At 38.4% G+C, this 111,930-nt stretch overlaps 19 protein-coding genes and 1 long non-coding RNA gene across 25 annotated transcripts; 12 read left to right on the forward strand and 8 right to left on the reverse strand.

The window, feature by feature from the left end:
* The first annotated feature begins 8,356 nt into the window (after positions 1-8,356).
* On the forward strand, positions 8,357-13,206 carry LOC6639437 (coiled-coil domain-containing protein R3HCC1L). Its single transcript, XM_002062551.4, has 10 exons — positions 8,357-8,514; positions 9,439-9,609; positions 9,682-9,818; positions 10,719-10,905; positions 10,993-11,428; positions 11,499-11,663; positions 11,731-12,027; positions 12,097-12,286; positions 12,351-12,587; positions 12,654-13,206. The coding sequence occupies exons 3-10, from the start codon at positions 9,785-9,787 to the stop codon at positions 12,701-12,703; spliced, it is 1,596 nt and encodes a 531-aa protein (XP_002062587.1). The 5' UTR covers positions 8,357-8,514; positions 9,439-9,609; positions 9,682-9,784; the 3' UTR covers positions 12,704-13,206.
* Positions 13,207-13,737: 531 nt separating this feature from the next.
* LOC6638712 (peroxiredoxin-2) lies at positions 13,738-15,462 on the forward strand. The gene is made up of 5 exons (XM_002062550.4): positions 13,738-13,853; positions 14,251-14,437; positions 14,504-14,621; positions 14,697-15,102; positions 15,167-15,462. Exons 2-5 carry the CDS (start codon positions 14,266-14,268, stop codon positions 15,215-15,217), a joined length of 747 nt encoding a protein of 248 aa, XP_002062586.1. The 5' UTR covers positions 13,738-13,853; positions 14,251-14,265; the 3' UTR covers positions 15,218-15,462.
* Positions 15,463-15,971: 509 nt separating this feature from the next.
* LOC6638711 (phospholipid scramblase 2) lies at positions 15,972-17,514 on the reverse strand. Its single transcript, XM_002062549.4, has 4 exons — positions 17,304-17,514; positions 16,623-17,116; positions 16,329-16,487; positions 15,972-16,265 (listed from the first exon to the last, which is right to left on the reverse strand). The coding sequence occupies exons 1-4, from the start codon at positions 17,440-17,442 to the stop codon at positions 16,242-16,244; spliced, it is 816 nt and encodes a 271-aa protein (XP_002062585.1). The 5' UTR covers positions 17,443-17,514; the 3' UTR covers positions 15,972-16,241.
* Positions 17,515-18,296: 782 nt separating this feature from the next.
* Positions 18,297-19,776, reverse strand: LOC6638710 (ankyrin repeat domain-containing protein 54). 2 transcript variants are annotated; one of them, XM_047012219.1, is made up of 2 exons: positions 18,607-19,776; positions 18,297-18,355 (listed from the first exon to the last, which is right to left on the reverse strand). In XM_047012219.1, exon 1 carries the CDS (start codon positions 19,635-19,637, stop codon positions 18,681-18,683), a length of 957 nt encoding a protein of 318 aa, XP_046868175.1. In that variant the 5' UTR covers positions 19,638-19,776; the 3' UTR covers positions 18,297-18,355; positions 18,607-18,680. The 2 variants fall into 2 exon arrangements, with proteins under 2 accessions (XP_046868175.1, XP_002062584.1); XM_002062548.4 differs by having other exon boundaries at positions 18,603-19,776.
* A 1,505-nt stretch (positions 19,777-21,281) lies between these two features.
* Positions 21,282-34,517, forward strand: LOC6638709. 4 transcript variants are annotated; one of them, XM_047012014.1, is made up of 5 exons: positions 21,282-21,517; positions 31,805-32,449; positions 32,582-33,062; positions 33,191-33,428; positions 33,497-34,517. In XM_047012014.1, exons 2-5 carry the CDS (start codon positions 32,083-32,085, stop codon positions 33,656-33,658), a joined length of 1,248 nt encoding a protein of 415 aa, XP_046867970.1. In that variant the 5' UTR covers positions 21,282-21,517; positions 31,805-32,082; the 3' UTR covers positions 33,659-34,517. The 4 variants fall into 4 exon arrangements, with proteins under 4 accessions (XP_046867970.1, XP_046867969.1, XP_046867972.1 ...); XM_047012013.1 differs by lacking the exon at positions 21,282-21,517 and adding an exon at positions 27,439-27,533; XM_047012016.1 differs by lacking the exon at positions 21,282-21,517 and adding an exon at positions 27,439-27,533 and having other exon boundaries at positions 32,582-32,972.
* A 3,068-nt stretch (positions 34,518-37,585) lies between these two features.
* LOC6639013 lies at positions 37,586-40,664 on the forward strand. The gene is made up of 8 exons (XM_002062546.3): positions 37,586-37,959; positions 38,349-38,705; positions 38,776-38,992; positions 39,053-39,270; positions 39,327-39,460; positions 39,537-39,691; positions 39,754-39,995; positions 40,065-40,664. Exons 1-8 carry the CDS (start codon positions 37,819-37,821, stop codon positions 40,482-40,484), a joined length of 1,884 nt encoding a protein of 627 aa, XP_002062582.3. The 5' UTR covers positions 37,586-37,818; the 3' UTR covers positions 40,485-40,664.
* Positions 40,665-44,784: 4,120 nt separating this feature from the next.
* On the forward strand, positions 44,785-51,536 carry LOC6639012 (acetylcholine receptor subunit beta-like 1). Its single transcript, XM_002062545.4, has 7 exons — positions 44,785-44,926; positions 44,986-45,207; positions 47,758-47,894; positions 48,687-48,841; positions 48,987-49,431; positions 49,513-50,112; positions 50,179-51,536. The coding sequence occupies exons 2-7, from the start codon at positions 45,144-45,146 to the stop codon at positions 50,341-50,343; spliced, it is 1,566 nt and encodes a 521-aa protein (XP_002062581.1). The 5' UTR covers positions 44,785-44,926; positions 44,986-45,143; the 3' UTR covers positions 50,344-51,536.
* A 1,026-nt stretch (positions 51,537-52,562) lies between these two features.
* On the forward strand, positions 52,563-54,105 carry LOC6639011 (vegetative cell wall protein gp1). The gene is made up of 2 exons (XM_023179138.2): positions 52,563-52,700; positions 52,780-54,105. Exons 1-2 carry the CDS (start codon positions 52,698-52,700, stop codon positions 53,947-53,949), a joined length of 1,173 nt encoding a protein of 390 aa, XP_023034906.1. The 5' UTR covers positions 52,563-52,697; the 3' UTR covers positions 53,950-54,105.
* Positions 54,106-60,134: 6,029 nt separating this feature from the next.
* On the forward strand, positions 60,135-61,267 carry LOC124460718. The gene is made up of 3 exons (XR_006954734.1): positions 60,135-60,738; positions 60,795-60,852; positions 61,217-61,267. It is a non-coding gene; the product is annotated as an uncharacterized LOC124460718 (long non-coding RNA).
* Positions 61,268-63,868: 2,601 nt separating this feature from the next.
* LOC6639010 (serine/threonine-protein kinase C) lies at positions 63,869-64,429 on the forward strand (the record flags this gene model as incomplete). The annotated part of the gene is made up of 1 exon (XM_002062543.4): positions 63,869-64,429. A coding segment is annotated over one exon (453 nt), but the record flags the coding sequence as incomplete, so codon positions are not given.
* Positions 64,430-68,428: 3,999 nt separating this feature from the next.
* Positions 68,429-69,046, reverse strand: LOC6639009 (proline-rich extensin-like protein EPR1). Its single transcript, XM_002062542.2, has one exon. The coding sequence runs from the start codon at positions 69,044-69,046 to the stop codon at positions 68,429-68,431; it is 618 nt and encodes a 205-aa protein (XP_002062578.2).
* Positions 69,047-70,569: 1,523 nt separating this feature from the next.
* LOC6639008 (extensin) lies at positions 70,570-71,618 on the reverse strand. The gene is made up of 2 exons (XM_002062541.3): positions 71,589-71,618; positions 70,570-71,529 (listed from the first exon to the last, which is right to left on the reverse strand). Exons 1-2 carry the CDS (start codon positions 71,616-71,618, stop codon positions 70,633-70,635), a joined length of 927 nt encoding a protein of 308 aa, XP_002062577.2. The 3' UTR covers positions 70,570-70,632.
* A 480-nt stretch (positions 71,619-72,098) lies between these two features.
* LOC6638824 (extensin) lies at positions 72,099-72,815 on the reverse strand. Its single transcript, XM_047012150.1, has 2 exons — positions 72,754-72,815; positions 72,099-72,692 (listed from the first exon to the last, which is right to left on the reverse strand). The coding sequence occupies exons 1-2, from the start codon at positions 72,754-72,756 to the stop codon at positions 72,183-72,185; spliced, it is 513 nt and encodes a 170-aa protein (XP_046868106.1). The 5' UTR covers positions 72,757-72,815; the 3' UTR covers positions 72,099-72,182.
* A 1,902-nt stretch (positions 72,816-74,717) lies between these two features.
* Positions 74,718-75,170, reverse strand: LOC6638823. The gene is made up of 2 exons (XM_002062539.4): positions 75,119-75,170; positions 74,718-75,047 (listed from the first exon to the last, which is right to left on the reverse strand). Exons 1-2 carry the CDS (start codon positions 75,119-75,121, stop codon positions 74,718-74,720), a joined length of 333 nt encoding a protein of 110 aa, XP_002062575.2. The 5' UTR covers positions 75,122-75,170.
* A 1,899-nt stretch (positions 75,171-77,069) lies between these two features.
* Positions 77,070-78,164, reverse strand: LOC6638822 (leucine-rich repeat extensin-like protein 3). The gene is made up of 2 exons (XM_047012080.1): positions 78,127-78,164; positions 77,070-77,990 (listed from the first exon to the last, which is right to left on the reverse strand). The coding sequence occupies exons 1-2, from the start codon at positions 78,127-78,129 to the stop codon at positions 77,070-77,072; spliced, it is 924 nt and encodes a 307-aa protein (XP_046868036.1). The 5' UTR covers positions 78,130-78,164.
* Positions 78,165-79,300: 1,136 nt separating this feature from the next.
* Positions 79,301-84,553, forward strand: LOC6638820 (skin secretory protein xP2). The gene is made up of 3 exons (XM_047012081.1): positions 79,301-79,315; positions 83,720-83,794; positions 83,912-84,553. Exons 1-3 carry the CDS (start codon positions 79,301-79,303, stop codon positions 84,551-84,553), a joined length of 732 nt encoding a protein of 243 aa, XP_046868037.1.
* A 1,164-nt stretch (positions 84,554-85,717) lies between these two features.
* On the forward strand, positions 85,718-87,686 carry LOC6638819. Its single transcript, XM_015179023.1, has 2 exons — positions 85,718-85,807; positions 85,869-87,686. The coding sequence occupies exons 1-2, from the start codon at positions 85,718-85,720 to the stop codon at positions 87,684-87,686; spliced, it is 1,908 nt and encodes a 635-aa protein (XP_015034509.1).
* Positions 87,687-88,510: 824 nt separating this feature from the next.
* On the forward strand, positions 88,511-95,238 carry LOC26530005. Its single transcript, XM_047012082.1, has 3 exons — positions 88,511-88,576; positions 93,529-93,858; positions 93,913-95,238. Exons 1-3 carry the CDS (start codon positions 88,511-88,513, stop codon positions 95,236-95,238), a joined length of 1,722 nt encoding a protein of 573 aa, XP_046868038.1.
* A 1,457-nt stretch (positions 95,239-96,695) lies between these two features.
* LOC6638834 (flocculation protein FLO11) lies at positions 96,696-98,960 on the forward strand. Its single transcript, XM_002062534.1, has 2 exons — positions 96,696-96,704; positions 97,854-98,960. Exons 1-2 carry the CDS (start codon positions 96,696-96,698, stop codon positions 98,958-98,960), a joined length of 1,116 nt encoding a protein of 371 aa, XP_002062570.1.
* Positions 98,961-99,925: 965 nt separating this feature from the next.
* Positions 99,926-105,094, reverse strand: LOC6638833 (extensin-2). Of its 2 annotated transcripts, XM_047012035.1 has the most exons (4): positions 104,980-105,094; positions 104,856-104,904; positions 101,792-101,857; positions 99,926-101,730 (listed from the first exon to the last, which is right to left on the reverse strand). In XM_047012035.1, exons 2-4 carry the CDS (start codon positions 104,862-104,864, stop codon positions 100,048-100,050), a joined length of 1,758 nt encoding a protein of 585 aa, XP_046867991.1. In that variant the 5' UTR covers positions 104,865-104,904; positions 104,980-105,094; the 3' UTR covers positions 99,926-100,047. The 2 variants fall into 2 exon arrangements, with proteins under 2 accessions (XP_046867991.1, XP_023037362.1); XM_023181594.2 differs by lacking the exon at positions 104,980-105,094 and having other exon boundaries at positions 104,856-104,969.
* Between the last annotated feature and the right edge of the window lie 6,836 nt (positions 105,095-111,930).

Here is a 111,930-nt window from a genome sequence, read left to right on the forward strand (position 1 = left end):
TTTAGTCAAATATGTATATACATAGCTGCATTTAACGATAGGATTAGCTGTACACATGCTTCTTGTTCACCAAAATATATATTCATAATTCAGGAGAAAAGTTGAGGGCCAATGCAAAAGCCACTGTACAACAACCACGCATGAACAATGGTTGCCTCTTACAGTTGCAGCATTCTCTGTCTCTGTCGCTCTCTCCCTCTTTGTCTGCATGTGTGTGTGCTTGTGTGTATAAATGTGTAAGCTATGGTTGCGCTTTTGTTGTCACAGCATGAATAAGGAGGTAGGGAAAGGTAGAAATATGTGGCAGCATCTTTATTGACTGCCAAGATGCTGTGCGTTTCTCTAGAGTTTAACTTTCTTAAGGCAATCGGTTGTGGTTAAGTGAATTTGCTTTAAGTTTTTCTGCTCAAAACTTGCGAATTTATAAATAAAGATTATGACGACTATTGGACTATATGTGAAAGTGAGGAATATTGTCTTCAATTTTCATCAAACAATACGTCATTTGACAATTAATATATCTTCAAGTGAAAATGTTTTAAACATAATATATGTAGGTATATAAGGAAATTGAAGTCACTCTTTTTCTCTCTGTTTTTATACTTCTGGGTGAAGAGGTTCACTCTCAGGCACTCTTAGCCTTGTGTTGTTGCTAAAAATAAATTGCCCACAAAATAATACTCATAAAAAATTGTCAGACTTTACAACTTTTGACATGCCACGAGGTGAAGTCGGAACATTGAGAGTTCAGAGGCGTCAGGAAAAATCAGCTAAGCTGATTTACTTAAGCGCTGCCTTTCTTTCCACTCAATGAAAGTTGGCCAAAGTAGAGCGTTGGCAGGGAAACAAGGATGAAGAGTGTCAATGACTTGAAGCTAATGGATGTGGCGGAGACTTGGGAGAGTGGCTTGGAGGCAGCGAATTCAGAGTCCAAGCTGAAGCGCTTAAGTCAATTTGAGTTTCATTTCCTGTCCGGGCATCAGCTGATGAAGTTCAGCTCAGTTGGGCAGGCGCGTGTTTCCGCTTAAAAGTTTCTGTATTCAGGGCAGGAGAGCAATGCAAAACGTTGGAAGAGAAGTGGGGAAAACGAGAAAGAGAAATCCTCGACAGATTGTTGTTGACTTTGCTGTGGCATTGGCTAATTGCCATTTAATGACAAACGACAATTTGATAAGTGCATTGGCAATGCGAAAGACTCTGGGATATTCCACTGAATTTCATTTGTGACTTTGAAATGAAATCAAGACAATGCAATCACATGAGCATTTTCATGGCACAAAAAGCAATGCGAAAGAAACGAATAACGAAGAAAGGGAAAACACCGAAGAAATCAGAAAAGAAAACTCAATAAAATAACGTTGTCAGCAGCAGCACGGCCATGATGGTGAGCAACGGAAAAGATTGAAGACGGGGAAAGGGACGCATCAGCAACAATGGCTGTAAAATAACTGGAAAAATTGTACATGAATTGAAATGAAAGCAATTGTAATTGAAATTGAAAAAAAGGAAAAGCAAATTCATTGTCATTGTTTTTTTATATTCCATTGCTGAAAAAATAAACATTTTGCGAAAGCAAAAAGTTTTCAACCACGTACTTAAATCTCAAGTTTATTATTTATGAGGATTTTCACATAAAGTAGAAAATAAATGAAAATTGATAGGAATATTTTCGTTTTCATCTCTTTCCTTATATTTTTTTGTCCCCATCTCTCTTTCTACCTCTTAAAACAATAAACGGAGTGGAGTGACAAAGGTCAATTAAAAAGGAAGCAACGAATTAATTTTTTCTATTGCGAAATTGTGTAAAGCGTTTTGTTTGAAAATTAAAAAACAGTGAATAGTACAATATGCTTACAACTAAACAGTCGGACTTACTCTTTAAATTCTCAAATGGGCGTTGCCGAATGATTATACTGTATTCGTAGGTGTTATACAAAGCTATCTAGAAAAATCTTATAAGAGCCAGTTTTTTTTTATATTTCTATGAATATTATTAGTCGTGGTCATTACTCTATCAGATCACTACAAAGTACACATCTATATAAAGGTTAATATTGTATTATGCCATTTCATTTAATTATAATGTGATATTAGTTGGCCAAACGTATTTCTGTGTTTTACTCTAAAAAGTAGGCAACACAAATTTTTATGCGTCAATGAATGAATGAAAGCTTCAGCGAAGTAAACAAGTTGTTAGAGTATCGTTGAGTTTACCAAACAAAAAAAATTAATTTTTACCGTTTTTACCGTTTTAGAGTTGGTTTTTGTTCAACTTTTTATCTCCCTCCTGAATTCCACTTTGATGCGGGTCAACACATATTCAAAGGGGAAAGAACGATGAAGTTGCTCCTGTATCCAAATATTTATATTTTTAATTGGCATTTTTGAAGACTTTAACCTACGCCACGCTGCTTTACGGCATTCCCCAATTGATGCCACCTCGGCTGTCCGGTCACTTTGAGCTAAAATCGCCTTATAATGCTTCAACGCTTTGAATTTTGACCCTTTTCATTGACTTTCAGAAAGTTTTTTTGTTGCCTTATGATAACGGTCAAATCGGTTTTATTTATTATTGTACACACATATTTACCCATATTTTTTCTGTATGTCAAATCAATTTTTTTTTTTTATAACAACAAGAGTAAAGTAATACAAATAAGAAAGAAAATTCAAAGGTTCATGTCAAGCAACACTATGTGTATATGAGAAAGTTTGTATACCCTTACGATGTGGAAGTAAGAATGTTATCTGACGTTAATAGATATGGACCCTTTATGCTTAGAGTATTGCTTAATATACTTTGTCTGCTGCATTTTTCCACTCTTTTCAATTAATGTTACTGTGTAAATGAAGGAATTTTCTTTATGCCTCAATTCTCTTCAGGGACCTGACTGAAAAATTGTTGCTGTGAGTGCAATGACTTTGTTTCGCGTGACACCCGATCTTGGCAAATAAGAAAATTTGTAACATTTTTGCACTTTAAGTCAATAAATAGTTTCTTTAAGCGTTGACATTCAAGTTAAAGTGTTGAAATTCATAGAATTTCATTGTGTAAGGCATTTTGTACTCTATTATTATTTCTCCCCCTTATTTCTAAGTAAATGGCCCACACATTGTTTAAATAAGACAAAAATGTAATGCTCACAAAACTGTCATAAACTCTAAATGCAGCCACAGTAAAAACCATCATCAATGAACAGCAAAAGAAGGCGGAGTAGCGAGGAAGCTGGGCTGGGGGCTGTCAGCCCAAGAATTTAAGTTCGACAGCAAAAGCCGTTCCATGCGAGGCGCTGCGTGTTGTCTGAAAGTCAAATACACTGTGAGAAATAACCGGCCTTGTTATTTTTAAATTTCTACTCAATCCATCAATCAAAATTGGGCTTCTATGTAGTTGAAAACAATTTGTATTTGTGTGGTATTCTTGTCGTAAAATTTGCAATTTTCGCGAATACGTCTTAGTCTCTTAGTGTATTTATTCATATTATGTGCGTGCCCCCTTGAGGGTGTTATTTCGACAAGCAATGAGGCAGTCACTTGTGCACACATATGCACATATAGTCATACACATGAATAACCCGTTGGCAGGACATATCAGCACATTTCCATTGAAGGGAAGTGAAAGGGATCGGCGCTGGGAAATGGGCGATGGGAGGTGCTGGTGGGCGGCCGTACGGGTACCCTGTTATTTTTTACGCCTGCAGCTTTCATTAGTTCAATGTCAATGTTATGTTTTTTTTTTTTTTGTGTCCTGGCAAGATGCCCCGATATGCCTCAGAGACCGCCCATTAGTCTGCCATTTGCCGCTGCTTCTTCCACTTTGTCTCCTCCGTTGATGTTCGGGTTTGGTTTTTAATTTTTAAGCGCATGTTGTGCAGGTCTTTGTTTTCGCTGTATGTGTTTACCACCTGTGTCCGTGTGTCTGTGTGTATGTATCTGCGGCCAGCATGTTGTTGATTAAATGAACAGAGAACACTGCAGATATCCCGCTGTTTCTTTCCCAACAAGTTAAATTTTAGCTAAAGCGCTTCAAGGAATGCAACATTTAAAATTTCCGCTATTATAATTATTTATTTCTTACGGTTATTACAGAATATCCAGTATTGGTATGTCTCAGAAAACACACACAGAACTACTTAGAATGTTAACTAATTCGCTTAATTTACAGGTATTGCGTTACCTTGGCAGTTTTTTGCACTCGTTTGGTTTAGCGAAAAACTACTACTTACTTACAGATTTAACAGTTTAAAACGTGTGTGGCACTAAAACACACAAATTTTTCGCGCACAATACGTGACCACTTACAATGTCTGCCAACGGCTGTGGAAAACATTTTGTTTTTCATTTCCCCAAACTAGTTATTTCCCCTTCGCTTAAGCAGAATAAAACAATTTTTATCATACATTTACCCAAGAAACGAGCATTTTGATTTTGATATAAATCCTGTAACACTTTGATTGTTGCTAGTCTCGAATGTAAAACATTTAGTTTAACTGCCAAAGATCAAATGCATTTGAAAGTTTATTAATTTTTCGGCATTTTAACCGATTGGCTATATTTAAAATATTTTTGTAGTTTGTTTAAAATATGTTTCAAGCGTATACAAAAGCAATAGGGATGTCAAACTTAATTCTTTTTTCTTCCTTGTTTTTTGCTCAACTTTCGCTAAAACTTAACTACGGACTCCTGTCTTGTTTACCATTCATACACACACACACACACACATCCCCAAACAGGGCCACAACTATATCTAGGAGTCGGCTGGTTGGTTGCGTTCGCTTCGTTTCGATTTGGTTTTAGTTTGGAGTTTTGTTGGAGACTCTGATGCTGGTTGCCAACAGCTGCACTTTGTAAATGTCAAATGGGCAATGCAGCGCAAAGGATATTCTGTGTGGGTGCAGAAACTGAAAGAAACGGATGTAGAAGGGTGAGAGAAGTGGCCGTGGAGGGAGACGGGGAAAATACCGGCACAAAAGGTTATATGAACGGCTCATGACATTTTAGCCAATAGTTGAGGCTTGGCAAACCGGTGCATTTATCTTATTTTATAGCCCACTGAAAACAGTTTTCGAAAGCCGAAATTGCAATCGGAACAACAACGAAGAGTATTGATCTAACAAGCCGATTTCTATGAACAAATTTAAGGTTTTCATCACAGCTTTTTAGTTAAGAAGTTTTTATAACATTTTCATATCAAATGCTTACCGACAAATAAGTAGGATATTAAAAACCAATCAAACTAAAACTTTTATTTAAAACCCGAAGTGCTATAACACATGGCAACAACTCTCCCCATGAGTCAAAACAAGTTGAATACATATATTCATCAAATTTACAAACATATATATGTACATACCTACATATATAGGTTCTCTTACATCGTAGATTTATGCCTTGATTTTTTTCGTTTTTGGCTCTCCTTAGAGCAATTTGTTTTGGCCGCAATCTATAGGAAACTATAAAAACACAAATCGGTATATGTGTGTGTGTATTGTGTGCGTAGGGAGAAGCAAAAATAATTTGCAAATGCCTCCTCTTGAAGGCATCTTTTCTCCCAACCCCGCTCAAGAGATATATCCGCATCCGTCGATGTCGAGTTGATGACATGACCAACAAATCGTAAATTCGATAAAGGAAATTAGAAGGGAAAAACCATTTAAATTGAAGCGCAAAACAAACGACAAACAGACAATAGGAAAAAGGGATGTAGGGAGGCAGTCAGAGGGAGGACTTTCACTTAGGAGGAATGAAAAAATGAGGGGAAGGATTTGTGGGGCGTGTTGTCTGGGTATTGAAATTTAATTCGGTAAAATTTCACGCATACGATTTAGAATTGGGAATCCATACGGTCGAGCCCCTCTTTTCATGCTTGAGGAAAGAGAGGAAACCCAAACGAAGAGAAATACACAAGAAAACGGCAAGAAAAAGGAAAATCTGCCGCCGCATTTGTAATTGGTTTTTCGTTTGGTTGATGGGATTTTCAAATTTAGGGGGCATGTGGCAGAATCCATAAATTGATTATACCCAACGAATTGTATGCCCTTCGATTAAACACACAGCAAAGTCACGTAGTGTATGACGAAGGAATGGAGGGGAAGTAATCTGATGTGGAAGAGAGCCTGAATAACTCAACTCTTGTCACCTAATTAGAAGTAAAAGACTTTCTCATCTTTTTCATTTGCCCTTCTTTTTTCATGTCATCTCGTCTAGACAGAGGTAGAGGTAGTCCATAGCCATCGGGGTGGGGATAATTTTGGTTTACCGTGTGACTGGCATTTCTGATTGAGTCACTGAAAGTATTTCCTTTACTTTGGCTTTGGATTTTGATTTGGATATATGTGAAGGCTTGCTGACAGTGTGTTAATGGGCCTGACAAATATTTAATTGAAATTATGGAAGCAAGTGAAATCTATTTTTCCACAAACATTATAAATACATACTATAATCCCATTCTCATATCCCATATTAAAAGTGAGGGCAATTAAAACTTTATTTATTACAAAAAGCCACAAGAAAGCAGAAGCAGATTATGCAGTTGGTCCTGGGACGAGGCAGCAAACTTGATTACAGCGAGGACATCGCGAGAAACTTTCTCCGCCTCATTGGGGAACAGGGAGCATCAGAATACAACAAAAATAAATATAGAGAACAATTTTACTTTTGTTTAATTCTTTAATTTTCTTTGACTTGACAACTGGTTTTCATGTTTCATATGTTCTTTTGTACTCGTCATCCTTTGTTAGAGTGTATTTCTGTTTTGTATACTACTTTCAACTTTTTTGGCTTTATTTAGTTGTATTGTACGATCCTTTTGCACGAGTTCCCCTAACGAGAAGTTTAAAAATAAATGTGTAGGCCAAAAAGCATTAACGCAAAATCTGTTTTGAGCCCGAAAAACATCTGCAATTAAAAGCAACTGATGTCGGCTCATGAAACTGTCGACGGTATCGAAAAACGGCAAAACTATTTAATTAAAGCAGCGTAAACGAAGCAAATCAAAACTGAGATGAAAGATTAAACACCCGCAGGGCTTTAGGAAATTTCATAAATAAATATTTAAGCCAAACGTCACAAAAACCAAACCAAAAACAAAATGACGGGAAAAACAAAAATGCCGTGCATAAAAATTTATATCTTTGGTAATTACAAAATAGTTTTCGGGCCCAAACATAACATATACACACACACATGGGTAATAACGAACACCTCCAAGCACCTACACCAACACAGAAGCATACCCACCTGCAGAGAAAACTACGTATGTATAAGCTATAGCCGAATGGCTGACAGATTTTATTGGGACATTATCAGGCGAAATAAACGGAGACAATTTGCAGAAATTGGTAGTTGGAGTGTTTTTTATGGCTGAGATGACAGAAAAGGGCGGTACGCATCTCTGTAAGGGGAGTGGCTTCTGGTTTAGGGCATAGTTCTAGTCTTGTGTACATATAGATATACATACTCACCGGATCTAATAAATGTGTGGATATGGCCAACAACATCTATGGCCTACACCGACGGCATTAAACTCGCTGGAGAAAAATATGATTCAGCCCTTGCAGCTGACTAGGCTCAATTAATTGGCCCATAAAGTGTCAAAGGACAAAAAAAAAACTAATTAATGTATAATTAATTAATTATAATGAAAATACAAAAACAATAATGAAAACGAAAACCAGAATGAAAAAACACCAAAAGAAATAGTTTGTTCTGTTGTCAATGGCAGAGGAAAACACAACAAAGAATGTGTTAAGAAAACATTTACCAAAAGCAAACAAAACATTATCAAGCCGTAAGGGTGTCAACATAGCAGAGACTCTTTGTATGCGCCTTTTCCGTCTCGCCCTGCCAATTTCTCCCAGAGGGCAACTGTTCCCCTCTTATCAATTTATTCGACCATTGAGATAACTTTAACATTTTCAAGGGGGAACAAGTGCTTTTAAACACAACAATTGGTAATTTGTGGAATTTTTGCTCGCATTAATTATGTTTAAACTTTGGCGCCCTCAGAATCCAAACGTTGCCATCACTTGCTCGATTGTAGTCGTAAGCAACCTTGCATCAAAATAGTGGGTTGAATAGTGTTTTCTTATACCTTGCAAGAGAGACTATATTAATGTCACAGAAGTGCAACGCATATTAAGTAATTTAATTATTGTCATACGATTGAAGATTTATCAATATATTTTTCTATAAATGTGGCCGATTTTAATAAGATCCTGTCTTATACATTTACCTAGCAAGCATTTTTAAAGAGGTTCTTTGGAAAGGGTATACAGTCATCGTCACGACCAAAGTTAGACCGGATCCCCTGGTTGTTGGAGGGAAATAGTGGTTTTTGTTGTTGTTTTTGTTAATGTTTTTTTTCTGTGTTCTGTGGCGACTTCTTTATGTCGCATTTTTACTTAAACTGGAACGTTTAACATTCGTATCTAATTTAAGCTTAATCGATCAAGAGTTTGTTCACAATGTTGCATGTGATATTGAGCTGTTTGTAAAGAAACGCCTGAGTTCAGGGTAAGAATCAATTAAAATCAGAACATTTATTCTGTGTTATTTTTTTCTTGCCACGAGAATACATACAGCTGCTCTGTGTAAGTGTGAGTGTATAGAGATGTCCGCGTGTCGTGAAGAACTGTTGACTAAACTAAAAACCTATAGGACATTGATTATGTTTGGTAGATCGGACCTATCATTTTCAGGAGAAATGAAATAGTTCTTTAAAAACTTCACTAACAACAACTTCCTATGAACGATATTATAAAAATAATCAAATAAGAACTTGCCCAAGTGCCCCCTGAATGGGAAATTGTAGCATTTGAATAATTACATATGTACACCATATAATGATATTGTGTGAGTAAACTACGGCCGTGTAATCACGTGACCATCCTCATTGCGCCCAAATTCCCGTTGCAGCAGCTAAGAAAAAGCAACGCGGAAAACCAAAAACAAATGTAGTACGAGTGAGTTACCAGTTTTCTCAGCTGCTGTTGCAACACCAACAAAGGCAGAGGAAAAGCTTGCAGCAGCTTTTCCGCATTGCAGTTGGCCCGCTCTGTCAGTACTAACACCGTTTTTTATTTCAGCATGCAAGTCGCGTTTAATAAACAATTAAGCCTCGTGCAATAAACAACTTAACGAACAACGAAATAAAAGCAACTGCAAAACCAAACAAAAACAAAAACAACCAATAAATATTACATTAGATTGCATAATAATATTTAAAATATTTTTACCAATCGCGTTTTCTTCTTTGTTAGTGTGTGTGTATCTGCCAATCCACTAAAGTTGCATGTGCAAATCGAGAGAGCGACTTGTTGTAACCTGTGGGGGGACCACCAAAAAGAACAGTTTTGCGTTACCAAAAAGTTTACTCTACACTTCTCTTTCTCTCTCCCACTCTCTCTTTTTCTCTGTCCTTTGTTCTCGTTCTCACAGTGTTTTGCTATTCCCACCAGTGGGCAATTATCGCCGTTATCTCATACATCAAACATGTGAGAACTATCGACACAAATACGATCTCTTTACATTCTCAGTGGGGCAGGGGCCGCAGCGCCGCACAGTTTTGTGTTTTCGCAATCAACTAATCGATCCGCACGGTTTTGAAACGTGAGTACCATCATCCCAGCTAACTGTTACTACTCTACATAATCATACTACATATGAATCTATCTATTGCAGTCGCAAAATCCAACAACAAAATCAACATCAAACTGTGAAAAATTGGCGCAGCACTACAAGAAGCAGCAGCGCAAACCGTAAACGTGTAACGGAGCTCTGTAAGATGGGCGTAAAGAAGCATATCAGCGAGACACCTTGTAAGTAACGAAGCAACCCAAAGAGAAGATAGGAAGGCTAGACATACATACATAGAGAGCGATCAAAAAGCTAAAACGCAAAAGAGAGAGGGTATTACGTTCACCCACTCCAAAACAAAGAAAAAACCAACAAAAAATAATATGTGAATTTTTTGCTAATAGTATGTAAATCAAAAAAAATTATATATGTAAAAGGCACACAGACTTTGCAATACCCTATCCGAGCTCTCGTAATGCATAATGCGATATTGATGCAAACTCATATTGATCGTTCCAGTATACATTCATATGTATACATTGATTCTTTTCCCTGATTGTGTTCATTATTTTCAAGTAGGAGGCTTGAGTAGATACAGACAAACATATATCAATTAAAAATATTTCACTAAAAATAAACGTAACACAAAATGCTGGCAAAAGCTACATATGTACGTATGTACATACAACCGACCAAGGCACGTTGCTGCAGATACAGATACAAAATTCAACAAGAGATCGTTGCGTTGGGGGGTCACGCAGCTCCCTCATTCAAGGTCGCCCCCTCTCTCGCGCTTTGTTTTTTTTTTCTTGCTTGTTGCATCATTACTCATTCGGCTGTTTGCCAGGTCGTCGTTCCCTCAATCGAGTCCGTCTGCCGCTGCGCACGCTCACTTTTTGTGTGTTGACATTCACGAATCGGGGGGCAAAGCAAAACTGAAGACATAAATTGGGTCAACTATGGAATGATTTTTGTTAATGTTGTTTTTGGGTTTTCAAATTTATTTTATGCCAAATGCGCGTTACTTCATACATATGAGATTGGTGAGCAGCGCTTCACTACTCGGGTTTGGCAACATTTTGTTTGTGGCTTAATATGATCTTCACTCCGTTTTTCCTTCTATATCTCTATTCATCCACTAGTGAGCAAGTCCAATTCGGTGGATCTGTACAGGCCGCCAGCATTGAGAAAGAACAGTAGTGAAGAGGCAGCGTCTGAATCGACGAACGACCAACAACCAAAAGCAACAGCAACAGCAGCATCGTCAAATACGGCAGCAACGGCGACAGCTGCAGGCACATCAACTACCTCGAAATCGTCACCAAACAGGTAGGTCGACGTCTGGGTCTCTTCTCAATGTGTGCTAATCGATTAACATTTACTTTTTTGTTTTTGTTTTGCTTTCGTCTTTCGTAGAGAGCAACTGGCAGCAGCAGCAGCCACTCGGCGTGAACGCCGTCCCGACCGAGCCGTTTATGTGCCAAGGGCACGACGCAGTCAGACAACACCGCCGACAACAACAACAGTAGCAGCAGCAACTACAACAGCAACAGCAACCACTGTTGAAACGGCAACAGTTGTCGACATAACGTCACCCAAAGCGGACGATACAACAAACAGCAATAACAGCAACGGTCATCAGGCAGGGATTAAAAGCAAAAAATCATCAAAGCGTCGGGAGCAACGTGTTAAGAAAATTATAGAAAAACCCTGGGAGGATCCAGAGGCCTCAGCCACACTCCTTGTGATAGACAAACAGCCGACATCGGCCCTCCGCGAGACAGAGACTCAATTAAATCAAGGAGGAGCAGGAGACGACGAGAGCATTGGCAACTGTGATAAAGATAAAGAAGTTCGTATTCCAGTGTAAATGGAGTTGAAAACATTGTTCAAATAATTCTATTCCTCCTATTCTTTTCCAGATCATGAGCGGCAATCAGCAACACAAAATGGCCAACAAAAATGGCACCAAACAGCTGCTATCGACAGCATTGCGCATCGAAGATGCCTCCAGCAATTCTTCAGCATCCGCTGAGGATGCAACCAAATGTGATAATGATGTGCAGGAACTGCAACGTGCCTCAAAGGTAAGTTTCTCAAAAAAAGGGTTTTGCTGTTTTGTTTTTAAGCTAAAATATGAATCAACCATCTCAGGAAATAAACCGCAGTAATCGACGCATCATGAAACAAACATTTATATCCGATGTACTGGAGATACCCGATAAGATTGAAATCAAACCAAAAGCGCAAAAAGTTGCAGCAGCTTTACCACAACCACAACAACAACCACCACCACCTGCCGATAGTACCACCGAAGATGACGAGGAGGACGAGGATGACTGGGAAAATATGTTCGATGAAAGCGGAGATTGTTTGGATCCCAAGATACTACAAGAGTTAACTGATTCAGTGGGGAAATGTAAAATAGAACTACCCAAAATGGACTACACCGTAAGAATGAAACGAACTAATGACGGAATCTTTGAGAAACTATCAACTTGAACGTTTTCCATTGGCTAGGTCTATCACATTAAACAGTCACTTCTAAACGAAGAGGAGTTTCCCCATGTTTTGGAAGTATCCAATTTTCCAGTGGAATTCAAGACGCCCGACTTGCTTATGCTCTTCTCACAATACAAAGGCACTGGTTTCGATATCAAATGGGTGGACGATACTCACGCCCTTGCCGTATTTAGCAGTTCGCGCATTGGTAAGCCAATCACTTCTATCAGCGATTCGCCTTTCCGATCGATAATGTAATTTTCTTTAAACAGCTGCTGAAGTTCTAACCATGGGCCATCCTTTCGTGAAGCTAAAACCGCTAGCTGAAGCCACCTTGGAATCGCGTCTGAAAGCTAAAAAAGCAGCCACCTCATTGCAACCGTATCGTCAGCGACCAGAGACCTGTACGGCCTTGGCACGGCGCCTCGTATCCGGAGCTCTAGGTGTCAAACTGCCCACTGCACCGGAGGAAAGGGAGAATGAGAGGCGTGTTTTACGTGAAGCCAAAGGTGAGTCTGCTTACCCCGTTTTTGACCTTTTTGACCAATTGGTCTCTTTTTTTTCTCTCTCTGCAGAGCGAAAACTTTTAGCTGCCAAACAGCGGGATGAAGCCTGGGAAAGCTAGACTAAGAAAGGGCTTTATCAATTTATGGAAGGTGCATTTGAACAACATACAAGAACCGAACCTACAACTACTAACCACAATACTTTCTCAATCAAATCCATCATGCAAGCTAGGCAAATCTGTACTTTCAATGTTGTCGCTTTTTGTGCAATTACAACAGAACCCCACAAAGGAAATAACAAACATAATAGGATACGGATCTTCTGATTCGTATGTAATTCTTGCTCAATTTGTTGTACGCGCAGAATCCGTATCCACATCCGAGACTAGGCCATAAGAGAGATAAAGAATATCTATATATATATTTATTTGTCGTAGCAAGTAAACATACGTAGACCTCTATATATATACATATATATATATAAACTACTATTGTAACTACTATACATGTTGTTTTAACTTCAGGCATAAAATTTAATTTGTAAGTGCAAGCAATTTATATACCTAAATATATTTTAATAAAGTTTATAGAGCTTAAGTACAAAAGAGATGCAAAACGAAAACGTTTAAATCTGAGTTATTGAAATATCGCATTTGTGCGTACATACACATGTACAAAATATGGGTGTGTATTAGATGTTTTTAGAGTTCAGTAGAGTCGGGATCAGATACACATACATACATAAATAAATATGTATGTATTTGCATAGGGATACGACAAAATGAAGGGTATGTTACTTACCTTAGCCAATTAATAATCTGATCATTCCCGATCAATTTTCCTTCTGGTTTAATCTGTCGCTTTCACATCCATTTTCGAAACACAAAATAAGCGTATATTCAATATCGCAACTACAAACCGTTAAAACGGAAAGAGCTTTATTAAAAGATAATTTCAGCAAATGAACCTCCTTAGCCGGCCAATGGTGACAAAGAGAGAGATGCCAATACAGACAATGAAATCGAAAGAGACAAAACTTCTTCATCATGCCAACACGCGCATCTCCAAGTGGAACTAGTTCATAGGTCCCTTTCTTTCAACGAAAGACTATTAAAAGCAACATGCAAATAGGGGGCAAAATAATGGGGAGACATTCAAAGCAACTACGACAAGCCGGCATTCTCAATTTCGGGTTCAATTTCAAGCTGGTGGGAGTAAGCCCAAAAAAAAAAAAGAAAACACAATTCATAACAGTACAAAAGCGTGGAGGTAAATAAAAGGGAATATCTCCCACACAGCTGTGCGGAAATACAAATAAATATATGATTGTCAGAGGGAAGAGGCATAAGTTCATAGCTTCTGCTAAATGTTGTTGTTGCTGCTTGCTTTTGGCCCATTGAAATGACAACTATAAAATTTATGGCTATCGAATGAAATTGATAAGCTTCCCAATTGTGCTTATCATGGCTGGAACAATAACAACAATTGCCGATTACTCGCCTCTTCTCCCAGCACTTTTTCTCTGAATCAGATACAAAAAATATTTGACTGCGTGGCTGGCCCGTCATTTCTGTTTGATATGTAAAAGGGGGCGGGGATACGATTGTCTCAAATTAAATTAAAGTTAACGGAACTAATTCGTTTTATGTCACTACGTGGATTTCAGTTAACCGCTTGCACCATGTCAGCAAAGTTATTGGCTCTAAAACATCTTTTCCCACTGCTGTTCGTGGCTGTGGTATTGGCAGCGAAGCCGGAGGATAATGAATCCTGCTATTCTTTTGCCGGCGGCTCAGTCTATCCAGCGGAAGAGCCCAAGGGCGACCATCAGTTGCAATACACCAAAGCAGTCAGTAAGTCAAAACGAAACCCTGGAAAAGGGCTCCCTTCCTCATTAAATCCAAACCTCTTCTTTTTAGTCTCGAAACCGGCGCCCCCATTCGAGGGCACTGCTGTGGTTAATAAGGAAATTGTCCAACTTTCTCTCTCGCAGTATTTGGGCAAATATGTAGTCTTACTGTTCTATCCACTTGACTTGTAAGTAGATATATAGTTAAACAAAAACAGGATTAAATATAATATTTATAAACATTCTTAATGCACCTTTTGCAGTACCTTTGTGTGCCCCACCGAAATCATTGCGTTTTCCGATCGCATTGCCGAGTTCCGGAAGATTAACACGGAGGTTATAGCAGCTAGTGTTGATTCCCATTTCACACATCTAGCTTGGATTAACACGCCGCGTAAAGAGGGAGGTTTGGGTAGCGTTAAAATTCCCCTACTCTCTGATTTGACGCATAAAATTAGCAAAGACTACGGCGTTTATCTGGAATCCAGTGGCCATGCCCTGCGCGGACTCTTCATTATTGACCAAACCGGACTGTTGCGACAGATAACGATGAACGATCTGCCAGTGGGCCGCTCTGTGGATGAAACCTTACGCCTGGTGCAAGCTTTCCAATACACCGATACACATGGTGAGGTCTGCCCAGCTGGATGGAAACCAGGAGCCGATACGGTGAGTAGCCACGAACGATGATGATAACGAATTAGCCAGTCTTATGGCCATTCTTCTGTTTTAGATTGTACCGAATCCAGAGGAGAAGACAAAGTACTTTGCTAAAAATAATTAGAGACCGCATTTCACTGCATTCCCAGTTACGCATGTAGTTGATGTTCATGACTGACCTCGAAATTCGAACAATTAATGGACTTAACTCCCTTGTACATACCACAATTTATTGTCAGGGTCACATGATTTTTTTTTTTTTTTTTGTATAAAATATAACTTTTTTATTATACAGAAATATACAGCATAAACTGAAGTACAATGTAAAATATACCAGATCGATTCAATATATGAAATAAGTCAACGATAGATATTTGGATTCGAAAAAAAAAACAAAATTGAAAAATCTGAAGATTTGATCTTTCAATTTCCATTGAAATTCGAGTTTGAAATTCGAGAATTGGGATATTTTTTTAAGGTGGTTATTAACTTATGTCATAGCTAGCATGATGCACATATCCATATTGGTTTTAGTAGATCATATAAAAATATATGTATATATAATAAGTACGCCCATATTGCAGTTAGGATTCCTGTGCTCCGACTGACAGATAACTATAGGAATAGGAAATTTTGAGGGTGGTGCTGGGTTTTCGTTTTGTAAAGGAATTAACAATAACTAGGATGTCATAAGGCACTCGTTCTCGATCTACATATATATCGATCAGATTAGTAATCCAATCTTCTTCGTCACTTTTTTCATTTGTCTGAGTTGTTTGTGCGTTTTAAATGCCAAGCGTTTCAAAACGGAAAGAGGCAAACGAACTTCCATCCATCTTTCTCTCTTTCATTGAATTAGAGATAACAAACATAAAAAAAAAATATATGTATATATCACGATACAGTCTATAAAAAGAAATGCATTGTGCGTCGAAAACTCCGGGAATGGGAATTCCACTTGCGGTCAAACAGGAATTCAGTGTATAATAATTTTGTGGTATGAGTTGGAGATTCAAAATTATTTCATATTACTAACACTAAGCAGTCGGCAAATACATACATACATAAAAAGGGACGAGTGTGTTTGTATGTGTGTGTGGGAGATTGGTGTCTGTGCGATTATTTCAAAAAAAGGATTCAACACTAGCTTATTGCTCGTAGTAGACAACATCCTGCAAAGATATGAGTAAAAAAGGAGTTCGCACATCACACGATTTAGAAAAAAAGATACTCACAATTAGAAAAAGTGCTGAAAAAATTAAGGCTTTCATGCGTACATCGAGATGTAGGGGGAAGGTGACGCTAAAATAGTCCGCATCGGTAAATAATTCACGTCCCAGTCCAGACCATTGTTTTGATATTTTTCCGATTTGCTCATTATTAACGCTGAATACCTAAAATGGTACACAAATGGAAATATAAGTGAAGACACACCCAGAAATTGAGAGTAAAGAATGAGAAAAAACAGAGGGGCAAATACAGAGAAATCAGCACTGATTTAATGACGTCATTGGCCACTTGTTGCTAACCTTGAAATTGGTATCACTGAAGCATTTGCATGGACAGACGGGCCCTTCGATGGTCAGCACAATATCGCCAAATGAGTTTTTAATATTGAATTTTGGCTTCATGAAGGTGCACACCTGTTCCACGGTGCCGATCACCTGTCCTGGCGGAGCCTGCACTTCTACTGCATTCAAACAATTGGGAAAACAGCACAGAATGTCACACCGAAATGGCCGATGCAAATGAAGAACTTCGTTTTGAAAATTATCCAAAATTTTCATTTCGAACGGTCGAGATCGTCCTAGCAGATTACGAGTACAGCAATCGCTCTCCTCGGTGGCAAAATATACATTCTGGCCCAATGAGTTCTTGATCTTGAAACGGTTCTTTGTCTCGAATCCGGTAATCAGTTCTAGCTTCTCGATTTTCTGAGATATCAGCAACTGATCCAAAGCCGTTAAATACTCAAGGCCTTGCGGGCAGTTGGGCATGCCCACGGGTATGGACATCCAGTTCTCTGCATAGGAAACAATGAGGAATTCATTTTGATTAAAAGCCAAAGAGCGAATCTCTCGTTCACGCCCATTTGCATATATGTACATGCAAATCTAAATATGTATGCATGTACATATGTATTTTATATGCAAGATACATAAATAGATGTAGATATGTTCAGTGGGCGCAACGATATGGTTTTTACGCACCAACGGCTCCTCCCCCGCCACCGCCAGCAGTGACACTGTCGCTCACAACTGGATTTCCAGTTACCTGTGGCTGACGCACTACTGCATCATCATGCGGCACGTCCTGTGGCACTTCCTTGTACTCCTTCATCTGCATCATTTTCTCTGCGATCGATTAAATTACTTTATTTGTTTATTTCTTATCTCTTTGATTGGTTGGTTCTCGTTTTTTTTTTTTTTTTGCCAATGCCAATGTGTACTGTCCGTTTAAATAATTTATATTACTGATTCTATATACGAACGGAACATTATTTTAGAGCGTTATTGTTAATAACAAATCGACAAATGTTGTCTCTTTCTCACACACGCAGATTAATGCGAATGTTTTTACTTTTGTGAACAGTGCTGCCAGAATTTTCGAAGGAAACGTTTGGTGACAAATCTGGAGTATCGGTTAATCGACAAAGAGTCACATTTTGTATAAAATTTGTTATCGATTTTTTTTTAAATTTCGGCGCGGAGTAATTGGAGCTAATACTTAAATGTTAAAATTGCATTAAATTTTAGATTTAGGTATTAGTTAAGTCTTAGTTAAAATGGGCTGGATGAGCTTATCTGAGTTCATCTGAAGGATATCGTCCCCATCTTATAATATTGGATTGTACTAAATTCCGTATTTATTGTACATTTAGAATCTGTAAATTTCATGGTTTTGTAAGTCGAATAGCCATTTTGTTTATTATTGTTCAGAGAGGATGTTTACACGCATTTTATGTAATATATTATTATTTAATATGATGTAATAGACACTTAACAATGCTAACGAATGTTTAGCATTTTCTTTTGTTGTTAGCTGCATTCATTACATATGCTTTTATATAAGAATTTCGTGTTTTGGCGCGCTAAACGTAAAGCTTAAAATTAAATGAAAAATACTTAATTTAAAAAAAAAATAAAAAGATCGCTTGAAATAATTTTTTGTTTGTGTTTGTGTGTGTGTGTGTGTGTGTGTGTGTGGGGTTGGGTGTGTACGTGTGTGTTGTCGGCAGCCAATTTAGGAAATAATAAACAAACTGCAAAAAGAATAAAACAATGAAAACAAAAAAACTGTAGATTAGTAACTATAACTGAATCGGATTGGATCAGTAATGGGCCCATGATACAACTAGTGAATTTAGCGCATTAAAGTCATTGCTCTTTTATCCCAATCTAGGCAATATTTAAACTATTTGTAGTTATAGTTTGTTGCATATTGTGACGGTCATGGAATGCGCTAGCTTCGATGTGTCTTGTATCAGGGTATTAAACAAACAAACTTACTTACAAAACACATAATTAAATTAAGTCTGGCTTCCTTTTATCATTTCCCCCCATCATTTCTACCCAAAGCCACCGGCACTACTTGTTGTTAATGGACAAGCGTTCGACACTGGCCAACAGCTCGTCGGCTGTTTGTGAAACGACCTGCTCCTGATCTTCACTGGTACTTAGATTCTGCAAACGTTGCTCCAGCGCGGATAGATCCTCTAGCTCGCGCTGCTGCTTAACCATGTAGCGCAGAATTAAGGTGGTCAGCATGCACATATCCTCCAAAATTTTGGCTGTTTCAGGTGTGGGATGATCGTATCGATTGCGCAGCAATCTTAATTTTGCTTCGGCAAGCTCCAATGGGGTTTTATTACTCCTGTCGTACATGTGAACGCTGGCGCCGCCCTGCAACAGAATGCGCACAACCACATTGAAGTTATTCGAACTGGCGGAGATGACAGCCAGGTGAAGTGGAGTATTCCCCAGGGAATCGACGACATTCGGATTGGCTCCATATTTCAACAATTGCTGAACAATGGGTATGTAACCCCGACAGGCAGCCAAATGCAAAGGGCTGCGATTGTACTCGTCGCCGGCGTTGGGATTGAAGCCATCTTCAAGTATGCGATTGAGCAGCTCAATGTTGCAGGTAGAGGCGGCGGTCCGAAGCTTACGCTCGTTCGTCTTTAGCCAAATGTTACCATAGCTGCAGTATTGCCTTCGCTTGTGGCGCGGACGCATCTTGAGGCTCCGGCTGACCGATGGCAGATTCTCCGCATTCATTGGCAATGGCGGCAGATGGGGCAAGGCGAAGTGTTCTCCACGATCGCGGCTCAAATGGAATGCATTGGCATTGTTCGGATTGAAATTTGGCCACTCGCCGTGTGTATTCGGTGATGAGGTGGGCGTGGGCGGCATCATTGACGGCGGCGGCGTTATCATTATGCCCTTCGACTGCTGTGGCTGCGATTGCTGCTGCGGTTGCTTGGGCATCATCATCGTCTCCATGCCGTTTCCACTCAACTCATTGTTGCTGGCCGCAGCCATTTTCTCCCTCGCTTCGTTGTGCGCTTACGTTTCGTTATATTGCCTGTCCAATTGTTGCGTTTCAAATTCACAATTTATATCTTTTTTCTTAAATATTTTCGTTTTGTCTAGTCTTGTTTGTTTTTTTTCTCTATTTACATTTTTCTCGCCAGGGTTGCCACCTGCCAGAGCGGTTAAGTCATCGACGGCCCGTATTATCGATAGATACCATGCCCGCCGTTAAAACTTTATTTGAAGGGGATTGCATTAACTTGACGCCTGGATGCTGTCCATTTTGGGCTTATTTGCGCTACGGTATTTATACATTATATATGTTTTATATTTATTGGACGTAGACGTATAACGCTCAGTACAAACAAGTCGCCCATATCATACCAGACCCGGGCCTGTTACCGATTGACCCTAAGTAAAGATAGTGATTACAACCTCTGCCCACTCCGACCTAAGCGTATAGATTTATTACTTAAAACACAGATTAAACTAAATAAAGTGAAAATATTAAAAGTAATACAAAAAATAGGTTAAACAGAATTCGGGTCTTTCTAGATGAAACAGAAAAATATATCTGGTTCAACAATTAATCTCACCATTCAAAAGTTGCCACATTTTTATAGACAACTATTTGAATCTGTGGCGGCAACTTTATGGAAAGTGAGGAAAGTCATTGAAAAAAAGTATGTTGTTTCCTCGAAAAAAAGTATGTTGTTTCCTTTTTTTGTTTTCCTTAATGCACATTTTGGAATAGCATTTAATTTTCCAAATTATACAACTTTGCTTTCCCATTACTTAATTTCCCCTATTCTTCCAATTTGGCTAGCTCTCTCTCTCTCTCTCTCTTACTCTTCGCTTGCAATATGATTTTTGTATACAAACAAAAGTCAGCTGGGGAATAGACGCTGGAATAAGTGATTGACAATCCGTATAACGAATTTTGTATACACTTTAGACCAAAAAAAATTCAAAAAAACGAACAAACATGTTGTCTGACAGCAACATTAGATATATGGTTTCATAGTTTATGGTATACCTATATATGAGTATTTGTGCTGGCGTTAAACTACTATTTAAAATAGCGGTACGTAAAGATCGAAGTAGCGATTATTAAGCACTGTGAAGCAAAATGTTGCCGTTAAATAGGCTCAATAGTACCGAAATTTGTTTCGGTTACATTTCGATAGCCTTAGCAAACATCCCTCAGCGGTTACATTGTATCACAACTCTCTCGCGCACAGGCGCAGCAACATTGTACCTTAACAGAAAAAGAGAAAGAAAGAGAGGGACAGAGGTGGTGTGTGTTCCATGGGCGTACCCATAATCATATCCTAAGGGGACGTCCTAAATGGGATATGTACAACTCAAAGTTATCTTCCTAGTTTTATCCAGTTTTGCTCATAAACTTTACTATTTACTCGCAAAACTGCTAGGTAAAATGCTGCGCTCTTCCTACGCCCGTGGACGCGGTGCGTCCGTGTACATGTGTGAGTGACAGCAGCAAAAACAGGGTAAGTGTGTCGAGCCCAGCTGAGCTGGTAACACCAACACCAATACCAAAACACCAGTACCGAGGCCTAGGTGTGTGTGTGTGTGTTTTTTTCTTTTGAACCCTCAGCCATAGGCCATCATCATCCTCGTCATTCGCTCGCCGTCAGTCGTTGTTAGCATACAAACGATAATACGTCACGAAGAAGTTGGTGTTTTTTTTTTGGACTACCTTTTCTTCGAATCGAATATCGAAGATACAACTGAACATAAAAAAAACTAACAGAAATCCACTGTGCGTTTCATTTAATAGAAAAAAATCCAACCTGTTACCACTAGCTAAGGCAGAGAAGGTGCTTAAACTATCGATCAATAAAATCCATAGCTAAGCTTAAGTCAATGTAAGTAAATGCAATTTCCTTGTTGGTTTTTTTTTATCCGTTTTAACCCCTATTTTCGGTGTTGTTTTTTTGCGGAAGTGATATACTTCTACATATACATATGTGTATGTCTATTTACATATATTTATGTATGTCTATTTACATACATAGCATACAGATGCATTTAAATATATTTATTTCCCCATACATATGTACATATTAAACCTTGCTATATACTTAGTGCATACATACTTTATACACTTCAAAAGTGCAGCCATGCGAAATATTGTACATCCATACATACACAAAAAAATTACATACATACATAAGTAAAAATGTGAAAAAATCTGATTGCACCTTCGCATCCGCACAGAGTTCACACTTTTTGCATTAGTATGACTGTGACTGTGAGTGAGCGTGTGTGTGTCTGTGTATGTGTGTGCCGTGTGTGTGCCTTGTGGGTCTATGTGTGCACTTTTTCCACAGAACACGAGTCCCCAAAGTTCTTTTAGCTGATTTTGTTTTCTCTACTTTGTTCTTACCATCTAATAGCCATAAATTTGAATTGCATCACGTTTTCAGCATTTGTAGTGTGATCATTATCAAAAACCCAAGAAGAAACAAATCACATCGAAAACTAGGCGAAACTCTTTGAACTCATAGAAATTTTATTCAAAGTCGTAGATACAAATAAATGCATCGCATGGCCTGTCAACGATCTATGTACATTTTTTCTGGGTTTTAGTTTAATTAACTTGGCCTTCCTGTTCTTAACCATTTTCCTATATTCTTTAAAAATACATCTTTAGTCACCATCCTCCGTCACCACCGTCCTTAAAGTTTTTTGTGCTCCTATTTGTTTTTGTTTGGAAACCGCAAAGTAGTTTTTGCTGGATTATCTAAAAGATACCCAGTTCAAGGTACACACACGCAGGTCAAAACAACAAAAACAAAACCCTATGTGAATCATGCAGAAAACTAAAAACAAAAAAAAAAAGGATCATAGAAGTTAATTTCTGCTAAGCCGAAATGTACATACCCTTACAGTCTTTGACAGTTATACATACAAGACCTTTGAACTCTTACAATCACCTGTTTAATCTTTTGATCTATCGTTCCTATATGATGGCTCTACGATCCGGATTTCCATCCTCTATTTCTCTATGATTAAATACCAAGTTTTAGCCCTGCACCTTTTAAATTGACTTAAACGGACGGAATTGGGTGAATTGGGAGTTACTCCTTATTTGCGTTACAAATATCTGACAATTTTTGTAATACCCTATGCAGGGTATAGAAAAATGAAATAAAAGAAAACAAAAGCAAAAGAAAAAAGTGCAGAACAGGTCTTGAAACAGCGGACAACCATTGTCTTTTGGGTAGAAGACAGAAGTTGGAGAAGCTGCCTGAAAGAGTGCCTACCTTTGCAAAGATAAATCAAGTCTGGCCAGTTGTTTAGGGGTTCTATGTGTATATGTTTGCACATGAATTTATCGGTTAACAGCTGATGCTACTAGTCTTTTGGCATTCAATTCGTATGCATCCGCCAAATAGTCGTTGTCAAGATCGGCTAAATGTCGCGGTAATCAGTCGAATCGACATGCACTTGCTCTGGAGTCTAGACTTTTGGCTTGTCTTTTAATTTGACAATCATTAGACGTGCCATCGCCTTGCCTGCTCACAGGTAGCAAAAACTGTAACGATAAGTAGGTAATTTCCGGCTAATCGCAAAACGGCGATTATTTTTCAATCCTCAAAAATAAACTACAAATGACTTTTGTCTAAATCTGTTTCAGGACCTTCAGGACAAAGTCAAGGTCCCGACAATTGTGAGAGAATTCGTTTCCATATAATACATATATGAAATACTGAAAAATTATAAGAAGAAAATTACGTCATGATTTTGTAAGTTGCAGCCTTCTTGGGGGTTGTAAACAAATCCAGGTGGTAGGCCCAGTAATACAAATTGACTGCATACTGCGCAGTTCTCAGAAGGGGGTTTGGTGGTGGTGGCGGTGGCGGTGCCGTTAGTGGTGGTGGCGATGTTACTGCTGCTATTACTGACGTGGCCCATAATTTAACGTGCCAACATTTAATCGATGCTATAATGAGGTTTAAATACAGTCAGGCAAATAGCAAAGGTGACCCCGACGAGTGGAATTAAAAAATAACAAAATTAGAATGTCAAAAGGAAGCTGCAGCCCTTTTTTAACTAACTTCTATGCGGAAGTTGCTATTTATACATACATATATATATGTAATATTTATAAATATACCCTTTTTTAAATCCATGTATGTATATATAATTGCAGTGGAAAAGCATTGACCAAGAGTAAGAGAAAAAAAGAAAAGAGAGTTGACGACCAAAACATTTGTTAAGGCTAGGAGGTATCGAGTTCAAGTTGTAGACCCTCATTTCAAACTGCGCAGGTCAAACTATTTTGTTTGTAAACAACACATACCAGAGAGCCAGAAAAAAACAGCGAGAGAGAGAGAGAGAGAGAGAGAGATTGAGATAGCTAGGAGTGAGGTACCTCTCCGGCGAGAGAAAGGTGCGGGAGAAATTCGTTGGAAAGTAGGGGAAATGTTTCAGTTATAGTAACCAACTGAGGTTTTCATTTCTATTTTTAGCATTTTATGCAAGAGTTTCCCCACGAAGCAAGAGAAAGGACATTTTCTCATGGCTATTTTGGAATGGATTTCAAAATCGATTAGTTATTATCGAGTGAGCGACCACTACAGTATCTCAACATCAAACTCTGTTCCCAAAAGTAGGCAATTGTAAAGCTTCATGTAGCTATGTACATATGTATACACTCTAAGGAGCTCATGTACGATCAGGCTCAAAACGAATGAGCATGAAAGTATAATATGCAAACATGTAATACATATTAGTTAACTACGTCGCTTAATATTACTATACATATGTACATACATATATATGTAATTGCCTTGGGGCTAAGGGCCGAATATTAAGAGTCACACACGCTGATGCAATTGGCGATAGAAGTCGGCGTTCGATGATTTGACTATACAATTGATTGATTGACATTATTTACTATACCTGACTAACTAACTGACTGACTGGCTGACTGAGTGTCTGACCCTATTGGCCCATCCCTATACAGATTATATCTAGAAGCATATGTGCATATAAGTATATAGAAAGATATTTGCTGGCACTGATAAACAAAGTGATAAAATTAATGCGTCGTCGCCTATCAAAATCAGACTAAATAGGTATGTAGGTATAGGCATAAAAACTGCGTCGATTGAAATTACGTTTTATACAAGTAAATGATCGTATCATTTATATATTTATATAGTGAATATGTATATGCATATACATGCACAATAAAAAGCTCATCTAAATGCCATTAATACTTGTGGAGGCAAAGTGCAACCGCAGCCCCCAAAACCCCAATCCCAAAGGGGGCTACAGGTATGCGAACTTGAAATTCTCGTATATAATTTTAATTGATTTCATTGTGTGCCATATTTATCATCGATCGAACGATTTGATAAGCAAGAGCAATAACACACTCAACTTGCCCAATCTCCACGGCGTGTCTCAATCATATTTATTTCTGTACGGCGCTCCAGCACAAAATTATTAAAATAAGAAGAATAAAACGAAAGTCCGCATACATGTTAAAGAAAATCGAATTTAAAGGATTTTGAAACACTTGTTTTAGATTACCAGTTGGATGGTTTTGTTGAAATTATTTCATGTTCAATGAAATCCACGGTCAGAATGACGCATTTGAGGCTCTTGCAATGCGTTGGCGTTTGCATTTGCTGCGCAATTTGCTTTAAGCTATGCTTGCTCTCACCATTCCCCCAAGCCGATGAGTTGGGGACGATGTTTTAGTGTTTTGTTCGTACTTGGCTTTTCGTCTTATGCGCAGTAGCCTAGATATGAGCCCTTTGATGCTGAACCGCCCCCAACTTCTTCTTTTGGCTCTCGCATGTTTGTTTAGATAAATGCCAAACATTTGTTGAGGTTTCCAGCCCATTTACATGGGATGCTTATAATTTATGGGGTTTGTCTACAAAAGAAATGCTGGAAATTGTATTTTTGTTTGCAAGACTTTTTTCCATGCATACATACATATGTACATACATATGTAGTTCTTCGTTGTTTATTTAAGTTTAAAGTGTTGTCAGAGAGACAGTCGTTGTGATTTGTTTTTCTTTTGTTTTTTTATGCAATGACGCCAATTTTGTTTATATTATTGTATTCCACCAATCTGCGTAAAAGGTATGAGTGTGTGTGTGTGTATATGCATAATACCTACACGTACATATTATTGTTGTTTGTGCGCGTGTGGCCAAAAAAATGTTATTATGAAAATAACAAAAACGAAAAAATACAAAATTTTTAGATATGTATATAGCAACCTAGGTATATAGGAGATATACTGTACTCTACCTGTATTGGTGTGGGCATTCATGTTTGTAGTGCTCAGTTTTGTAGCCGCAGATGTGAGCTACAACTTGTCGCCGAGCCTGTCAGCTGTTGCATGATAAAAACGTTTCTAAAAATATCAAGAATACAAGCTGATGAAACCAATACAAATGCATCTACATTATATAGCAATACAAGCACAAACTAACCTTGAACCTGGCCATCAGGTTGTGTTTTGGTTTTTGGCCAGATTCTTTCTATGTATGCATATACTTAAGCAATGATAAATATCGAGCACTTTCATTGAATAGAATTCAAAAAGTTTTGAGTGAACCACAAAGTTTTGAGTGAACCAACAAGTTTTAGCGTATTTAATAAACTAAAATAATTTTCGTTTAAATGTTTTTAATTTCTTAAATGACTTGGAAAAATTACTACATTATTGAACTCTCACAATGTTGGTTACCAAGTTGATAAACGTTTTAACTAAGATAAGATTTGAACATTTCGTATTAGAAATATAGGGTATGTGGTATATGTATATCTATTAAATAGCTGTCCCGTGTTTGATTCTATTGCATAATATCATAACTCATTGACTTAATAGTGTCCACACCTACAAACATATATTTTGAATTCAAAATTGGCTACTTTTTTTAGATAGCAAAATCCTTATTTGTTTTTTTTTTTTTGAATTTAGATTAGCAATTTTATGCGTTTTGACTGACTGCTGCCTTGGCAAAGTTTTTGCACTTCTCAACGTGACTTGGCATAAACTTCATTGCTAATAAGCTCATTGAAAGAATACCACTACGACGAATATATCTATCTATACATCCATCTATGTATGTACATATGTATGTATGTACATACATATGAGTCTGAACTTTGAGCAGACAGCTGCGAACTACTTTGGCAATCCTCTTCCTTCGCACTATACCCAACCCCTTTCTCACTATGTTGGCTTAGTCAGCAAAGAGCCACTTGGTCTGGCAGATATAGAAAAGAAAAAAAATAATAACAAAAAACACAGAAAAAGATATAGATACACAAATACACACATACATATGGATGTACATAGAAAAACTTATACGAGAGGGAGCAAAAGTGTGTCAAGCGGACAACAACATCACAGCACCAGCTGATCGCCTCTCTTTGTTGTATGAGTGAGAAAGAGAGAGTGAGAGAGAAAGAGCGCTAGCAAAGAGAGCTTTGCTTTTTGTTGTTAAACAAAAAATCACGAAACTTGCGTATGATCGCACTACCAACCTCTCCTTCTTCCTACCAGCTGGTGCTCCTCAGCTGCTTGGTGGAGCATAAATTTTGACGTCCTCCTCTCCCCTCCGTCTACAGAGCCCCACAGCTCAGGCCTTTTTGCGTTTTAAAAAAATACATAATTATGTGCTTAGATACGCTCTCTCTCTTTGTCTTTCCTCTCTCTCTGCTTCTCTCTATCTCTCTTATCGCAATGCCCCAATGCCCAAATGCTCAGCTGTTGCTTTACTTCTGCTGAGGCTGGCATTCGCCTTTGATATTTGAAAGCAAACGCAACGCCAAGTGCAGTGCGAAAAGTGAAAACCGAAGGAAAACAAAATTTTTTAAACATTATTCGAATCGGCAGAGATATAGGTAATTAAAAAATCAGTAAAAAACTATGTACCCAAACCTTTTGGCTACATCCCCCACCCAAAAAAGAAAAAAATTTAAGAAAACAAAATATGAAGACTTTGTGATTTGTGAGAGTGCAACAAAAATTAAAATTGGAGAAGCCAAATACTTGGCCGAAACAAACACGAGGGTTAAGCCAGAAGTTGTGAAAAAGTACAAACTAATTTTAATCTTTATTTGTTTTTGTTTTGTTATGTGTGGAAATTACAAATAATTTTGGACAGCAGAAATATGCAAGTTTAAATTGTTTTAGTTATCCAAAACTAATATACACTGATTAAGTGACATAATTGCAGGGAAAAGTGCTTTGTAATATCGTTTCTCCGTCATACTTTTATGTGAAGAGTAATAGCTTTTTGGGAACTTTTGTGCTTACCCTCGCAGACACAGATACTGGCTCTGGTCTACAAAAGATATGCTCTCGCCATAGCTGATGTAGCTTGTAGCTTTTTGTTGTTGTTGTTGTTGTTGTTGTTGGTTCTTCATTTGGTGCGCTTTTGAAATTCAAATGCGCTTCCGTTCAAACAAAATTTTCTGTTTTCAGTTGGCAAACGAGTGTCGACTTAGCAGTATCTTTCTAAACTGTTGCCTGTGGTTGTGCCTTCCCTCATCGAATCATCTCTCTCTTTCTCTCTCGTTGTCTCTGTTTTTCTGTATAACATACTACTCACGGATAGTATTTTATTTTCTCCAAAAAGACATTACGTTCGGTTTTCTTTGTTTGAACCTGTTACAACAACAACAACAGCAGCAACAACTACCATCTACAACAAACATAATATTAAGTGTTTTAAGGTGAGGCAACCCACAATATCGTCATAATCATCATCAACTGATTTGCCCAGATAATGGTATAACAATTAAGTGCAATTAGTAAGACTGACTTACATGTTCTCTCTGTAGAAGCGAAACGTAACCAAACGAAAAAAGTCATTCTGGCTTTTGGTTTTATTGCGCTCTCCCAATCAAGGTTGTAGCTGACGTCATTGAGGAAAGATTGCATAATTCTTAAAAAAAAGAAAAGTCCGCCCCCACCCCCCACATCCACCAGCATCATAACAAATATAACTCATCGAAGTGGGCAAATTGTTTGAATTTGGCCAAAAAACAACAGAAGCAGAAACAGAATAAATGAAAGGGAAACACATACATACACATAATGGCAACAAAACAAAGGAAGCTTTAAGCTAATCAGTTACGCCAATGGCCGTTGATTGTATTATACATATGTACCTGTATGTATGTGTTCTGTATATGGGTGTATAGGTAGTTGGTATACTTACCTATAAAGCTAAATATCAGTTCCTATATTCTGTATATATGTTTTTTTTTTGCGCAAGATACAGCTCTTTGTTTGGTGATTTCATTTTTATGGCATCTCAAGTCAAGTGGGCGAATTTCGTAAAGTTTCGCAAATGAATATCAAAAAATTCTTATCTATTTTTTTTTTTATTTTATAGATTCTATAATTCAAGTGCAGGTATATACAGTTCTTTGATATGAATGAAATTCCAAAGTTTTTATGTAAAACTGATGCAATATTGTTGCTATAATTTGCTCCCAAATGTAGACTATAGACATAGATAAGGTGTAAATTAGAATAAATTGGATAAGAGAGCAACTTATATCTTAGAATTCTATATAAATATGAGCTAAACGAATAAAAAACTTATTAGATTCTTATTTGCCTTGATTCGCAATATCATTAGTTTACCAGATGTTAAACAAACTTTAGTTGAATTAGTTCAAGCTCTTTAGCCACGTTGAATTCAACTCTGTTTTCTCTGCCTCCTTCTCTCGCCCCCTTTGTTTGTAGAACCTTTGGAAGACACATTCTAGGCTGTCGAGCTGTAGACATATAGACATATACTATATATTCATGTTCGCATAGCTGAGAACGTCGCCGTCTAGTCGAAGCGTCTAGCGTGTGTCTTATCGTAATACTATTTTAGAGTGCATCAAGTTGTCAGTATATTACACACGATGATAATCAAAAAACCGAAAGAAAAAAGAAAACAAACTATAACTGCACCAAGGTATATTGACTTGAGCAATATTTATAAATTTACTATATATGATAAACAGCATATGTATATCTAGACAACTTATATAATCAAACAAAACACTCATCAATCAAGGTCATGGCATACACATACATATATGATTGAGTTTGTGTGAATTTAAGCACAGCTAAATGCAATTTGTTGTCATACATTTTAAAGAGCCTTATAGATATATGATATATCTATACAGGTACAGGTATATGTGTAGGTACATGTATATATACTTATATTCTACATATTACATATAATTTGCAGACCTGCTTACATTCAACCAAGGTCACTTTTATATAGCTCTTTGGTGACAAAAGTGAAAATGATTTACTGCAAATCAAGTACAAACATCAAGCCAATGGCCCAGGGCCCAGATTGAGCTGGTGCCTTTGTGTTACTGTGCGGAGGTTATCAGCTATTATGGCTGGGGGTCTGTGTAAGAGTGAAAAGTATATGCCAATGACGTTTGATTGGTGTTTTTTTGTGTTCGACGTGTTTAAAAATAAAATTCTTGCGCGAACGCAATGGATGGACAAATTTGCACGGACATCCGCAATGTGGGTAACTGCAACCACAATAATTGCATATTTATGCATACTTTGTGCCAATGTTTAGATATTCATATATGTATACATACATACATACATATATATGTACGATCTAACTAATGCACTTGTAAATGTAATTGTTTGAATGCCAAACGTCAAAGCCAAATATGTACATCGTGGCAAAATATGGTTACAAAAGAAACATTTTGAGGTCGTTTCCTAGTTTTCATGACGAATTTGCATTACGATTTTTCGGAGGAATTAACACTTTGAAATCACTGCGACAGTACTTTTTGAGATAGAATGCCTATTCTTCTTGTTTATCGATTGAAATTTCCAAATTAAGACCGTACTCTTACAATGTTTGGTGTGTTTGGTGATTTGTCGAATTTTCGAGTAGACTTTATGCCCATCATTAAAGTCTATGTTCAGCTTTCGCTGGCATTTGCCTTTTCCTCGGTAGGGTATGGACTCCATCAAAAGCATTTGCTGCCAGTTCGCTAGCTCTGATGGTTGTTGTGCAGATTTCACTTGCCTCTTTATAGGCCCCAGTGCATTGTGTGCATTTCATGTAAACGTGTTTTTTTGCGTTTTGTTTGCGGTCAAATTGCAAATTGCTTTGCTTTACCAGGCCATGCAATTGCCATTGCCAGTGCAATTGGCTTTTGTCTTTCCATTCGCTTCGTTTTGGCCATGATGGTTGTTGCATTTGTTTTGGGGTTTTCAGTTTTCTTTTCATGCATAATTTCACCAGCAAGCAACCATCATCCTTATCCTCTAAAGCACTCCACTTCAGTTTGCCCATTGGCACAGTTTTGATTATCAGCTGCACTTAATAGTGGAAATGGCAAACGTTTTCAAGCAATTCAGTTGACACAAACACACACTCACCGATATTTTCCCATTGTCATGACATGAGCTCAATTCCAATTGTATATACATATGTATTGTATGGTACCTCTATATAATATAATTGACTTGATCATATGCATGGCACATGCACATCAGCGGGTGCAGCACAGTGCCTATCAAACTTTAATATAGTTTTCATCGTGAATAATAATGAATGTCTAGTCTGAAATAATTGCCATCTTTAGATTGTTTTTCTAAATAAAGCTTTGCTTTCAATCAGCATCAGTAAAAGATAAAGAAAACATTTCCACCTGAACACAATTATATATATGTACATACATACATACATATGTATGTGAGCACACTTGGGGTTGTGGACTATGAGTAAAACACGACTCAGTTTACTAATGGAAAAGAATTCTCAGTTACCACGCAGATGACAAGTACTTGGCTTTTTAATAGCTATTAAGGTTTGGATTATTTTTGCATGATGTAGCCGGGAATGCTTTCACTTGAACTGTATGTAAGTAGCCGACTCGTTGGACATATGTACATACAGTTTGCAGTTGCTTACTGACGCAGCTTAAAATGGGAAAGCCAGTCAATGGGGAAATGGAAATAGAAAAAGGGTGAAGATGGTGGCGCTGGTGGATGGTGATGTTGCCCGATTACGCAATATGCGCACAATTTGCTAAGCTCATTTGTTGAATGAACAATTTTCTGACGTTTTTTCTTTTGCCTAACCGTCTTGTTTTGTTTTTGTTTTTTTTTTTTTTAGCTACACACAGAAACACAAGTACACAGCAAAAACAAAGACGCAGCAAAAATAAGCGAATATAAAGACTGAGCAACATCCAAGGAACAAAACCAACAACTTGCAACATTATAAGCAATCTCTCTATTATACAATTGCACTGATAAAACTCTAAAAACTTAACGTATATTGATCTCATTGAAACAACAATCTTCTAGAAGTTAACTCCAAAAAGCAATACGCAAGCTATCCGTACAGCGAACAGTAGCATCCGTACATCCGAGGACCGAGTGGATTGTATAATGTTTAGCAGTCTCGCAACGTTTCTATTTGGAGCGCAAGCAACTGACGAGTCAACTCAAAGTAACGAATTATCCAATCCCGGCAACGGCGGCAGCAACAACAACGATTCTGGCAACGATCAGGTCGCTGGAGATGTAATTGAGGTGACCTCATCAACGCCATCGGTAACGGGCAATAATCGAGGCACTGTGCGCAGCAATAATAACGGTAAACGTGGTGGGGGCAGCGCCAAAAATCGTCGGGGCAAACAGCGACAGCAGCAACATAAACAGCCGCCAACTATAACGAAGCTACTCACTCCTAGCGGGGGTATTAGCATTGACGAGGACTTTGACGAGGACGAATGGTATATTGTCGAAAAGGAAGGTAAGCTATAAAGAAAACTGACAAAAACTGAACACCAATTATTGAAACTAAAGCACAATCAATCAATTAATCGTCCACTTTAAACTAAATTTAAAGTTTCAAATATTAATGATATTAATAATCTTTTGGCAGACGAAGAGGAGGATTCTCTGCCACGCAGCGACTCCGAGGAGGAGCTATCGGTGGTGGAACTTCAGCCGAAAGCAGGATCTGCAAGCCATGGCCTTGCATCATCGGCGGCTGCATCGGCGCGCCGCCGTCAGCATATCAACTCGCATTCCCTTTACAGTGGACCGCGGCCACAGCAGCAGCGCAATTATATGCAACGCTCGCGCGTAAATCGGCCATTAAGCATCTCAACCCTAAGCCCGCCCAGAAGTGTGCCGTCATGTGCTGGCGTGTCTGACACTGACAATAATGTGAGTCAGTCACTGTATGTTGCGGCGGCAGCTACGGCTCCGGCATCACCTTGTGGCAGTGAGCAGGGTGGTCAAGCTAATGGCGTGCTCATGGAGGAGTCCTGGTACGTAACACCGCCACCATGCTTCACCTCGATTGGGCCAATCAATATGGAAACTTCACCATTTGAGAATCTATTGATTGAGCATCCAAGGTTGGTGATCTTTATTCAACACTCACACATAAAACACCTTCAATCCCTCTTCATACCGGCACCATGCTTAACGCAACAAATTCTAAAGGAATTCTCATTACGTATGTCTTTTCCCTTTTGTATTGCAGCATGTCCGTTTACCGTAGTATTAGGCCCACTCAGGAGGGCACTGAAAGTTTTGTAAATCTTGATCTCGGGGCAGCAGAAGTGTCACAGCAGCAGGAGCACGAATCACTGGAGGATGCACAGGCCGTTTCAGAGCCTGCAAATATCGTGCAGGAACAGCGTTCTTCGCACAACGCACGTTTCGATCGTCATGCGGCGGCTCAGCTGAAGCAACAGACTCTGGCTCGCCAAAGCCAGAAGGTAAATACACACATATCCATACTTCCTGCTCTTAAACTAATCCATCGCAATTATTGATACCTTTTTAGAGCAACAACAAGAAGCAGCACCAGCAGCTATGTCGCAGCGCCATCAAACGTTCGAATAAGGTTCGCGATTTTCAGGCCAAGGCCAACCGGCCGCGTCGTTCGGACATGCAACACTGCAAGTTGGTCAGTGGCGCCAACAACAACCGCAAATGCTGCTTCTAAGCCTCCCTCCAACCACAATCCCTCTTTCTAAATATGAAGGATTACAATTATATATAGATATATATATAAAAATATCTTCAAACAATCATGGCAAGATCAGCATCAGTTTTAATTAGTATTTTAACCGCAACCACAAAAAAAAAATAATATATATATATATAAATATCAAAATTTAGCAACACTAAAAATATTAATATAAAACTATGTAAAAAAAAAACCAACAATGAAAAAAAAATATATTCATACATAAATAACTATATATAATTATTGGTGTAAATCTGTAGATTTTAAATGTTCACAGTTTCAATTTAAAACAAAGAAGGAAAACAACAAAAACTACCAAAAAAATGCAATAAAAATTTTAAACTATACATATTAAACCAAAACAAAAATTACAAAAACTATAAAAAATGTCAAAAAAAAAGAATGAAAGGATTGTAACAAAAATATTATATTACAGTAGATCTAATATTATTTATTTAAACAAAAGAAACACCCACGATTATAATTAATTTCTATAAAAAGCTTATGTTAATCGAATGATTGAAGGAATTTAGTTTTAAATCTAACAAGTCGACAAAACGCTACAAAAATTCAAGGGATCTGATTCTCTGATGTATGGTTTACCTATTTTTTTTTTTTTGTTTTTGTTTATGACAATGTATTATTATTATGCTTGATGAATCGGATCTTTATCTATGTAAATGTGTATGCTTGATTATGTTGATGAATATGAGAAATGAAAAAAGGATATCAAATGGGACAAAAAGTATGAAAAAAAGTGTGAAAATATAGAAAAGAAACAAACAAAAAAAGTATAAAATATAGAAAAACACAATAAAAATGACTAAGCTAAAACTTAAAGTTATTGAAGTTTTATTCATTCAAATTGGCTATAAATAAACTGGAGTCTACCACGACTCTAGTGCTAATTGCTTTTAAAAGGGAAGGGAAGAATGAAAATGGATATATAAGTCTTAAACGGAAATGTAAACTTCGTCCTATACAATACCTGAATATACCCAAGTATATACAGAATATGAAAAGTCGACAAATTTGAATTTAATGGATGATGCAATTTTGTATGAAAATGAGCGAGAAGGAAAATAGTTTTAAAAATCTCACAAAACTGTCGGCCGTTAAATTTACTTTGCCGAACGTTTATTTTCACATTTCACAACAAATTTAGATACATAGAAGGATCTCAGAAGTGTCACGGGAAACAATGTATTGCAAATTGTGAAAAATTCCATGTTATCCTAATTATAAGTCGTTGAAACAGAAAAAATATATTCGATTAATGGATGATGCGTGTGTTTTGTTACCATTATTAATAATCTGTTTGGACGACCATTGCCAGAGCCATTACATAATACGATTTATTTTCTAACCCCTGAAACTGATGTAACCATCACCAGCGCTTAAAACTGTTTGTGGCAGCAAATTAAATGTGGGTCAACTTTGCCGAGGTGCGTATTTCACTTGGGCGCACTAGGAATCAGTCGTCACACTGGTGAAAAACGCTGCCCTTGCATGCCATTAGCGCACCACCAGGGTCAACATGTGGAGGCGGGGGTGCCTTTCACAAGACACCTTAAAACACCGTTAAAATGTTTAAACAAACTAAGTAATTAGCAATTTGTATTTTATAAAACCCCCACACAGAAACCGACAAACACATAGACAGGCAGACACGCTTGGTAAAATCTTAGGAAAATGTAATTAAAAGACAGTTACCGTTATAGGTAAATGCAAGGCGTTGACCTTGGCTGAAAGACCAAAAGGGGTCGGTCAGTTCCTCCTTAGATGCTGATGCTGCATTTCTGCGAACTTGTAAATGAACGGTAACTTTGATTGCTTGAATGAAAGTAAATCAAGAGGATGGAGTGATAACGTTACCCAACTACGTTACTTGGGGGGAGCAGAGCTCTTCTTTAACTTCTTCATTTTCTTCTACCACACTTCTAACCATGTGGATGAGTGGATGAATGGCTTGTTGGATGTGGTTGGATGTGGTTGGATGTGGTGGAAAAACTTTATAAAGGTCCGCCACCAGCTGCGCTTGGCTTCACACCTAAGCGTAACGCGAAGAGCTGCAAACCATCGTCCGTTTGTTCGTAAGGCACATCTTTCTCTCTCGTTGTGGTGGTGGCGCCCTGGCCATATTATGTAAGATTAGGCAACAACCTCTCAGATCTATCCACCAGCACAACGACTCGTTGTGATTCTATTTGGCAAGTTGCACTTGAGTGATTTTTCGGTCTGCCAAAAAGCGAAAACCCAAAAACCAACAACACTTTTCCGAAAAAGACGTGTAACATCTAAAGCAAACCACCTGATAAACGGCATAAATGACGTAGAAAAAGATCGGGCAATATCCAACCAAAAACGGAAAGAGAAAAAATCATCTGAGCTATCATATTGAAAGTGAAACCGTTTTGTACTATTTCTTTTGGTACGCCTCGTCAAGTTTTATGAACGACGCCTGGAGGAGTTTCGTGAAAAGTCACGGGAAATAGGTCAACTTTTCTTGCGTTTGTTTTTTTTTTTTTTTTTTTCGTGTAAAAATTTGTGAACATTATGAAGTAATCATTTTGTAAATACTTTAACATTGGAGTAGGTCAGAGATCAGTGCATTGCCAAAAGCTGGCAGTATAACATTCCAAGAAGTAAATAACTTAGAAAGTGTTAAAAAAAATATTCTTTGTGCCGATTCATTAGGTCTTTTCTTGTTTTACAAGCTTTAAAAAGTAAAGAGACAGCCTAAATTTTATATATATATATCAATCCTGTGGATATTTGTAACAAAGGTAAGTGCATTGAAATAAATAAATGATACAAAAAGATATTTCAGAGACTTTGACAAATTATAAGTTGCTGAGTGTTTTGGCTGGTATTTTGCAGTTTGTTGTCTTCAATTAAGATAATAATGATCAAAGGACTTGGCTTTTGGTCATCAGTATTTAATAGTTGTTTTCCTGCATTTGTACGTGCCTTTGTTTAGTTAGCATTAAATAATTCTATATAAAGGCATGTAATGGAGTTATTTTGTCTCATATTAATGGAAAACTGATAACGCTTAGGAGAACTTTTTGATTCTCAATGCTCAGAATAAAAATTTATTGTGTGTTGTTTTATTGCTCTTCCGGTACCGTTAGCTATTCCATTTAATGTTCAGCCCACACAAAGGTGGCCAAAACAGCAAAGGCAGAAGGAGCCAAGAAACAGCTCAAGGTCAGGCTACAACTACGATTAAATGTAATTATAAAGCAAAGAACCACAGCTGAAAATAATGAAAGCCAAAAACCGAAACCAAACACTTTAAACTTAAAACCATTGCATAACCAAGTAAACTAAACAAAAATATCAAAAAACAAAAAAATACGAATACAAACAAACACTAGCAGCAACAACAACATGTTGAAGCTAAAGTAATTATAACAACAATTAAGCAAACGGCGTGCGTTTTTACAGCTAAGTGTAAAACCAGCCAAGCATTTTCATTTTGCCCAACTTGGCGGCTTAGTTTGAGCTAGGAGTTGAGTCTAGAATTCGGTAGCATCCACACAGAGTGAAGTGCGAGCAAAATGAAATCGCATAATTCATTAAACTGTCATCAAAATGTAACTCTTCGCTCAGAAGCGGCGAACAAGACGCTGAGACAAAGACAGAGAGGTGGCTCTATGACTTTATAATTAATAACGAGAAGCAAAACGCAAGTGGCTGACAGTTTTATGCCTTTGACCTTAACGGCTGACAGCAACGGCAACATCAACAGCAGCAACAACATCAAGTACTTTGGCTTTATCAAGCGTCTCCTATTGTTCTAGGCTTTAACCAATAAGCGCGACATTGTAGATAGGGTCTTGAGAGTCGGAACAAAGCGACTCCCTCCACATTATGTAGACTGATAGTCTGTGGAATCACCTGATCAAAGGGTATCCAAGCTTCGTATTGCTGTTGTGGCCAACTATTGCTTCATTTTCTGCTTGTTAACCATGTTTTCCTCTGCATATTGACCATAATTAATTTATGAACCACATACTTCCTTTCTGCCTGTCTGCCTGCCTGCTTCACGCATTTGGTGTAAGTGAAGCACAACAGCCAACCAACACTTGAGTGACCACTAGCAAGGTCACGCATTGAGCAAGACCCTGAAAATGGATTATGATGTGTATATTGACATGCTTGCAAATATATGTATACTTTCTGTAGCCAACAGTTGCTCTTGGGAATCGGAGATGAGAGGATTTACCACAATGCTGCTGCTTATGCTGCTGCGGCTGATGCTCATGTTGCAGGTGAGTGAAGATGAAGATGAAGATGGATAAGAAATGAACGAAACGAACCTTTCACTATTAAGCTCAACTGGAGTTCGACTTCTTTGGTGGTGGTTGCACAGCTGGTTCGAGAACAAAGCAAATCTATTGCAAAATCTAATCTATTTAACAGTTAAATCACATTCTCAGAATGCACTTCCTGATTATGGCAGAGGCACATGAACCGTAACCAATCGTTGGCCAATTTTTGGGCCTGTCTAACGGATATGCCGCCGCTGCCATATATTGCGAAGCTTCCCCCTGAACACACAAAGAGAACAAAAAATAATGTTGTCTATCTGCCTGCTGCAGTGGCAGCAGTAGCTGATTTAGCAGTTTTTAAACGCACCTTTCACGTTTTGACTTTTTAGCCCTTTGGTGATTGCCTCGAATTGACCAGCACTGATTATGCCATCGTGAGCAAAGCAGCTGTGGCCACCACAACTCAGGCTGCACCACCCTCAGCTCTGCCACCTGTTCCACTATTGTTACGTAAGGGTCGAGTGCAAACTACAACTCCCACGCCACGCACTCTCAAGCATCCTTTGGGAGATGTTGGTCAGAAGGAGCTGGTGGCTCTGTCCTCCAAATCGTATATATCGGGACCCACCACTCAGGCCTCTAAGTTGAGCAAGCGTGCTGGACTGGCGGGTTCCAAGAAGTTTCCAAAGGACACAACAAATCGCAGCAGTGCAACTGTGGAGCGCAACAAACTGCAGCATGATGTGGTCAGACAAAGGATTCCATTGTGTATACGAAATGTGTTTCACGCAATCTACTCTTTTAACCATTCTATAGCCCGATCATGTGCCCGATTCCTCTGGCTATATACCGCAACGTGTGGGACATCCCGTGCACTTGACCTACGACTCAACTGGTGTTGATTCGAGTGGTGCGCCAACAGGTACAGATGGCAGTGGCTATCACGTGGCTCCATATGATGGCAATAAATGGCATGAGGAATACTGGGAACAGGATTATCAACAATTTGGCCATAATGCCACCAGAGTTCAACGTAAGTTGAAAACATTCAACCATTCAAACATTTTTCTAAGGAGCCCCAAACTTATTCCAGACATTGAAGCCGAATGTCAAGATGATTACATGAAGATTCGCATAGGTTTTAATGGCTCATTTAGTGGCTTGCTCTACTCAGCTGGTTACGCTTACGATCCCGATTGCATGTACATAAATGGTTCAGGAAGGGATTATTATGAATTTTATATTCAATTAAATCGTTGTGGAACCTTGGGCAAGAATTCACTGCAAGAAGAGAGTCGCAAAAATCCTACTGTGAGATCCTAGCGAAACATTTTCTATCTCTTATACATTTTGATATAAATTTGCAGAATTTTATGTGGAATACTGTAACTGTTCAATATAATCCCTTAATTGAGGAGGAATATGATGAACATTTCAAAGTCACTTGCGAGTACGGATATGATTTCTGGAAAACAGTCACTTTTCCTTTTCTCGATGTGGAGTAAGTGAAAAGAGACTAAACTTGAAAAAGGTTTACAAACAGTTTTACGTATTATCTCATTTTTTGTTGTTCTTAGAGTGGCCACTGGTAATCCTGTGGTCTTTACCCTGAGCCCTCCAGAATGCTATATGGAGATACAAAACGGGTACGGCATTGGCGGTCCTCGAGTCACTGGGCCAGTGCGCGTGGGTGATCCTCTGACTCTGATCATTTACATGAGAAGTAAATATGGTAAGTTGAACTTTGGACTCTACCTCGATATAGTTTAGTTTCGTTAATCATTTTTCTTCCAGATGGTTTCGACATCGTGGTCAATGATTGTTATGCCCATAATGGAGCCAATAAGCGCATACAGCTCATCGATCATCAAGGTTGTCCTGTGGACGATAAACTTATTTCCCGGTTTAGAGGTTCCTGGTCGGATTCGGGTGTATATGAGACACAAGTGTATGCTTACATGAAGACATTCCGATTCACAGGTTCACCGGCTCTTTATATTGAGTGCGATGTTCGCATGTGTCATGGACGTTGTCCCGTGAGTGTTGTTTGGCTAAAATCTCTAGTACTCCTTAGTATTAATATTCCAAATATTTTATTTTTACAGAGCCAGCCCTGCCATTGGCGAAATCTGAAGGCGGTTACCAAGCGTGACACCTCCAATAAGACAGCCACAAATATTTCTGTGCCTCCACACTCAGACGCTCTCGCAGAGGCGGGCACTTCAACAGATAGTCCGGGTGGGCAGGCATCCCTTTCCGAGAACGTCAATCTCTTTCAATCGCTACGTGTACTTCAAGAGGGCGAGAACGACGGTGATGATATCTTCGCCCATCGTCAAACAAAGCCCATGCAAGCCCCCCAGACTTGCCTAAAGACCTCAACGTTTTCCGCTCTTACGGCAAGCTGCTCCGCCTTACTCTGCATTCTTACAGTCACTTTGCTCATTGCCTGCTCCCGCCTTAAGCGGCGCAAGGAGTCCACGCTCTATGATTCGTATATAGCTCACAAGGGCCAGATCGATTGATCCGAAGGAAATGTGTATTTTTAAGAAGGTTTTGTAAATAGTTTACCACAAAGTTCTAGGCCTAAGGAGTATCTTTAGTTTAGCCGCTAAGTTTATTTCCAATGTCTGTTTGGGTTACATTTATATTTTATTTATCCCAGTTTTTAATTGGATAAATACATGCGGTATTTTTTTTTTTAACTCTTTTTAAATTGTATTTTATTATACTGGCAGAATTTTATAAGATGAACAATCATTCATAAATTCTTATAAATTTTAAACTTCTAACGGCTAGTACACGATATAAGCCGGAGTCTATCCGTCTGGTTACTGTTAGTTTTCCTCGCACAACTGCTTCGTTTTAAAGTTAGAATTACTGCTAAGTTACTGTTAAGTTAGCGGAAGTGACATTCGAATACAGGTAGGCATTAAGTGCAAACCTAATTTCGTTTACGAGTTGTACATATATACGGACTTAGTACGAGCGCAGATTTTATTTGCTTAGACCATGCCCACTTTCGCATATTTAAACCAGAGGGCCGGGGCTAACTTCGACCGCGTCAAAGTTTGTATACCCTTGCAACATTTTTGGTAACTCTTTCCTTACTTATAGCCATCAAAAGTGGAAAAACGTTTAAGCTAAAAAGGCTAATGTTTGCGAAAGAACGGCCTACATAGGAAATAACGAAGATATTGATCAAAGTCACTGTTTTCCACCGATCGTTCCTATGGGAGCTATATGATATAGTTACCCGATCCTTATTAAATTTGGCACAATCATTAACAGATATATTAAACTAACAAATGTTTAATTTGAAACCAATCGCGTCAAAAGTAACGAAGTTATTCACCAAAGTCACTGTTTTCGAAAGATCGTTCCTATGGGAGCTATATGATATAGTCACCCGATCTTGATCAAATTTGGCATAGTCGTTTATATGTGTAATTAACTCACCAATATTAAAATTCACGACAATCGCTCAGAAAATAACGAAGTTATTGACAAAAGTCACTGTTCGTGACTTTGCCTTTTGTATGGGAGCTATATGATATAGTGATCCGATCCGGCTGAATCCGAGATATACAACGCCTGCAGTATAAACAAGCCTACATGCAAAATTTCAGCTCTGTAGCTCTTACGGTCTAGGAGGAGTTTGCGTTGATCCAGACGGACGGACGGACGGACGGACATGGCTATTTGAACTCGTCTCGTCGAGCTGATCAAGAATATATATACTTTATATGGTCGGAGATGCTTCCTTCTATGCGTTGCACACTTTTGACCAAAATTAATATACCCTTTTTGCAAGGGTATAAAAAGGGAGAGATCTGAAATCCTTTTTATCCAAAGATACTCAAATGTATTTATATCGCTACCACATATAATACCCCTACATTGTTCATGAAGGACTGATTTCTGAATTATTCTTACTATGAGAACAGTGAGGGCTATGACTTAGATGGTTTCCTAGGTGAAACAACTTTTCGAATGCTTTTAAAATGTTTGATGAAGATTTCGAAATAAGCTTTTCTTATGTATGAACCTACTTCTAAAGCAAGCAAGGTAATTTTTGATTCGTAGCAGACTTTTAGGCTGCTACTTGTATGTTTAGCTAGATGGGGTCTGTTAATTAATGAGTGTTTTTGGACTTATTTATGCGCCACCACACACAGACACGCATGTGGCAAGCATAAGGAAGTTGAAATTCTCATTTTGACTTGTGCCACTTGTGGCACTTCCTCATGGGCCGTATGCCTATTTAGCGTTTTGCGTGTCATATTCATTTTGAATTTATGTGCTTTGCCTTTGCTTTGCTTTTGTTTTGTTTTTTTTTTTTTTCGTTTTTTGTGTCGTGAGTTTCATTTCGTTTGGTTTCGTTGTTGATGCTACTTCGAGCTGTTCGAATTTGACACAAATTTTCAGCTGTGGCGCGCCGCAAAACGTTGCCCAAAGTGTTAATATGGTTGAGGACTTTTAATATTATTGCCCAACTATTGCTGCTGTTTTTGTTGTAGTTGTTGTTGTTGCTGCTGTTTCTGCCGCTGCTGCAACTGCTAATTGTGTAATATTTGTTTTTTTGTTTGTCAGTGAGTTTGCTCATTTGCCGCTCTTACTGCTGCTGTTGTTGCTATTTACCAAAAGATTCTTGAGTGTAAAAATTAACACTAAATCATTAGTTGCGATTTGCAGAAGTCAGAATTGCCTTGGCTAATTAATTTATAAAGCCATGCTACATATGAGAAGTAAACAAAACAAAAAGACAAAACAAATCCAAATGTTTATGATGGCAAATTAGATTTGTATACAAATGAAAAATTGTTTTCACAGACAATTTTGCATACAATGAACTTATGTTTATTTATTAATGGCTCAGAAAAAAATTAATAAGACAAACACATACACACAAGATTTTTGAACAAACGCAAAATGTGTATATCCAATTTTAATTTGTTTGTGCTCAGAGATAACACGAAATTCGGTAAGTTTGATTAATAGCTGCATAATATTTTGTAACTTTTCACCCAAAAAATTGCAAAGAACATCCTGCTGACTTTTTTGGAGTGTCAAATACTTAATCACATTCCCGAATATTGTGATTCCAAACGTGCTTTTAGTTTTTATTTGAATTTGTATAACACGCCCAGTGCCGCTTTCTCCCTCGTTCGGATTGGCGGGGCTTTGGCGGCATCATTTTGGAGTCACGTAAAGACCTTGAAATTTTTACAGCAGCTGCCCGCCCCAGAAAGTGTTTCAATCAAATACTGAAATAATTATGTAAAAACAAAAATAGTAATAATAATAAAAAAAATTAATATTAAAAAATAATCTTTTTCTTTGGCGCGTTGGCGTTTGGTTGATTCATTCGATTTTTATCAGCCTTTCTGGTGACACCAAAATGGCAGCCAAATTGCTGCAACTTTACATCGAACAAAGCTACAAAATTGAGATTTTTTGCCTCTTTTCGTGGCGACCTTAGAGCTGCTGTGTGTGTTTCTTTTTTTTTTTTGGTTTCGGTTTGTGTTTTTTCTACTTTTCAGCAGTCACCACACCACACACATGTCTCATAACTTTTGCACGTTCGTGGCCAGAGTCTTTCGTTGTTCGTCTTTGGCTTGTGTATTGTAAGTTGTATTGCGCTGTCATGCCTGCACATAAAACTCATCATCATGAGGCATTCAGCCAGCACCCAGCATCCAGTATCCAGCATCAACAATGCAAAAATATGCTTTCATTACCAAACGTCTAGCACGGGGTTTTATATGGCATGCATAATCTGTGAACTCTCGTTTTTTCTTCCTCTGTTTTTTTTTATAATCTTTGTTTTTGTTTGTTTGTTTTGCGGCATCACTTAAATGTTGCAAATATCTTGGGCGAAGCGATTTGATGATGGAAATACATTCCTGGATTCCAGGAGCCAGTAGACTCCTTCAACCTTCCAGCCACCAAGGACTTGTCTGAAAGTTGTGGGTCACATCTCTGATGATTGTCAGGAACTCCTCATTAGTTTCCTTTACCCTCTTACCTTTTTTTTTTTTAATTATTAGATATGATAGTACAAAACAATTTATATAGATAATGAGTTTGGCTTGTTAGAAGCTATAAAAAAAAATTGTCCTTACACCCAACCAGGGTCATTTTAAAACGAATTAAAAACGATTAAATGGTTTTTCCAAGTTTATTTAAACCATTTGGATTCCATCAATTATTAGCGCATATTAATGATTAATATATGTGCATATACATATGTATCTGTATATCCCCGCTACTGTGTGTCGGCTACAAAGTGATTAAACACAAATCATAAAAGAAATACGAGAAGTATTTGCAAAAACAAATGCTAAACAAAACGCCCACAAAACCTTTTGAGGCGTTGGCTTTTATTAGTTGTTTATTTTTTGATAGCTAATTTTTAGGCTCAACGCGGTGCTGTGATGGTGACTAATTAAAGAGTTTGTATCATAATTAAGCGGAATTGCGGAAATACAGACACCAGCAGAACTTAGTATATTATATTTCATGGTCGCTGGTAACGGGCTGGCTAGTCGCTATGCTGGAGGTGGAAAAGATGGTTTAAGGTTGAGTGTTATTCTGTCTTGGGGCAAGGGTGTAAACAACAAACTGCAAACAGCTGTTATTTTCTTTTGTTTACAAAATTCCACCCTGTTATTTTGCATCTCTTCTCTCTGTATTTCGCATTTTCTATCTGTCTCTTTCGTTTATCCGCGTTTGCGCCTTGAACTTTGCCCTCTCTGATGCTGCTGAGGCTGTGCGCATCCCATTGATTTTTTATCCAGGATCCCGAAGTAGAGCTCTCAATTTAATCCGCACCCAAACTGCCGAAGCAAAAGTTGTAACATTTCGGACAATCTTAACAGAAAATCAAATAAAAATTGGTAAAAATCATAGTTAAAAAATTTAAACAAAGAATCACTGAATTCCAACTGAATCAAGTCAAGTTGAGGTAAAGGAAAACTTTTCTCTGCTCGTTCCGAATCCATCAACTGATTATTTGTTCCGCAGGGCGTGGGCTCAGGCCTTTGTACTTGATGAAAGATGTTTCAACTTAACAATTGTAAGTAAGTTTTAATAACGAGCGCGGAAGACCGAAGAAAAGTCGCCTAGATCAGTCCAACCCATCCTAGCCCAGATCAGACCAGTCCGGAAAAATAGGATCGGACATGGAGCTAACAAGCAAGTCCTGGCTCTTAATAGGCATCCTCGGGTGGATGCTTTTGATGACAGGTATGTGTGCGTGTGTGCGTGTGTAAGAAAGTCGAGTCGACACATTCGACGAATTATATAAGTGGAACAACAACCAATATTTACTCGAAACTTTATTATATATATACATATCAACGGAAACTAGCAGCTCTTTTTTCCAGCAATGATTTGATTTTTTTCTTAAATTTTATACAAAGCCCTAGCAGCGATGCTTTGACAAATTCCTCATTCCTTTGCATCACCAAGCAGCAGCCAATCTTCTTCTCCAATATAACAATTCTTCAACTATTACTAACTACTACTACTCAACAACCACCTCTACCAACCACCACTTGAATGTCTTTGTGTATATAGCTTATTAGCCAAGACACTACCAACATCAACACAATTTTGCCGATTTGTCGCGTTCGAAGAATTTGCCAAAGCCTCGCTGCTTATGCTGCAAAAAGATCCAACCATGAATAGCGCTAATCATTAAAATAATTAAATCAAATATACATATATCTATCATTTACTATATATATATAGGTAAACCAGCCAATTTCACCCCCCACACCGAAAATCACAGTTTCCCTTGGAGAACTTCAGTAGTCAAACATTTTCCAAACAAAACAGTAGCACCCCTCTGCCCTTATAAGTCCCTGTTTATCGCTATATATATATATATACATTAATATACATTATATTTATATATATATAATCGCTCTCTTGCTCTACTTTAGCCTAGTTATCGCTCGATAAACTTTCTGTTAAACACCCCAAAAAATACCTAAAAACCACTTACTACTTACTTACTTAACTGCCTACTACTCACATACTACTGCTATCTATCAGTCTTATTCTTCTTTATAACTAGTAAATTTTTTAGTTTTACTACTACTACTACTACCTATATATATATATATTTTTGTTTTTTTTATCATATATGGTAGTTGAAAATTTTCTCTTAGGCGCCGCAGAATGGGTACCCACAGCGAGACCGACAAAATAATATGAATATAAACAGCAAACGAAATCTTAAAAAGAAAACAATTGTTAAAGACACAAAAAAAGAAAAGAATAATTACAAATTGACTTGAAAAAATGAGATTTCTGTATCAACTGCCGAATCTTAATTCATACTCCTTCTGTTCTGAGCAGTCCAAGAAAAAGTGAAAAAAGCCAAAAACTTTAGAAACATAGTCAAGTGAAAATACTTCCTCGACAAAAAAGGAGTGTAGTAATTTTTTTAGGTACCCATATAACAAACATATAGCTCACACATACATGCACTCACTTCTACACAGACAGATGTGCACACTCATTCATACAAAAAATCTCACCCCACCCAACTGCCTAGAGCAATTGCAATTTCTGCTCCATATATCCACACATAAGTAGACAAGGATAACCCGGTCACAGGCCATAAAATGGAAGAGAAGCAACAAAACCCAAAAAAAGTAGACCCAGAATGTGGTCTGGTAATGGGAAGCCAGTCCATCTGCTACTGCGCAGAGAGAGAGGGAGAGAGAGCGAGAGTGAAAGAGCCATTTATTTTCTTTCCCTCTTCTTTTCGCTCTCCCTCTCTCCGTTTCCCGGATAAATCTTCCAAAAATTTATAGTCATCTCTTTCATCAATTAGTTTAGCATTCTCGTAGCTAATACTCAGCGGGCCCCTTTAGAGAAGTTTTATCTAGATGTTTGTTGGAAGCAATGCTCACACTTTGCACTGACGACTATATATATATAAAAGTCCTTTCATATGTATCGTATATACTTACATACATAAATGTAAATATATATATCCCTATATATGGTAGTTAGGCTCTAGGACTGTTTGTTTTGTAATCAAGAGGTATTTGCCTTAAATCACGAAAACTGTTTCACTCATAGTTGATAGTTTTAGGGCAAAATACCTCCAAAAAGAAAATTAAATGCGGCGGCGTATAACCCCAAGTCCTCCTTTAACCCCCCCTTCCACCACCACAAAAAAAAACCCCAAAACCACCACCCCCATTATACAAAGAGGTAACAGAAATCACACCACAGACTCTCTCTCTCAAAAAAACTGAACAATTATCATTCAACAAATCGAGCAATCTACTAGTCATTCTTACAATTTTCCTTTTATACAAATTCCAAAGACCAAAAGAACAAATCGGTATCAAATCGGTTTCTTCTTAAAGAATCTTTAACTCTCTCTCTCTCTCTCTCTCTCTGCCTCTATTTCTGTCTTTCTGTCTTTCGCTCTCTCGCTCTCTTTCGCTTTCTCACTTTACCTTTATTTCCATCTGTTCCTATCTCTTTCTAAGCTATATGTCATCATAAGACCATTCAAAAATTTAAAAATTAAAGGCCAAGAACAAAAAACTTAAACCACAAAAAGAAATACTTTAATCATCCTTGTAAACTTTGTTTCTCCGTCTTTTTTTCTTCTTTTTTTTAATTTTTGTTTCAAAACGTATGTTTAATTTTCTTTTACGTGCTCCGTTACTGTTTGTTTCCTTTATTTTTGTTTTTAATTTCTCCCGTACTTTTGTTTAACATTGTGATCCTTGTTTTCGGTTCCATTACGTTTTCGGTTAATTTTAGTCAATGCATCCGAAGATGAAGAGCGCCTGGTGCGTGACCTCTTTCGAGGCTACAATAAACTCATACGACCCGTACAGAATATGACACAAAAAGTTGGAGTAAGATTTGGTTTGGCGTTCGTACAGCTAATCAATGTCGTAAGTGTTCAATCAAAATCAGAAAAAACCAAAACTTTAGTAGCGTGTATAATTGTACTTTCAAGTTGTGTTTCAAAAACAAAAAAAAAAACAAAATATTCTTGAGTTTCGTTGCTGCCCACCCAATAAAAAACAAAACATGCACATAGGGTGCAAACTGTTTTTAATTTATTTTAATGCTTTGTAAATAATTAAAATTGTACATAACTAACAAATTTTGTTTCACCAACGAGGGCAATCCTAAAAGTTTCTGAAAAGTACCCTTCGTTGAGCAGTGTCATAGTGATGGAAGGACGACTGTGTCCATCACTCAGTAAATATAGGTCAGATCCTTGCTGTTAGTTTCTTTTGAGTTACTAGGAAACTTTTAGGACTACTCTCGTACTACTCGTTGTGCCTTGACTTGTCTCTTTGTACCATATAAATGTATGTTCGTAGTGAAAAAAAAACACAAACAATTCAGTTGCCTTAGAACAAAATACTAACTCTAATCAAATTAAGAACATAATGACTTAACTACTGTATCCCTCCTTCCCTTCCAAACCCTTCAATTTCTTTCTCTCTCTCTCTCTCTCTCTCTCTCTCTATTTCTCTCACTCGCTCTCTGTTTGAAAATTTTGATGCGTACGCAAAATATTCGATTCGATTCGAATCATCTCTAAATATATATACATATTTATATATATATAAATCCGCATATTAACACGAATCGTACCAAAAAAATATCTCATCACCATGATCACAAAAAAAAATTAAACCAATTTACCATGAACTATATCAATTCCGAACAAGAATGAGAAAAATCAAATTATGAAATCAAACGTTTGGTTACGTTTGGTTTGGTACGACTATCAGCTACAATGGGATGAGGCTGATTACGGCGGCATTGGTGTACTACGACTGCCGCCCGATAAGGTTTGGAAACCGGATATTGTGCTCTTCAATAAGTGAGTAACTATAAGTAACTAACTAATTAACTAACATACTATAAATTAACTCCATCGATATGAAATCGAGGGAGATTTCGCAATGATCGTAAAGGAATTTATAGGAAACCCAACATTGATAACTTTTTTTCTTTGTTATCTCCAGTGCCGATGGCAATTATGAGGTCCGCTACAAATCAAACGTTCTCATCTATCCCACTGGAGAAGTGTTGTGGGTTCCGCCGGCCATTTATCAGAGCTCATGCACCATTGATGTTACCTACTTCCCCTTCGATCAGCAGACTTGTATAATGAAATTCGGTTCTTGGACTTTCAATGGTGACCAAGTCTCATTGGCCCTGTACAATAATAAGAACTTTGTGGATCTATCGGATTACTGGAAATCGGGTACTTGGGATATCATTGAGGTGCCAGCTTATTTAAATGTCTATGAGGGCGATAGCAATCATCCCACTGAGACGGATATCACTTTCTACATTATAATACGACGTAAAACACTATTCTATACGGTCAATTTGATATTACCTACGGTGTTGATTTCATTTCTCTGTGTGCTTGTTTTCTATTTGCCCGCCGAGGCCGGCGAGAAGGTGAGTTGGTTGGCTTAACTTGTTAAGGGCTAAGGTCAATTCTCTAGTCAAACTGGTTGCTCTTCCCGTCACATTGCTTAGGTCACATTGGGCATTAGTATTTTGCTGTCACTGGTTGTGTTCCTGTTGTTGGTATCCAAAATTTTACCGCCCACTTCGCTAGTGTTGCCGCTTATAGCTAAATATCTGCTATTCACCTTCATTATGAATACCGTATCTATTCTGGTTACGGTGATCATTATCAATTGGAATTTCCGAGGTCCACGCACCCATCGTATGCCCATGTGGATACGTTCGGTGTTTCTACACTATCTGCCAGCCTTCCTATTTATGAAGCGTCCGCGCAAGACCCGCCTACGCTGGATGATGGAAATGCCAGGGATGAGCATGCCAGCCCATCCGCATCCTTCGTATGGCTCCCCAGCCGAGCTTCCCAAGCATATCAGTGCAATTGGTGGCAAGCAATCCAAAATGGAAGTAATGGAACTATCTGATCTCCATCATCCCAATTGCAAAATCAATCGCAAAGTGAACAGTGGCGCCGAACTGGGCCTCGGCGATGGCTGCAGGCGCGAAAGTGAGTCTTCCGATTCAATTCTATTGTCACCAGAGGCGAGTAAGGCTACCGAGGCGGTAGAGTTCATCGCTGAGCATTTACGTAACGAGGATCTCTACATACAGGTAAGCCTGCTTTCAATCAAGGAGACTTTTCACAGATCCTAATTTCTTCCTGGTCTCGTTTTGCAGACTCGCGAGGATTGGAAATATGTTGCCATGGTCATTGATCGCTTGCAGTTGTACATTTTCTTCATTGTCACTACGGCAGGAACTGTTGGTATTCTCATGGATGCTCCACATATCTTTGAATATGTTGATCAGGATCGCATTATTGAAATTTATCGCGGAAAGTAAACGAAAGTGGCAAAGCACACAAAAAAAATAAAGGTTAAACATTGCAAACGCAACAATAAAACAACTAAAACAAAAAACAATTAAAGAAGTTTTTTTAGATTTTAAACAAATAACAATTAAACGCAAAAAAAAAACATTATAAAATATTATAATTGCTTGAAAAACTGCATCAAATTTAGAAAAAGGATTAGCCACACACCAATCACACCATGATAGTAAAAAAAACCAAAAGAAAAAATTAAGATACAAAACAAAAACAAAAAGCCATTTAACCAACTAAAATACCAATTAACAAATTCTCACCAGTAACTGCAACAGCAATTTAAAGCAACAACAATTGTTCATAGCTAGCGGAATTGTGTGTACGTTTAGCCATCTAATTTGTAATAATTTTAAATTTAATGAAAAACTAATTAATTTTAAGATTATAACAAAAGCAACAACAACAACAACCACTGTTTTCCAACTTGTTACGACGAATTAAGTTTAAGTATAACTAATTATGCCCTCTACCCCAATAATAATAAGGATAGAAGGTGTGAAATGCGAACTCCAAAATATATGCCCGTGTCTAACTATATGCATACATACATATTTATATACTATATACATATATTCCCGATCACCCCCAACAAGACTCAGTCTGTCCGTTGGCCAGTCCAATTCTCAGCATAAAGGATAGCATAACTTTGATCAGTACCAGATCTCAGTCAAATTGCTGAACTTGAACTTGACTATGGCAATTTCCAACTTCTTACGACGAATTAAGTTTAAGTATAACTAATTATGCCCTCTACCCCAATAATAATAAGGATAGAAGGTGAGAAATGCAAACTCCAAGTTATACGCCCTTGTCTAACCATATGCATACATACATATTTATATACTATATAAATATATCCTCAATCAGCAACCACAAGACTCAGTCTGTCCGTCGACTAGTCAGAATAAAGGATAGCATAACTTTAATCAGTATCATGCCCAGATCTTATTGCTGAACATGAACTTGACTATGGCATTTGGTGTGCTACTTAATTCTGGTAAAGGGTATCTTAGAAGTCGGTATTCCGACTTAGCGTACGGATTTTTTTGTTTTAATTGTAAGATGAATAAATCAAACACAGAAAAAAGATTTGTAAATGCTTCACCAAACCAAGCAAAAGACAAACCAATAAAAATTCAAAGTTAATTAATTTATTTGCCTTTTGAACTTAGATAATTGGCTGACTAATTAATTGGTATTGACAGTTATTTAGTCAGCTATAACATTATTGGTCACACATACCCATGGAAGTGGCTAGAATATTCCTTTGGCGAGTCTTGATCATTTTTCAAACTCTTGGAAAGTTTTTGTTATTCAAAGGACTTGCATACTTTCTTTATTAGGCTATAAAATAATTGTTTATCGGATTATATAAGGATTAAGAACTTTTTGACTGTCAACCAAATTCATAGCAGGTCTCCTACAACTTGCTACGCCCCTGTGAAGAATTGATTATGTCAATTGAAATACGTTTTCAGCATTGCTTACCATGTCCAGTGCTATAAATATCAATAAAGTCGAAGTCAATGTTTGAGTCGAGGTTGGGGGTTGCCGTGTTTTTATGATTATCTTTATGTAACTCGACAGCATTCCTATCACGACGACTGACTTACCCGTCAGGCATTTGATCAGATTACCTCGCAATTTCTCAAAAAATAATCTGTCTAAAAATATGGAAAATACTATCTACAAAAAATTTCACACATTAATCATTCTCACGCCTCCGCACGCATTTGTTGTGAATTCTGCCTGCTTTTGATTCTATTTGCTGATAAACTTTGAGTGGTTCCTGGTTGGGTCATAATTTGTTCAAATTATTAAATAAACCCTACACAACAAATTCTAACTAGTACGCTCTGTTATTGACTTACAATCGCCGCTGATTACCAAGCACTAGTACACAACTTGGCAAAAAGGTTGCAGCATCACGACGGCAACAGAAACGGCAACAGCGACAACGTCTAAGACGATGACGATCATCATGCTGTACATGTTGTTGATGATGATGATGATGATGATGACGATGATGACGATGATGACGATGACGACGTTGAGTCGTCTCCCCTAGCTTCGACTGAGCCAAAACTAGTTGGCCAGCTCAAAAAGCTAGCACATCTCAACGAGCTTGGTATAAATTCGCCAAGGGAGAACGTTTTGGGCATCATTTGATTTTTCGATTTTGCAGCGAAGACGTCGTCGTCATCATCGTTGCCGCTCAGCCTAGACAGACTGCTAACCCAGTGGATATATTTTTAGTTAAACCGGTAATAGAGATCGTGAGTGTAAGGAAAATTTGGAAAAGCCGCGAAAAATGGTACGTTTTGCCCTGCCCTGTCTAGCATCGAAAGCTTTAGCATTTACTTTAACTATCTGTTTTTAATATCTATTTGTAGCGCCTTTTGTTACCTCTGGTGGCTTTGATTGCCGTCGTTCAAGCGGATGTTTCACATTTGGATACGGATTTACAAGAGGATGGATACCACTATAAGGAGCCATCGGTGCCATTTCCACCGCCGCCTTCTGGCAACGGTATCGAGGATTCGGGTCTAATTCCAGCACCGGCTCCTACAGTGCCGGACGCAGGATATGTGCCTCCACAAACTCAGCCTCCCGCACCACCGCGTCCTCGTCCATCGTATGGACAACCACCGGCTCAACCCGCTCCGCCACCGCAACCTTCTCCGTCGTATGGCCAGCCACCAGCTCAGCCTGTGCCACCACCACGTCCTCCTCCATCCGTTGGGCCACCCCCAAGTCAACCTGCACCACCGCGGCCTTCTCCGTCATATGGGCCGCCACCAACTCAGCCTGCACCACCACCACGTCCTCCTCCATCGGTTGGGCCACCCCCAAGTCAACCTGCACCACCGCCACCACCACCACCGCGTCCTTCTCCGACGTACGGCCAGCCACCGGCTCAGCCACCGCGTCAACCTCAACCACCTGCACCACAGCCTGGCCCAGAGTATTTGCCACCAGACCAACCTAAGCCACGTCCTCCAATTCGCCCGCAACCACCAGCCCCTGTACCAACGCAGCCCAGGCCAACGAGCCCAACATATAGACCTTCACCACTAGAACCACAAACACCACCACCACGACCAAGTGTTCCACCAGTTGGCGAATATTTACCTCCGTCCGGTGACAATGAAGTGACACCTTCTCAACCGCAACCCACTGCCCCGATACCAGGATATGGACAACCACCAGCACCACCCAGTCCTCCAGGACCAAGCTTCCAGCCAAGGCCACCAACTCCACCCAGCCCTCAAGGACCCACTTACCAGCCACTCCCACCATCACCACCATCTCCACCAGAGCCCACTTACCAGCCATTACCACCGTCGCCACCAGCTCCACCACAGCAAACATACCAGCCACTCCCACCATCGCCACCATCGCCACCAGCCCCACCACAGCCCACTTACCAGCCGTCACCACCTGCACCACCAGCACCGCCCACTCAGGAGTACGGTCAACCACCATCTAGTCCACCAGAAGCCGGTTCTTTGGGTCCCGATGGTTATAATTACAACAAGCCGAATACTCCCTTTACCTTCTAAGCAAGGGTCAGTCATTGATACTCTATCTCTATCACTCTCTTTATCTCCTATGCCACCATATTAAGTATTCTATGTAAAATCTAGCTTGGATACCAATCCCTTCCATCACACTTTTGTATATCGTTATTTTCAAATAAATTGAAAAACAAAAACAAACACAACTGAAACCAATTAAACACTTTCAGAGTAGCTGGTAACGCTGCTGGCAACACTACAAGCCATATGGCCTTCTCTATGACAGCCTGTTGACGCGTCCAAGATTCATTGCGACGGTCATTAGAGGCGGCAGATGCCAAATATCAACGGTTCAAGTGCACGCCGCACAGTTGCAGTTGCATTTGTGAATCTGACTGACCAGGGGAACTGTGATGTAGCTGACTGTTGACTCTTTGTGGTTTGGTGGTGCTGGTTGTTCTGTTAGGTCAAATCAATCACATGTTTTGTTTTTCCAGTAGGCGCCTGACGGAAATTCCAAGACCTGAGTCAAGCAGCCGTGAACATTCTCAGGTTTTAGTATATTTGCTGTTTGCTATAATGACTATATACATATAGACCCATAACGATCCAACGTTAGCCAACGATCAATCGATCGCCATACTTGGCCCATTCAAGGTGCCAACGAGCCAACGAGAAAATGGAAAAATGAATATAAATATGAACGAGGAGAAGGAGCGGCGATAGCTATAATGACAGAGACAGAGTCAGAGACACGGGACGACGGACGACTCAATTCCCACAAGCTGTCGTCAGTCACTTAGTCAGTTAGTCAATCAATCAATCAATCAATCAATCGTTAGGTTCATCAGTCATTTAGTCAATAAATTGAGTTAGCCAAGGCAACTTCATTAGGCCCAAAAAATCAACTGCGCCAAGTGAATGAGTGAGTGCATTTGTGGTTGTTGTGCAATTTTTTGGTTAGTTTTTCATCAAATGACGGGACGAATGGAAGAGGTTACTGATGTGGTGAGAAGGGGGTCTGGGCTTGGGCTTGGGCTTGAGCTTGGGCCTGAGTCTGGGCCTGTTGCTGCTGCTACTAATTACATAAGTATATTTAGTCGGCCTTCGATTTTGCTGCTAGTGGACACCATGAAACAAAAAAAAGAAAAAAGTCTAGCCCTAGAGCCCCCAGTTGGCTTTTGATTAACGTCTTAACGAGTACATGGGCTGCCTCAAAAGTTGTAGTAAGCTAAGGCTCGATGAACAATCTGTAATCGCCCATGTTGAAAAGAAAGGGACAGAGAGAGAGAGAACTTTACGAGAAACCCTCTTATGTGAGTCTACTGGGTGTGATTTATGTATTTTTTCCTTTTTTGTTGCTTTTGATTTTTTCGCATTTCATTTTTATTTTTTTATCTGCTGCAGCTGCAGTTAGTTGTAGTTGCAGTTAAAGTTGCTTGTTTGCTTGATTTATTACATGAATTTGTTGTTTTGCGGCATGTCAAACGTTTTGCCACGCATTGTTTTGGCTCTTTGTTTCGAAGAACAAGTTCATTAGTTCATTTGCAAATGTTCTATTCATAATGATCATTGCCAATTTGTTGTCATATCAATACTATCGACAGAGCCTCCAACTAAACATATCTCATCTCTGACTCTACGATATGCCATCCCATTCTATCCGGGTGTAATTTCCCAAAACGAGTTATAAATATTCCGGCACAGTCATTCACATTCACATTGATGAGGCACGCAAATGTAAATGCGAGTATTCAATATATTAAACAATTTTAAACGAAATTATTATTTTTCTGTTAATTAGTAAACATTTGGCCAGCGGCTAAAAGAAGAATCGCTTCAACTTCCCCCGCCAAAAATTCTTTAATTATTCTATAATCGAAAAAATAATATTAATTGATAAATTTATAATTATGACATAATAGGCATGCCAAGAAATAAAGTCATAATAGCGTCCAATGATTAATGCCTAAGAAGCGGATAGCTGCTGCTGTCAGACATATTACGTATACGTAATGTATGCCCCTGGCGAAATTCTTCATAACGTAATTAGCGACGCCCCTTGTAAATCCATCAAAAGGCGAAATTGCCCTTGGCTTACTTGCCTCTTTGCTTCTTTAGCTCTTTTTTTGGTCCAAGTCATTCGGTAGGAAACGAAAAGCTACTCAAAATAACGGAGCAACTGCCAACAATAGCAGCAACGGCAGTCGTAACGCACTTAAATGTTTTTGAGCAAACATTGCGTACGATGATTTGTGTAGACGGCAGGTCGAAGCGCTTAAACCTCCCGGCCCCCGTTTAAAACCAAAGAAAACAAAAATTACAAAAGAAAAACTCGACGTGAAAATCATTCACGCATGCAACTCTTAGATGCTGTAGATATGGCTCTTAGCTATAAGCCATCTCTAATTATAGTTTTAGCCCCAAACTATGCAAGTAGGTTGAATCGCTTGAGATAGCCAAGTTATTCATAATGTCAGCGTGGCAGAACTCAGGGCGGGTATGGTTCGTGTCTTTGCTGACCTAAGTCAAGCCAAGCCGAGCTTTATACAAAGCGCTTTATATAAATATTTAATGGAATTCGATTTTTTTTCCAATATATGAATATTACCGGGTCACAAAAATGACTCATCGCAGTGACATGGATAAAAGTTTATAAAAATGTTGGCTTGATCGACAGAGATGGCTGCATACATTTATTGTGAAACATAAACTTCTAATAAATAACTACAAACTTGTCTGGTGCTTTTCCAGATTAAAGTATGTCAACTTTGTTTAAAAAAAAACAAATCAATAAAAATTGTTCATCATCTTAAATGTGTTTACCCATGCAAATGCAAAAACGGATAATGGAATTATGTCTGAGATGGGGTATTGCTTGACGTCTTCATTTATAACTGACTAACTACAACTTCCTGATACAGCTGACCGATATAATCGCATTGTATTGGCGGTAACCGCCCCTTGTTGCCACATCTGCTGCCGCATCTGACTGTTAGACACAGTTGCTTGCCGAGACTTGAACTGAGCATAAATTAATCAATATAAGTATATAAAAGTTTAACAACTGTTAACCTTCTGAGCGTTCAAGTGATGGCATATAAATCAAATTTTCAACAAAAAATTAAAAAACGAAGAGCAACAGCAACAGCAGCAGCAGCAGAAATTAACAAATAACAACAATTGGCAGCTGCGAATTATGATTGAGCGTGAACAGAAACGTTTAGCATCTGTAATTGCCAATTATACATGTAGCCAATCTAGATATTTGGGCTTGGAAACGTTATCCATGGGTGTATTGGGAGGGGCAACACAATTGGCGATCAATTTGTATTTTCATCCATAAGAATCTCTTCTGTCAGACATTACTGACATTAGATTGAGAATTGACTTTATTTAATTCATACAAATGGCAATCCCCTTAAGATAAATTTAACGACGACCAAGGCGCCATTTTATTAGATTAAATTAAGACTTATGTCAGGGATTTGGTTTAAAAATAGCACAAAGTATTATTGAGCATGAGTTTGTTGGTGGGGGAAGGCAGTGGTAGGGTCGCGGGTAATTGCTGAAATGTGTGTAAACGATTTTAAATTACTAAAGTCAGGTTTTGGGTAGGATTAGCATAAAATCAAGGCACTTTGTTATAATATTAAAATTTAATTAGTAATGAACAAAAAGCCGAAACATTAATCAAATGAGCGGAGGCCTAGACAATGCATTGAGCGACAAATATGCAGACAACTACATAGATGATGATGAAGATTGGCCCGATTGGCGCCTATGTATCGAGTTGTCTTAACTTTTGTTAAACAAATTTTATAGTCCGGGCCGGGTGAGCGTGAAGCAATTAACGGCACGTCTATTTTTGGCTCTATTTGTTTATTTCGCTGGATTTTCAGCCATTGTCTGCAATATGCCTCTGTCTATGTGGGTCGTGCGCCATAAGGCCTCAGCTGACAGCAACTTGTCAAACAAATCCATAATACATGTCAAATACAATACACAAGCAACTTAAAGTAGCCTCAGTCAATCGTTACCCACAATGCGTATACATAAAAATGCAAATCCGAAGACGCTCTGTTAAACCGATCTTTACAATCTCTTTACAATTTTCAACCTTGGCCTTACACACAGAGATGCAGATACACTAGCAGATATATACAACAAAAGGCAGCAGCAGCAGCAGCAGCAACCAAGCGAAAAATCATTTAAATCAATAGACAACGGCAACTGATTTAGCTGCTGCACTCAAACAATGTCACAGCATTAGTCACAAATGAGCCGATTTGATTCATTGGCAAATCCACACAATTAAGTTAGTTCCACTCATTCATATTCATTGGAGGTGGCTATAAGAACATTTACAGCAACTTCTTTGGCAGACGAAGCGGCGGGCCATTTAAGAACATCTCGTCGGTTCGCATCATCATCGTCATCATCTTTTTGCCAGCTCAACGCTAGCTTATGGCTGAAACTGGTTCTGACCTGGCCATTAGCCACCACCACTATCAACATTCGGGCTTTATAATGAGCATTTGCATTTGTGCAAATTAACTCAAATGGGATATAAATATAAACATTTAAATCGACTCGTTTTCGTATATTCACTCTTGGACCCGCTACCAAGAACAAGTTAAACTTTGGCTTAAAGCTAAAGTTATATGTATTTTATTGTGTAGATTGAGGTATTAAAAACACTATGGCAATCAGTGTCATGTGATGATGTTTTTTGTTTGTTTCCATCTATGAACTAGATTTGTCACCCACCACAGTAAACGAAATCAAACTATGAATGAAAATAAAGCTTACTCTTGATGGCGACATTTCGTTTCCATTTTGATTGATTTTTAAGTGTTTGCTTGATTGTTTTTTACTTTGAATCACCACAGTCTTAATGAGCTTTAAATTTGTTAACATTATAAGGGCAAACCAAAGATCAGAACACTTATTTCCCAAAAAAATGTATTCAAGTTGACAAAAAATTATCAAGGAGCTTAACCACGGCTTCTGTTTGTGTACGTCCTTTGACCGTAGTATAGTGTTATATTAGTAATCGCCATGCATACATATGTTATACATTTACACCTTCTATATTTATATAGATTTGCCTGCTTTTCAATTTGTGTAGTTGTTTTATTCCATTTTTCTGCAAATATATCGAACAAAAATTAAAAACAAAACCAATGGCTTGATTGGTGATTTTTTGGTCCGTTTTAATTTTTTGACGATTTTAACGGCGGCACGAGCTGTTAAAATGCTGCCAAAATACTGCAAAAAATCTACAAATTACTAGCTTCGAGCCATTGACGACGCGTCGCTGTCAGTCTTCAGACTTTGGTAGTGTTGCCATTTTGCGATTGGTTTTTTTTGGTTTGTTCCTCCGTTTATATTTCTATTGTTTAATTTTTTTGCGTGGCAAATTATGAAAAGAGCGATAAAAAACTAATTACTAAGTTAAATAAATGATTAGATGGCGTTCTCGTCGATAGCTACTAATTTCAATAATTAATTTATGCTGCCTATTAACTTTGATGTTCTCTTTGGTGCGGCTTTCACTGCGCGTGTGTCGTCCGCCGCCCGTGTGTCTCGAGTATCGGGTATGTTGTCGATAGTCTTTGACTATGAATCTGGATTGACATTTTGGCTAGCAATGGATTTGCATACTGCCCAAACAACTCTTCCGCAAAGTTCTCGAAATTGTACAGATCAATCAAAGTCGGAAAGGCCTGCGTGCTGGATTGCCACAAGTGTAGTAGGTCAAAATTGAATTGATTGAAGTGCAAAGTGTGTTTCTCCCCTTTTTTTATTAGCCAAAATGCAGAGGCGGAAATTTTGATTGTTTGAATGGCTATTTTAAAATAATTTATTGAAGCACTTTTGAATGTTTTCAAGTGTATGAGAATATTCTCAACGCTTTGTTGTTGCAGTTAAATTTTTTTAAGGCCTAAATTATATTATTTTAAGGTTTCCACAAAATATAAAATAAGAGCATATGCCCTTGTTCATATGACTTGCGTGCCGACTGTAACGTAATTACTTTTTTGTTTCAGTTACGCCATAACGTGGTCTATAGTAATTGGATAGTAATTCAATCTAGAAACGGTAGCTTCATAATGAATTGAACTGGTATATTTGATTTTAGTTTCAGCTGACGGCTAGAGTATTAAAACTTTGTTAAGATATTTTTTTTTTAAATTTTGTCTCTATTATTAATTTTTAGTGTTTGTTATACTTTTGCGTAATTTATTGAATATTCATAATGTCGACATTAACTGCTGACTGACTGACCACTTGGTACCGTTGGTACCGCTGGTGGTTCTTATGAGCCTGGTGGTGGTGAATGTGCGGAAACACGTACAAAATTTACGAGGCATTGTGCCAACACTTGACAAATAACACGATGGGAAGCACTGATACTATCGCTTGTGTATTTGTGCTTCGGCTAATTTGCTGCTGAGGTCGAATCCGTTGGAGCCCAAATGAGTAGCTAGATTAATAATCATACCATAAAAATTGCATTGCGCATACGCCGTGTTTGCATTTTTCCTATCTACCGACCAAGTCGATTGGAAAACAACAGGGGACAGCGTTCGATGGCGATGATAATGAGAATGATTTGTTGTATTTGGCTCTTCACACGCGCTGAAAAGTATTCAAATGCTAATGAAACCGGCAGTCAGACAATGAGGCGTGTCTTTGATCCAATAAGGTATATACATACATCGTCTGCATATATACATATATATGTTTATGTATATATATGTGTATAAGCAAATTTATGCCAAAACGTGGGAATCTTTTGTGCTTATCAACAGCAAGTCTTGTCGTCTTGTAAATACCACCAAAACAAATTTACCTATTAAAACTAACAGATTTATTATTTTTAGTATATGGATTTCAGCCAAGTTTAGAACATCATCATTTAAATAAAGGTGTTGGTCCAAGGTAAGTTCAGTTGGGCACGTGAACTCAAGGAATTCCACTAAACGATCGGTCAATGGCTTCCATATATGTGCGTTCGTATTGTATATATTTTCATTTGAATCTTATCGATTTGTTTTTTGGGGCTGTTTTATTCTTCTGTTTATCAGAAGTGTGGGCAGTTAATTGGCTTGGCCAGGCATTTAGCTAATGATATGAACATAAATATATAGAAGATTTCGATTGCCGGCATTTAATTTAATTCCCATCCGAATATCGGCTTATAGCTATTGATTCAATTAAGTGATAGCCATGTTTATCTTCCTTACTCTTTCTATTTCTCTCTCGACCTCATGCTTCCTCTCTCTCTCTTTCCGTCTCATTTTAGCTCTGTGTCTATGCTAATTTGTGGAAAAGTTGATTTAGTTCCGGTGTTGGGTCACAATCACACAGAAACTATCAAGAATATATTTAAAAAAGAGAAAAACAAAACAGGTAAATCTAAAACAGAGCTACTCCACTATATATAGACATAAATCTGCCACGCCCTTGTCCATGATTTATATATACCAACAAAGCTTTTGTTTTTCTCTATACTCGATTTCTGTATAGAATCATTCGAATGACACATTTTGCAAGTCAAATGCGTTGACGCAATAGTCAAGTGGCCAAAATGATGTCCGTTTAAGTCCAGATTTATGATTGTTTTTGTGTGAAACATAATATGCCATCAAAAGCATTATTAATTACTTTTTAAATTTTCTAATAACCGTAAAAATATATACGAAATACAATAGATTGCATGAAAAATGTTCACTCACAAATATATACTGTACATACATACGTATTTATGTATGTATGTATGTATGTGTATTTCCGATATGTCTTCTCTCATGTTGACAATTAATCAATAACAGCCAAAACGCAGGTGAAAGGCAAAAATGATGTCACATGTTGTGGCAATAACTACCAATAAGTTTTTATAGACTAGTTTTAAGATCTATTCTGGATGATCCGCAGTCCATTGGAATTGATGACTTTCAAAAAAAAAAAAATAATAATAATAAGAAGAACACCGACCGTTGTATATGTTATCCATTTGGCATTTCCTGTGATAGCCACGGTTTGTTTTGCTTTTTTTTTGTCTTGGTTTGTTTTGTAACCTTCATAAACTAACTATAACAAGAAAACCAAGGGAAATAAATTGTTATTAAAATTATTTTTATTGGCACTGCATTTGGGCGCTCTCAAGTGGCTGCTTCACTTTATTTGATTGGTTTATGTGATGGGGCACAGGTGAATGTATTTCCCCACACGAAAAAGATACAAAACGAATAATATTTTGGTTAAACGGAAATGATGTATGCCCAAAAGCCGTTAAATTTGCTTCTGCTGAGGTCAAGTGTAGACGTCGACGTAGACAAATAGATGGGCATAGACAATCTCCTCAAAATTGACATGATTGTCAAGTTTTTGTTTATCAAAAAGTTTAACTGCTTGTCGCAAACAACTAAAATCCAGCTTAAAATTCAATTTATTCATTTTTATTCACATTTGTATGTTATTGTTATCATATTTACTAGATGATAAATCTTAAGCTTGGTATCTCGGTCTCTCTCTTTGTTTTTCTGCCCATCGCAACCTCTTCTATATGAAATAGCTTTAGAACTTTAAATAATTAAAAGAGAGTGCGATAAGGGATAGACTACTAGGCCAAATGTAGAATAGCGTGTATTATTGGTAGGCTAGATTCATTGCGAAACTTTTTGCAAAGAAAGCCTATTGATTTTAGCCATATTTTTATACACTTTGGGAAAGCATTTTTTTTATCAAATGAAAAAATTTAAATCCTTCTGGAACAATACTGTAAAATGTACTGGCGATTCAATTCAATTTCTTTTTTATGCATTGCATGAAGGATGTTTGGCAATAATGGAAAAATTTAGGTCATATAATTCAAAAGCAAGTCCAAATAAAATATTAGGCTGGTACACTTGGTAAGTTGGGCATCCAACTTCGTTCTAAAGGAAATATTATTTTTATACAATTTCATGTAATTGAAATCATAATGTCACAAGACAATTACAATTTGCCACAAAAAAAAATCTATTACCCAAAGTACACAAATTTGTGGTTTTAAAAATATTTTGAAATGGTGGTATATCTAAGACAAATTAATATGTCACTTAACAAAGCTTTATGCATTTAACACGGGCAGGTTTAGTTTTGATTTATTAGATGTTCATGAGAAACGATAATAATACGTGGAAGACTTAGGAAACGAACTTGACGTGAGATGGTGGGATTTTGTAAGGAGTACATTAGCATTAGAACACGCTCCATCAGTCTATCTTGAATTGGACTGCGACTCGGCATGATTCGTGACACTACCAAAGACACAAAAAGAGATTGTCGGCTGTCCCTTCTTCTAGTCGTAAATGGCCAACAAACATCGTTTTTATTTTATTAAAATTTCGCTTTAAATTTGTTGTTGTTAATGCTGTTGCTGCTGTTGTTTTCGTTACTTTATTTATAACACCGCCGAAATGTTTGTATGTGTCTTCTCGTCGGGTTTTTGACGGTCGTCGGTGTAGCTGCCGCCTCTCGCTCTGCTCTCAGGCCCCCACATAGTCGCGAACCGGACCATACCCAGATATAGTATAAATTTCATAGAAACTGACCAGCTCATCATCATTTGTGCTTTGAACTTCTTAAAGACGAAATTGCTCTGATCGCTACCGATTGAGAGATATTTTTGTATAGTGAACAAATAAACCCGAATCAAATTAACAATAAAAATGGTAATGATCCTTAAAAAAGGAATTCAACAAAAATGAGCAACGAAAAGTGCTGGTGTAAAAATAATAAAGAAACATAAATAAATAATAATAGAGACAACAACCCTAAAAAGGAAAGAAAACGAGTCAAGTGCGAGATCTGACAGGCACAAGTGTCACTAAAAATAAACTTTGTACAACCAACGACCACAAAAATAAGTGTAAAAATTTATTAATTTTTTTTCTGTTTTGTTTGATTTTTTTTTTTGTTTCGTCAGAAATTCTTTATGTTTGTTGCCTTGGCCCTATTGGGTTATGCCGCTGCCGCCCAGTTGCCGGATTCTGCTACACAGGGTCCAAATCCCCAGGATATAGCCACACCAGAACCGGAATATATTGATATTGAAGAGCCCGCACCAGTTGCCCGTGCTCCGGCTCCAGCTCCCATTCCAGTTGCGGCTTCTGCTCCAATTCCTATTGCCCGGCCAGTAGTATCACGTCCTGTGGCGCGACCTGTTGCCGCCGTTACTCACCAACAATTCATCCAGCCACAGCCCATTCAGCAACTTGTTCAGCGTGCCCAGTACCTGCCTCCCCAGGTTGGACCCCAATTGGTGCAGCAGCAACTGCCTGGCCATTCGTTCAGCAGCAAGAGCGGCTATCAGTACCGTCGCCCAGTCTATGTAAGACGTTTCTACCGTCTGCGTCGCTATTAAAACTGTCGCTATTGAGATAAATACGAACAATATCAAGGGCGACTTTTAGCACTTAAATTTGTCTAACCTTATTTAATATATGTTTTATTCTATAATTTTTTCTACATACACAACATATTTTGCCGTTTTTTTATTCACTTTACCCAAAAATATTTTCTCTTCCCACACCCCGATCCCGTTCCTGTTTCCGTTTCCGTTTCTGGTCCCCGCTTTCAACTCTATCTGCATCACCAACACACCAACCACAACCACCTGCACCACCACCTATCCCAACTTTACTTGGAACTGTAACTAGCATTAACCAAGCACATAAAACCACATAAACCACTCAACTACCAATCCAATCAATTTCGATCTATACTCTATCGATTCTATAACTAAAATCCTAAACAAAGTCGTTTCCCACGCCACTTGCGATGAAAAACGAATCAAATAATACGAAAAGCCAAGAAAGAATGAATGAGAGAAAAACGAAACAAAACATAACAGCAAAGTACAAAGAGACAAATGATGTTCTATGAGCGCAAAACAATAAAAAGTATTCAGTTAATTGTTGATTTGCAAAAAGTAAAGTAAATAAATAAACGTAAATTATTTGTAAACGAACCAAAAACCATCTATCTACTCTTCGACTGGTATTTTGAATATTTCATTCATTGAGCCAAGGTCTTTGGGGGAGTCTTTTTTTATTATAACAATAATAATCATATTCACAGCCCATCAAAGCACAATAAATGTGTCGAAATTGTATGAGATTCGTTCTCGTTTTCTCATCTTGTACTTGACTGGAATGCCATTAATCACAAAAAGGCCTGAAGTCGCAAAGTTACTCTCATAACTCGACGTTCACGGTGTTCCGCTTCAAAATCATATTTTTATTTTTTAATTGTAGCAAATGACAATGTTTCGTAACTATAATGGTAGCTCAACTTATGGCTGTTCTGTTACCCGAATTGATCACCCTTGGAAGTCAAACACTATCACAAAATGTATAAAACTAAAAGGATGTTTCAAGAGTTTTATGGTAGGAAATATTAAAAGTATTAAAATTCTACTTCCTTCAAAAGGTTCTTGTAAAACTTTATGCTATCAAGCAGTGACAGTTCGTATTGCTTGATGTTTCTTGTATGCGTGACTGTACGCAGAAATATGGAAGTGAGTGTATCGTATCTAATTACGTACTACCATTTGCATACGGAAGCTTTAGATAGAGATTCCTCATAGCACTGAGGTCGGACCACTTGCGTGGCTTTTTATTAAATAACTTCTTGTGATTGTGATTTCCAACAAATTGGTTATAATTACTTATGCAGGTTTCTGCATGAGTCGAATCTTGACGGGTCGTAAACCAAAACTAGCAAGTATATAAATCTACAAAAAGAATACTTTCAAAATACATTAACTTAACCGGTTTGAACGAATTTGAGGAGATGCTTCTGCTTCTAAATAAAAAACAATGTGTAAACAAATCTAATTTAAAACCCATCGCCATTCCATTTTAGTTAGTTGTCTAGTCGGGGTGGTCGAACAGGTGCGAAAGAGATAAACTCTCAAATGTTTGATGATCTTTTGATTGATTGATGAATTGATAGTTGCTTTTTCATACCCTTACAAATGGTCTTATAGATCTGGCCAGATGTTTGTAACGCACAGAATGATTCGTTTCCCCATAAAGTATATCTTTATCAGGATCAACAGCCAATTCGAAAATCCCATATATGTATGTATTCCCAAGTTTCAATTAGATTGCTTAAATAAACTTGCTGCAATCGTCAATACGAATCGCCAATTAATTACTGCAAAATTGCACGTCATACAGCAATTTTTTGAAGTCATTTATATAATAAATACATATGAGACGTGGAAAAATAGTTACAAGGGTATAAAAAATGCGGCTTAGCTGAATAAGATTTTTTGATATTTACCATTGTTATGCAGCTTTTCAGGGGCAATCCACACACCAAAGATAGAGTATGACAAACATAGTCTGCTTTCCTGAAGACCCCTAGACAAGGGGCAATTATTGCATTGACCCTGAATCAACCAAGCGTTACATGGACAGGAATATGTCAAAGTGTTGATTATGACAAATTATGTTTTTATAATTGTTTGTCTTTAGTTTTTTTTTATTCTCTAATCGATTGAATTATAATAATAATTATTATTTGTGGAACTTGGCCAAAAACTCATTTAGTCAATGCTTAGCATTTGCATCGTTTCGGGCTTTACATTTTTTTTAAATGTATCAATTAAATGTGTTGATCTAAGATCGAGAATAAAGTTGAAAGTGTTATACAAAAAGTTTCAATTCAATAGTTTTTGGCATAGTTTCTGGCGTTTTTAAAGTTTGCCTAAAAGCTAGCAACAATTTTTTTTTACTTGTGGATTTCCCAATAGTAGGCTAAGTTTTACATATATAATTAGGTAAAGGTATTTAGAAATACCCCATGTCTATGAATTTTTTGAACACAAACATTAAAGCATAACAAATAAACGAGTGAAAAAAAATTTTCTTTAAATTTTTTTACCATTTTCAGGTGGACTCAGATTAAGTGCAGGAAAAGTGAATGGATGAGTGGAAGCTTAATTCAATACAAATATTTGGACCATTAATTGGTTGAATGTAAATGCATGTAAATATACATTTATACGAACATACTTTGGTGGTTTTCATTAGAGTTTCTTAATCACTTACTCCATTTAGAAACATCAACAATAACTTTATTAAAAAAGTGTCTCAACTTTTCGCAAATTTAAAAAATGGTTTTGCTTCATGGCATCAAATGAAGTTGATTTTTAAGCGAAGTAATTTGTTTCTAGTTTTATTCAATATCTGCCATAAAACTAGGAAACGAATTTTGTGATTTTGTTTTGTTTTGTTTTCGCATGTGTTAGAGGCTTCTAACTCATTAGAAACTAGCTATACTGCCTAGGGTCAGTTCAACTTCCAGAACTGAACGCACATGAAGATATGTAGATACTTTCAAAAAACAAATACCGATGAGGAATTAATTTATAGCTATGTTTTATTAAACGTTAAGCTACTATAAACAACAGCGACCACAACAGCAAAAGCAACCGTTGCTGAGTAAATCATTTGAAGCATTTAAAACAAATAAACGTAATAATCTAATTAATTTGCATATCGATAACAAATTTGAAGTCGAAACTGGATGACGATGTAGTTATTTTGGCGGTGTTGCGGGCGGGCGGTAGAACTAGTTCTCCAAAGTGTCCATTTGCATAAAACCAATTCACTTGTGTCATTCGAAAAGCAGGAGAATGCCAAAAAAGTCTCAAAACTCAAAACTTTGTAGATTTTTGGTTATTGATTTCCTGTTTGCATTAATTTCACTTTCGGAAAGTTGGCGGGGGCGTTAACAGAACAGCGAATGATGATTCATCGCATCTTCACGCCTAGTCAGATCCAAAATAACAATGGAAAGCGTTTGTTTAATCGATTTGTATATGTCATAAATCAAATTCATTCGAGCCATAAAATTAGCGTTTAAATATGAGCTTAAATCGTATTAGATTCAATTACTCATTGGATCCACGGCCAATAAATCAAATGTGGAATTTGCTAATTTTTTGGTCATATCAGCATAACTCAGCAAACGAGATCTGAATTGTATTGAAGGCTCTTAATTCCTTGTCACTAGAGAGAGAGAGAGAGAGAGAGGTGTGCTTTTGAAGTTAATGACGGTATCTCTTGAAATTTTGAATCTCTCTTTACCAATCTCATTTTCGCTGAAAGCGAACTTTTATTGGTCTGCTCGCCCTCGTTTATGTGGGCATGAATGAAACTAAGTCTGAGAGTTGCTAAGGTTTTTGCTTTGGATTTGTATTTTTAGATTCATTGTACACGTAATTATGTTGTCATGGTACTTCAGCTGAGACAAGTTTGTGGTCATATTTCTAATAGGATTTTCCCCCCCGGGCAAGTTCAAGTTCAAAGCAGGATGTGTGTCTTTTTGGCTAAGCTCGATTTATTTTTAGTGCAGTTAACAAATAAATAACTTCAAAACATCGATAAGTATATACACACATGATATGTAGTAGTGACGGCAAACATTTAGAAGTAGAATAAAAAAAATGGCTAAATTATTAGAAAAGGAAGGGCTTGGCGGGGGCATCATAGTGATAGCCGTCATCAGCACTACGTTGTGGCTCTTGTGGCGGCAAGTAGGAGTTCACGGGCTCCTCAAGGGGAGCAGCGTACGAGGGAATGGGGATTTTAAAAGTTGGCACTGGTGCAGGAGGCAAATATTCCACTTTTGGTTGGGGTGGAGGTGGCAAATATGAAGGCTTGGGAGTCTCGATCTTTGCAATGGGCGCTACTGGTCTTACTGTGGGCAGTGGTACAGGAGCTGGTGTTGGTGCAGGCACTGGTGGCAAATAGGCCGTCTTTGGTTTCACTGGAATAGCTGGCTTTACTGTCTGAGGGGGCAAGTACACTGGCGGTGGCAGGGTGACTGCTTTTACAGGCGGCAAGTAAACAGGAGTTGGTGCTGGTGGTGCCACAGGTGGTAAATATTCCGGGCCTGGCTTTGGTAAATCGAAGGGTATGCTCGGGGGTTCGTAGTTATAACCGGGATGCTCCTCATGGTGATGATCGTGGTGATGATGATGGTCGTGTTCATGGCCAAATAAATGCGATACATCTCCGGCAGCCAGAGCCAAACCGCACATTACTACAAACAGGATATTCTGAGAGATAGACATTTTATAGAGGATAGAGTTAGTGGGAAATAACTGAGAGTTCGGATTTACTAACCATTTTTAAAACGTTCTCACTTCGTCGATCGGCTTCACTGGAATGATACAGTTTCCGGCAAGTGCCTCTTTATTTATACGTGTCAGAATCAAGTTGGATCTCGAGCCAGTTCACCGCTATAAAACGGTCGTCGTCGTTGCCGTCAACGCCGACGTTAGCTGTCAGTTAAGCGGCATTTAGTAGTTATTTCACCCCTCGGAATTCTAATAAAACAAGAAAAAATCTCTTAATTCGAATCATCTTGTGCGTTGGCTTTTGTTTTTACTGCCAAAGTGGAATGGAATGGAATGGGGGAAGCCACATTTATGGACGTTTTATGCATAGATTTAAAACATTTTTTGGCAATGTGCCGATCTGAACTATCAATTAAATAAGGCTTGGTTGGGCTAGGCTTTGTCATGGCCAAACTGTTATATGCCTACGGGTAGTTAACAATTGTACATTGCATATTTAAAGGAACTGCTTGCTCATAGCCGGAAGTTAAGTCGTTTAAACATTATAGACTGCCCCAAAGCGCTGCAATATTTCTTATATTGCCCATTGCATTTCATACGAATTAAACAACGTCTCGATTGATTAGTCACCTCGTAGAATTCTACGACAAATTAAGGGAGTGATACCGAATCGAATAGCAGTTTCGTATGCGTTTTCATTAAATATTTAAACATCGTTGACAGCTCCATGAATTTCAAATAAATCTCTATTGGCTTACCGGTTTTTTGGTGCAGTAAAATTTAAATCGGTTCCGGTTACTCTGCTCTCAATGCTTTTCAGTTCTCTACTGTAAATTGTTCTTGAAGTTCGCGATAAGAAGGATTATTGATTTTGACCTTTAATTCGATTGATTTATATGTAAATTGTAAGAGAAGTTACCCTTACTACTTGCAATTACTAAGAAAAAAATAAATAAAATTCTAATCATTTCCATCCTGTATTTGAGTTCACTTTGAACAGTTTTGAAAACAATCAACCTAGTCTATTATGATCTTGATCTTAGCTGCAATTAATAATTAGCGCTTGAGTTTGTTTCTGTAACAGACACCCGACATAATATAATGGTTGACTATAACCAATGTATAGATCATTATTCATTCATAAAGACCCATAATTATGTGTCTAAGATCGCCAGACGCTGCAGGTGATGATGGGTCTAAAAGGTGCAGCGCGTGCGTTGACTACTTCAGTTGATTGGCCGCTTTCGATTTGGTTTATTGTTTTAGTCTCGAAGGTCAGTTCGAGCGACTGAACCATCTTTCCATCGGTGGATCGATTCCCGACCCTTTTGGTTTTGTGTTTAATGTAAATGTTGATAGTTAACGCCTCTGGCTACGATGTCATTAATTGATTTGACTTTGACAATGACGAAACCCCTTTGATGAAATTTCGAGTTTCAAATTTCTTTTTCATTTTTGTTTTTAAAAATGATTTTTTATTCGCATAGAGAAAAAAAAACTTAAACTAAGATGCAGATATATGATGAGGTTTTGTTTCGCGGTTTTGGTCTAGTGGGTGTGTGTGTGTGTTTGGTACTGTCTTAAAGCTTGAAGCGCCTGAGGGGCTGCTTGTAATGATAGCCATGATCATGATGGTCATGATGTTCATGATGGGAGTGCTCCACGGGCAGCGAGCTGGGAGCTGGATCCAAAGGAAGGGCATACGAAGGGATGGGAATGTGAAAGTGTGGGTCCGGTGGGGCTAGGCTGGACTCAGGTGGCAAATACTGAACTTCCGGCTTAGATGGTGGCAAATACGTTGCCTTTGGAGCTGGTGCTGGTGGTGGTGGCGGTGGTGGTAAAACGGGGAGTGTCTTGGGAGGCAAGTATTTTGGTGCAGGCTGGGGTGGCAAATACTTGGGTGCCGGCTGGGGAGGCAGATACTGCACTTCCGGTTGAACGGGAGGCAAGTAGGTGGCCTTAGGAGTGGGTGGTGGTGGTGGTGGTGGCAGACTTGGTGGAATCTTGGGTGGCAGATATTTTGGTACTGGTGGCTCAGGCGGCAAATACTTTACTTCCACCTTGGCAGGTGGCAAATAGGTTGCCTTTGGCACTGAGGGTGGTGGTGGTGGTGGAGGCAGCGACACTTTGGGTGGCAAGTACTTCTTGCGTGGTTTTTCCGCTGGCAAATAGGTGGCCTTGGGTGTTCCATAACTATATCCACTTGGAACCTCATGATGATGATGATGATGTTGTGAAAGGCTTTCCGGACTGTAGTGCAAATCAATATGTAGATCGTGATGGTGATCATGGTGATCATGGTGATCATACGCCGAATGTGAGTTATATTGATCGTGTTCATGGTGTTCATGATGATCATGATGATCGTGGTGATGCGAATGGCCTCCATCTAAGCCAAAGTTATGCAGCAAATGGGAGACATCGGCTCGAACACTTAGGCTCAGGCCTAACAGGACTATTAGGATCACTAAGGGTTTCTAGGATGCAACACACAACAAAAAAAAAAGAAAAAAAAATAGAAATTAGAGCGTTTAACAAAGATGTGGCGGTCGGTCCTTTTTACCATATTGGCTGATCGATGCTGCTGCTGCTTGCTGACAACTCGAAATAATGCCTATCTGCCCAGCGGTTTCGTCTTTTATACATCAACAGAAACTTGCATTCCAATGGTTTTCGATGGGAAGCAATCAATATTATCTTTTTGGTTTGTTTTTCTGTTTTTAGTTTTTGAGACAAAGGCCAGGTTTAATTTGGCTGCCCTCTCGTTTTCTTATGCGTGTGTGTTTTTCTTCACACTTTTCTTCAACAATTATCGGCATGTGTGTTTAGTCTCTCTGTTTTTCCATTTTGGTGACTGCACATTCGAGCCAAATTGCTAATGAATATGCATTCGATGAGATAAAAACAGACAATTGGCGGTGATTGACTTGAATTTGGATCAACTATTAGTTAACAGACAAAAAAAAGATTTATTTTACATGAATTAACTACAAGACATACATATATATATACATATATAAATGTCTATACATATATATTACATAAACCTATCAACGAGATAAGAGCCAACAAAAGTCCGGGTCAACAGTCACAGATGGGATATGGAGAAAACTTTCTTCCTCTCAAATCTTTAGAATACAAATGCCTTCGCTGGCGCTTCATAATGATATCCATGATCGACTTCCTCTTTGGGTTCTTCGACCACAATGGGTTCTACAGGAGGCAGATATGTAGGTACTGGGGGTAAATAAGTGGGAGCTGGCGTTGGAGGAGGTGTTGTTGTTGTCGTTGTTGTTGTTGTTGTTGTCGGTGGTGGAGGAGGCAGATATGTTGGCACTGGCTTGGGTGCTGGGGTAGTGGTGGTTGTTGTGGTCGTTGTAGTTGTTGTTGTTGGCAAAGGGGGCAGATAAGTGGGCACTGGTCTCGGTGGTGGTGGCGGAGGTGGCAGGTATGTTGGAGCTGGTGTTGGAGCCTCTGTGGTAGTGGTGCTGGCTATTACGAACGGCACAACTGGCTTCGGGTAATCATAGCCATATCCATGCTCTGCATGCTCATCGCCGAGGATCTCCTCCGCTAGTAAATGCGACACATCGGCCGAGGCCAGAGCCACTAGGCAAGCGACAGTCAGTATAAAGAATCTCTGAAATCGAGGTAATCGAATTAACTAATGTTGTAAATATATACTTTCAATGGAAACTCACCATGGTGTCTTTTTTCTATGTGTGAAGTGCTTTTATTTTTGATATGTTACACCTTGAGCTCTTGATTCGTAAATGATTGCTGAACTCGATGGGCACCTGTTTATTTATAGTCAAAATTCTAAAACAGTTCGTCCGAACTGGACGAATGTCCATGGCTCATAAGGCCAATAATTATTATTATTTAAATCGATACGAAGCGATCTGCACACAAACACAGTTCAGTTCAGTTCAGTTCAAAGTTAAGTTCGGATCGCTAGTTATGGCATTCTTTCTTTGTGTATTGATATGACTATTGATTTGTTTGTCTGCATTATTAGAGCCCCGAACCGTAAAGCAGCAGCGCATTGTTTATTTCTATACACTAACTAGTGAAAAGGGTAAGTCGTTTTTATTAATGCGTACAAGCAGATGGGAAATAGTAATTCTTTAAAATTATTAAGAGCAACGAATATTTGCTGCTCCAAATTTAGTTTGATTGAACTTCATCCCCATATTCATTCTCAAGAACATTTTTGGACACAGGAACATCACTTAGTTCGATCAAGTGTATTAACACTGTAGACCTTTTTGTGTCTCAAAAGCCAGATTACTGCTAAGGTTTTACAAACATCTACCACAGCGGCTTTTCATCAACGGCATCACTTAGCAGGCAACGCTCAATGCTTCAGTTAAGTTTCAGTTTCAGTTTCAGTTTTAGTTTCTTGCGGTTATTGTGTCAAATGCTTCCGATGTTGACCGAGGGCCCTGTAGCAAATCTGTGTACATATTTAGGTGTATATCAAAATCATATTCATATTTCAGTTCCGCAGCAACAGAAGTGCTGTAAGCGCGCAGCACGCTGCTGTCATAAATCATTTTGACTTCATTTATAATAATTACGATGAGCGCGCGAACTCAAGAAGTTTGGTGTCTCGTTGCTGCTCGGTGAGTGGTCAGTTTCGGTCAGTTTCATGGCCCCCGTAATAATCGACTAACAATAAAGTTGTCGCTGTCGTTTTTTCTTTTTCTTTTTTTTTTGGTTATGTGTTTGTGGGGGCATCTTTAAGCCTCTCTTCAGCAAGAATGACATTAAGCTTGCGGAAGCAATATGTGGATACTTATGCTCGACTTACGCCAACGCTGCAAGTCTAGGGTGAGAACTGAAATTGGATCGCTTCAAGTTTAAGCCAAGATAAATTACTACAGTATTAAACATACAACTAATTAGTTGGATTAGCAGTCACAGCAACGACTGACTACTACTCAGCCCAAGATCAACTATCACTTTTTTGTCTTGTCTAGTTTGTTTGTTTGTGTTTCTTTTTTTTTTTTTTTGTATACTTCTCTGATACTTTTTTGGGGCCTAATTTATGCGGGTTGTTGAACTGCCCCTTGATCGATTGTCAAATCAATTAGAAATTGATGGGAGCTGCTCGCATTTCGCCACTTTTCGCTTAATTTATGTACGAATTATGAAAACCGACGGGCAACGGCAAATTAAAAGGCCCAAAATCAAAATAATATTGCCATCTTCATATCTAAACCAGTTGGCTGGCTAATGAAATCGAAATCAAAAAATCTCCAAACATCTCTACACAGTAAAAATTCAAAGCCGAGTTCACCCATAGCAAAAATACACAGATACAGATGAGGATATTCATATTGATTAGTAAGGACATTAAAAATTAAGAAATCTAGAAACTGTTTAGTTTTAAATTTTGATTGAGGATCTTTAATTTGGGTTTCATTAATCGTAATCATACGAATTTCGATACAATATTTTTCGTTTCGTTCAGTGTCTTCAGGTTGTTCTAGTCTTCTGCGCCTCGTTCAAGGGCTTTTTGGTGAAAGGCAAATTTTACGTAATATTTGAGCTATTTCAATGTGGTTTTTATTAAACTTACAAAACTTTGGTAATACAAATACACAAAAAACAAAAAAAAAAATTAAAGATGCAAGAAAAAGACTTAAACATGACATTGATCTTAGCTTTTAAAACGTTTGCTGGGCACTTGATATTTATAGCCATGGATGCTGCTGCTCGATTTGGGTTTGGATTCGGACGCACTATCTGCAATTATCTCGTCGGGCTCCGCATTGCCAAGCTCTGCGTCTGATGGAGCCACTGGTATAGCATCTTGGGGAAATTCTTCGCCAGTGGGAAACTCGTTATTTACCTCCAATTCGAGTTCACTGACCTTGGGAACATCATAGACGAAACCATTGCCCGAACGTACCAGTTGAGAGACATCCGACTGGGTGCCAGGCAGGCATACAATTGCCATTAAGGCAATGCAAATTATATTAAGCAAGTGCTTAAAAAAGTACATTTACCCCAAGTTACAAATCAATAAATATAAATAGCCATGAAGTTTATATAATTTACCATTTTTCTGTTAGAATCCGTTGAAGCTTAGTGCTATCTTGCTTGAGTAACGCGAACGAATGCAAACGCCGGCATTAAGATTCAAACTATTTATACTTCTAAATGTGTGGATCTGCTTGGGCTCCAGTATTTTTGACTCACTTTATTAATTGCGACGAGACGATGACTCTGCCATTAACAGAAACAACAGCCCTAGAAAAATAAACAGCTACAGCTACAAACGTTGGAAGCGGAGTTTGTAGATGGAAGATTGGAGTTCGAAGATCTCAGATTCATATGGAGATGGAGATGTTAGAGCACTCTAAAACACCATCACCATAACCATAGACTTATGCCTGCCTCATTGCCAAGGCCAAGACTCGTTTTGTGGGGTCAAGTGTCAGTTTCAGTTCAGTTTAGTTTCAGTCAGTGGAGTTGTTTACAGCTTCGGCTTTTGTCTTTCATTCGATATGCTTCAATATTAATGACTCCATATAAAAATGCGTTAGTTGACTGGCAGCCAGTCAAGCGCATTGTAAACTAATAATGCATTTTAAATCGGATCTTCAATCAAATATGCAAGTCCATACATTTCCGTTTCATTATCATTTGCCATCACAAGACAATTTAAGAAGTGCAATTGCAGTTAGATAGAAAGGTAAGTGCCTTACATTCTTTCGTTGATGAATCGCCGCACTTTAAGCTAAGCAGCAACAGTTTGCTTATCAATTTAAAGGCAGCTGAATGGTTTAAATATTTGTCGGTCTCAACTGTTATATAGCTTTTTGTATGTATGTATACATATATGTTAGTTTCGGTTAACTGTTGTCTCTATATGTTATTTATTCACAAAATAAAGAAACTTGACCCACTTGGCAACGCAAATGTTTGTTGCTATACTTGTGTGAACTTACCTTAATTTTTTTGATTCGTAGAACTATGCACTATGATTTTAGTATTATCATGTTAAAGAGGTAGGTGTTTAAATATTCGAACTAATTTGCCTATGTACCACATAAATATGTATTTAATTTACCAATTGACTCTGTTGACTGCTTATAGGCTTTCTTTGACTAATATAAACATATTGCCAATAAATAGGCAAGGAAATTTTTGTATATTATAAATATTTTGTTCAGCCATATGAAATTTTTAATAACATACATTTAAAGATAGTTCAGCCATTACAAAGTGGTTTAACAAGAATACAAAAAATCGATGCTATTTCGAATTTAATTAATTTTTTGCATACTTATAGGCTTCAAGTGGTTGAAGTAAATCAGATTTACTTACTAAGTCTGTACTTATATCTAATAGTAGACATACCGCCTAGAAGAAGATCATACAGAATGTATTTTGCATGAAGATACAATCATGTATCGCTGCTGCTAAGGATGTATCCTTTTAAATAGTATTTATTTATTATTTGCTGTAACGATCGTTCAAGAAACAAGTTTTATAATTAATTTCATAATTTCTAATGTTATAAATGTAAATATTAAAGCTTGCAATCAACCCCCACTTTGCGATACCATCCTTGTTTTAATTCCTAAAATATTTTAAAATAAAATACTGAAAAAAAAATTGATAAAAATTGGTGACTTATTATATTAGTTTGAATATACAAATGCTTTGATGGATAGCAGATGACTTATAACAAATTTTCTTGTTGACCTAAAGCAGGATAAATAATACTCCCTTAAGAAGAAGAGTGTTTTGAATTTGTAACGGCTATAAACATTGTATTGGAACTGGTATAGATATCCTTTTGCTTATGTAAACGTTTATAACAGCTTTAATATAAAAAAACACAGAAATTATAATTCGATAACTTGATTTTATTTTACATGTATAGTGACTTAAACTTCCCTTTGGAGGTTTTTCATCATTGAATTTGTTCGTCAAAAAAAAAAAAGAGAAAACTAATACTAGCAAAACATCATTTGACTTTATTTACAAGAAGCGTCATGGCTTAATATTCAAAAGATGGCTGGGGATCGTTGGGGTAGCTATAACCTTGATGGGCAACCACAATTTTGTTGGAAGGCTCCGGATGGTAGACCACTGGTGGGGGTGGTGGAGGTGGAGTGTAGATAACCTTCTTGGTTGGTGGTGGTGGTGGTGGTGGGGGTGGAGTGTAGACTACTTTCTTAGGGGGCAGATATTCTGGAACTGGTTTTGGTGGAGGTGGAGTGTAGATAACCTTCTTGGTTGGTGGTGGTGGTGGTGGTGGGGGTGGAGTGTAGACTACTTTCTTAGGGGGCAGATATTCTGGAACTGGTTTTGGTGGGGGTGGTGGAGGTGGAGTGTAGATAACCTTCTTGGTTGGTGGTGGTGGTGGTGGTGGGGGTGGAGTGTAGACTACTTTCTTAGGGGGCAGATATTCTGGAACTGGTTTTGGTGGGGGTGGTGGAGGTGGAGTGTAGATAACCTTCTTGGTTGGTGGTGGTGGTGGTGGTGGGGGAGGGACATGCTTGGTTGGAGGAGGCAAATATTCGATATTAGGCTTGGTTGGTTGGGGTGGTGGTGGAGGGGGTGTCTTTACCACAGTTTCGAATTTGACGGTAGGCTCGGCGTAATGATAACCATCATCCTTCAGGATACCAGCTGGTGGTGGTGGTGGTGGAGGAGGAGTGTAGACCTTCTTAACTACTGGTGGTGGTGGTGGTGGGGGAGGAGTGTAGATCTTCTTGACAACTGGCGGTGGTGGTGGGGGTGGAGTGTAGACCACTTTGGGCACACTGTGCTGTGGCACATATGGCACATCGATCACCACAGGATGAGATGGGGGACCATAGTGATAGCCATCCTCTTGAAGGTTGTTGCTATGCGAAAAGAGATGCGATACATCGGCACTGGCCACTGCCACAAGGGCGAGAACGATGAAGAATTTCTGCAAAAATGCCAAATTATACGAGGAGTTTTTAATTTAACATAGTCCACATTGATGCCATCGCTTAGATGGATTGATTTTGCATAATTCACGGTCACGGTGTCTGCTTATCCTCGTTTGTTCACACGCCTCTTACCATTTTTGCTCAGCTTCAAATCCACACAACGAATGTAGAATTGCGACTGTGCCGAAGCTCTAAACCACGAAATTATTTATAGATCAGCTCGGCGCACCTCAGGATGATCATGATGATAATGGCCAGCATCATCTTCGGCAGAAGCTTCTCGACAGCGACCCGAAAATAACAATAATAACAACAACTAAAAAACGTCAAAACGAACCTGCTTGGCTGTTTGGCTTAAAACGTTAACCAGTCAGAACGACACCCATAAAATTATTTAACTTTTTCGCTCTCTGTCTTACCCTATCTCTTTTATCCCCTCTTCCTCGCCATCTATCTCTCGCTATCTTTTTCCCACTTGCGTTCTGCGCTAAAGATTCCAGGCGTTATACATTTGAACACAATGAAATACGATGACATGAAACAGACGACAAATTTAGAAACTAAACGCAAAAAGCCGTAAATGAGTTTGGGCTAAGTTGAACGGCAGAACAGGGGAATGAACGGAAAGAGGCTTGGTATATCTACGTTAATACAATAATATAAAAATCATAACTAAAGGCAAAATGAAATGAAAAAACAAAAAGCCAAAATTCGTAGACGTAGAAACTTAACGGGCCAACTGTGAGACATGTTGTGGAGGAGAAGAAGGTGCTGAGGGGAACATGGAGGAGGCGGAGGAGGACGAGTTAAATAATAATAAAAAGTTTTAATTTAAATTCAAGAAAAACCGGTGAAATATGGATGGTTTGGTTTGGTTTGGTTTTTGGGGAAACGGGATTATGTCCCGCATGCGTAATCATTTTTCGAAATTCTGTTTGTCTATATGGTTGGCCCATCATTTGGTGTGCACAAACAAAGACAAATTTCTTTACAATAAAATCTGCTTTATACCATAATTCGTATCTATGTAGAAACAATGGTCCCTTATATTGTCGATACTTTTAGTTCTTTGCAAGACAAACATTTAAAAAAAAAACCTTTTTAATTTGATCACTTTTATAAGAACAAAACATAAAGAAAAACCTAAAATGGCATAAATTAGTCTGGGTATTAAAAGAGTTCTATTCACTCGTTATGGGAACTGCTTAAGAATGTCTGATTTATTGATACCACACAAGATTTGCATAATTTCATGCCGCAGCAGACTGTCCTCTTGCGAATTGAGAAGTGGCAATTCCTCACCTAAATGAAAACATTCAAGGTTAGTAATTCTGCTTAACATCTGCACATTTTGGTTGCCCTTAAAACCAGTTTGAAATGCATTACCATAACTGACCTTTGGCACAATTTGAGAGTCTGGATTCAGAGTCCAATGCTGTTTCAGATTTAGGCAGCCCTCCCAAGGTCATCAACTTGGCCGATTTCCTGTTTACACTTGACACATTCCCGTTTTCATTCGTTGATTCCCCAGTCTCGAATCTGATAAATATTTTACTTTTACTTCTCTAATTAATTAATCATTCTGTTTAATTTGGTTTACAGATTGCAAAACTTGCACTCTTAAGTATTTATTTGCATTTTTAATTTATGTTTAAGGTCTTGCGGCTTAGATTATAGCATAAGTTGATTTCATTGCAGATCAAAAAAACTGTTTTGGTAGTACATATATAGGCCGAGTATATACATCCTGGCAAGGCGAAGACAGTTGCTGTTACAATCAAAGTCTCAAAAGTCTAGGTGATTCTATATCAGTAATATTGTCAGTATATTTTTGGCTATTCGTATAGCAATGCTCATTCTAACCCTCCTGGGTATACATGTTTGCCGGTTGGAGCATTGAACTATACATAGTCAATTTGCTTACATCTATATTTAATTCTGTTTATGTAGGGGATTTTTTCTTTTTTATACGCTGGTTTTGTTTGTGGTTTTATATCTATATAGTAGATGAAATAAAAGAAGCAACAACAGGGAGAGTCGAAATCTGGTTTCTTAGAATTTATGATTTTATAATTCTTATGCTTAGCAAGTTGATGTTTGTCAGAGGCGATTGCCACTGAGGCGAGTAGTACTATTCATTTACTTAACGAACTAATAAAAGTTGCTCATAGGAAACTCCATCTCGGCTGTGGCCCTGAGTGGCCTTACTCACTTCTTAAGTCGTCTCAATTCCCATTAATTCGATGACAGATGGGGATCATTGAGCTATTAGTTCGATCTTCGACTTGATTCACAACAATCGCAAGCCATAGTTATGTCTAACTGTAAGTTTCCGGCATTTAAATGAAGTCTAAAACTGCTATAGAATTAGTTCTGATTACTTCATCTCACACGGCAGGTAAAACATTTGAACACGCGCGAAATTTCGTTGCTTGAGATTAATTAAATGAAGTTTGGTTTGGTTTGGCTTGGTTTATGGCAAATGACATAAAACTGTTTGAAACGAGTTTTGGGCACACCAGCATATAATCGTAAACTGTATATTGGTGATTTATAGGGCGTGTCATTATATAACTATAAATACTCAAACGCAGGACCCTGAATACATGCGCCCACATATATGTATGTACATATGTATAAACACACAAACATTTATGCAGAGTGGAACTATATCCCGACCATTTCGCATTTAAGAACCTTTTTTCTTTCTTTAACCGGTTCTATTAGTTAATTTTTTTTTGGGGAATGTATTGAGAATTTAGTGTTAATAAATTTCGAATTAGGCATAATTAAGAACAAGTTTTGTTCTTAAATATTGTATTCTTAATCAAAAAATGTTGAAGAATATGCATTCTAAAATTGAACAAAAATTCTCCTAATATATATATATAAACTTATGTCAAACGATTAATCTTGATCTTTTGTGACGAAGTTTTGCATTATTGATGTCCTTAATTAGCCACCAGTGAGCAGCATTCATACAAACGCGAAAGCTAACTAGAGACAAAATTTTCAAAATTCAAACTGAAAAGCAAAAAGAAATAACAATAAAAAAAAATTAGGGTTCATTAAAATATCACTAAAATCTGCATAAAGCGCTTATGAATTTAAATTAAAAATGATAGTAGAACGGAAACTTTGGCAATAACATTTTGGTTTGTGTCTTGACTAATAACAGGCAACTGTTATGTTGACTGTAAACTGTCGAGACATGGCCGTTGCAGGAGGGGGATCAAAAAAGCAATTTGCTAATGTTGACTATCCCCATTGAAATGAGCTAAGTTGAGCTAAACCATTCGTTTAGTTAGTTAGAGTCCCAAGGCCCTATGCATTAACTGACATATTTTTGCTGCTAAACGATATGAAATGGCAGACCAAGTCGATTTCCAGTTATTTCCTTGTGTGTCCTGCTTGTTGTACAACAATCTGTCAAATCAATTTTATATTTTATCGAATTAAAAACTAGCAAGGGTATGAAATATTCAGTAGGACTCTCTGGTTTTTGTCAGATTTTGTTTCGCGTATGGTATATGCATATGTATGTATATCTAAAAGTAAAGAAATGCAGAAATTATATATTCTTTCAGGTTTAATTAATTTTATTTTGACTATTAAATAGATTCTATAAGTGAAAGTAACAAAACAAAATACATAAATTCTTGACTTAAATGACTTTTGATGGACTTGTTCAACTGCTTCCAATAAGTCCCCACAATTGTTTAATATGATGCAATGAGGCAATAGACTGTCCATATTTAAAAGCAAACGAGTATAAGTTTTGGGGATTTTTGTTTTTTCTTTTTGTATCTTTTATTTCTATTGTATCCAGATTTCTTGACTGGAGAATCAATTGGCAAATGTAGTATAAATACCAAATACCCCGATAACTTAGCTATACATCAATTATCGGGCTTGCAAAGACAACAAGATGGTAGGTTAAGTCGGTGGCAATTACTGATTTTGATTGTTTTAGTGTTTGTTTTTGGTTTCCAGCAATTCATTTCAGTGCTTTTAGCGGTTGTTCTCGTGGGCTTGGCTAGTGCTACAGGCATTGCTAGAACATATCTACCGCCAGTGAGACAAGTACATAGGCAGACTTCGACCATCTATCGACCACAAGTGCAAGTTCCGTTGGTTCGACCACCAGCCGTTTACCTACCTCCATCGCCTTCAATAGTATCTGTCTCCCGTCCTGCTTATCAACCGCAACAAGTTGTATCTATTTCCCGTCCTGTGGCCATACAACGCCCAGTTGCAGTGGTTCAGGCTGTGGTGCGACCGGAACGGGTTTATTTGCCACCAGCACCACAAAGACTCATATCGCAGCCTCGCCTAGCTGTCAAAGCCATATCAGTTCCTCGTCTAGTTGCACCGCAAAGAACTTATCTGCCACCCCAAAGAACTTACCTGCCACCCCAAACAGCTGCTGCATCATCACTGAGTGAACAATATGAGGAAACAAATGAGTTGTAAAGGCTAAATACAAAAATGGAAAATTCCTTACTTATCAAACAGGTTTGTGGGCTTACCTCAAACTATATTCTAATGCTAATTCCCGATGGAATAAGAAATAAGAATGCAGAACCAAAATATTTTTAACCTGATGAAATTTGCATGTCTAACGCAAATTGGTTGATTTGCATTTAGCTATGAGACAATAAAGAAAGCATTAAGAAAAAATCGAAAAAAACACAACTATGTATATTTGTTTGTGATATACATAAGTATACTATAGAAACAAAGTTTAATATATCATATTATTTAAAAGTCAGAGCAGAACTCACATTCGAAGAGTCATTGGGAGACAATAACCTTTTTGGCTTAAACTGCTTTGAACCTGGCTGGCTGTGTCTATGGCTGTTCTTGAAACGTCTTTAGCGCCAAATGGAGAAACCTATAATTAATCAATCAATCAAATCGAACATTAAGTCATTAAGCTTAGTTTAGCTGAGCTGATCGCGTTGTCTAGTTTATGGTGTGTTAACTGGTCTATGCTGGAGATTAAATTCCAAATAAATATCCAGTAAAACGATTGGGCTACTGTTTGATTATTAAATAATAATATGATAATAACTAAATCAAACTGCAAGAACTAAGTCATATAAGAGCGTGAACCCAGTTTATTTGAAAATCAGGTTTACCTTACTTTTGCCCAAATACAAAACCATTAATTTATGAACTTATATGTATACCCAGTATGTATGTTGATATAAATTGTTTTTGAAAAAAAAAAAAAAAACAAATAGTTAATACTGACTTATGAATATTCAATTCCGCTTACTGTTCCTTTTTTTGTTTGTTTTTTTTTTTTTTGTTTTGCCCGATTGACAACAATAAATGAGCATTTTTATAATCTGAACGCCACCAGCAATAGCAAAATCCACGCTGATAGCAGCAACATCTGCGCTTTGGCCGAGGCATTTGCCTAATTAAACAAATTTTTATTCGCCAAGAGAAAAACAAGCAAAAAGTCTGCTGTTTAGGTGATTTATGGTATGCAGCACTTCCGTTTAGCTCTACAGATTCGGCAGATTGTATAAAAGTAAAGGAGCTGCGGTTCAAAGTTATTATTCGAGTATTTGGCTTATCAGCAAACAGACTTGATCGAAAATGGTAAAGACCTAGCTATAGCTAAAAGTAGCTGTTGCAAAGTTGGATTACAATATAATTTTTTGTTTTCTTTTTTTTCTTGTGATTTTTTTTCTTGTTCAAATCGTTATTGCAGAAATTCATTGTATTGGCATTGGCTTTGGTAGGGTGTGTGGCCGCTGAATCAGGCTATAATTATGGTGCCCCCGCTGTGGCAGCCTCGGCTCCAGCACCGGTGAGGACTTATGTGCCACCAGCACCAGTCCACCATCACTCTGCTCCAGCCCCAGTGCAACACCATCATGTGGCCGCTTCTGCTCCCGTCCAGTCCTTTGCTGCCCCCGTTCAATCGTATGCTGCTCCTGCTCCCGCACCCGTAGTGGCTGCTTCGGCTCCAGCTCCAGTGAGGACTTATGTGCCACCAGCACCAGTCCACCATCACTCTGCTCCAGCCCCAGTGCAACACCATCATGTGGCCGCTTCTGCTCCCGTCCAGTCCTTTGCTGCCCCCGTTCAATCGTATGCTGCTCCTGCTCCCGCACCCGTTGTGGCAGCTTCGGCTCCAGCTCCAGTAAGGACTTATGTACCACCCGCACCAGTCGCCCCACAAGTCCATCATCACCACGCTCCAGCCCCAGTTCAGCATCACCATGTGGCCGCTTCTGCACCAGTTCAATCGTTTGCTGCTCCCGCTCCCGCTCCTGTTCAATCTTTTGCTGCTCCGGCCTTCGCCCATCACCATGCTGCTGCATCTGCTCCTGCTCAGTCATTTGTTGCTCCAGGACCTGCCCCAGCTCCAGCCCCAGTTTTCCACGCCGCTGAGTCTGCTCCAGCCCCATCATACCAAGCTGATTTTGGCTCTGAGGCTGCCGCTTCAGCTTCTGGCTACGATTACCAGCAACCCGCTGCTAGCCAACAGGGCTACAAGTACAAGACCGTGCGTCGCCGCGTCTTGAAGCACCGTGCTTAAACCACATTGCCCCCCATTCCGATAACGAATAAAATGTATTGAAATTCAGAATTAATATTTGAATCGTGTCTCTAATTCCTAACCCAAATACAAATGAAGTAAGTAAGCCCTCTCGCCGACTTCGCTATACCATGCACCAAGTGAAAAAACACTGTTCAAATTTGGAAGACCAAATGTATGTGTATGTGCTGCCTTCCTCACCACCAACAACCATCTTCCCCTTTATGGCCTAGGTGAAAACGTCTATACATACGGATAACTTTGTAATTTTAGGTCCGGTTTTGAACAAATTATAATATATGGTCTCCGAGATCTAGTTGTTCATACAGACTGGCGGACGGACGGATAGATGGTGATGGCTAGATCGACTAGGTTGTTGATGGTAATCAAGAATATACATACTTCATAAGGTCAGAAAAGCTTCCTTCGATTTAAATATACAATTTTCGTTGAATCTTCAGTTTCATGTTGAATAACAAAAAATTTCAAAAAGATTTTGGGATAGTGTCATTCAAACTTATGAATTGAAATGAAAAATGAACTGAATTAAAATGCATAACTTCTATCGTCTGTTTGCAACATCTCATGTTTTCTTCCGAAAACTTAATGTGAGTACATTGAAAATTTCATTGCTGTCACCAATAGGTGAACGGTGTTCACAGATATGGAAATTATCGCTAAAATGAGAAATCGGGGAGAAAAAACTTTATCTAGGCATGTATAATATTGACTTTGGGTTTTTTTTTTTTGGTGAATTAGAACTAATCTGATTGATTGTTTTTGGATTTTTATGGGTTAAGCTGCAATGCATGCTTTTAGGGGATCGCCTACACCGTAAAACACGTTTTTGCTAAAATTCAAGGGTAGTTCATCTTAAAAAGCATTTGTTCTAAAGGTCCGTTGACTCTCAGTGAACAATTTATATAGGTTTAAAAATATACTTTTACGTGTGCAGTGCTTTTTTGCCAATAAATTTAAACGCTGTGATTATGGTAAAATTTACGGTCAGTGATTGCGGCATCTTATTGTTAGAACATTGATTTGGATTGAAAATTTGAATTTTAATTGCAAGCATTCAACAAATGGGTCACAAAGCGTTAAATAAATTTCTCACGCCCGATAACAGGTTTCGGGGTAGTCTTTGGGGTTTGGAATGGAACGGTGATGCATCTTCAATGCACATTCAAGTTGACGATTTTGCAGTATAAAAGTAAAAAATCGAAAAACATTAGCACTACTGGTCACAAGGCAATGGTGAGAGATGGTTTAACCAAGTAAAACAAAAAGCTAACTTATATCAATCTTACTGTGCTAGGATTTTATTAAGATTTTGCTGTTGTCCCTATTGATCGGGACCTGCTTGGCCGAAAAACATCACAAGCATCAGCGGAAACAGCATAATGATGACGACGAAGAGCATCATTATCTGCCACCAGAGCAGACGGAAAGCGAAGAGGATCAGCCCTATTACAAGAAAGAAAAGCACACCAGCGAACGCGTGGTGTATCACAAGGAGGAGGAGCACGAGGAACCCAAACACTATTACCACGAGGAGCCCAAAAAACAACGAGTGGATCACTATCACCACTATGACAAGAAGCCCGAGGTAAAGACGGAGCACATACACTACAAGGAGAGTAAGCCCCACATCCGCACGGACTACAACAATGCTAACGCAGATCTTTTTACACCTGCAGCCACACAAGTGGTCTATCGTCGCCGACGTCCTAGTCGCATACTTTATGCCAGTGCTCCCAATTCTGTATTTCATACCCATACCCAAATCAATGTTCAGTCGCAGGACTCTGAGTTGAATTCCCTAACGCGACCGGATCCCCCGATTGGCCAGCAATTGCCAACTGGAGCAGCACCTTCATTTCCCAATTGTCAAGTCGCCGGTAATCCTCCCCCAGGTTGTGGTCCCAATGATCCTGCTGGTGCCCAGTTACCAGCAAGTGCTTTGGCCCCCACAGCTGGCAACTTTCCAAACCAGGGAGCTGGCACTCCCGCAGGTGGCCAATTGGCTGTACTTGGCAATGGTCAGAGACCACAGAGACCCTCCCGACCGGGTGGGTATGGCGGTAGGAATAACTTTCTCATTGATCCTTTCTTAGGAGGGCAAAATCAAGCAGCTGGTGGTGCTCAGCTTGCCGCAGGTCAAGGGATTCCTAATCAAAATCAATTCGCTCCTTCTCTGAGCGCCCAACTGTCCGCCGCTGGTCAAGCAGCCGGTAATAATGGCTATCAGAATCAAATTTCTCCTTCCAATGGTGTTCAAAGTCCTTTTCAAAATCTAAATCAGTATGCTCCGTCTCCTGGTCAAGCGCCAGTTGCTCAACGACCAGCGACAGCTCAAGCTCCAATTGCGGTTTCCGCACCTTTGCAAAATCAGTTTGATCCTTCACTTGGCGGACAACTTCCAGGCTCTGCGCAAGTTCCCCTACAGAACCAATTCGACCCGTCATTTGGTGGGCAAAGCCCTGGTATTCAACGGCCCATACAAAATCAAATCGATCCAGCTCTGGGAGCCCAGCTTTCCACTGCTCAACGACCAAACCAAAATCAGTTCGATCCCTCACTAAGTGGAGCAAATCAGGCTGCAGCAGCTGCACCTTTCGATCCAGCCTTAAGTGCCCAATTGGCTTTAGGACAAGTTCCACGTCTGGCCAATGGACGGCAACGCAATCGCTCCAATTATCAAGGATTAAATGTACTCGGTGGCAATGTATTTGGTCAACCTCACTTGCAAGGGCCAACCAATGCCTTGGGTAATCAACAGGATACCAATATAATTGATGGCAGTTTCTATAGCGATCCCAGCGCATTGCTACATAATCATGGATATTATCGCACTCCTGTGTCGGGCAATCGACGCACTGTAGTAGTGGACGAAGATGATGATCTGGACAATGATGGCTTTGGACTAGCTGGTACTTCGCCGCAGGCCTTCTATGTCAAGCCGAAAAGGGGGCAACCAAAATCGAAGTCACACAGACGCCACCATGGAATCCAAGCAGCTGCATCCTCGCTAACGTATAGCTTTGAACCGGCTGTTGCTTCTTCTCAACACAATATTGACTTCCGAGCTGATGGCTATCACTATAAGAAGCCCAAGCAAGCATTCGAATTTTAAATTTTTATAAATGTTTATCTAAAATAAATCATACTTAGCAGCACTTGCTATAAGAGCAGACACAACACAAAATGTTTTTGTGGCATACTTCTAGGCTGGCGCCATTTTGAAATGGCTTCGATATCCGTTTCCGCTTCGGAAATGTAGTGAAGCTTTTGGCTTTCGATGAAAGCTTTAAGCTAAATAACTTTTTTATATATTTTGAATCATGTATTATGAATTTTTTTTTTCAACTTATTATAAATAAAAAACATTTTGAATGGTCGGAGAACCTTTAACATATTACATATACGCCACGTGTTCTTAATGGTATTCATCAAAATTGGTTTTACATGAAAATTTGTGTGTATAGCATGACTATTCTATGTTTATTCTGTATATATGGATAGATTATAATAATTAGCTGCCCACACGCATCTCGGCTATATGCATAAATTCATTGTTTAAGTAGGAAACTAGTTCAGAGCTAAACAAAATCAAAATAAAAACTAAAAAAGCAAACACTAGTTTGCTGCACAAAAGATATATAGATGGAGACACAGGTCATACAAGTTTTTTCTTTCTTCTTCTTGGTAAAGTAGAAAGGAAGAGCCCCACACGTATATATACACACACAAACACACACACACATAACACAGACAAGTCGAATGAATTGTCAACATAAATTTATGCGATAATTTAGATTTGATTCTCATGCAAATGCAATAAACTACAAATCGAAAACCAAAATAAAACCAAAATCTATTGTTTCATTTGACTCAGACAGAAATTGAGACGCGGTAAAAAAGAGATAGAAATACGAGACAAAAACACTAATCATTTCAATGGATCAGCCATCAGATGGAGTGACCTGGCTAGCAAATTCAATCCGCATCGACATCAGCATCTATGTAAGGAGAGTTACGTATGTTTTGTTGAATTTTGGCATACTTAACCGCTCCCACTCGAATCAATATTTGACCGTCAATGTCAATATTTGAATGTGAACTTTTAAATCAATATGGAACTACTCGCCATAGGCCATTCTTTACAAGGGAATCGAAACCGCCATCGCCATTACAGCTGCTTCTGTTCATACATATATGCATATTAAAAATGAAACAATACACAATCATTATTGATCATTAAAATCAATTAATTAAACTTGCATTGATTTCCTTTCGATATCTTTATAGACCATCTTAAGCGGCAATTGACCCCGTAAACAGAAAGACAACGAAAAAAAGACTGAATCAGTAAGCAAATGTGAAAAAGAGAAAAAATGCAGCGGTTAATATAGAAAGCTCTTAAGTTTTAAACCATAAATCAGGGCAAGTCGCTCACTTAAGTAAGCCCAAACCTAGCACAGGCAAAAAATAAGGGTACAGGCAGAATTAAATTAGTATAATTTATGGCAAGGCAGCGATATGAGTAAGAACCAACGAGTGTGGAGAGCTTTGCATAAAATTAACAAACACAGCGTCAGAGATTGACCCGACCGTAGCAGATCAGACCAGGCCAAGTCGGCCACGTTCTGCTCGTGGCTTCATTGTCTGATTACAGAAATAAATTTGGCACATTTGGGCTTAGAAGCGGTTCAGAATGTTCATCTCTAGAGAATTGAAGATGTTGGAGTTGGCAATTGAGTTCAATGATCCGAACGCCCGCTTCTTTTTCTCTAATTGTCCAACGCCCCGCTTAATTGGCACATTATTTCAACTACAAGATCGAAAAACAAACGAATCAGATAAAAACAATGTTCAAGCTGCCCCAGCCCTGGTACGTACCTAGGCACTTACAGCATGTTCGTGTAATGCCTTGCGTCATATGTTAAACATAGATCAGCACAGAACAATGGGAATGGGAACCCATAGGGTCTTTGGGATTAAATTTACATGCAATATAATTAATTTCTCAAGCATTCAGCAATACACAAAGTTCTGAACATCGGCAGCATCTCATCAATCTATTGATGGACATCGAATCAAAAGGAAAGGAACTTGCAAAAACAAAAACATTCGTTCGATTCGGTTGCCACGCGTATCTAAATTATTTATGAAGCCGCGTGTTAAAAGTGTGCTTATGTTTCTTCTCTTTCAATCTTATTCCCTCTTTCTCACTCTCGTTTCCACTCCCTCTACATATGTATATCTTTTGTGTAAGCAGAAGAAGATGCGGTGGTGGTGGCACTTTCTAGTCACCGCTCGCCGAGAAGCAGAGAAAACTGGTTTCCAGAATGATTTATCATACATTTAAATTAAATGAAAAAGAGCATCAAAACGAAAACAAAAAACAAAAGTTTAATTTATCATAAAAAAGACTAAAACGTGTACTTAACACGAGTGAACAGATTTTTACTTTCATAAAGACGTCTGGATACTCTTTAATCATCCATATTCATAGATTTCACAAAAGTTTGCAAAAAACTCTAAAGTTCTGTCTCAATTTCAAGTGCCATGCAACTAGCGCAGAAGATACAATTAAATTTCATTTTATTTTGAGCGTGTCGTGTGATTAATTTCTTCAAAAAAACCAAAAAGACCAATTGATACATATTATATCCCAATGCTAGATTTCATACCCTTCTCGATAAGATAATGAAAGACTAAATTAACTTGCGCATGGGAACGAAAAAAAAAAGAGGAATGAAAAACATAAAGGAAAGGCTGCCATGTGAAAGAACTTGCCGCCTGTTAAGCTCTTAAGATAGGCAAAAAATATGCAAAAAAAAAAAAAATAAAAAAACAAATGGATTTAATATTAATTAGAATTTGAATAAATTAAGGCGCCGTGATTTGGTTTTCGCTGGGTTAGACAGAGCGACGCTTAAAGATTTTGAACGATCAACCCGAATTTAAGGGGCGCTAACTTTAGTGCAGGCGTCTTTCAGATTGTAGGGCAATAGGATGTGTCGATATAACCGAATCAGATGGGACAAATGCTTTTCTACTTTGTCCATTTTTTTGTTTTAACGGTTTGGGCTAATTTGAGATCGTGTGGACTTATTAGGAATAGTGATCGTTGTTTTGGTTGACAATTTTGATTTTATTTTTTATTTAGCCAAGTCTATATCTTTTGTTCAGTTTTATTTTGATTTTTTAATACCCATTATGAGACTTTTTCATTTGGATTCTAAGGGGACAGTTGAGGAGATTGCTATTGCCATTCACCAATTTGCATATTTTTGCTATTTCAGCATAAACATCAATTCCGAAATGGCACTTTTAAGTGTTCGAACCGGCTGCCGCTGCCCCTGGTGATAATAATAATATTGATGGTGATAATGATGATGACGCTGCTCCTAATGATGGTGATGATTATGATGTTGATGATAATGATGATGATGAGTCCACTCCGTTGGCCTGACAGACGTGATCTATTGACTAGCATCATGCCTGCTAAAACATTTATGGGAAACTGGACCAGAACTACAATCAAATTCAATTTACTACAATAGAACACACCAGAATTTTTGGAGGCCCGTAGATTGAGAATTGAGATAATAATGTAAATTAGCAAAGACATAAATCGAGCTTGTTGAGTTTTGATAGTTTTGCAAATTTGTTTTTTTTTTGGTTTTCTTTTTTGGCTTTTTCTGTTTTAGTGCGCAGGAAATGATAAATAGAATTGAATCGTGTGGCGGCTTTGTTTTATTTAACCTGAAAACTAGAAATCTAAAACACCAAATTTAATGCATCGAGGAAAAGGCAGAAAATTGAAATAATATCTAAATAGACAGCCAATTAGGCAAACTGGTACTATAAACAAAACAAAATTGACTCCATCACTTCCACCTATTTGATGATCCAACTTTCCTTGGCGCGTGAGACAACTAGTGTACTTCTTCAGTGATTCAGTACTATTATCTTATACACGAACGTATTCCACTTCGTGTTGTTATCATCGCCTTAATAATCATCATAATTATCATCATAATCAAGTGCTCCGGCATAATGTACTGAGCATGATTTAACGACCTTCAGATAGGTTTCTATTTATACACATACTTGACTCTTTATTTGCACTTATTTCCAAAGAATTAATCAGCATTAGTCATCCAAACGCTATCTAAACTTATCCTTCGATTTTGCGGAACCAATTAAGTAGTTCTTGGCGCCACTCCACTAACGAATCTTGTTTTACGGTTGTGTTTATGTTGCATTTAGTGCTCAATCTCCCCATTTTGCTAAGTTGCCAGTTTGCATGGGATTATGATCATTAATCATGGCAATTGGTGGAACTGCTTCTATTTCAGCTACTGCAGCAATTATGTGCTAAGTAAATCCTATTGAAGCTTATATTTTGTATATTTGTAATTTACTTATATTTTAAAAGTTTCAAAGTCCAAGAATGGGTAACAAATTTGGAATTTCGAATTTTTATTTCATTGAAGTATCTGATTCTGAAGAGCATTAGAGTAGTTGTTCATTTTAATTGAATTTTATAATAACACTGATGCAATATTTTTAAACAAAAATGATCATATATTAACATTTAAAACCAGCCTATTTCTATTTGTTTACTAAATCTTAAAAGAAATGCAATGACAAAATATAAGAAAATTTATAAACTATTTGTATTACTCTTTGATTAAATTAAACACTAAAATTGGTCTTTTATGTAAACTGACTTTCTAGTGGATTTCGTCAGACATAGTTGTAATACATATTTGTTGTTTATAATGTTGTAGACCACTATGATGTATGTAGTGACCATTTGATTAACATTTGATTTTTTTTGCTTTCAAATTTTGCGACTTGGAAAACCTCGATTGAAATCGTTTTCGATTGTGTTCAATATATTGACAATATCCGGCACTGATTTTACGCACTTGCCCAAATATAACGCAAAAACACATAATTATATCATATTTGTGTATTTCCATCTTAATACATATACAGATTGTATACATGTATATATTTTTTTCTTTTTTTTTGTTTAATTGTATGCCACATTTTGGCAGTTCCTATTTAGTGATTAATGAACGGTGAGGCGACCAGCCACATGACAACAAAAAGAAGACGCATATGTAGTTAAATATACAATGTATGAAAATACATACACACAAAACAGTGTATCAGTATGAATCTTATTGAAATGAACAAATTTGATTGAAACATATAACTCATCATTTGAATTTAAATCGAGCGCGAGTTGGCGGCTTGAATGAAACAAAGACAACAGCAAAAGCAAAAATAAGGTGTAAACAACACAGTAAAGGCAGTCTACTCTGTGGGTGTGTGTGTGTGTGTGTGTGTATGTGTATGTGTATGTGTATGTATGTGTGTGTGTGCGATCGACTTGGCCTAAGCGTTGATGTCCATCAAATCTTTTGCATAAGATTAAATAAAACAATTAAGAGAATCCGTGCGAACGAATTTGGCCATTAAACTTTTTCGATCTTCAACATCTCTCAAGTTGTTAGTGGTGCTGTTGCTGTAAGCGTTGCTGTCGACGTTAGCGTCAGCGAATGGTCAATAGAGAGAGAGGTGGTTTAGAACGAACTCGTGCAGAGCAAAGCCGTGCGAATTTTACAGCGCGTGATGGCTGCGTCGTCTTCAGCGGTGGCAGCGACGTCGAATCAATGTTTCGACCGCTGTAATTTGAAGCAGAGAATTTGTATAAATACCAAAAGGTTCTCCATATTCTTCATTAGAGTTTCGGTTGTACTGGAGTGAACAAGCTCAATTCCAACGGACAATATGGTACGACTTCTTAAAATCGCTTCATAAATTCAATCAAAATAACACAAACCGCGAGGACTAATCCGATTTTTTCTTTTTTTTTTTTGGTTTTTTTTTATTATAATAATTGAAATATTTAAAAACGAAATTTGAAATGAATTGAAATTGTGTTCTTGCAGAAAGTTTTCCTGATCGCCTTTGCCGTGATCGCAGCTGTGGCTGCTGATGTCAGTCATCTGCCATCGAATGAGTACTTGCCCCCCGTGGTGCAGGAGTCGCAGATTGTCGTTTCTCCCAGCAATGAGTACTTACCCCCAGTAGATACTCAGCCAGCCCATGAGCTTGCCGATGATGGTTACCGTTACAAGACCCACAAGCGTGTGGTGCTCCGTCGTCACCGTCGTGATGTGAGCCACTTGCCTTCCAACGAATACCTACCCCCTGTTCAAGCTGCTCCATCCAACGAGTACTTGCCCCCAGTCCAGGTAGCTGCTCCAGCTCCTATCCAAGTTGCTGCCCCCATTCCTGTCCAAGTTGAGAATGAGCCTGCACCAGCCCATGAGCTTGCCGATGATGGTTACCGTTACAAGACCCACAAGCGCGTGGTGATCCGTCGCCACCGTCGTGATGTGAGCCACTTGCCTTCCAACGAGTACCTGCCCCCTGTTCAGGAAACTGTTGAGGTTGCTGCTCCTTCCAACGAATACTTGGCTCCAGTTGAAGCTCCAGTTGAGTCCGCTGTCTTGGCTGATGATGGTTACCGTTACAAGACCCACAAGCGTGTGGTGCTCCGTCGCCACCGTCGTGATGTGAGCCACTTGCCATCCAACGAGTACCTGCCCCCTGTTCAGGAAACTGTTGAGGTTGCTGCTCCTTCCAACGAATACTTGGCTCCAGTTGAAGCTCCAGTTGAGTCCGCTGTCTTGGCTGATGATGGTTACCGTTACAAGACCCACAAGCGTGTGGTGCTCCGTCGCCACCGTCGTGATGTGAGCCACTTGCCATCCAACGAGTACCTGCCCCCTGTTCAGGAAACTGTTGAGGTTGCTGCTCCTTCCAACGAATACTTGGCTCCAGTTGAAGCTCCAGTTGAGTCCGCTGTCTTGGCTGATGATGGTTACCGTTACAAGACCCACAAGCGTGTGGTGCTCCGTCGCCACCGTCGTGATGTGAGCCACTTGCCATCCAACGAGTACCTGCCCCCTGTTCAGGAAACTGTTGAGGTTGCTGCTCCTTCCAACGAATACTTGGCTCCAGTTGAAGCTCCAGTTGAGTCCGCTGTCTTGGCTGATGATGGTTACCGTTACAAGACCCACAAGCGTGTGGTGCTCCGTCGCCACCGTCGTGATGTGAGCCACTTGCCGTCCAACGAGTACCTGCCCCCTGTTCAGGAAACTGTTGAGGTTGCTGCTCCTTCCAACGAATACTTGGCTCCAGTTGAAGCTCCAGTTGAGTCCGCTGTCTTGGCTGATGATGGTTACCGTTACAAGACCCACAAGCGTGTGGTGCTCCGTCGCCACCGTCGTGATGTGAGCCACTTGCCATCCAACGAGTACCTGCCCCCTGTTCAGGAAACTGTTGAGGTTGCTGCTCCTTCCAACGAATACTTGGCTCCAGTTGAAGCTCCAGTTGAGTCCGCTGTCTTGGCTGATGATGGTTACCGTTACAAGACCCACAAGCGTGTGGTGCTCCGTCGGCACCGTCGTGATGTGAGCCACTTGCCATCTAACGACTACCTGCCCCCTGTTCAGGAAGCTGTTGAGATTGCTGCTCCTTCCAACGAGTATTTGGCTCCAGTTGATAATGGCATTACCAACGAGTCCGCTGTCTTGGCTGATGATGGTTACCGTTACAAGACCCAAAAGCGTCGTGTGTTCCGTCGTCATTAAACATAGCCGGATTTGTTTTATTCCGTGATCGATTTGTACTCATTTTGGAGTGCAGACTTTATTTTAAGATTACAATTCCACTTTCCACCCAAGAATTACAATAATACAATAACAAAACGAGTTAAAATTTCTATTATTCCACTTAATTTAAAGCTTTAATTCAAAACCAACGTCCGTACTGGCAACTGATACTTGCAAAGTGCAAAATATTCACAAAATATGTTCATGAGTTGGATTCGTATTTGGGAACATGGAATCCAAATTTTTATAGGCAACATACCAAATAACAAATTTTACTGATGGCACGGAAAATCATTTCACAACACCACTTGACATTTATTTTATTTAGTCAATCGATCTTGATCAAAATCGGAGAGATATAAATAGGTATACTAAACTAGTACTAACAATAAGTACATTTTACAAAAACCGCTTGAAGAATTATTAATCGAAGAGAATATCAAGTTTGGATACATGAATATATCGTGCTGTTTTAAGATATACATACTTATGTATGTATGTATATGTATGCACATTCCTCGCAAAATAGGCTCTTATACATATTCGTCCCTTTTTACCTAAAATAATACCTGTTTTTGGGAGGCAACGTAGTCGATCAATTATTTATTCCACAATATCACATTGGACGGGAGATATTTTTCACTATCTTTCGTAGTTCAAGTGAGTGGCGTAAAGTGACGTCAAGCAGGGAGACTATAAAAATACATTCAAAATTGAGATTTTCAATTGGGTCCAAATTGGATCCTGGGGCCAAATTGAAAATTTGTGGTATATAGTTTTAATAGATCTATTACTTTTTTTAGGGTCCAAATTTTGGGTCTTTTTATTTATTTATGGTACATCATTTCAATAGAATGACCAAATCAACTCTATAAATTAACACATCAAAACTAAACGTTATACAAGAATCGCATGAAATCAGAATTTAAGGACGGGAGATATTTTTCACTATCTTTCGTAGTTCAAGTGAGTGGCGTAAAGTGACGTCAAGCAGGGAGACTATAAAAATACATTCAAAATTGAGATTTTCAATTGGGTCCAAATTGGATCCTGGGGCCAAATTGAAAATTTGTGGTATATAGTTTTAATAGATCTATTACTTTTTTTAGGGTCCAAATTTTGGGTCTTTTTATTTATTTATGGTACATCATTTCAATAGAATGACCAAATCAACTCTATAAATTAACACATCAAAACTAAACGTTATACAAGAATCGCATGAAATCAGAATTTAAGGTCAACAAATTTATGTCTCAAATTTATTCCCGCCACTTTACTTATATTTTATATAGTGCTTCAATTTTAGGATTGCTAAAATGAAATATATGTATCTATTTTCACATGCTTTATAGCAAAGATGGGCTATCTTGGTTACTCTACTCTCTAAACAGTTGTAAGCATATCTGCGCTATAAAAAACAATAAGGACAGACAGACATGGACATGGTAGATACATTCAGCGGTTGATGTTAGAAAAAGCGGTGACAATTTTATTTAGTTTTGCAAAAGGTGCAAATTATAATTAAGTATATCGTTCGTCAAACAAAATGTTTCTTCGCAAATGGTTGATGAGATGATTTTCCTTGATACATATTTGAAAATACTGATTTGAATATGGTTTAGACACAAAGGTATAGCCTATTTGCTTGTCAAACACCATGTTGTTAGGTTAGGTATTTTATGACATCATTAATTGGTTAAGTTATTGGAGCAACTCGCAACTAGTTTTAGTCACAATACTACCAACGTGTTTGCTAACGACTAGAGTGTTCTTTTTATAATCCATCACTTTTTTTCCGATGTAAAGCTTTGGAAATGTTCCCCTAATATCGGCCATCAATTAGGAGTATTTCCTAGTAGCTGCCAGTTTGTCTGGCAGTTGGAAAAAACATATCAATAAAGTTATTAATATCAAACAAGTTTCAAGTTCAAGAACGCTAGAAATCTGCAATGGAACCTGATGGCGCAAACATTAAAGAGAACTCGGCAATTAAATGTACAGTTCATTGGCGATTTAGTAACAATTCGCTGCACGGGGCAGTTGAATAGCGGGATGGTTGGCTATACTTAGGTTCGTTATATTGTTAATAGTATGGATATATCAATAATCAATTTGGTCAGATTAGATTCATTGTCGGCACTGGCACACGCGACAGCTCAAAACCGAAATGGAAGAAAAAAAATTAAACAAAAATAAAAGGAAAAAAACTTGTCGTCTAAACCTGATTGCAAATAAAAAAAACTATAATAGGTATGTATTTTTTTATAGTGACAGTGTCTCCAAATACAAATTCATAAATTAAAAAAATAACAAAAATCACCAAAGTATAAAAAAAAAAATAAAATGCAAAATGCTAATTTTGGTGGCCAATACCCGGTGATTAGAATCATATAAATATACGGCTGAAATTTGGTAAAAGCATCACTTCCATTTGGATTCTACAATCAACTGGACCAACTAGCTAGCATAATGGTACTTATATAGAATTATCTATATAGATAATATATATCCTTTGCCGGACACCGATTCCAGTCAGGATATCGTCTTATTTGGAAATCCTTATCAACTTTTTTTTTTTTGTGATTTAATTACAGAAATTGTTGTTGATTTGTGCCCTGATCGCCGCTGTGGCCGCCGATGTCAGCCACTTGCCCAGCAACCAATATCTGCCCCCTGGACACGGTGCCGCTTCTGCTCCAGTGGCTTCCTACTCAGCTCCTAGCTTTGCAGTAGAAGCTTCTGCCCCAGAGCCATCGTACAGTGTGGCTGCTTCGGCTCCAGCTGTCTCCTACTCTGCTCCAGCCCAGACTTACACTGCTGCTGCTTCAGCTCCTGCCGTCTCCTACGCTGCTCCAGCTCAGTCATACTCTGCTCCAGCCCAGACCTACACCGCTGCTGCTTCAGCTCCTGCCGTCTCTTATGCTGCTCCAGCTCAGTCATACTCTGCTCCAGCCCAGACTTACACCGCTGCCGCTTCAGCTCCTGCCGTCTCCTACGCTGCTCCAGCTCAGTCGTACTCTGCACCCGCTCAGTCCTACTCTGCCCCAGCTGCCAGCTACAGCGTTGCCGCTTCAGCTCCTGCCGTCTCCTATGCTGCCCCTGCTCAGTCGTACTCCGCTCCCGTTCAGTCCTACTCTGCCCCAGCTGCTAGCTACAGCGTTGCCGCTTCAGCTCCTGCTGTTTCTTATGCTGCCCCAGCTGCCGTTGAGAGCTACGAGGAAGCAGCTTCTGCCCCAGCTCACACCTTCTCGGCCACCGATGGTTACCGTTACAAGACCCAGCGTCGTCGCGTCATTCGTCGCCACCGTCGTGATGTGAGCCACTTGCCTTCCAACGACTACCTGCCCCCTGTTCAGGGTGCTGCCTCCGCACCAAGCAGCGAGTACCTGCCACCTGTTGCCGCTTCTGCCCCAGTTGCCTCATACTCTGCTCCAGCTCAGACTTACACCGCTGCCGCTTCAGCTCCTGCCGTCTCCTATGCTGCCCCTGCTCAGTCGTACTCTGCTCCAGCTCAGACCTACTCCGCCCCAGCTGCTAGCTACAGCGTTGCCGCTTCAGCTCCTGCTGCTTCCTATGCTGCCCCCGCTGCTGTTGAGAGCTACGAGGAAGCCGCTTCTGCCCCAGCTCACTCCTTCTCGGCCACCGATGGTTACCGTTACAAGACCCAGCGTCGTCGCGTCCTCCGTCGCCACAGATATTGAGGATCTTCACCGCTTCCCCTAACATAGCCACAAACAACACAGAATCTCTAGCCAAATGTTAGTTTGGCCTATGGAAGTTTTTCAGTAACTTGTGTGGAAATTGTTAGGGAATGAATTAAATAAATAAATCATTTTTTTGTACAATAATTAAAAAAGAGTTTATTAATTACAATCTGTGAATTACTGAAACATAGCCGTTTAAAAACAAGTTAGCAACAGCCTAATGAAATCCGCAATTGAGTTGTTGCCAAGTGCCATGAAAAGACTGTTTGTCTTTATATCACTTAATGAAACTAGCTCAAGTCAAATTCAAATTTATTTAATTTAATTTGGAGATCAAACGAAAACTTGTTTTATAATTTATAGATTAATTTTAATTTCATCAAATGCATTGCTAATCAAAATGGAAGTGGTCCGATTTTTATTTATTTCGTGTGCGCATTGCTTCCGTTTCTCCTTTGGAAATTTGTAGTCTGCTTTTGGGCTGTCAATTGTAGCATATTCTCAGCCAGTCTATTGAAATTGTGAATATAACGCCCATGGATATGCTAAAGCTTATTTTAGCTTATTTTCGATTCTCGGACTTATGTCTGAAATCAAAGTGTTTGATATTCCTGTTCAGATGTTATAATTCGTTACTACTACTCATATACTTCGTATTAAAATTAAGCCCTTAAGTTTAAATTAATACGATTTACTAATTTTCATAGTATTCATTAAAAATTGTATTGACAAACGAACTGCTCAACTTTATTTTAGCCAACAGAATTTGTTCTCTTATTGAAATCATAAAAAGGCAGATATAAACAGTTTGATTCGTTTTAACATTCACATCGTCGTTTTATTTCGGCATACAATAGATTTAATAAACATATTTTAATGACTAAAGTTCAATTGCGGAATTCAGAAGTGTGGATCCCTGGTAGATCATTAAAATTAAATATTAAATTAAATTATTACAGTTAATTACAAAAATTAAATTTTGTTGGTTCTTAAAGAGGATCACTATGCGCCCACAGAGGCAATCGTGTCAAGTAATCAGTGATGAGTTGGGATGACAGTGGAGAGCGCTGGTAGGAATAAGGGGCTAAAAATCGAAAGGAATTGCGGGTTTTGGATAGGAGTAGCCACCTTGAATTTTGGTCGATGGGGGAGGGAATGGAATTGATGGCTTGGGATAGTCATACCCTTGTTTGACCTGAGGCTGGGGAGGTTGGGTCGTAGTCACTGGGGGCAAGTATGTCTGTGGAAGAGGGTTTGTTGGTGGTGTGAAAGGAATAAGTGGTTTAGGATAATCATAACCCTGTTTGGATTGCGGAGGAGGCAAGTATTTAGGCTGAGGTGGCAGAGTGGCCACTACAGGCGGTAAATACTTTGGTGTTGGATTTGGGGCTGGAAATGGGATCAATGGCTTAGGATAATCATATCCCTGTTTTACTTGGGGAGGCGGTAGATATTTCGGTGGCGGGGGTTGAGTCACTACTACTGGAGGTAAATACTTCTGTGGCGGCGGTTGAGTCACTACTACTGGAGGTAAATACTTTTGTGGAGGTTTCGTAGGAGCTGGGAATGGTATGCTTGGCTTTGGGTAGTCATAACCCTGTTTTATCTGAGGCTGCGGAGGAGGGGGAGGTAGATATTTTGGCTTGGGCTGAGGAGGCAAAGTCGGAGTTACCGGAGGTAGATATTTTGGTGTTGGCGGATTTGTTGGCCCTGGGAAAGGAATCGCGGGTTTTGGATAATCGTAACCCTGCTTAACCTGGGGAGGTGGTAAATATTTTGGTGGCGGCGGCTGGGTGACAACCACTGGAGGTAGATACTTTGGTGTCGGTGATGCCGTTGGAGATGGGAATGGGATGGATGGCTTAGGGTAATCGTAACCCTTTTTAATCTGGGGTTGAGGAGGAGAAGGAGGCAGATACTTTTGCTTGGGCTGTGGTGGAGGGCTGACCACTACAGGGGGAAGGTATTTTGGTGCTGGCGGATTGGTAGGTGCTGGGAAAGGTATAGCTGGCTTGGGATAGTCATAACCCTGTTTGACCTGTGGAGGAGGAAGATATTTGGGTGGCGGCGGCTGGGTGACAATCACTGGTGGCAGATATTTTGCTGTCGGTGGAGCCGTTGGAGCTGGGAATGGAATGGATGGCTTAGGATAATCATAACCCTCATTCACCTTTGGTTTGGGTTGAGAAGGGGGCAGATATGCTGGCTTCGGCGGCGGCGGTGGTGGCGGCAACGTAGAAACGGGAGGTGGGAAAGGTATAGCGGGTTTGGGATAATCGTAACCTTGTTTAACCTGAGGAGGCGGCAAATATTTGGGTGGTGGTGGCTGAGCAGTGGTTGTAACAGGTGGCAAATATTTAGGTGGTGGGGGATTGCTGGGAGGCGTGAATGGGATGGCTGGCTTGGGATAATCGTAACCCTGTTTTGGTTGAGGCGGTGGCAAGTACTTGGGCTGCGGGGGCAGAGTGGCCTTTACGGGCGGTAAATATGTTTGCGGTGGTTGAGTCGTTGGAGCTGAGAAAGGTATCGATGGCTTCTGATAAAAGTATCCCTTGGCCGGCTGCTGTGGTATGATTTGTTGCTGCGGCGGTGGCACGTATTTTGGTTGCTCTGGTGGAGGAAATGGTATTTCTGGCTTTGGATACGAGTACCCGCTGGACACCACGACCTTAGGTAAAGGAGGTGGGAATGGTATGCTCGGTTTGGGGTATGAGTAACCATCCGTGAATGGCGCGACTGGTTTAGGATAGTCATATCCTCCTTGTTGCTGCAAACAAACAAAGAACACATTACTCAAGCTTGTCTTTCTTTAAGAGTTTAAAATTTACCTGTGTTGAATAGCCCTGACCGTGAACGGCTACGGCGCCGAGTGCTAAAAGCAGTAGGCGAAGTTGCTATAAATAGAAATAAATAAAAAAAGAAAAAAACATGAAATATATTAGAGACAAGATATCGGTATATATATACCCTCTTTGGGGTGTTGTACCGAATATCATTGAAATAAATCCCTTCGACATTTATATTAACTGATTTCGCGTGGGCCTCGGTCATTTGTGACCATTGGCAAAAGACGCGCTTATATTTGTGAATTCAATTAAAAGCTAAAAAACATATCCATTTTTGACAATTTTGATGTGTGCCTATTTAACACCAGCGGGTCTAATTTGTCTGTTATGTATTCGACCAGCCAGCTAATTGGGTCACTCAAACAAATCGAAGGCAAAAGGCTTTTTAAACATTATCAGCTTTGTTAATACGTTGAAAATGATTTAAAGCATTAAAGTATTTTATAATTGTCAAATGCCAATGGCAAAAAAAAAGGTTATTAATTAAGGTCATAGGCGTGGATTCAGGGGGTTCAGTTCATTTCAAGCCTACCCGCATGCCCCAGCGGCAGGCCCCTTGATTGCAACAGGTAAAGATCAAAACCAGAGTTTAGCATCTTTGAAGCTATATACATAGATGGTATTTAATGTATCACTTGAATGGTAAGGTATATCTCACTAATATAACTTTCTTTTTGGTAACTATAAACACAAGGTCAACGTATTGGGACGGGAAGCGTTATCTATTTTAGCAAGTTGAAATATGCTCTAATAGTAGGCAAATAGTGTTAATAGTTTTATGTAAGACAAAAAAAGTTTTTATGGGCGAGCGATCAGTTCAAAGAACTTTGCTAATTAAAAGCTATCGTTTTAATTTATTTAAATGTGAAACTATCAATTTGCTTAGAACTAATTCCATTAAATTGTTTGTGTTTTTTTGGCTCTTGATGCTGTAGTTTGTTGTGAATCTTTGGAACCCGGAATTTCAAATTTGCTCAAATTGAAACACATAAATTTAGAAAATGAAGTCTCGAATACTCCACTGAGTACGCTTTAAGTCAACCAGGCCATAAAAACAAAGCCAGACCATTAACAAAGGCAAAAAGTGGGCAGAGCTTTAATTGAAAAAAACTATAAAAGATCATAGAGAAAACAAAAAGCTAAAGCTATCAAACAGTCAAACATCATCTCATGTTAATAAAACGCCAAATAGTTTTCGAGACACCCACGCAATGTTCTTAACGTTTTTTTATTAATTGTGAATGAAAAATGCCACTCGACACTGTAGCTGATTTAAAGCCAAAGACTTGGCAGCTTGTCAGGCCTTTAAAATATTTGCCAATGACATGAGATGACTTGGACCAATCCAACTAAATTGCAACTTGATTTAGAGCCATCTATATCGTCTATATATAGTAAGTCTACCAGTTGTTTGATGCTCATGAGCCACATATAAATTTCTTCTACTTCTACTTCTCCGATATGCTAGCCAATAACACATATCACACACCATATATCACATACAAATTCAGTTCTAAACTCGGTTGTTGCCAATTTTATGGCCATATTTTAACTGGTGCGATGTAAGGCAGAAGGCGTAGAATTCGACTACATATGGTAATGTTCCATCGCGTTGTGCTCTATACATAATATTATCGATATTAAATTATATTTAGGATTTTTTAAATTCTTTAGTTTTAATTTATTCTTAGATATTAAACAGTTATTGACCTAATTTGACTTGGTTAAAGCACTGTTCGGTCTTACTAAATTCAACTCTTAGTGGCTCCGTTTAAAAAACTGCTGCGCTACAATGTGTTTATGTGTTCCTCCTGATCTAATGGAAAATAGGCAAAAATTTCATAATGTTATTAGGCGAGTTACAAATTGAATTACACACTACAACTAAAGTGCTTAGCAATTTGCTTTGTCATTACAAGTGGCATAATTCTGTGTGTAAATGTTGTAATTGCTTTTGCTTGGCTGGGCTAGTGGTAAAAAACAAGGGAGTGCCTCTTGCAAGTGGAGCACGCCAGTTGATACCCAAAGAGCAACAGAATCTCTTCAAAAATCATGTCGAGTCATTTTTTTTTTTTGGTTTTTAGTTTTACAACAATGCGTAAGCCAGCACCTCATGGTTGGGACGAGGGCAGGGGGCACCTTAATTGTCACAATTGAGGCGTGTGAAATTCCAGACAAAAACTGTGACAACGACCTTGATGAAAAAACAAGAAAATCTCGCCGTAGCTAAGCGTTAATTACAATTGCTCAACACATTGAGGCAAAGGCGCTGAGACATTTGTTCTGAACTGAATCATTCAAGCAGTGTGAACTTCAAAATGAGCCCAACTCTGATCTAGTTGGTGTTGTTGCCCAATCACATTTGAGCATTGGTCAAGAACACGGGCAAGCGTGAAGAGCATCTAGGCGGAGTTATAGTTGGAGTCATAGTCATAATATGACTCTGTTTCCGGTCACCAAGACCAAGAGGGTTGGTTTAAAGGTTTTTCCTAACGAGCACTAAAGAGCCACCATACGACCCACCTACGACCACCATATACTGATTACGAATCGTAAGTGAAATGAAGGTCATGTTTTGAGCAAATGATGTTGGAAAACTTTCAGTTTAGCCCTCGTGATATTACTAATGGCCCTCTAGTGAGTCAGAGTTAGGGCTCGTCATCAATGCAGTTGCGGCAGGTCGGCTTTGGACAGCTGTTTTCTGTTGCGTTTAAATTTTTTTCTTTCCTATTTGTACTTGTACCGATTTTCTTCAATTGTAGCGCCATTTATGCAAATTTTTTGTAGCTTGTGTTTGTTTTTGCTGTCGCTTTTAGAAACTTTACTTTGTCTTTTCGTTGTCGGTCGTTCGGTTTCGGTTGTTGGTTGAGCAATTTTGTTTGACAGACAGACGCTTGACGCTTGCCAGCTGCCAACTGCAACTGCACCTTGGATCAAAAAAACAGTGTGAACCTTTCTGTTGAATTCTATGATTGATACGGTTATGATTTGAATTGTTACACATCGTTGTGCTGATTCGTTAATAGCCAATGATTTCGACACTCACCATCTTCATTCTTAAGCCGTGATGCAACAACGCGTTTTTGTGTCACCAGCTAAAAATACAATTCACATCAATTGGATTTGAATTAATGTTCTATTTAGTCTGTTTATGGCAACTTGCTACCCACTTGTAAGTTAACAAAACACAGAATCTCGCACAAGTAAAATCCACTGGCAAAAAAAAAACAGCAACACGACGACTACGCACGACAACAACAGCAGTAGCAAGCGGCGAGCTGCTAACTCGAGCAAATTTGAAGTTCAAATAACAAAAACTGCGCCAACGCACGGGGTATTTATAAGAGCGAGCCAAACCGAAGACGCCGACGAAGACGACCGACCGGGCGACAACTCGGGCCACGGGGTACGCATGCGCGAAGTGCATTAAGCCGCGCCAAACGTCAATCTTTGAGCTTGAGCTGTGGCGGGAGCCTCTGATTTTCAAGAGCAAAGATTTCGGAATGGCGACAAATGGAAATGGAAATGGTGTCTGGTTAAATCACTTTTCCTATGCTAAAAATAGACACTGTTAAAATACACACTGTTTCAACAATTATTTTGGCACATTTCTTGGCTACTGTTTGAAATGACCTTGACAGATTCACGGATGACTTGCCAAAACTTTCCGCAAACAGAATGTGGCTTCGTTTTCATGATACCCTAAAATGTAAGTAAAACATAATACAGCAAATGATAGACTGATTATATCATACTTTGGAGTATCTCTTGCATTACTCACTCTTGAGTGTGTAAAAATGACTACATTTTAATGTATAATGTTTTTTTTTTCTTGCTGGTTTTTTTTACAATCTGTCGTTAGACAATCAGTAAATTTTATTATACATTTAAAATAAATCACATAAAAATTCTTGCTACCAGTCACTTATGTCTACTGATAACATCATATGGTTATTGTGAGCTTTATTATGCTTTACCAATCTGCTAAAGTTCTAAAGGGAAGATTGAAGGGATGACCGAGATCCTTAACAACCAACAGGCATTAACGAATCTTCTTAGGAGTTGAGTAAGAGTCGAGTAAATATGTAAATGACATTTTTGCATTGTGGCTGATTTAAAACTCTTAATGGCTTACATAACTCGATCTAAATATACCTAAACACTTTATACTTACAGGGTACACCAATTATGGCACACAATACTCTACGAATTTTCAACTTTGAGTTCAACTTGAACAATTCCGTTTTCCCGATTTTGCCGATTTAAAACCGGTCAGTTTCTGCAAAGTGAGGTGGCCTTAACTTATCAAAGAGAGTCCGTTCTATTTTTATTTTCGTGAATATGATACAATGTGTCGACTTCTACTTTAATTTAATTCGATTAATGAACAAAGTGAACTAAAAACATGTCAAAACAACAGCACGAGCCGAACCAAGCCGAAAGGTAACCCGCTGTGAGAAATCATTAGGTTCCAAGAAGTGGAGGTGCAATAGGTGCGATGATAGTTCCATCAATCATTTAACTCCACCCTCCGTCTATATACAATTCGTTTAGTTGGTTTTGTTTGTTGGTGCCTACCAATTGCATTCTAGCTTATAAAACCTTGCTAAATGCCTAATTAATATTTTGTAAATTCATTCATTTAATCCTTTTCCCTGACAAATTAGATGATCGATCATTAAGTTTAATTAAACCACACGCAAAATCCAAACAAAGATGCTGGTCAAAAATAAATAGAAATTCAATTATTAATAATACCTCGACGGCAAATGGTAAATGAAAAAACCGGAAGATACATCCATTTGTTGTTTCGATTTGTTGCTAACATAGCTCAAGTATTTCAACTTTCAAAAAGAAACAACAAAATACTTGGCAGCAATCATAATCAAATGCCATTAACAACTTGAACTGAAATCGTTTATTTCCAAACGATAATTAAAAACTGAGCAGTCGGATCATTCGTTGATGAGTTGCTGCTCGGTTGAGATGAGATGAGACGAAATGTTCCTTTTTTCTACACTAACATAGAACATAAACTAGAAACTAACAAAAACTTGGTCATTTTAAGCCGCTTAAAGTTTTGCATATATAAAAAAATTTAAAACTGAAAGCAAAAACGAAAAGCACTTAAATTTGTGCATTTTATTGTAGGTGCTTCTAAGTGGCCAGGTTTTTCTTCATAAAATGACAACTACATATAAATGTTTTATATGTTATTGCGCGTTCGCACTGATTTGTATTCAGTTCATTTTTAAGGAGATCCAGGCACTAGGATGTTCTTTGCAAGTTCCTACTGTGCTTAAAGAAGCACTTGTTAAAATGCATAAAACACTAGCCACATAAATAATAAGAACATGCTGGCGTTTTTATGCATTTTATGACTTCAATTCAGGCAGGTTGGAACAGCGACAATTTTGCCACCGGCATACAAATAGTCGGCTAACCAGCCAGTCAATCAGTGAGTCCAGAGCTCATCAATAAAACCGCAAGGTGAACAATCATAATAATAACTACAACAGGTGACAGTAACAAAATCCACTTCTCAACGTGAATCAGCCTCAATGATTTTCACCCAAAACTCAATCATCATTCGCAAACAGTTCATTAAACTGTTCGACAAGCTGTAAGTGTATTGAAAAATGATACAATATTGTACAATAAAACATAAATAAATAATAAATAATTAACAAAAAGAGAAAGAAGCAAATTCGAATTTATATGAAAAGTAATTGTATAATAAAATCAACTCTTTGGAAACTGAAAAAAAAACAAACCGACTCAGTTAAGCATGATTTTCGCAGAAGAAATATATTAAATCTTGCATCTTGATAAAAAGTTAGCAGAATGTAGTTTTATTGTATTAATGAGAGATTACCCAATGTCCTTACTGCTCGTATTACAAGGGGATTGTCATAAAAAAAATTTTACAATTAAGTTCATCGATATCTATTAATGCAATAAAAGCAAGAAATTCGCTTTTGCCAAAAGTGGTCTTCTCAAAATGAATAGCTTATGAGCCCCTCAATTGGTTAGGGTAAAATCAAATTAATAATATCTAATTTCATTTTGCGACAATGGCTTGAGGTATTGAATTCAAGTGTCAAATTTATAGCAGCAATTTGAACGATTAGCTGGAAAGCTGAAAGGCATCCGACATTGGGCAATGCGTTGGTTTATTTACAATAAACACTTTCGGTTATAACGTCCAATCGCAGCAGCAGAGAACGTCACAGCGGCGACAGTGGAGACTGCGAAACCGGCAACAATAACAAGTTCAAGTTAATTACATCCTACACAGCTGCAAAGCATTTTTTGCACTTTTGTCTCAAGGTCGCACCAGCAGCAGCATCATCATTGTATCAACAATGAATTATCATTTTAACTGCCAACACATGGATATGAGTGACAGTAGAAGGGGAATTTTGTGTACGAAACCCTGATCCTGTTACGAACAAGGAAGTTGCGTTGAGAGTCAAGAACCCGTTCTTATTCTGAAAGTTGACTCAGTCGACTACACCGGTGTTGACCTTGGCTTACAGGATTTAAGACTTTCTAAAAACCAGCAGTAAGCAACAAGCATCATCATCATCAGCCAAATAAGAAGGCCCCTTTTGTGGCAATAATTGTTTCCACTTGACTCGATTCGAGCGATTTATACAAACTTGGTCGTATTTTATTCCCTCACTCGAAATTAAACTTCCTGTCAACGTATAATGAACATTTGCGCTTCTTTATTTAGTTTCAGAATTTAGAAATAGAAGTTTCCTGCTTACCCTATGCATACCTACATAGTTTTAGTACTTGAAGAACTCCTCCCTCATATAGTCTAAGCAAACAAAAAAACTTTTAATTAAAATCATTTTCAGTTTCACAAATCAAAGCACAAAATATTTATGGAGAAGTCGACTCGCAATAAATCACTTTCAGATTTGGAACGCACCCACAATACAACACATACAGATAGTAGAGACAGGAAAGGTGGATAGACAAGCAGAACTAAAATCCAAAAAGGCGAAAAAACATATACAAAAAACAATATTCTTGAACGCAAATGTTGCGGAAGTTAACAGCTAATTAAAGAGCTTGACTTTTTGTCTTAGCTGGAAATTAAATTACGAGCAGAGTAAAACGAAGCAAAGTTTTCGCTCGGATGCATTTGTAGCGTTTTTCGCTGGCCGCTAACAATTGATTGCCCTTGCCTACGACGACGACGACGACTCTGGGTCGACTGGTCAAGTCGAGCAGAGCAGAGCACCAGCCAGAACAACCCCAAACATACATATAGCCAGGCAGCGCCCCATGGAGTGATCATTGGGCAAGGTCAAAGCCAAAACTTTAATGCCTTTGGTATGCAAAATGCCGACCACAGCTCCATTTACTGCTCTTGCCGCAAAAAGAAAAGAAACAAAAACAGATGATACCACAGTTGCCACCATGAAAAACAAGTTTTTGCAGCCAGATCAATGGCCAATTTTGAGGGTCAAGTCCAGGACTGACATCGTAGCGGCGGTTGGGAAAAGAAGGATGGGGAGGGGCAGGTTCAAGTGCGTTCGGTGGCAGCTATGTCCTTGGTGGCATTAATGGAATTTACGGCGTGTTTTTGTTGCAACAAGTGGAAATCTAAAATCTTTTATAGAACGAAACGAAAGACTTAAGACACGAACTTGAAATAAAAGACTTAAGGCACGAACCTGTTACAACAGGAACTTTTCAACTACGTATAGTTAAGTTGACTTTAATCACTTAATACCCATTGCATATAGATTGATTATTTATTTAGAAACAATATGTGTTTTTATACCCATATGGGTAATGGACTTCAATATGACTGCACTATATTGCAATTGCAACACATTCTCGTCATTCCGCTAATGATGTTGTTAAAGCCTAATAGAGTTATAAAAACCAAACTACATAATTGAAAACGAATTCCTAATTTGATTTCAATCAAAACGAGATTTCTGTTAAGATAATAATAATTGATAGTATTTCTGACTACGTCTGTTCAAAACTCCGATTTCCCCCACAATCTGTTATGTCATGTACTTGAACTTGTGGGTAAACCAAAAAGATCTACAACAAATCTTCAAGTAAAAAATCAAATTTGAATTTCATTTCAAAGTTTCACAATAAATCGAGGGGCACAACAAAAGTTTTCTTAATGGTATATTATGACCAAATTTAATATACCCTTTTTACAAGGGCATAAAAAGTATATCAATAAATGCTAAAAGTATTAAGTTTATTGAAAAAAGTTTATATACCTTTTTGCAGTATTTTGGACTGCCTCTCGCGTTTCAGCAGTTGATTAACTTGTTGAACTGTTGAGTGCGCTATTAATACAAGACGAAATCACAGGTAAAAATCTGTTTGGTTGATTTGAAAATAGATAGATATTGGTATCTCATCAGCCGCCACAACAAATTTTAAGCTACGAGTGTGAGAAAGTGCAATGAATGTTCCCAATTCGGTTTTGACTTTTTTTTTTATAAATTATTTTACGGCTATACACATAGAGGGAACAATAGAAACCAGACAACAGCGGCTAACAAGTTTGTGACTTTCTGATAAAGTATTTCACTAATTAAATGACATTTTGGCCTGCAGAGTGAATCATCTGAAAATGTACAGAAAATTTGCACTGCCTGACTAATATGCCGCTGACATTTCTTTGTTTCATTTTCAGCGCTCGCCACGCTTCACACACATACATACGCAGGCAACAAACATTTGGAATTTTTAGAGGAGCTGCGCTTAAACGATAATTTAATAGCCAATTTAACGCTATTATTGTTTGCCAAATGAATGCCAATCAAAAAAAAAAAAGAACAAAATTATGAATACAAAGCGTCGCGATGAATGGACTGAAAATGTTCTTGATATTGGTCCATAACAATAAAAGCGAAATACAAAGACCACTATAAGCCAATTGGAGGCCATAGATGAATTTGAATTCTGGGCTTTATGCGTTTTTGAATTCGATTGCATTCGGCGAGTGCCTGGCCACATTTATTATAATTCTCAATTCCTCTCATCATGCCCTCCAGCCCTCTTAGTTTTAGCTGTGTGTCTCCTCATCTTTAGCCATGCAAATTTATGCAAAACCGTTGTCAGCGCTTGACGTCTGAAGCAAATCCGTAATGAAATCAAACGGTTATTGTCGCACCATAAAGCCAGCAGCCAAAAACGGTTAGTCTTCTCGGCTCAGTTCGGTCCAAGTTCAAAGTTTTGGTGACCTTTGTTGTGATCACTTTGACTGCAGTTCAATGATAACCGAAAATAACCAATATCCGACGGCTGCTTGTCAAAATTTGACCAAAAAGACAAATTGTTTGAGCCGAGGGTCTCGCTTAATGTTTGCGTAAGTGTTTAAGAAATTAAGTTAATTTGGCTTACACAGTTCTTGAAGTGGGCAATTTATATCACATTTGAGAGAACCGCCTTCTGTTATGTTAATTTGTTTATTACTCTCATAAATAACACTTACGTTCCATATACTATGTACAATTGCCGCCAAGTACTTAGTAAAACTGAACGTGAACTGGTTTGCCATAATCACCAAGTCTTGCCAAGCGACAAACAATTGCATCTCCTAGATCAACAGAACATCCGTCCACGTCCATGAGAAGCTCATGAACTTTGTCGTAGTACAAACATAGCACCTCGAAAAAACAATCAAAACAGGTAACTTCGGTAAGAGCATGTGGGCTTCGAAATACTGCAGAGGTTGTATACTCAGCTGGATCGGGTCACTATATCATTTACATATGTAGCTCCCATACAAGCGGCAAAATCACGAACACTGAAGACTAGAAAATAACGAAGTTATTGAGAAATGTCAGTCATAACAATTAATATTTTTCAGTTATGAATAGCTATTTTTCTTTTTTTTTTTGCAAGGGTATACAAACTTCGGTTAAAGTTAGTCCGGCCCTCTGGTTTTTTACTTAAACAGTGACAAGAAATTGAGGAGATTGTGAGGATTTTTGTAAGGGTTTTGTGAGTGAAAAAAGCCATTAGGGTTGTAAAACAAAAGTCAAAAAACTTTGTGGGGGATATGAGGGTTATAGGCGGCTGTTTGGCTTTTATTTAATGTCTATTTGGCTAAATTTCTGGTGATT

The sequence above is a fragment of the Drosophila willistoni genome (assembly GCF_018902025.1).
Source record: "Drosophila willistoni isolate 14030-0811.24 chromosome XR unlocalized genomic scaffold, UCI_dwil_1.1 Seg144, whole genome shotgun sequence".
NCBI lineage: Eukaryota > Metazoa > Arthropoda > Insecta > Diptera > Drosophilidae > Drosophila > Drosophila willistoni.

What these genes read in the sequence shown, in the direction of transcription:
- LOC6638712 (XM_002062550.4), top strand. Translation starts at nt 14,266, where the DNA reads ATGTCAGCAAAGTTATTGGCTCTAAAACATCTTTTCCCACTGCTGTTC. An exon ending in GCAATACACCAAAGCAGTCA is followed by an intron (nt 14,438 to 14,503) that starts GTAAGTCAAAAC and finishes TCTTCTTTTTAG; the next exon opens with TCTCGAAACCGGCGCCCCCA. An exon ending in GGAAACCAGGAGCCGATACG is followed by an intron (nt 15,103 to 15,166) that starts GTGAGTAGCCAC and finishes CTTCTGTTTTAG; the next exon opens with ATTGTACCGAATCCAGAGGA.
- LOC6639437 (XM_002062551.4), top strand. Translation starts at nt 9,785, where the DNA reads ATGGGCGTAAAGAAGCATATCAGCGAGACACCTT. An exon ending in AACTGCAACGTGCCTCAAAG is followed by an intron (nt 11,664 to 11,730) that starts GTAAGTTTCTCA and finishes CAACCATCTCAG; the next exon opens with GAAATAAACCGCAGTAATCG. An exon ending in TGTTTTACGTGAAGCCAAAG is followed by an intron (nt 12,588 to 12,653) that starts GTGAGTCTGCTT and finishes CTCTCTCTGCAG; the next exon opens with AGCGAAAACTTTTAGCTGCC.
- LOC6639008 (XM_002062541.3), bottom strand. Translation starts at nt 71,618, where the DNA reads ATGGTAAAAAGGACCGACCGCCACATCTTT. An exon ending in GGACCGACCGCCACATCTTT is followed by an intron (nt 71,530 to 71,588) that starts GTTAAACGCTCT and finishes GTTGCATCCTAG; the next exon opens with AAACCCTTAGTGATCCTAAT.
- LOC6638710 (XM_047012219.1), bottom strand. Translation starts at nt 19,637, where the DNA reads ATGGCTGCGGCCAGCAACAATGAGTTGAGTGGAAACGGCATGGAGACG.
- LOC6639012 (XM_002062545.4), top strand. Translation starts at nt 45,144, where the DNA reads ATGGAGCTAACAAGCAAGTCCTGGCTCTTAATAGGCATCCTCGGGTGG. An exon ending in GTGGATGCTTTTGATGACAG is followed by an intron (nt 45,208 to 47,757) that starts GTATGTGTGCGT and finishes GGTTAATTTTAG; the next exon opens with TCAATGCATCCGAAGATGAA. An exon ending in GATATTGTGCTCTTCAATAA is followed by an intron (nt 48,842 to 48,986) that starts GTGAGTAACTAT and finishes TGTTATCTCCAG; the next exon opens with TGCCGATGGCAATTATGAGG.
- LOC6638820 (XM_047012081.1), top strand. An exon ending in ATAATTATGGTGCCCCCGCT is followed by an intron (nt 83,795 to 83,911) that starts GTGGCAGCCTCG and finishes GCTCCCGTCCAG; the next exon opens with TCCTTTGCTGCCCCCGTTCA.
- LOC6638833 (XM_047012035.1), bottom strand. An exon ending in GTCAGGGCTATTCAACACAG is followed by an intron (nt 101,731 to 101,791) that starts GTAAATTTTAAA and finishes GTTTGTTTGCAG; the next exon opens with CAACAAGGAGGATATGACTA.
- LOC6639009 (XM_002062542.2), bottom strand. Translation starts at nt 69,046, where the DNA reads ATGTCTATCTCTCAGAATATCCTGTTTGTAGTAATGTGCGGTTTGGCT.
- LOC26530005 (XM_047012082.1), top strand. Translation starts at nt 88,511, where the DNA reads ATGGATCAGCCATCAGATGGAGTGACCTGGCTAGCAAATTCAATCCGC. An exon ending in GCATCGACATCAGCATCTAT is followed by an intron (nt 88,577 to 93,528) that starts GTAAGGAGAGTT and finishes GTGTTCTTGCAG; the next exon opens with AAAGTTTTCCTGATCGCCTT. An exon ending in CTGCTCCAGCTCCTATCCAA is followed by an intron (nt 93,859 to 93,912) that starts GTTGCTGCCCCC and finishes CCAGCCCATGAG; the next exon opens with CTTGCCGATGATGGTTACCG.
- LOC6639013 (XM_002062546.3), top strand. Translation starts at nt 37,819, where the DNA reads ATGGATTATGATGTGTATATTGACATGCTTGCAAATATATGTATACTT. An exon ending in ACAAACTGCAGCATGATGTG is followed by an intron (nt 38,706 to 38,775) that starts GTCAGACAAAGG and finishes ACCATTCTATAG; the next exon opens with CCCGATCATGTGCCCGATTC. An exon ending in TTTCCTTTTCTCGATGTGGA is followed by an intron (nt 39,461 to 39,536) that starts GTAAGTGAAAAG and finishes TGTTGTTCTTAG; the next exon opens with AGTGGCCACTGGTAATCCTG.
- LOC6638709 (XM_047012014.1), top strand. Translation starts at nt 32,083, where the DNA reads ATGTTTAGCAGTCTCGCAACGTTTCTATTTGGAGCGCAAGCAACTGAC. An exon ending in GTATATTGTCGAAAAGGAAG is followed by an intron (nt 32,450 to 32,581) that starts GTAAGCTATAAA and finishes ATCTTTTGGCAG; the next exon opens with ACGAAGAGGAGGATTCTCTG. An exon ending in CTATTGATTGAGCATCCAAG is followed by an intron (nt 33,063 to 33,190) that starts GTTGGTGATCTT and finishes TTTGTATTGCAG; the next exon opens with CATGTCCGTTTACCGTAGTA.
- LOC6638711 (XM_002062549.4), bottom strand. Translation starts at nt 17,442, where the DNA reads ATGATGCAGATGAAGGAGTACAAGGAAGTGCCACAGGACGTGCCGCAT. An exon ending in TCAGTGATACCAATTTCAAG is followed by an intron (nt 16,488 to 16,622) that starts GTTAGCAACAAG and finishes GTACCATTTTAG; the next exon opens with GTATTCAGCGTTAATAATGA. An exon ending in TTTCAGCACTTTTTCTAATT is followed by an intron (nt 16,266 to 16,328) that starts GTGAGTATCTTT and finishes ATATCTTTGCAG; the next exon opens with GATGTTGTCTACTACGAGCA.
- LOC6638819 (XM_015179023.1), top strand. Translation starts at nt 85,718, where the DNA reads ATGCATCTTCAATGCACATTCAAGTTGACGATTTTGCAGTATAAAAGT. An exon ending in CTACTGGTCACAAGGCAATG is followed by an intron (nt 85,808 to 85,868) that starts GTGAGAGATGGT and finishes TTACTGTGCTAG; the next exon opens with GATTTTATTAAGATTTTGCT.